Source organism: Heterocephalus glaber, unplaced genomic scaffold, assembly GCF_053883595.1.
Source record: "Heterocephalus glaber isolate CG9 unplaced genomic scaffold, H.glaber_assembly_v1.0 deba00001733, whole genome shotgun sequence".
NCBI lineage: Eukaryota > Metazoa > Chordata > Mammalia > Rodentia > Bathyergidae > Heterocephalus > Heterocephalus glaber.
The window spans coordinates 18,189,046-18,327,630 of NW_028258444.1; the positions used below are offsets into that span (position 1 = coordinate 18,189,046).

The 138,585-nt window shown below is 49.3% G+C and overlaps 6 protein-coding genes and 2 pseudogenes across 24 annotated transcripts; 1 reads left to right on the forward strand and 7 right to left on the reverse strand.

Moving 5' to 3' along the window:
- The first annotated feature begins 11,940 nt into the window (after positions 1-11,940).
- Positions 11,941-12,629, forward strand: LOC110345546 (vacuolar ATPase assembly protein VMA12 pseudogene; annotated as a pseudogene).
- A 2,435-nt stretch (positions 12,630-15,064) lies between these two features.
- Positions 15,065-19,230, reverse strand: Ddn (dendrin). The gene is made up of 2 exons (XM_004863181.2): positions 18,989-19,230; positions 15,065-18,582 (listed from the first exon to the last, which is right to left on the reverse strand). The coding sequence occupies exons 1-2, from the start codon at positions 19,198-19,200 to the stop codon at positions 16,650-16,652; spliced, it is 2,145 nt and encodes a 714-aa protein (XP_004863238.2). The 5' UTR covers positions 19,201-19,230; the 3' UTR covers positions 15,065-16,649.
- A 3,070-nt stretch (positions 19,231-22,300) lies between these two features.
- Prkag1 (protein kinase AMP-activated non-catalytic subunit gamma 1) lies at positions 22,301-38,749 on the reverse strand. 5 transcript variants are annotated; one of them, XM_087200049.1, is made up of 12 exons: positions 38,640-38,749; positions 33,860-33,905; positions 25,020-25,085; positions 24,844-24,925; positions 24,689-24,747; positions 24,515-24,560; positions 24,357-24,411; positions 23,993-24,119; positions 23,722-23,887; positions 23,529-23,566; positions 23,113-23,259; positions 22,301-23,000 (listed from the first exon to the last, which is right to left on the reverse strand). In XM_087200049.1, the coding sequence occupies exons 2-12, from the start codon at positions 33,872-33,874 to the stop codon at positions 22,893-22,895; spliced, it is 909 nt and encodes a 302-aa protein (XP_087056175.1). In that variant the 5' UTR covers positions 33,875-33,905; positions 38,640-38,749; the 3' UTR covers positions 22,301-22,892. The 5 variants fall into 5 exon arrangements, with proteins under 5 accessions (XP_087056175.1, XP_087056174.1, XP_087056173.1 ...); XM_087200048.1 differs by lacking the exon at positions 25,020-25,085 and adding an exon at positions 25,122-25,231; XM_087200047.1 differs by lacking the exon at positions 25,020-25,085 and adding an exon at positions 25,122-25,274.
- Positions 38,750-39,118: 369 nt separating this feature from the next.
- Kmt2d (lysine methyltransferase 2D) lies at positions 39,119-79,609 on the reverse strand. Of its 12 annotated transcripts, XM_013079023.3 has the most exons (57): positions 78,404-79,608; positions 74,306-74,391; positions 73,961-74,087; positions 73,585-73,808; positions 73,369-73,478; positions 73,021-73,183; positions 72,518-72,683; positions 72,299-72,413; positions 72,018-72,172; positions 71,680-71,825; positions 70,086-71,543; positions 68,881-69,989; positions 68,301-68,414; positions 67,763-67,873; positions 66,574-66,678; positions 65,260-65,441; positions 64,894-65,058; positions 64,695-64,804; positions 64,549-64,596; positions 63,695-63,916; positions 63,355-63,474; positions 63,153-63,266; positions 62,806-62,936; positions 62,575-62,722; positions 62,336-62,401; positions 62,058-62,168; positions 61,699-61,836; positions 61,528-61,612; positions 61,062-61,303; positions 60,906-60,979; positions 60,651-60,701; positions 58,734-60,542; positions 58,447-58,629; positions 58,235-58,371; positions 56,106-58,015; positions 54,670-54,793; positions 54,432-54,516; positions 54,262-54,328; positions 53,919-54,151; positions 52,523-53,818; positions 50,987-51,124; positions 50,710-50,850; positions 50,421-50,588; positions 50,091-50,265; positions 49,053-49,128; positions 48,708-48,883; positions 48,457-48,587; positions 47,627-47,759; positions 47,423-47,550; positions 46,125-47,265; positions 44,601-44,737; positions 44,369-44,499; positions 43,832-43,879; positions 42,397-42,682; positions 42,146-42,219; positions 41,919-42,027; positions 39,119-41,755 (listed from the first exon to the last, which is right to left on the reverse strand). In XM_013079023.3, the coding sequence occupies exons 2-57, from the start codon at positions 74,352-74,354 to the stop codon at positions 41,663-41,665; spliced, it is 15,288 nt and encodes a 5,095-aa protein (XP_012934477.2). In that variant the 5' UTR covers positions 74,355-74,391; positions 78,404-79,608; the 3' UTR covers positions 39,119-41,662. The 12 variants fall into 12 exon arrangements, with proteins under 12 accessions (XP_012934477.2, XP_012934474.2, XP_012934470.2 ...); XM_013079020.3 differs by having other exon boundaries at positions 50,987-53,818; positions 63,162-63,266; positions 68,304-68,414; positions 78,404-79,609; XM_013079016.3 differs by having other exon boundaries at positions 50,987-53,818; positions 68,304-68,414; positions 78,404-79,609.
- A 3,177-nt stretch (positions 79,610-82,786) lies between these two features.
- Rhebl1 (RHEB like 1) lies at positions 82,787-86,289 on the reverse strand. Its single transcript, XM_004863039.3, has 8 exons — positions 86,025-86,289; positions 85,423-85,494; positions 84,912-84,979; positions 84,398-84,480; positions 84,252-84,308; positions 84,010-84,057; positions 83,451-83,532; positions 82,787-83,295 (listed from the first exon to the last, which is right to left on the reverse strand). The coding sequence occupies exons 1-8, from the start codon at positions 86,074-86,076 to the stop codon at positions 83,206-83,208; spliced, it is 552 nt and encodes a 183-aa protein (XP_004863096.1). The 5' UTR covers positions 86,077-86,289; the 3' UTR covers positions 82,787-83,205.
- A 20,805-nt stretch (positions 86,290-107,094) lies between these two features.
- On the reverse strand, positions 107,095-111,847 carry Dhh (desert hedgehog signaling molecule). Its single transcript, XM_004863038.3, has 3 exons — positions 111,278-111,847; positions 108,371-108,632; positions 107,095-108,140 (listed from the first exon to the last, which is right to left on the reverse strand). The coding sequence occupies exons 1-3, from the start codon at positions 111,578-111,580 to the stop codon at positions 107,515-107,517; spliced, it is 1,191 nt and encodes a 396-aa protein (XP_004863095.2). The 5' UTR covers positions 111,581-111,847; the 3' UTR covers positions 107,095-107,514.
- A 2,149-nt stretch (positions 111,848-113,996) lies between these two features.
- Lmbr1l (limb development membrane protein 1 like) lies at positions 113,997-129,743 on the reverse strand. Of its 4 annotated transcripts, none has more exons than XM_004863037.3 (17): positions 129,320-129,743; positions 125,841-125,925; positions 124,538-124,571; positions 123,406-123,545; positions 123,113-123,216; positions 122,357-122,480; positions 120,739-120,807; positions 120,536-120,600; positions 120,182-120,254; positions 120,008-120,091; positions 119,836-119,912; positions 118,787-118,864; positions 118,564-118,637; positions 118,219-118,309; positions 118,053-118,119; positions 115,280-115,441; positions 113,997-114,578 (listed from the first exon to the last, which is right to left on the reverse strand). In XM_004863037.3, the coding sequence occupies exons 1-17, from the start codon at positions 129,389-129,391 to the stop codon at positions 114,511-114,513; spliced, it is 1,467 nt and encodes a 488-aa protein (XP_004863094.1). In that variant the 5' UTR covers positions 129,392-129,743; the 3' UTR covers positions 113,997-114,510. The 4 variants fall into 4 exon arrangements, 3 of the variants coding, with proteins under 3 accessions (XP_004863094.1, XP_021098678.1, XP_087056390.1); XM_087200264.1 differs by having other exon boundaries at positions 114,325-114,578; positions 118,474-118,577; XR_002388875.2 differs by lacking the exon at positions 113,997-114,578 and adding an exon at positions 116,186-116,293 and having other exon boundaries at positions 115,279-115,441.
- A 3,733-nt stretch (positions 129,744-133,476) lies between these two features.
- On the reverse strand, positions 133,477-133,911 carry LOC101717044 (large ribosomal subunit protein uL15 pseudogene; annotated as a pseudogene).
- Between the last annotated feature and the right edge of the window lie 4,674 nt (positions 133,912-138,585).

Sequence of the window (138,585 nt, forward strand, 5' to 3'; positions counted from 1 at the left end):
TGACTAAGGCCTACAGGATACTTCTGGGTGCACCTTCACCACTTAGCAGGAGTGTGCATCTTTCCAAGAGCCCTAAACCTCTGACTCTAATCCTCTCCCTGTCTCCACCTCTAGGTCAACCCTAGCCTAGTGGAACCGAACTTTAGGAAGAAAAAAGAAAAAAACCCTTCCTAAGCTTTATTGTCAGTCCCTAATCCTGCCACACCCCCCCACCAAACAGGCAGCAGGAGCTGTGCAGCAGTCTACCTCCTCAAGGGCAACAGCTGGTTCCAGCTAACTTGAGAATTTCCCCCTCCCTCCAGGACTCCTTTGCTGGGCTTGCTGCCTCCAACCTCTCCCTGGATGTATGAACTCTGACCCTGATGTATGTGGGGGAAGGGGAGTGGAGCCAGGACCTGCTCAACCCTAGGATGACACCCCTTTCCCTCTCTCTTCATCTGCCAAGGAGTACCATCAAAGCTCTGACAGACATCCTAGGGGGAGGAATAAAACTTTATTGATCCTGGTAGGAGGTGTCTGAAAGGTTTGGGGGTTCCAATAAAGAACACTCCATAATGAATGACCAGCCCAGAATCCAAAGACCTATTAGATCCTACACCTGCTCCCAAGAAGTTGCAGGGCTGGCAGGGAAGAGAGAGGGAGCAGGAGCGTGGGCCTCTGCTGGATGGGGAGTGTGAGAGAGGGGCCCTAGGGCCATCTCTAAGCACTCTCACCTAACTCCTAACTCCAACTCTTGGAGCTTTCAGGCCTGGAGGTTGAGCTGCTCTGAGCCAATTTGACACATGGGAGCTGCAAGTAGAACGAGAGAAAGCAACAAACCCTTTTCTCCCCCTTGCTGGACATCCAGTGTGTCTCCTGCACTCTCAGCCTCCAGGGACCTGGACATTGAACAGGGATGACTGTCAAGCTGCTCATTCAGGGAGATGAGAAGACCATGCAAGTGAAAACTCAGGTCTTTTGGACACTCACTGGCACCTCTTCTGCACCAGGCATATGTCCAGTGCTGATACAATGAGGTACAGGCCATAGTTCCTGCTTAGAGGAGTTTACAGTCTAGCCAGGGGATCCGAACATGGGCAAATATTATCAGAATAATGGAGGGACTGCAATGAAGCCTCAGTCACGTATAAAGCCCTCTGCACCTGCATGAAGTTTGAGGACAGATGCCCATCTCCAAACCTCAGTGTGGAGACCTTCTGTCTTCCAGGGGCTGGGGCTACAAAGACAAAGGATGCAAGAAAGAGTAGAATAAAGCTGGACCTTAACAGGTCATGTGCTACTAAAGTTTAAAAAAGTAAGTAAAGGGCTGGGGATTTAGCTCAGTGGTTCCGCCTGCCTCAAAAGTGGAAGGTCCTGAGTTCGATCCCAGGTACCAAAAGAAAAAAAAATAAGCAAAAAGGATGGACATGTGGCTCAGTGGTAGAGTGGCTTCTGTAACAAGGTTCTGGGTTCAATCACCAGGACCCCCCCCCAAAAAAAACAGCAAAAGAGGCTGTAGGATCTGCAATGTACTGCATAGGACCTACTTACTGTGACTACTATTATCTGTGATATTCTCACAAGGGGCTAGAGCAGGCAGATCCTGGGGACAAAAGCAACTGTGCCTAGAAAGAGTCTCACAAAAGTCTCTGGGCCCAGAGTGGCTCAGGGCGGGGCCATGGGATAGTGTCACCATTGTCAGGAATGTGCCTGATGCTCTAGTTCCCAACCATCTCTGATCTACAGGTGCCACATATCCAGGGGGAACTGAGGCAGGGACCTGGACACAACAAGACTGGCCTCAGTAGGTGAGGGAGGGACTCATCCTGAAATATCCCGGGAAGGGGCGTGGAAAAGCTGAGAGGGCTGAGACGCAGGGTCCCTGGGGGGTCAGAAGCCAGCACTGCTCACACCTTGCCACACGCACCCTGGAAAAACCCTGTCAGTGGGGCTGCAAATACCCTAGGGTCCAGAGCCCTCCCCCAGCCCCTGGGGCTGGCTCAGTCCTGCTCTCCAGGCCAGAGGCAGAAAAATAACAAAATGAGGAGAAAATAAGCTGTTTGGCTGTGGTGTGAGCAGGAATATCCATGCAGAGCTGCCCACCACTCACCCTTACTCACTCTTTCCACACCCAGTTGGGGCGCCCGGCATGAGACAGACCACCCCCTTGCCCTCTCCCCCGTCTGGGCTAAAAGCAGACACTGGTGAGGAGCAGCAGGTTATAAATATGACCGGGGAACTGCCGCCAACTCGCTCCCCTGTCATACCCTGGGAGGGGGTAGGGTGGGGTGGCTCCTAGGGAGGAGCCAGGGCTGCCCTGTTGAGGCCCAAGAGGAAGTGGGGCTTCCAACAAGCTACTGCTTTTTTTTTTTTCTTTTTCTTCCCCTTCTTCTCCTTTTTCCCCTGCTTCTCCTTCTTCTCCTTCTTCTTTCTCTTCTTTCCTTTTCCAGGTGAAGGAATAACTGCTGCTCCATTTTCCTTGGACTTTGCTCATTTCCTTAGAGATGGTGTCCGCATCTTCCCTGGGCCACAGCTGGAAGCTCAGCATGAAAGAGCCTAAAGCCACCTACTGTATGTCAGGGTGCAGCCCAGTGCTGCTTCTCTTCCTCACATCTACTGTATTTGCCCTCTGAAGAATGGAAATTCACTTGCCATCTTCATTCAACCGGTGTTTACTGTCAGGAAAGACTGAGGGCTTGCCAAATGCCACGCCTGGCACACAGGCATACCAGCACATGCAGCCAAAGCACGTGTGTGCACGCACACACAGCCATATCCGCTTCTGCACGTTCACATCACTACAGCTACAGTCCCCAAACCCCACCCTGGATGTCCTGGCTTTAATCTGGTAGCTTTGTAAAAGTAAAGCTCTGGTGTCCAGGTTCTCCCTCAGTGGGTTATGCGGTGGGGAGCAGGGTGGGAAGGAGCCCTGAGAACAGGCCCCCACACATGCCTGCTTCCTCCACTTCCCCGACACATGAGAAGTCCTTTCTCCCTCTGTGCCAGTTATCCTCCCATGTAGGCACCATGGGGTGAAGAAAGAACCATCCTGAGGGATGCTGAGAGAACCTGTCCAGGCTGCCAGAGCCACCTGCCATTTGCCAAGTAGGTGCCCAGCTGGGCAAGAGGGGGCAGTGCCACCCTGTGAAGCTTCCACTCTGCTCCCCCAGGGCTGAACCCCTCCCTCCTCCCTCCTCCCTGTTAATCCTCGGAAGTGAAGGGGCTGTCCCCAGCGGCCCCTCAGCCCAATTGTGGCCCCTCGCCCTCCTCGGCTGGGCTGCCGTCTAATTAACTCCTCCGGCCCCTGGTTGTATGTGCCCCCCTGCCCCCTTACCCCACCTTGTCGGCCCCACCCCTCCGCTCGCCCCGCTGCCCCCCACGGACATTCCAGCCAGGCTGGGCCAGTGTGCCAGGGCAACCAGGGCCGGACTGAGGCCTAATCCCCACGCTGCCTGGCCAGGCTGGGGGAGCCCCCTCACCTCCCCGCTCTCTGGGGGCTGCTCGGCTCTGCTGTGGCGGAGACACACAATCAGGACAAAGGCGCAGCCCCCAGGGGGCTAACTCAGCCTTCACGCCCAGGTTGTGCGGCATTTGGGGAGTTTAATGAATTGTCCATCACGCCTTTCAGGGCCCGCCCGTCAGCCTGGATTAATCTTCGGAGCCCTGGTGGGGTAGGAGACACTAAGCCTGTATTTATTACTCTCCCATTGTCACTAATTGAGGTAATTATCTGTGACTCTGGCCTGGCCAACAATGCCGCATTCACTGCCGGACCTCGACGGGCCTGGCTCCCACTGTCAGCACCAACCCTCCCTCCTTTCCTCTCCCAAACCCGCCAAGGGCTCAAATGGGCCCTGGAGCACGTTGGGAAAGTGGACAATGTTCCACAATGCTCCACATCCAACCAGTTGTGTCTCACATCCACTACCACCACAGAGTCGTGTCCCGGGAGAGGCCCTGCCCTCCCAGAGTAGATGAGAAAAAAAGGCAGGAACAGGTTTGGCTGGCAGAGCCCTCAGGCCACAAGAGGGGCATGCTTCTGGGTCTTTAGTTTTCTAAACTCCCCAACTCTTCATTTCTGGGTAGGTAGCACCAGGGTCGGCCCTTCTACAGATGCACCCTCTTGTCCCTGTTGCCTCCAGAGTTCTTGGGTGTTAGGAGGCCCTAGCTTACACTACACCTACCCTGGGGAGCTCTCTAAAGCTACCAGGGCTGGGAGAGTGGCTGTGGATATGCGGAAAAGTTGAGAGAAAGAACAAGAAAGGGTGTGTCAGAGAGCTGAGGGGAAGGACAAGAGGAACCGTCCAGGAAAGGAGCATTCAAGGATCACAGCATTCCCAATGGTCAACATTTATGTGGCCATGTGGCAGCCTCAGGGAGAAGCTTGGTTGGATGTGTGAGCATTGCTAAAGAGTAGATGGCTTCCCAGGTCAAGGGGACTGGTCAGCAGAATAGGGGTGTGTGTGTGTGTGTGTGTGTGTGTGTGTAACAAATAAGAAGGGAGGATTTGGCCAGGACTAGACTGTGAGCTTTTGATAGTAGGAACTGTGTCTTGGTCACTGTTGCTTTTACAACACCCTAACATTGTACCTGGCACCAGGTAGGTACTGTCTAATGAATGGTTAGATGGAGGAGGCTTGTATTTGCATTGAGGTTTTGGTCTGTCAGCTCTTCTTTTCCACAGCTGCACTCAGGCTCTTCATTCTCTCAGGAATTGCTGGAAGGAGATGTCTAGACCATTCCTGGACAGTTGTTGGATGGGCACTTCACCAACAGAAACACTAAGAGACCCTGGCCAAACTCACAACTGCGGTTGGAACAGCGCCACCTTGTGACGCTTCTTGGAAGAGCGCCTGAAGAAACCCCAGCAAGAGGCAGGTTCATCTCTCAAATTTCTCCTCCTTTCCTCCTGTGTATCCGACACTGCCCAATCATGTTCCTGTTCCTGTGGCAGTTTTACCACTGGCTCCTTCCCTGCCAGAATTTTCTGAGCACCTCTCCATGCCATGCTTTTAGGGAATACAGAGCTAAATCAAAAGCATGACCCTTGAGTTGCTCATGATCCAGCAAGGGATTCCACAAGGGAAAAAGCCCAACAAGGGTCATAATCAAACATCCGGAAAAAAAATTCTATCGGTGTTAAGGAGGTACTAGGATGTTCCTAGTTCAAAAACTCTATCACGGGCTGGGGGTTTAGTTCAGTGGTGCCAAGTCTGCACAGCAAGCGCAAGATCCTGAGTTCGATCCCCAGTACCAAAAACAAACAAACGAAAACAAAAAAACCCAAAACCCTCTATCACTCAAGTGATCCAATCTTCCTGTCTCAGCATCCCCAAGTAGTTGGGACTGCAGGTGTGTGCCACCATGGCCAGATTAAGTCCAAATAATTTATGCTTGCTTTCAAGAATCACCTCGTGGCTCCCAACATATCTCTCCAGGACCCACCCCTCTGCACCTTGCACTCCCCAGTGCTTCTCTTCCCTGGGAAAGCCATGTGCTTTCCCACACCCTGGGATTGGGATGCACCCCTTCTCTTCTTCATCTTTCTACTGAAACCTGTCTCAAATGTTCCTTTCCCCATGAAGACTCTTATTTCCCTTGGCACAGCAGCCTTACCCATCCGAAGCACCTTGTCTGTGAGGCTGTCCCAGTGGCGGGTATCTTGCCTGTTATCTGCACCCTTTTGAGGCTACCAGCTCCCTAAGGACAGGGGCTCTCTGTTTTCTCTTTCTCAGCATCCTTCCCTATACTGAGCTAGGCTATAGTATGCCTTCTTTTTATTATTTATTTATTCTTGGTACTGGGGATCAAACTTGGGACCTTGCGCTTGCAAGGCAGGTGGCAGCACCACCAAGCTGAATTGCTGGCCCTCCTGCCTTCTTTTTAAGGGGAGATTGACCCAGGGTCTTCACATAAAGCTGTATCTGCAGCCATGTTTTCTTTTTAACTTTTAACTTTGCGACAGGGTTGCTAAGTTGCAACTGAGCTCAAATTTACTTGTGATCTTCCTGCCCCAGCCTCCCAGAGTGCTGGGATTACAGGTGTGGGCCACCACACCCAGGTCCACATGTCCTTATTAAATCAGTAGATGGATGGGTAGATGGGTGGATGAATGGTTGATGGGCTGATACGGAGGGATGGCCAGATGGATGATAAATGAGTTTGTGGATGGATGGTTAAGTGGGTGGGTGGGATGCATGGATGAATGGATAAGTGGATGGAACATCCATCCACCAAAGGGCTCACAAAAAGCTATGAAGTACCAGGGGTTTCCAAGAGGGGAGCCCAGCCTATGCCACACAGAAGCAGGGACAGCGTGCAGGTTGAGCCTTCCTTCACTAACATATGCACCCTCAGCAACTTGTCTCCCAGAGGCCTGGATATAAGTCACACCCTGTGAGTCCTAGTCGGAGAGCTGCTGCTTCCCTCGTGCCTGCCCTTCAGCAGTGCTCGTATGGAGATGCATGAAGATGTCTGCCTGCACTGTGACACCTCTGTGGGTTCCTCTTCCTGTCTCACACCCATTCCCTGTGTTACAGGTAGTCTGGACTTCCAGCAGGTGTGTGCAACCTGCAGGCCACTCACCCTCCTTTTTTTTTTTAGTGTTATAATTTAAAAATGTAAAGGAATTTGTTACTTATATACATTTCCTATATTGCATATTTTATATATAGCCCAAGACAATTCCTCTTCTCTCAATGTGGCCCAGGAAAGTCAAAGGTTGGACACACATTGGTGAAGGTAGAAAGTGTACAGGAGGCTCTTCTATACCCTGGCATACATGTTCTAGTTTAGTTTAGTTTAGTTTAGTTTGTTTGCCTGTTGTAGTACTGGATATTGAATGCAGGGCCTTCACACTGAGCTATATACCCAGACCTTTTTTATTTTTATTTTGAGACAGGGTCTCACTAAGTCACTAAGTTGTCCAGACTAGGCTCAAACTTGTGATCCTCCTGTCTCAGCCTCCCAGAATACTGGGATTACAGGTGTGTGCCACCACATTTGACCCTCACATACATGTATAACAGGCAAGTGAACAAATGAAGAACTGAGTGTATAATGACGCTGTTCCCCACAGATGCACTTTGCACACTTCCACCATCCTCTCCTGGTCCTCTTCAAACATACACATTCCCACTCCTGACCCTGACACTCTGCAGCCCCAGAGTTATTGTCTGGTTCTTGGTTTGCTTTGCCCATTTGTGGCTCATCTCAGGAAGTCCCAGGGCTCTCCTGGCTCCTCTGAAGCCATATTAACTAGGGCAGAAAGAGCTTCCCTGGGAAGAACCTAGCTGTCATAAGTCCTGTGCTACCCCAAACTGACCATATTCTCCTGGGTCTGCTGTTCCTATTCCTGACCAGTGAGGCTGCCCTACAGGTGGGGGCAGTTGTGGCCTCAGTGAGGAGGCTGGCTGGCAGACGCAGCCAAATTTAGAAGTCATTTTCGCAGCAGGGAGCCTCCAGGCTCCCACCCACAGGGCCTACGGGGCCAGTCTGAGATATGGTTTACCAGGGGTTTGCCCTAGATCTGAGGCTGCTCCTCCCTTCTCTGTTCCTTTCTCCCCAGAACTCTGGCAGCATTGCTGACAGAGATGGAAGACGGCATGTTGCTCTGACACCCTGACCACCCATGTGCTGCCAGTCATCATTAGCCCCTTCTAGGGGCTGTGTGCACCCACCTCGGGTTCCTCTCCATGTTACTGGTGCTCCCTGTTTCTCCTCCTCTCCTGCCTTAACTTTTCTCTTCCCCATCCTCTTGATTCCACACCCCATCACCAATGAAATAACCCTAAGAACAAATCATAATCAGAGCTAATACTTGCATATCATTTACTGTATACCAGGCATTGTTTTAAGCACTTTATATTTTGAATCATGTAATCTTCCCAATGAGTCTATGAAAAACCACTTGTAATGACCTCATTTTATACTGGACACTGAGGCACAGAGGAGTAGAGTATCTTGCTCAAGGTCACACAATTAGAATAGGATAGAGGCAAGATTTAAATATCGGCTGCCAGACTCCGAAGTCTGTGTTCTAAACACACATGACCTCCATCCTCCAAGAACGGTAGCAGTGTAGATGAGCTCTTAGAAACTGGACTCCTAGCTGGGAGCGGTGGTGCAAACCTGTAATCTGGGGGAGGCTGAGGCAGGAGGACCACAAGTTTGAGCCTACCCTGCATAACTCAGAGACTTAGTGAGACCTTGTCTCAAACGAAAAAAGAAGTGGGGGCGGGGGCGGGGGAGGGGGCTCGGTACAAAGGCTCGATCCCCAGTACTGCCCCTGAGAGAAAACAGAGGGAGAGAGGGAGAGGCTACCCAACAGGGCCAGCCCCTCCACAATCCCACGCAGTTTACCCCTTATGCCAGCCCCAGGGCTCCCGGGCCCCAGGGTTGCAGCAAAATCCAAGGCCTTTCACCGCTGCTCTGGCCTTCCTCAATTCCCCCCTGGGTTGAAGCCTGTTCTCTTCCCAAGCTCAGGGTCCGTGCCCCAGGCTCACCAGGTCTGGCCTCAGTTTTCCCTCCTTCCTAATCATCCAAAACCTTTCTGAATGTCCTCTCAACTGCAGACACACTGGACCACTTGGGAATTTCCTAATTACCCCATTTCTCTGCACCCATGCCTCTGTTTTTGTTACTTTGTCCCCTCTACTTGTCATTCATTCATTCAAAAGGGGTCTTGTTATGCTGCCCGGACTGGTCATAAACTCCTAGCTTCAAGTGGTGTTCCTGCCTCAGCCTCCCAAGTAGCTGGGACTACAAGGCCTATGCCACCTCACTTGGGTTGCTCCCGCTACACAAAATGCCCTTTCATCAGATTTTATTTCAGACATCGCTCCCTCCACATAGCCTTCCCAGACCTCATACAATATGACCTCCCCTGTTTGACTCTGCATAGTACTCAACAGGCACCACTCAGTACTGGCATTTCTGTGTTTCTACATTTGTCCCAGTGCCCAGCAAACTTGCTCATCTCTGTTCTGGAGCTTGGCCCAGAGCCTTGTTCCTAGTAGGTGCTCAATGAATGCCCCAGCATTAGGTTTGGCTGCGCTTAGAATCACAGGGGAAGGAGAACATCAGGAACCTGGGGTCTCTTTCCAGGGTTGCACGGCTTCCTTCACCTGCTCTGGGAAGAGCTGTTGGAAATCTGGCACTTTGAGTTCCAGCCAGCTCTGGGAGGAGCCTTCCTGGAGACCAAAGGGTGAGGTAGCATAGAAAAAATAAGGCACAGGTAAAAAGGAGACAAGCAAATCACAACTAAGAAATTGTAATTTTAAGAAGACCACAACTTTTGGGACCCAGTTGACGTTACCCAAAGTGATGAATATCAGCATCACTTTGCATCACTTTTTTTTTTTTTTTTTTTTTTTGGTACCAGGGATCTAACTCGGGTCCTTGCACTTGCGAGGCAGGCGACGGAACCACTGAGCTAAATCCCTGGCCCCAATTTTGCATCACTTTTGAGCCACTACTTTCCTTTACTTCCAGACCCATCACACCCCAAATTCCTCAGGAATGTATATATTTGTCTGTTTGTTTTTTGAGACAGAGTCTCACTTTGTAGTGCAGGCTGGGCTTGAACTCACTATGTATCCTAGGCTGGCCTCAAACTCACTGTTATCTTCTTGCCTCAGCCTCTGGGATTACAGACATGTGCCGACCATGCCTGGCTCCTCAGAAATATTGAAAGTCCATAAATTGGCGTCATTAAAGAAATAAAGAGCAAGAACCTGATCCTAATATAAAAGATTGAGAGAATCCAAAGAATGTTGCGATGGAGACAGGTTCGTGGTGCACACCTGTAATCCCAGCACTCTGGGAGGCAGAAACAGGACTGCAAATTCAAACCCAGTTTGAGCAATTTACCAAACCCTCTCTCAAAATAAAAAACAGGGTGGAGCAGGGATTTAGCTCAGTAGTGCCACACCTGCCTAGCAAGGGCAAGGTACTGAGTTTGATCCCTGGTACCAAAAACAAACAAACAAAACAAAAATAGGGCTAGCGATGAAAAAATTGTGCCCATTCCTGTAAAACTGGCAGATACCTGGTGGGGGGGCATCTTTTCCCAGAGTTCCCACCCCCTCAAGAGGAACATAAATTCTCCAGTAAATAGTGCACCTCTCTCTCTTGAGAGAGGACCTACACTCTATTTTTTGAGTGTGTACCTTTTAATTTCTTTTCTTTTCTTTTTTTGGGTACTAGAGATCGAACTCAGGACCTTGCACTTGTGAGGCAGGTGCAGTGCGGTGACGCTGAGCTAAATCCCCAGTTCCCATGAATTTCTGATAAATCCTTGCTGAGTCTCTCACAGAAGTGTCTTGAAAGTTCATTTTCTGTAGCGGGAGCCAGCGAGCCTGCTAACCTATGTTATGGGCAGGTCAGCTCGGGGCAGGGCAAGTCCCTTCTCTCAGCTGTAGGGCTCTCCTGGGACCCTGTCCACAGACACAGTGGCCTCCTCTTGGGGAGCCAAGAGGTGAGGAGGCGTCCGTCCGGGTGGTGACTGCTGTAAGCCCAAACGAAGGCTTTTTGGTTTTTGGGGTTTTTTTCCTTCCCCACTTCTCCCAAATCTTTGGCCCCCAAAGCATAGCTTATTTTTCTCTCTTTTCCCCCTCTCTTTCTCTCTTTCCCTTTCTACAAACCTGTGCAGCCCTATTTTCTCCTTTTCAGCAGAGACTCCCACGTCCCTAGAAAAAAGAGTGCTTCCATGCAAAAGTACCAGAGTTAAGAGGCTGGGTGCTCTCTGTGACCTGGAACAGCCTCATCAGGTGCTCAGTGTACCCCATTCCTGGGTGAGATGGAGCTCACATCTACTCACCTAGGGACACATGTGAGGATAGAGCCATGCAGCAGGCCCCAGAAACCCAGTGACCAGACATCCTGGAGAAAACCTGCCTGGGGTGACAGCGAAGAAGCCCGCCCCTTAAATCCCACACATCGTAGGTCCCCATACTTTAGCTAAAAGGAGATCCTCTCCCGGGGATTTAGCTCAGTGGTTCCAGCGCCTGCCTCACAAGCACAAGATCGCAAGTTCGATCCCCGGTACCAAAAAAAAAAAGAGTTGTAAAAGGAGATCCTGATGCCATGCCTCCCTTTCTGGGTGGCTAGGAACAAGTCCAGAACCCTGAAGGTTCCAGTGGCCATTCAGCGATCATGGGTGCTGTCCACAGATGTCATAGGTGCTATGGACTCAAACCAAGGAACCCCTCCCAGAACCCTCCCCGTTTTGTCCCTTGTCTCCCACCTGTGGCTTCCATCTGTCAGAAGACTCATATCCTTTAATTTTTGATATTAGTTAGTGGGGATATTAGTTAGTTAGAGCTGAGGGGGAGGGTCGGCAGGAGCTGGGGAACTCGAACATCTTCTCATGGTCCCAGAGAGAGTTATTGCCCCTCTGCCCTCCTTCTGTGTCCCACGGGAGGAGAGGCCGAAGTCTTTGTCGCTGGCCAGCACCACCTTTCTGGGTCCTTGGCCACTTGGCCAGGCCTGCGTATAGGTCCTTTGCTGTGGGCTCATGGAGTCGCTTCTCTAATGCTAGCTTGCTTCCTCCCTCCACCTTATTTGATTGTGGCATCTTTGTGAGAATTTTAGCCTTCAGCGTATCTCCCTATCAAAAATGGTGTACGATTTATAGTTGCTAAGTGGCATCTCTGGACTTGACAAACCCTCTATGAGTTCCTTGAATGTCCATTGTTTTCTGTGTACAATAACTTAAGATTTTTTCCTTGGTTAAAGATTTTATATATAAATATAACCTGTGATCCCAGCACTCAGGAGGCTGAGGCAGTAGGATCCCTGCAAGTTTGAGCCTGCCTGGGTCAGTCAACTCAAGGCCAGCCTGAACGAAAAAGCAAGACCCTGTCTCAAAAACAACAACAAGGGCCAAGGATTTACCTCAGTGGTGCCATGCCTGCCTCGAAAGCCCAAAGTCCTGAGTTTGATCCCCAGTATAAAAAAAAAAGCAAACCAACAGTATTTCCATATAGGTATGATGCCAGCAATTGCTAAGCTCTTAGTATATTAAATACATTTATATTCCCCAGGTGTATGAGTCCATTAAAATATAGAATTTAAGAGATCCTCCAGTGGGCTAAACATGGCGTCTTCGTTGGTTGTTGGTGAGCTTCTGGTGCGTGTCCTGGGGCCTGGCGGGGAGCTAGAGTCAGAGAAGCTACCCCGGAAGCTGTGGGCCGAGCTTGAGGATGCTCTGGGGAAGAAGCACACGAATGTTGACAGTCCCACTGGCCCCGAACGCTTGGTTTCCTTTCGTCTGATCTGAGATCGGCACCAGTATCTCAGAGAAAGCAAACCCAGAGTTAGTGGCCTGACTGGAAAAGATGAAGATACATCTGGCCAATGAGGAGTATAAGCGGGTCACTCGTCATGTCACCTGTCAGGGTTCGAGGCACGGCAGGACTCTCGGTGACTTGGGAGAGCAAGTGAGATCGGTGAAGCCTCTGGTCATCACCGTCTTCAACTTCATTGTGACGGCTGCAGCTGCATTCATCTGCATGTACCTTGGAAGCCAGTATATCTTCACAGAAATGGCCTCTCGGGTGCTGGCTGCATTAACTGTCGCCTCAGGGGTGGGCCTAGCTGAGCTGTATGTCATGGTGCGGGCAGTGGAAGGCAAGTTGGGAGAGCTGTGACAAGTGCTTCATCACCAGAGTCTGCAGAAGGTTTTTGGATCGTCAGTCTCCCAAGTGCCAATCACTGACCCGGTCAACCTGTGAGGCTTCTTGTACTCAGCTCTAGTTAATCAGAGGACTAAACCAGGCCACCTGCTGTTTCTGTGAGGAGCCCCATCTTCTGTAAATTTCCAGAATGAGCAGTGGAGGAGGATGATACTTCTTTTAAACTAAAAAGAACTGGTATCTTAGTATCCTGAACCCATTGCCCATCTGCCTCCTTCAGTCCATCCTGAACATTGCTGGGACTGGGGTTTCTCCATCAGGAGTAAATGGAATCCAGGACTCCCCAGAAGACAGACCATACTGCCTCGAACTTGTCCTAGTGCACACATCTTTGGTGCAGGCTGGTAGGTGAGAACAGGAGGGAGAGAGGCTCCATCTCTCCAGTCTTTGGTGCAGGCCAACAATTGAAAGAAGAAGCCTCCAAGGAAGGAGAAAAGGGCTGCATCTCTCCAGTCTATGCTGGAAGGGGAACTGATTAGGGAACAGAGATCCAATAAGAGAAAAATGGGTTGGTACAGGATAGTGGAACTGGAAGCCAGGCAGCTACCACTTGGGAAAGGGGAATGATATTGACCCCCTTTTCCAGAAGACAAAACAGACCCAGAGGTTATTAACTATCTGTGATCCTTCCTCTGGTAAATGGAGCCAAAGACTCCTACATTGTCTGGATGTCTCTGTGTAATATTAAACTTCTGAGAATTAAAAAAATAGAGAGAGAGAATTTAGGAGATCATCTTACCACACAGGTGACCCTGAGCAGAATTGTTTATAATGAAGACTTTCAGGCTTATGTTTGTTATGTTAAATATGATTGTTATGGAATTGTATGATGATAGTTAGATGTGCCTAAACAATATGCAGTCCAGGTAGTGTCACTCTAAAGATTAAAGGTTGGGCGTTAGAGGAGCATGGTGGAGCACACCTGTGATCCCAGCACTCAGGCGGCTGAGGCAGGAGGATCACCATGAGTTTGAGGCCAGCCTGGGCCACACAGTGAGTTCAAACCCAGACTAAACTACATAGTGAGACCCTGTCTCAAAAAAGTCCCCCCCAAGAAATTTTATAACTTTTATCTGTTAACATTCTATAGAATAAGCAGATGTTAAGGTGATAGGCCATCACCCACAGTGCAGGTAGAATAGGACTCCTAATATTAAAATGACCTCGATTAATAGGAGAGCTTGCTGCTCTCTAGTCAAGTCATACTCTACATTTTGAAGTCACAGATCTCCAGATAAGATTATACCATAGCTAAGTTTAAAGCCTGCTGTTCCCACTTCAAGACGGGTGCAACTGACCTTTTAGGTGTTTAGAGTTGAGCCTTGGAGAAAAAAAGGTCAGGAAGATAACTGGGCTACGAGCACCCAGGACATGAGGGGACCTCTCTAAAAGGGTCCTACAACTCCAGTGAGTCACGCAACCTCCCAAGCAGGGAGACTGTGGGACTCCAGCAGGCAGGAGTCATCGGGGTGCATTGTGCTAAGACCACGACCCATCCTGGCAGATGACACAGCTGGTACAAGAAAAAACCGGAGAAGGTAAGAGGCTCTGCACATGGCCCCAAAGCAGCTCCTTCACCCCTGAGTGACTTAACCGACCTTGATTTATAGATATATTAACATAGGTCTTGGTCTTCAATACCCAACAGGAAAGTATCACAACAACAAATATATATATATGAGAGAGAGACAGAGACAGAGACAGAGACAGAAATAGCAATGTTAAACAACAAGCCAGGATAGATATAAAAAGGGGCTCCAAACTGCACATCTCCGGTTGGCAGGCTGTAGCTGCCCCTATAATTTAGAGCCCTAAGAAAGCTATCTCTTGAGTGTGCACCTTGGAACTTCTGCCTAACGAGCCCTTCCGGAGTCTCTCACTGACGCGTCCTGAACTCTTTCTGCCAGGGGACCAGCGAACCTGCACACCCACCCTGTGGGCCAAGCAGGTTAGGCTCCTCGCTGTAGCCTTGGGCGTCTGTCAGACCTTGCCCGGTGACAGCTCCGCATTCTCCCTCCAGTTCGGGACCCCAGAGGAGCCCGGTCTCCCCGCTGACCTCCAGGTACCTGAGCCCGAGACCATGAGGGGTTCGAGAGCGGGCTGGGCCCCTGCGCGCCGAGGAGCTGGGGCTGCGGCCCCGGTGGGCGCAGGGACAGAGGCGGGGCCAGGCCGGGTGCCGAGTCTGGCGAAGCCCCCGCGCCTGCCCGGCCGGCGGTTAAATTTACCCGAGCTGACTCAGCCTTTGCCCGGAATGGGGGGGGGGGCGGGGGCGGGGACGCAGGCCAGGAGGCAGCTGGAGGCTCCCGGAGGAGAGGGGGCCTCCCCCCTGCACCGAGCGGGAAGGCACAGGAGCCGCGGGCGGGCGGGGAAAGGAGGACCCGGAGCCGGGAGCCAGAGCCAGGAAAGCTTAGATTTATTGAGCGCCTACTGTGTGCCAGGCACTGTGCTAGGCGCTGTACATACATTACTGCATGAGATCCTCACAACAACCCTGCGAGGTAGGTGTTTATAAACCCCCATTTGACAGATGAGGAAACTGAGGCTCAGGGAGGTGAAGTGATTTGGCCAAGTTCACATGGCTAGTAAAGGGCAGAGACAGAGGAGGTGCCCAGGATCAGACCAAAAAACCCCAAAAAGACTTCAGGGCGCTCTCCCGGCCGATTGGCGTGGATGCGTACAAGGAGGGGTTCGTGCGCTCCAGAGGTCTGGGAGGCTGGAGGCCTACTCCCGGCCCGCGCGGCTGGAGATGACACGGCGGGGGACAGGCGCGCGGAAACTGGGACTCGGATTCACTGACAGAGCCCGGATGGGGGCGGGGGGGGGCGCTCTAGAACTAGCAGCGGGGGAAATCCGCGACCTGCGCGCGCCCCTCAGTGGCCACAGCGAGCACCACACCCCACACCCCGGTTTCTTGGGATCAGCCTCCTTCCTCGCCTGGTGGGATTCTGGAAGAGGCAGAGATGCAGAAATTCTCAGGGTTCTGTCAAATGTTACCTGAGTAGGAAATCGTCGTAACGCTCCAGAGCATCACTAAAGGACACGAGGGTGGAGGAAGAGGGGAAGGCCTAAAGAGGTCCCAAGCTGATTCATTGGCTGCCTTCCCTCCCCAGCTCGGACCACCACAGGCCAGGGACAGTGACAGGGCTACTACCTACCCTCCCCTGGGGAGCCCTCATCTAGACCTGAGGGACAGGGATAACAGCCCTTTGTCCCCTCAGCTCTTTTACAAACCCTGCTGAATTGAGAATAGGTGCAGGTGACAAGGAGGTCACCTGAGGAACCTTCAGATTCTTTTCACTTATTCTCAACTTTCTTTGTGGCTTGACGAGAGGAGAATTAGCTAGACCCCTTCCCAACAATCCCCAAACTCCAGGGATGGAAGGGTGGACCACAGAAGCCCTCATATCACATACCAGGGGGCTCTGGAGGCCTGGAGAGGGAAAGCGACTGCTCTAAGGCTGACCATCAAGTCAGTGGCAGAGTTGAGATTAAAACTCAAGACTTGAGACCCTCAAGTGAGCCCTCTTCCTGCTTTTGCTGGTTGTTTCAGACCCATTCCATTCATCCTGTGTCAAGAGTCCCTCTGGCACCTGGTCACTCCGTCACGAGGTCCAAAGCTTCTCTATCAGTTTGCTCCTTGTGCCCACAGGCCCTGCCCTGCCCCTGCCCCTGCCCTCTTGCCTGGTTCTGGCCAGCTCTCTGCTCACCAATGCAGCAGTCCGCGCTGAAGACCTCACCCTATGCCCTGAAGGTAGCAGGCATTCAGTCTACTGTTCACCCTCACCCCTCCAAAACAAAGCCGGGATTGGACACGTGCTCCCTTTCCTTTTAGTTCTATTTCAAGTTAGGAATAGCAATAGGTAGGGAAACAAGGAAATAAGAAGTAAAGGAAATCTGTGGGGGAGAAATCTGTGGAACCTGTGGGCCCAAGGAAGGACAGATAAGTCGGGAAACACAGAGACAAGAAGGGGCCCCTCACTGCCTCTCCCTACTTCCCTGTGGGGTGCCCTTGGTATCCCTCGCTGGGAAGAGGGCCTGTTCGGTTTGGCTGATGACATCTAGAATCTCCCGGATGCTGCTGTTCAACTCAGCTGTCTTCCCGCCTTCCCCAGGCTGGCTGTCGCCAGCCACGGGCAGGGTCCTCTCATTCCGCCAGGAGGCGCCCGGGGCTTCTGTGTCGCTTCCATCAGAGGAACCGCTGTGGATGCTGAGCTCACCTTCGTCTGAGTCTGAGTCTGGGGCGGTGTGGCGGCGGATGCGGGACACAGCTTCCCGCAGGGCTCCGGCATAGGGCCCGGGGGTACGTGCCCAGCCCCCGCCCACGGGCCGCGGGGCAGCCGCCAGTTTCGAGCCCCTCACGCTGCCCGCGTCCGCCGGAGCCGCAGGGCCTGAGGCTGCGCGCTCTGGGATACCTGGCGGCACGGCGGCGCACGGCAGGTTAACTTCGCCGACCAAGAGTCCCAAGACGGGGGACGCGCGCTCCTCCAGTGAGGAGTCCTCTGGCTTCCCGCCCTTGGCTTTGCACCCGTGCCCCGCGCTGGGCTGGTGCAAAAGACGACTGCTCAACAGCAGCTTCTGGCAAGCGGAGGGAAAGCCTAAGGCCCTCTCGCCCTCCTCCTTGTTGCCCTTGGGTTGCCCGGGACCATGGCCCACGATGCGTGACTCCCCAGACGGCAAAAGCTGCACCTGTTGGGTTCGCGGAGCCGGAACATACTGGGACCGTATCACCACGCATGTGGCGTCAATGACAAAGATGCCTTCCCCAGGAGCCGGGGCCCGCGAGCTTCGGGGCAGGGTGTGGGCGCGGCGGGTGGCCTTCCAACCTCCCAGAGCCTCGGGTCCCTCCCCTTCTCTCTGACCCGGGAACTCTCTCCATCCCGTGCCTCCTGGAGCCCACGGTCTGGGGAGGGTCTGGCTACGGTGCGGCGGCTGCTTTTTAGGGGAAGGAATCCAACATTTGGGGAGCCAGATATGTTCCCTTCCTTCTTTCCCTTCCCTCGAGCCCTTGAGGTGGTGCCCGGACCTGGGGGCGGGACGCGGGGACCTGGGGGTTGCAGGTGTAGACCCCGCAGGAGCTGTCTCCGTGCCTGGGCCGCCAGGAGCGTCGGCCTGGGAACGACTGCCGCTGCCACTGTTGAGGCCAGCAGCAGCTAGGCCCGAGCTTTTCTTCGAGGACCCCTTGCCAGACTCCGGCCTCGGCCTAGCGGGTGCACAGCCTGGAGATCCCCCTAAGAGACCCCGCCCCGGTCGGAGACCCCAAGCCCCGAGGACGTCCCGGTAGATCCGAGGATCCAGCCTCTTCTTCGCGCGCCCTCCCTCAGTCCTGGCTGGGGTCGGAGCTGGGGCGGAGGAGGTGGGCACCTGGGAGAGCTGGGGGCCTCGCTTCGTCCCCAAGGTCCTGTGGGGGCCTTCGTAAGAAGGTGGAGCCACGTAGGGTGGCGGCTGGTCCCAGCGGCGTCGCGGGGCAGTGCCTGCAGCGCCTCTCAGCAGCAGGTGAGCCTCGTAGCTGGGGGGCCCAGGCCGGCGACCTCTCCAGGGCCCCGCCCACACCGCCCCTGGGTCGCTCTGCGGTTGCACGGGTGGACGGGAGGCTCTCCCCACCTGCCCGAAGCGCTCGGGCTCCGGCCGAGGGGGCCCTGGGAGCCCTGCCGGCTGGGCCGCCCGAGGGCCGTTCCGGGGCTCCTGGCGGGGCTGGCCCAGAGGGCTCCGTCGGGCCCCACCAGCCTTGCGCCTTTTTCGTTCTGTCTCCTTGGCCTCCTGCTCCTGCGACGCTGCTTTCCTTTTCTCTTGCTCCCGGGCTCGGACCTCGGCTGGGGGCCCCGCCCGCCAGTTGGTCGCCTCCTGCAGCACCCTGGAGGCCCAGGGCCGGCGGGGAGGCTGCTCAGGGGATCCCGGGCGCGGCCTACACCTGGGACAATGAGCAGGAACCCAGGTGAGCAGTTTGTGGGGGAAAGGGGCCGAGGTCTGGGGAGCTGGGAGCACTGGAGACCACTTGGGACCCCCCTGTGATGGGGCATGTGAGAGCGTGTGCGCGTGTGCACTCGCGTCTGTGTTAGGGGTGTCGTCGAAGTGGGACTTCTCCCCATCTCGCCATGCACACGTTAACCGCGCCTGCCCCATCTTACCTCTTGCCCTTTTCTCACACCCACCCCATCCCTCTGAACAAGGTTCAATGAGTCAGGCCCCAGCCCCCCAGCGTGGGGGAGGGAGGCGGCGGGAAAGAGCAGGGGAACCAGCAGTGTTTGCTGGTGCCTGCTGGGAGGTCCGACCCCGCTCCCCACCCACCAATTGTTTCCCCTCACCCCTGCACTCACGTGCGGCTCTGGGACCCACGGGCCCAGAGGCTGGCTTGGAAGTCCATGGGCTGTCGAGAAGGAGGAGCGCGGCGACTGTAATGACAGGAAATAGTCTTCACTTCGATCACCAACAGCTTGGACTTCTGCACCCAGAGGCAGCTGCCAGACTCCTCATCTTGGAGCTCCCGGGGGCTGTCGGGCCCCTCGGAGAAGAGCGGGCCATCCAGCATCCTGCCCCCACCCCACCCCGGCCCCCCACCCTCCCACCCTCCCCGGGAGCCCCCTCCCAGCCCAGGGAGCCGGAGCCCACTGCAGAGCGGCGGGCCTGGGGACTGGGAACTATATATACCCAGGCACACGTGTGTGCCTCTGTGTGTGTGTGTGTGTGCGCGCATGTGTGTGTGTGCGCGCGCGCACGCATGTGACAGTGCGCGGATGGCTCCGCGCTACCTCCCCCCTGAGCACGGCCGCCCCCTGGGGCCTGGGATTGGACACCCCTTCGCACTGCTCTTGTCCCCCAAGCTTGATGGGACCCGCAGGAGTGGGCGGGGGAGGGACTTCTGAGTCTTGCCAAGCTGACAGTGCTCCTCTCCTTTGCCCCCATTTCTTCAACCTTCCTGCCGTTTTAACCCTTTACTCTCCTGCTTGTTGGCTGCCTGTCCAGGAGGGGTTTATCCCTAACTTCCTGCCTCTGACTTGTTTTCCCTACAGGGAGTGGTGAAAATGGAACTCAAGGTCTCTGCCTGCCGCTCTTTGGTGGTTTCCATGGGGTTGGGGTGCAGGAGGGGCTGGCCCAGGGCTGGCGGGAGGGGGGGGCTATTTTTAGCGGCAATGGCATTCGGGTGCGGAGATAGCTGAGTAACCAGCTCCTAAGCAAGGGAGAGGAGGCGGTGGCTTTCTGGAAGCTTTTGTGAGATTGGGAGAGAGCTGCTCAAAAAGGGTGACCCCTCCACCCTAACCCCTCACTTGTAAGGTACTGCATCCCAGGGCTAATGCAGCTGGACCTAAGTCTCTGGGCCACCTAAGCTGCTCCACCACTCTCATTCTCGACATTTGTCCTTGGGCACCCATGGAGCGCCCCCTACACACATACTGGAGGCCCTTGCCCCCAGTCCAGAAGCCAGGGTCAGGGGTTAGGCTGTTCTGTGCCCACACAGCTCTGCCCAGCCTTGTGGAGGACAGAATCAAGTGCTTCTGCACTTGCACCCTTACAGAGGGGGATGGAGGAGTGGGGTACTCCCTTCACAAAACAAATCCCCTAGCAACTGCAGATAAAAGTGGTCTCTTTCCCATTGTAGGGTTCCCCCTCACCACCACAATCCTAGTTCACTCAGCCCGTGTGAAGTGGAGCTCAGCTTTTGGCTTCATCTTGTCCTAGGGGGTTGTTGCTTACATCCACAAGATCCCTTTCCCTAAGCTATACCAGGTGTCCTCCGATTCACCATGGTAATGTTAGTGGCAGCACAGCCCACGCCAACCCTTCCATGCAGAGACTTAGCAACCATGCCTGGCAACCATGGCAGCAGCTCCGGTGGAAAGGAGGGGTACAGGGAGAGAGAAAAGAGAGTATGGCAATGGTTCCTCAGGAAGAAGGGACAATTTGCCTCCCCTCAGAGGGATATGTAAGATTAGAAGCCTGTGAGCTTCATCCCTTATTTTTCTCGAGGCCAGAAGTGCTGTTGTAGAGCAGGGACGGGACTTACTAAAAAAACAGCACAAAACCCAGGCCTCCTGCTTTCTAACATGGACCTTTACAGAGAACCTAACCATTTCTGTCCCATCCACTTCCCGCCTTGATTCCATTCACCTACCAGCTGCACTGATGGCTCTGCTTGAAGATACTTCATCCACCCTGGATCCCACTAGAATCCTGCAGCTTTTTAAACCCCTGCCTCCTCCCAGACAAATCCTCCTTCATGAAGGAATGTGACATAAGGAGACAACTGTCCTTTCCACCATGCACCCACCCACACACATACAAACATACACTGATTCTAATGGCTTAGAAACGTCCCTCCCCCAGGTTTGGGAGTATGCTGTGAAAGCCGAGAAGAGGTGACTGCAGAGGCAGGACTCTTACAGGGGTGCAGCAGGGAAAGCTCAGCTCTGACAAGTGCCTACTTTTCCCCGTGTCCCACCAGGAAGCCTCATTTGTAGGAACCTCACCTGGAGGTTCATCAGAAGGTTCAGGTATGATGGAGGAAGCGCCAAGAAATTACTCTGAAACTGCTGCTGGCTTACTTGCATGGGAAACTGAGACCTGCAAGGCAGCAGTGAGATGGTGCCCAGAACCTGGCTCACACCCTAGTTTGGCAGTCCTTGCAGTGTTTGGCCTGAGCACTGTTTCCGTCCATGTGGTTTCAGCACAGGGAATGGGTCTGACGGGGTGACCATGGTCCTGCTGTCCCCACACACTTACTCTCTAACTTATCCTTACCCTAGAAGAAAGGCAACTGGCAAAGGATTATAAATTAAAAGTTAACTACCAGCCCAGCAAAATCCAGCCACAGCCTTGCCTTCCCTAAGGCAAGGCAAGAATGGTGGCAGTTCTCTCTCTCCAAACAGGAACCTTAGTCTGTCCCCTCTCTGGAGACCCAACATTGGTGAGATTTTCCTGAGGCTCCTCCTGTGGCCCAGGCAGGGGGAAAAGTGAAACAGGGACTAGGGTAGGGAACAGTTGAAAAAGGAGAATTAGAGGTAATAAGCCAGGGTAGTGAAATAGAAGCACAAAACCTGGAGCCAGAGCATTTGGGAACAAATCCTAGCTTTCCTTTTTATTGGCTGTGTGGCCTTGAACTAGTTTCTTAGCCTCTCTGTGCTTCAGTTTTTAAAAATCTGTTAAAACGAGAATAGTAATAGTATCCAGTACTGTCCTGAAGACCAACTGAATTAACACAGGTTGAACATCCCTAATCAAAAAATGTGAAATCTGGCCAAGTCTGGTATAATGTCTATTTTAGAGGCTGAAGCAGGAGGACTGCAACTTTGAAGCCAGCCCGGGCAACTTTGTCTCAAAATAAATTAAGAAAAAGGGTCTAGGAATGTAGCTCAGTGGTAGAGCACATGCACAAGGCCCTTGGTTTAATCCCCAGTAGTGAAAAGAAAAGTCTGAAATTTGACATACTCTATAATTTGAAACACTTATGGTTCTAAATACTTTTCATAAAGGATATTCAACCCGTACTAGTAAAACTGTAAGAATGATACTCGATACCTTGTTATATATGTATACATACAGCTATGTATGTATGATGAAGAAGCCATGTGAATTAGAAAGGCTGAAGAAATTGTGTCTATCAGCTATAAAAATCAAATACTGTAACACCATGATGAGACTGTTGTCATTTAATTAGATTTGCCATAAAAATAACCTTGGCGAACCACTTTGCCCTGCTCCTCCACCTAACCATCTCGCTTCATATGCACACAGCACAGGGACCCAAAGGCTGTCCTCCCCACAAGCCTCCTCACTCAAGTGAGGGCAAGAGATGCCACTAAATGGACTCAGCCTCCTCCATACAGCATGAACAGGAAGAATAAAAATATCTTTATGACAAATTTGTTGTGCTGTTATCTTACGGCAGAGTCAGGACAGAGGCAAAAGCAGAGGCAGGGTGAGGTCTAGGGATCTCTTAGAGATCAGAATTTGCCTGGGGAGCAGAGCCCGTTTCACCCTAAAGGGGATTAGGCCTAAGGACAGGCCAGGACTGGCTAGCTGAAAGTTCTCTACGTGTGTGAGGGAAGGGGCAGCTAAACTTCTTTCTCCTTTTCCTCATGTCTCCCATCTTCTGCAGAGAGGGTGGGGCTTCCTGCACAGGGAAAGCGTCAGCTCAATTCTCCCAGGGTTTCATCTGCTTCCCAGAGCTTCCATGAGGTGGTGAATGGGCCATGTCCCGATGCTGCCTTGATCCCATCCCCCTGCTCAGGGCTTCTTCTCTCCACCTGTGAGCACCAGAGCCTGCAGGATGTCAGACAGTGACACAATGCCCTTGACCACATCATTCTCATCCACCACTACCAGTCGGTGAACCTGGCACAGAGCAACAGGGAGAAGGGATGTTTAGTGCCAGCCTTGGTAAGAGTAAGCCCTCAGCCCATAGCCCTTTCAAGCCCATCCCCAGCTCTTCGAGGCTGGTCCCTACCTCTGCCTCCACCAGCCTGTTGATTATAGTCTCCAGAGTCTCATGCAAGTAGCACTTGAGAACACCCTCAAAGTAGTGTGATCGATGCTGGAGGGCTTTGGTCACAGATAAGTCTAGGTTGTTGTAGGTCTTTTCCGCTGCCAAATTCTGGGGAGAGAGAGGAAGGGCTTGCAGGGAAGCAAGGGAGCCAGCCCCCAAGTTCAGGACCCACCCAAGCTCACCAGAAAGATTTAGGGCAATTGTCAGCCACGCCCACAAGCCACAGCCAGCTCATTCAATTCCTTTTCCAATAGGATTTGAAAGCCTGGAACTTTCCAAAACCCTTAGGTCACAGAAGAGACTCCCTTCTCCCTCTCCACACTCAACCCCCCCCCCCACCGCCCTTCCTTACTTCCCAGCCCTTACGAATCACTCACGATAACATCAAACTTGGAGTAGATGTCCACCACGCGCCCTAGGGGGAGACAGAGGCAGCTCAGCAAAGGGATCTGGCCTCCAAGACTCCCCCTACCCACAGAATTGCCCTCCAGGCTGAGCTGAGGTGAAAGCAGATTTTCCCAGAGCAACCTGACCCCTGGAGCCCTCCCCCTCTCCTTTCTAATTTCTCACCTTTCTCATCCACCACTGGCAGTGCTGAGACTCGGTGCTGTACAAAGATGCCCAGAGCCACGTAGACGGGGGTGGTAGTCCGGACCATCGCAATATTGGCATAGGTGCCAATCTGTAGCTCTTCCAGAGACTTAGACATGAACTCTGGCTTGGGGAACTCAGTGATCTGAGAAAAGAACCACTAGCTTAGCTTTTAAGGTCTTCAAACTACCCTTGAAGAACTTTCCAACCCACTACATAAGAAATAAGAAGTGGGTTGAGGAGAACTTACAAACAATTTGAGGAACTTGAGAATACGCTTGTGAGTAAGGATGTACAAGGTGTTGCCTGATTCTGGGTCAATAACTGGCAGCCTGTGGATCTTGTTTTGAATTAAGGAAGAGACAGCATCAAACAAGCTGTGAGAAAGTGGGGGATAATGGTAAATTCCATAGGTAAGTTCCTTAGACTGTTTAGAAAACTGATGCTGAGAGAGGGGATGGTGTTCAGAAAAGACTTAAAGAGCAAGTGAGTGAGTATTGGGAAAAACATCTTTTCTCTCTTCTGCTCCTTTCCTTGGAGCTTTGGGTGTTTGGGGTTTTAGCTATGCTAACAAGGCTGTTCTCTTTTTTGGATAAGTGGATAGGTGAACTCACCTGGCATTAGGAGAAATGCAGACAAGTGGCTTAAAGGAGTCCTGTAGGTATACCTCTGAAGGAAAAATGGGCAGTTCACAGAATACTGCTGTGGAAAGGCATTTTCCAGGAACTCCTCCATCCCTGCATGTTTTTACAACCCCAAATTCTCCACATACCTCTCCAAGTTTCTATTTTGTGTTCTTCTAGCTCATAGATCTGTACCTGGAAGAAGAAGCAACAGAATTTGAGACCTGATCTTGCTTCATTTATCCTTGTGGTTTGCCTGGGAATAAAGGACTTTGGCAGGGAACATGGTTTTTATTTGGGGGGGGGCAGCTAAGGCTTCTTACCAAGGCTGACTTATAGTAACGGTGTAGAATATTGATGAAATCGGTGATGGTCAGCATGCCTAGAGGCCAAGACAAGAACTCTCAGCACTTTCCAAAGCTTCTCTCCCTGCCCAGAACAAGATGCCAATAATACTGATCTAGAAACCTGTGCTTACCCACAAAACTTTGCTTCTTACTGTCCCACAAAGGGGCAGCACGGACACCATTAGTCACCAAAGCAAAGAAAGCTTTCTTCACCTGCAGGCAAGAAAGTCACAATCATAAAGGGAAATTCAGAGGGCAGGACTGTAAGAAAGAGGGGTTGGTATGCTGCTGAAAATGTGAGACTAACCCCATAAAAGGATGAAGCTGCTATCCTTGGGATGAGATGGGATGAGAGGTACTGAACCAGAGGCTCCTAGGAAGTGGGAAGGGAAAAGAAGATTCCACTCACCTGTAGGGAAGTATCAAATACAACCAATTTGGAGCTGGTGGGAATCAGGTCATAGCAGCGATGAGACTTCATGAAGGAAGTATATACACTATTGTTGGATTCTGGGGTCTCTGCATGGGGTGGGATAGTTAGTAGCTTTCTTCCATGTAACAACTCCCAATCAAAAAAGAGAAAACAGTGTTCTAGTTTCACAAATATTTAGAACATGTTTTTAATAAGGCCCCCTCTTCTGTTTTGTTCCTACTGTTCTCACAAAATCTGGATAAACCCCTTAAAACTATTTCAACCAATGCCTACCTCCATGTAAGACTGTATTTATTGGCACCTGAGGTAAAAGAAGGCTGATTAGGGCCAGGGATCTAGTTCAGTGGTTCCACCGCCTGCCTCGAAAGTGCAAGGACCCGAGTTCGATCCCCAGTACCAAATAATAATAATAATAATAATAGAAGGCTGATTAAAACAAAGTCTAAAATATCTCTGATTAACCAGTGCTAGTCTAAAAGTTTGTCATCTTTAGTTCACGTTTTTCCTTCCACATATCTAGCATTTTTTTCCACTTGTCTTTTCTCAACGAAGATGAAATATCAAGTAAGTTTCTTAAACTTCTTCTAAGACCTGCAGGTAGGAAAGTCATGATATGAGCTGGGCCATTTCTTGAATAGTAATTGGAGCCCAGTGATCAACCTGGCCCAAAATACCCTACGGGTCCATTCTAGGATCACCTGGTGAATAAGCAGTCAATCCACCTGCTCTAGACAAATTGGAAAGCCCGATTAGCTTAGCTCCATTCCTGTGATTTAAAAAAATTTTTTTATTTTTGGTACTAGGGATTGAACCCAAAGCTTCACAAATGTTAGGCAAGCACTCTTCCACCAACCTACATCCCTGGCCCTTTATATTTTTTTATTTCGAGACAAGGTCTTGCTAAATTGTCCAGGATGGCCTCCAACTTGCAATCCTCTCCCTCAGTCTCCCCAGCAGCTGGGATTATAGATGTGTGCCACCGTACCTAGCCATTCCTGTGATTTTCATTGTTTGCTCTAAACTAGAAAACAACCTGCCCCCAAATAACAGCCTGAATGTGCTATGTACTAGGCTATCTGTACTTTAAAATATTACATTATTTATTTAAAAGAAATTTTTTGTTTGTTTTTTTGAAACAGTCTTGCTACATAGATCAGGCTGGCCTTGAACTCAGTATGTAGACCAGGCTGGCCTTGAACTCTCAGCAATCCTCCTGCCTCAGCCTCTGAAGTGCTGGGATTACAGGCTTGTGCCATCAGGCCTGGCTTCAAATCCTTACACTGTATCTATAAAGTAAGTATTGTCCTGATGTTTCAGATGAGAAAACATTTGTACAGCAGTTAAATACACTGCTCAAGGTCACATCATTAGTAAGTGGCAAGAATGCTTCAAACCCATCTCCCTGTTCTACCCCACTCCAGAGATGAGCACATTGACTTCTTTTAGCTGATTATTTTGGTTTATTTCTGTGTCATTACATTGGATGCTTGCATTGCTACTTGCTTTTTTTTTTCATTTTGATCCACATCTATTTTCCTAAGAAGGAAGATGAGAATTTTTAGTTCTCTTTCCTACCCGAATCCCATCACAACCATCCACTTCTCACCTTCCTCACTCCCATTCTTCCAGGAGTTAAACGTTAATATTGGTTATACCAATACTTACACCAATTTGGCTAAATACTGATTATCAAAGCTAAACCAAATAGTAAATTCTTATTTTTTTCCCTTCTTTTGTAACTGTTTTTCCTGGAGTTAATAATGGTCTTTTCCTTTTGTTGGCTTAGATTTCTATGTATAGTACTTATGACTAAGTCAACTCCCAGACTCTTCACCAATTATTTAACATGTTCCCACCAGCTTGAACCAACAGTGGCATATGCAAGACAGTCCCATCAGGTGCTACAAGCTGCCTGTCATGAATGTGTTAAATTTCTTTTTTTTTTCCAGTACCAGAGATCGAACTCAGGACCTTGCACTTCCTAGGCAGGAGCAGTGTCACTGAGCTAAATCCCTGGCCCTTTAAATTTCATATCCTATCAATTTAAACTACCAAAGAAGCCTCGCTGGAGCCTCCTGACCTGCTCCAATCTGGTTTGCCTCGTGTGCAATGCTGCCATTCTGAGACCTTCCTCCATCACTGTTCAAGGGTCCCTCTCACATCTCTACTGGCACTCCTGTTTCCTATATCACATATTTTCATCTTTTTTGGTTATTTCTGTTTTGGTGGAGCACATCCTGAGAAAGGATACATGGGAGGTAAGTGTTTGGAGATCTTGAAGCCTGTAGATATCTTTATTCTACCCTCATCCTTCCTTTAGAATTTTTTTTTTTTTTTTTGGGGGGTACTGGGGATCAAACTCAGATCCTTGCCCTTGTGAGGCAGGTGGCAGAACCACTGAGCTAAATCCCCAGCCTTCCTTGATTTAGAATTTGACTGGATAAAGAATTCTAGGTTGGAGTTTATTTTCCTGCAGAATGCTGAAGGCTTTGCTTCATTGCCTGTTAGCTGCTGGTATTGTTGGGAGTCCCAGGCAGTTCAGATTCTTTTTGACTTGCTTTTTCTTTTCTGGAAACTCACAGGATCCTTCTCTCTTTGTTTCTAGTGTTCTGAAATCTCAAGATGCTTTAGGAGAGTCAGGTGCATCCATTGTACTGAATATTCAGTGGGTTCTTTCAATATGAAAACTAATGTCTTTCAGTTCCAAGAAATATTCTTGAATTTCTGCCTTGATTACTTCCTTCTACGTTGACACTTTTCTTCTTCTGTAACCCTTATTATTTAGATAGTAGACCTCCTAGACTGACCTTTTCATGTTTGTTTGGGTTTCTGTGGACTGGGTTTGTTTTGTGTGGCAATACTAGAGATTCAACCCAGGGTCTTCATGCTGAACTATATCCTCAACCCTATTTTATTTTGATGTTTTTGGTTTTTTTGGTACCGGGGATCGAACTTGGAACCTTGCGCTTGCGAGGCAGGTGGCGGAACCACTGAGCTAAATCCCTGGCCCTATTTTTTTATTTTGAGACAGGGTCTAAATTACTAAGTAACCTAGGGTATACTCAAACTTGTGTCTTCCTACCTCAGCCTCAGAGTGCTGAGATCATAGGTTTGTGTCACCATGTCTGGCTTTGTGGTTGTTTTGAGACAGGGTCTCACTATGTAGTTCAGGCCACCCTTGAACTCACAATGTAGCCCAGGCTGGCCTTGAACTTTCAGAGATCTTTCTGCCTCAGCTTCTGAGTGCTGGGATTTCAAGTGTGCAACACCACATGCCTGGCTGTTGTATTTAAAATATTTTTTCTCTCCTATTTTCTGGTTCTTTGATGATGTTTAAACTCTACTTTCTGGGAGAGCCTCACCCAATTTTTCCAAATCTACTGGGTTGCCGGCCATGGTGGTACAGGCCTGTAATCCCAGCACTCGGGAGGCTGAGGCAGGCGGATCACTGAGTTCGAGGCCAGCCTAGGCTACATAGTGAGTTCAGGGACAGCCTGAACTACAAAGGGAGAGAGCCTGCCTAAAAAAAAAACAAAAACATTGGGTTTAAGTTTTTGTTATTACACACTTAATTTCTTTTTTTTTTACAAGATAAATTTTTTACACACTTAATTTCTAAGAGCTCCTTTTTTGATTTCTGAAAACTTTTTTAAATAATGTATAACTTTATTATCATTCACTAAACACACACATATACAAAAATTAAAATTATTCAAATAAAAACAATGCAAGGGGAAAAAAAACTATAATAATATTCAAATATAAGAGAACTCAACCAAAGCAAAACTGAAAAGTACTTAAACATTTTTCCATATAATTTTTTAAAAAACACCTCAAGCATTAACAAGACATCAGAAGATGTGATTTGTTTTAGAAAGATTTTCAAAACTAATATTGAACAAACAGCGGTACGGAGAAAAAATTCTAATTAGTAGACTCCACATAGGCCAAATTTTTTTTTTAATTTAAATTTCAATACAGTCATGTGATACATGATGGAAATATAATCTGAGAAATATGTTATTAGGCAATTTCATCCATGTGTATTGCAAAGTACCACACAGAGTGCCAATTCCTAAGTGCAAACTGAGAAGGTATACATCAGTCATCTGGGAAGGCCCCTTGATATTATCCAAATACACAGTTAAACACGAGACACATGAGGCTACCACTGGCATGGCAGCACACTGTTTTACAGTAAACTCTTTTATATAAGTAGGATTATGCTCTAAAGGATGAAAAGCACAGCATGTTATGATAAGTACATAAAACAGTAACAGCCATTTATCACACTAGCAAGTACTGTGTATTATACATAGTTGTATGTGCTTCTTCTGGAAACACACCCTTCTCTCCTTTGATCTCAGTGACTCTTCCTTCCCAACCCACTGATGAGCTCCAGCCTAGTCTCTATCTACATCTCTTCCTATAGTTATAAACACAATCTATATATGGATTCTTTCCAGAATCCAGCCTGTAACCTGATCTCTCCCCTTCCCCTCTTGCCACACCTACCCCTTTGAACCTTTTCTTCCTATTTCAGATTATCCATTATTTGTTTTACTCATTTTAATCCTTAATTACACTTTCAGTTTCTCACACTAGAGAAACTATTCGGTATTTACACGTGTGTGTCCTGTTTATATCACTTAAGAGTATGGCCTCAATATGCATCCATTTAGCTATAAATGTCTCTAGTTTCTTGTTCTTTATGGCTGAGTAGTGCTCCATTTTATTAAAAAAACCACATCTTCTTTATCCAGTCTCCAGTTGATGGGCACTTGAGTTGTTTCTAAGCTTTAGCTATTACAAACTGTGTCACTATAACCATGGGTGCACATATATCACTGTGGTATGATTTTTTAAATTCTTTTGGGAAGATACCCAGCAGGTGGATAGCTGGGTCAAATGGGACCTCTAAGCCTAGTTCTTTTTTTTTGGTACCGGGGATCGAACTCGGGACCTTGGGCTTGCGAGGCAGGTGCAGGAACCACTGAGCTAAATCCCCGGCCCTAAGCCTAGTTCTTTGAGGAATCTCCATACTGATTTCCACAGTAGTTGCACCAGTCTGCACTCCCACCAACAATGGAGAAGGGTTCCTTTCTCCCCACACCCCGCCAGCATTTGTTATTGGATGATTTCTTGATAGCAGCCATTCTTTCTGGGGTGAGATGGAATCTCAGTGTTGTTTTTATCTGCATCTCTTGAATAACCAGTGATGTTGAAAAGTTTTTTCATATATTTATTTGCTGCTTTTACTTCTTTGTCTGAGAAATGTCCATTCATTTCAGATGCCCATATTTGAATTGGGTTTTTGAATCTGGGGGGTCTGATTTTTTTTAATTCTTTATATATTCTTTTTTTTTTTTTGGTACTGGGGATCGAACTTGGGTCCTTGCGCTTGCAAGGCAGGCGGTGGAACCACTGAGCTAAATCCCCGGCCCTATTCTTTATATATTCGAGATGGTAGTCCTTTGTCTAAGGTGCAGCTGCTGAATGTTTTTTCCCACATTGTAGGTTGTCTCTCAGCTCTGTTGGTGGTTTCTCTTGCAGTGCAGGTTTTTAATAAGATGAGATCCCAGTTGTTGATTCTTTGTGCTAGTTCCCGTGCTACTGAGGTTTTGTTCATAAAGTCTTTTCCTATGCCAATGTCTTCAAGAGTTCTACCTAACTTATCTTCCAGCAAATTTACTGTTTCTGTCTTAATATTTAGATCTTTAAATCCACTTTGATCTTAGTTTAGTGCATGGTGATAGGTATGGGTCTAGTTTTAATCTCTGGCAGGCTGAAATCCAGTTTTTCCAACACCATTTATTAAATAGGCTATCTTTCCTTCAATGAGGGTGGTTGGCCCCTTTGTCAAAGATGTGGTGGCTGAGTATGTCTGAAGTTGTTTCTGCATCTTCTAATCTATTCCACGGATCCTCAGGTCTGTTTCTTTGCCAGTACCACGCTGTTTTTTTAATCACAGTAGCTCTGTAGTATAGTTTTAAGTTGGGGATTGTGATACCCCCAGCCATGTCTCTGTTGCCTAGAATTGCTTTTGCTATTCTAGGTCTCTTCTGGTTCCAAATGAATTTTTGGATTGTTTTCTCTAGTTCTGTGAAATATACTGATGGAATTTCAATTGGCATTGCATTAAATCTATATAGTAGTTTTGGAAGTATGGCCATTTTCACTATATTGATTCTTCCTACCCAGGAACAAGGGATGTCTTTCCATTTTCTTATATCCTCCTGAAAATTCTTTTTTTAAAAAATAAATTATTTCTTGTACTTGTTTCTTGATGGAAATATGTTCTTTTACCTGAGTGTGTGTACATATATATATATATATATTTTTTTTCTTTTTTCTTTTTTTTGGGTACTGGGGATCGAACTCAGGATCTTGCACTTGCCAGGTAGGTGTGGCACCACTGAACTACATCCCTGGCCCTACCTGATTATATATTAATTATACTATGAAAGCTCTCTTGTCTGTGCATTGACTTTTCCCTTAGCTGCTTTTTTTGCTTTTTTTTTGTTTATGTGGAGAAGAGGGGCAGTCTGGATCATGATTTTTCACTTTTTTACTTTTTTTTTTTTTCCTGGTACTGGGGATCGAATTCAGGACCTTGCACTTGCCAGGCAGGTGTGGCACCACTGAGCTACATCCCTGGCCTGATTTGTCACTTTATTTATATGTTTGCTAATTCTTGGTTTAAAGGAGGATTCAAATCATACCATTCTCTGCCTGTATAGGTTTTCTCAAATTGAATTTTTGGTTCAACTATCAAGCAAAGTTATAAACAACAAACAGATTTTTTTTTAACTTTGCTTTTTGAGTAATGGAGTTAGAGCTTGGAGCCATGTGACAATTGAGGGATGAGACTGTACTAACATTTTAGGTCACAGGTCCACACAAATATTGAATTTGGCTTGCCCAATTTTTTTTTTTTTTTTGGTACCGGTACTGGGGATTGAACTCAGGTCCTTGTGCTTGTGGGGCAGGCGGCAGAGCCACTGAGCTAAATCCCCAACCCCAACTTGCCCAATGTTTTAACAATAATGTAAATCAGTTGCTAAATTTAAAAAATTTGGAGATTTACATAAAAATCCAAATTCCTAGTTTCTTTTTAAAATCAAAAGATCTGGCAAAAATAGGTCTTTTTCTTCAATTAAACTATAAATTTATGAGAAATTGTTAAGACTAGAAACGCACATTTAAAAATAGTCTCAACTGACCAGGTGTGGATTCTTGCTGCCTCCTTTTACACGCAACATGAGATCTACTGGTTTTTACAGTACTGTTATTTTTTATTTATTTATTTATTTTTTGGTAACAGGGACCGAACTCAGGTCCCCTCAGCTTGCGAGGCAGGCACCAGAACCACTGAGCTAAATCCCCGGCCCAGTACCGTTATTTTTTAGTCCATCTCACTCTGCTTGGTCTGTGTAGATAATTTTCTTTTTCTTTTTCTTTCTTGGGTACTGGGGATCAAACTCAGGACCTTCCACTTGCAAGGCAGGCACCAGAATCACTGAGCTAAATCCCCAGCCCCCTCTTGTAGATAATTTTCTAACTCCTGCCTTGGTGCTAATGCGAATAGACTCAGAAACATAAAATAGGACTGAAATCATGTGGCAGTACTTAATTATGATCAGTCATCCAGATAATCCAAAATATGACTATATATTAACTTTTCTGGATACCAATTAATGAAAATTAAATTTAAATTCTTGCCCAGAACTCATAGATCTATGAAATGTCCTAGGATTTCTAACCCTAAACTACCTCTTAAAATTTGTACTTAGCCTCCACTTTAATCTTCTGGAAAAGTGTGCATTCCTAATGCCATAAACAAATGGAAGACCTAAATCTTCTTGTCCAAAATCCTTTGCCAGAGATGCCTCTTTTTGTAATTTCTGCCTCTTTCTAGATGGCCTAGGGTTGGACAATTCCATTATAAACAAGTATGTGGGCACTGGAATCGTCTTTTCCTGTGCCCTGAATTTTAGACTTAGTGCTTCTATTTCTAGATGAGTTTTCGGTTCATCCATAAATCCTGTATGCACTCAGTAGCTTTAGTGCACTTGCACTGTTTCTACTCAGAATATACCAGGGACTTCAAAAACACATGGTTAGCTACCAGGCCTAATGCCTGTAATTCCAGCACTCCAGGATGCTGAGGCAGGAGGATTGCTGAACAAGTTTTAGCCCAGCCCGGGCATCTTAGGAATATCCTGTCTCAAAATAAAAATTTTTAAAAGGAATGGGATGTACCTTAGTGACAAAGTGCAGGTTCAATTTTCAGTACAAAGAGAGAGAGAGAGAGAGAGAGAGAGAGAGAGAGAGAGAGAGAGAGAGAGAGAGAGAGAGAGAGAGAGAGAAAACAACAAAATAAAAAAAAGCAGCAAAAACAGGGCCGAGGATTTAGCTCAGTGGTTTCGCCGCCTGCTGCACAAGCACAAGGACCCAAGTTTGATCCCCAGTACCAAAAAAAAAAAAAAAAAGCAGCAAACCCAGGGTTGCCTATGGGAGTTTTCTTGGAGCTCAGAAGTTTCTCCCTACTGGTTTAATAACTGAAGATAATCAGTCCCACTCTGCCCAGCTTTGGTTTTCCCAAGGGAACTCTAGGAATCACTGGAGTTCAAAAAAACTGCTGAAAATTCAGGGTCAGGCTATTGTTTTCATGCTTTGTTTCCTTTCTTCAGTTTACCTCAAAGTAAACTTACCTTCAGAATGCTCATTTTCCTGAACTGAGGAGCTACCTGAAGTGACCTGGAAAGACAAGAGAAACATAGATTCAGCTTAATTCAGGTTCCAACCAACATGGGCACCAACAATTAAGATGGGAGGAGAGAGGAAAGAAGAGAGAAAAAGAGAGACAGGGAGTGAAAAACTGAGGGAAGAACAGAAAGGAGGGAGAGGAGAAAAGAGGGGGAGGAGAAGAGAAGAGAAGCGGGGAGGGGAGAGAAAAAATATTAAGCAGTCTATTCAAGATCATAAAAAAAAAGATCATATGGCTGGTAAGAGGTGAAGCAGGGATTTGAATATATATCTGGCTAGTTCAAAAGCCCATGTTCCACACTGCCTAATGAAACAGGTCTTAAAGGCTAAAAACCTGAGCTCAGTGCTGGCTCCACAAGATTCACTCAAATTGACTTTATTAAAACATGGATGCCAGGGGGCGGGGGGACTGTTAGTTCAGGGGCACTGCACCTGCCTGGCAAGAGCAAGGTCCTGAGTTTGATTCCCAGGGCAGAGGGGCAGGGAGTGGGGGGGGGGGCGGGACAACATGGATGCCAGAGAGGTAACATTGCTTCACCCCACTCCAAATAATTGTGGACACTAGAGCCACAGACATAACCCTTAACATTAAAAGAGGGTAACACTGGGCCAGAGATTTAGGTCAGTGGTTTCACCGCCTGCTGTGCAAGCGCAAGGACCCAAGTTCGATCCCCAGTACCAAAAAAAAAAAAAGAGGGTAACATTTGGCGAGATCTCAGTAGCTGACTGTACGCCAGAGAGCCAAGGCTGGAATGCGAAATGGGTAAAGAATATGAACATTCTGAAATGGCAGACTTGAGTCCTCTCAGCACCCTTGTCAGTCAAACAGGGATGCTGAATTATCAAGTTTCCTTTCCCAAGACAGTCTGACATTAGAAGGTGCTTTGTTTGTTTTGTTGTTTTTGTTTTTTTCTTGAGACAGGGTCTCACTATGTAGCCCAGGCTGGCCTCAAGAAAAGTGCTCTTATTACAGACAAACTTTCAGAACCATTTCTGTTCCCTCAAGTGAGAATATCTGGAAATTTCATTGTTAACTAGGAACCCATGGGCTGGGGATTTAGCTCAGTGGTTCCGCCACCTGCCCCACAAGCACAACGACCTGAGTTTGATCCCCAGTACCAAAAAAAAAAGGAACCCAGGAGGGATCATGAAAATTTTCATCCTCTGGCATCAACAGTTTTGGCTCCATTTATTCTGGGTAATAACCCTAAACAAACTTAAAGTCATGCTTCACTTCCGTACCACTTCTGTGGTAACATCCAGTTAAAGGCCTTGTCTTGAACCTAGGAAGTTGGCTGGCAGGCAGGGTCAAGTTGGCAGGATAGCTCTAAACTTTCCTCCCCTAATGCAGCAGGGAGTGGATTACCTCTCTCCCTTCTCTTGGGCTGCTAAGACTATCAGCTTGGTCTGGCATTTTTGGCAAGGCTATTGGAAAACAGCCTCATTACTTAAAAGCAAGAGAGCTGTTTCATGGTAAATACACACATGGTATACCATAGCCTCACAAAAATCTATATAAAATACAGAAACAGCTACTTCTAGAAATTACAGCACTCATCATATGATACGTACATACCACACTGTGCTAGTTATTTTGTTCATTATCTATCTAAACAGATTATAAATTTCTAGAACCTATAACTATCTTCTACTTTATATCCCCTGCCAGCTAGCATGGAATGTTGTATATAATTCACAATTATTTTTTAAATTCCTTAATAATGATGCACACTGATGTGAACAGGGACACCTAAACTACGTTTTAGAGAAGAGAGACATATAGCTAAATAGAGGTACAGTTATCAATACAAGAGTCAGACACAATTGAGTGATTTTATCTGCCTGTTTCTCTGCACAAAAGTGGAAATTATGACCACCCCTTTCTACTTTTTTTTTTTTTTTTTTGGTACCAGGGATCGAACTCGGGTCCTTGCGCTTGCACAGCAGGCGGTGAAACCACTGAGCTAAATCCTTGGCCCCCCTTTCTACTGTTAATAACTTAGGGCACTGAGAAGGTACTGTACTATAAAAGTACAAAATATTAATAGACACAAACTGTGTCTATTTCTTCCAAACTCAGGATCCACATTTTCAATTGTTTGGCAATCACAGATATCACAGTGATTCCTCAAAATGTTTTACTATAAAACAGAATATTTGTTCTTCAAATCCTATTATCTTTTTTTTTTTTTTTTTTTTTTTTGGTACCGGGGATCGAATTCGGGTCCTTGCATGCAGCGAAACCACTGAGCTAAACCCCTGGCCCTAAATCCTATTATTCTTTTGTTTTTTGTTTGGTTCCGGGGATGGAACTCGGAATCTTGTGCTTGCAAGGCAGGTGGAACCACTGAGCTAAATCTTCGGCCCTTTTGTTTTTTTTGACACAGGGTAGTTCAGGCTGGTCTTGAAATCACTATGTAGCTTAGGCTGGCCTCAAACTCATGGCTCAAGTGCTGGGATTATAGGCATGTGCCACCAAACCCAATTCAAATCCTATTATTCTTTTCCCTTTCTTTGAGACTGGTATGCTACACAGTTCAGGCTGGCCTTGAACTCAGTGATTCTCCTGCCTTAACTTCCCAAGTGCTGGGATCACAGGCATGTGCTACCATATCCAGCCCTATTATTCTTACCATTATTCCCTTTCTTATTTTTGCTGCATCGCTATCTTCTCAGGTACCTAGAACAGTAGTCAACTCCTCTATTCTCCTTAACAAGGAGGTCTTGAGGCACTAAGCTGTTGGATATGCCTCAAATCTCTCTCTCCTCATTTTCACAACCTTAGGCTTTCACCTCTCACTTCCATAGCATTCTGTAAACTGAGCTCCCTACCCCAACTCTTATCTTCTCTTCAATTAACCTTTTGTGTTTCACCAAGTTCTCTCACCAAAGCACCTTCAGTTTGGAAGGGATTTTCATCTCCAGCAACTAGGAACACTATTTTCTGCAGTGGCTCAGTTCATCGACAGAAAATCTTGTAAGAACATTCCCAAAGCATACTCACTGCCTTGGTCAGAAACCTTTGCTGTGTCCCCTTATTACAAAACAAAGTTAAAACAGTCTGGTATGCAATATCTCCAACCTATTCTTAACCTACTTTTCTAGTGTTTTCTTTTATCATAACCCAAATCTAAAGCTCTAGTAACATCAAGCCACCCCCGAATTGGCTCATTCCTCAATTATTCTCTGTACACCCCAATTTCTATTCTCTTTCTCAATCTGCAAAGACCTCTCATATATCCACTGTAGTTTCTCCCTCTCCTATGCTTTCAGGTCCTTGTTTGTATCTTGATGACAGCACTTATCACAGTTTATCTTTTTTTTTAATTTTTAATTTTTTTTTTTTAAGAGTAGGAAAAATTTATTGAGAGACAGAAAGCTTCTGAGACAGAAGGGGGACCGGAAAGTGGGTTGCCTCATCACAGTTTATCTTAAGGAACAGCTATCTCTGGCTTGCCCTCACCTCACTCCAATTAGGCCTAGCACTTTCAAATTGGACGTTTTCCTTTTCTTCTTTTTTGAACCTAATCCAGTATGTAGAAATAAGGACTAAATTGTAAAAATTCTTCAAAAACCATAATACAAGTAAAAATGATACAATTCATGGAATCAGACTATTATTCTTGGTCAAAATTCTCTCACTCTGTAGAAACTGATTCCATTGTCTGAGTGATTGATTGCATACCACTTTACCACTTTGGTCTGTCTTGTAATCTAAGGAACACCACATCTCTGCAGGCTGAGAAAGGGTATGAGAAAGAATTACTCTGGCTGGGGATTTAGCTCAGTGGTTCTGCCGCCTGCCTTGCAAGCGCAGGGTCCTGAGTTGGATCCCCGGTACCAAAAAAAAAAAAAAAAGAATTACTCTGGGCATATAACTAAGTGATCCAAAGAAAAGTGAACTTTCAGTCCTCATATAATTACAATAGTAGATGATAAAAACCAAGCTGGGAAGAGTTACTCTGTCTGAGAGAGGATTCATGGTTAAAAACTGTGGAGCCACAAGTGGATGGGAAAGATTCCAGAAAGAAGGCTCCTGAGAGTGAGGTGGGTCTAAACATGCAGCAGGCAACCTGCAGCATCTGTGGGAAGGTGACAAGGACTTGCCACAATTGGTCAATGCCTGCTCGCCAAGAATGACTTGCTCGCCTGCCTAAGCAGAAGAGGACATGACCTAAACTTGTCCAAGGAACACTGGGGGCTCTAACGCTAAAATATTCCCTGCTTCACAGAAACTTCAATCCTCAGTCGGACAAAAGGAATATGACCTGTCTTGATGCAATTAAAGACTTCTCAGATGTCCCTTCCGCCAGGAATTGCAGGAATCACAGTCAAACCACCTATAAGCGGGGGTGGAGGTGGGGTGTCCCCTCACCCAGTAAAGCCGGATCACTACTGTCCTCCATCATGCAAACGTGAGCGAAGCCTCGAGCGCTAAGAGGAAAGGAAGCCCGAGATTGCCATGGGGTAGGTGGACTCCGGGGAGAAAGCCAGAAATCACTGTTCGCTCGGGCCGAGAGTACCGCTGAACTCATGCACAGGCGGGGCCCAGTCCTAGGACCTGCGCCCAGTGAAGGGGCGGAGGGGCAGTCTCGGGACAGGACGGACACCCGGAAGCTTCTCATTAGCTAAATAGCAGCACCAGCCTCTGTCCGGCCCTCCCCGTCTCAGAATTGGGGGTCTCAGGCTCCACAGCGCCCCCCGCCGCCCTCCTGTGCTCCTCACCGTCTCCATCGCAAGAGGGGCCGACTCTGTTCCTCCGTTTCAGGAAGCTCGGGAGCAGACCCCGCCCCACATCCGGTAGTGAGACGCCATTTCCGTCTACGTCATGACACAGCCCCAGGGCGGAAGGCGGGGAACCCACCCTTCCGGCGATGGACCGGCCCTCCCCTGAGTGCTCGCGGACCTCACGGGTCCTGCTGACGGCGAGGGTCACGGGACGGAGCCGCTTGTATTTAAAATGTTCTTTTTTTTATTTGTTGTTTAAAAACAAACTTGGAAGAAGCAAAATCCAAAACTTGCCCTTTGCCTCTCGAAACATAAATTATGTACAGTTCAGAATGATCGCTGATACAAAACATGCCAAGGACGGGGGTTGGGGGGTGAGAGGGCGTTTTAAAAAAGGGAACCATTTCATCCGTTGTTACGAAGGACCAACCTTGCTGTACAGGATACACACAACACAAAATAAAGTCTTCACGGGATTCACACTTGTCAGCGATTTATTTTTTTAAAAAGGGGGAGGGTCCTGGAGGTGAGGGTAGAAGACTGTAAAGGGGAAAAACTGAAAATTGAATATGTGCAAGTGTAAACCAACCCAAAATACAAACACGGGGTGGGCGGGGTTCTGATGCAATTATACAGGCAGGGTACTTAAAAAAAAAAAAAAAAACCAACAACCAAAATTCCAACCTTGTAGCTTGGATCTGAGTTATAGTTTATATAAAAATTAAAAACTGTATAAGGTTTCTTCACTAAATTCTACAGGACTATCGGATATCTAGCATATGCTTACAAAGTCTGCCCCGTTCCTTTCCCAATCCCAGGGCCCAAGCCCCAACCAGAGCCTGACTCACAGGAGCCAATCTCCCCTCGCTGTAGCCTAGACCTTTTGGCTCTTGGAAAAGGACCATCCAAGGGCTGTGGCTTTGGGGGCAGCAGCCCAGTCTCCCTACTGTCTGATCTAATTACAGTGGTTCCTGCAGGAGTAGGGGTGTTACTGTCTTAAACATTTGCAGCTTGAACAGTTGAGGAAGCAGCTTAAAAAAAACAAAAAACAAAAAACTCCCTACCCCCATCAATCCAAAATCCCCCAAATTCAAAACAAAACAAAAACAAACCTAAAATCACAACAGCGACCGTGCTCCCCCTTCAGCAGGCCTGCCCATTCGCCACCACCAAGCCCACCCCTACACTCCAGACATCTGATTCTTGAAAATATTAATTACAAAATGCCCTTTGCCCACAGCCCCTAGGAGAGAACTGCATATAAGCTTCATCTTCATCCCCATGGCTCCCTACCAGAGAAGAGAGAAGGGTCTGGGACCTCACCCACCCCCTACCTACTCCTACCCCCAGGAAGAGGTTCAACTGCAGCACAAGCTTGGGCAGAAAGGGGAAGGAAAAGAAGGCAGGAAACCCATCACCCTCTGGCTCCCCCTGGGGCCAGCTCACTTTTGTGCGTTATAACATAGTCCAACTATACAACAGGGTGGGAATTGCCCAGCCTCTCTCTATACCCCGACCTTACAGCAGTCATAGCTAGGGGTGGGGAGTGCGGGGTGAGGAAAAGGGCGGTAGGTTGGGTAATGGAGGGGGCTCCCCCACAAGGGGAGTTCCATGTGTCCACCCCACACCCCCCTACCATTTATAAACTGGTTTTGTAAAAAGAAAATAGATATATTTATATAGAATATATAAAGCACAAAAATTAGTAGTTTTACATTTGCTCTCCCCAGGGGGTAGGGGGAGAGGGGAGGGTTCTCACCTCCAGCCGGCTCCCCCATGCCCCACAAGACTATGTACAATCCCATGTATAAATAGATAAATACCCCCCACCCTCCCCGCGCTGACACTAAGCTCCCCATCCCCACATCACCACCCCTTCCCACCAGACCAGCAGCAGTTTGGTGACTGAGGGAAAGTGGGAGCTCCGGGCCACACCCTGCCTCACTGGGTATGGGCATGCCACTCAGGGACAGCCCTCACCCACCCCCCACCCACCCCATCCAGGGGCTGGAGGGCAAATGGGCTCATGATGAGGTTGGGAAAACAGGAGGGAGATATCCTGGTCCTAGGTATAGCACACACCTCCTGCCCCCATGTCCAGATGGAGAAGGAAGTTCTAGAGAAACCAGGGGCCAGTCATCCCCAATCTTCATCACCATTTGCTTCAACCACCATCCCATGCCCATAATTAAAAACAAAGATGGATTTTTTGTTGTTGTTTTTTCTTCCTCCTCCTACCCCGCTCTACCCACTCAGAAGAGGGCAGTGAGGTGCGGGAGAGGGTTGGGGCAGTAGGGGGCTTGGAGAGGGTCTCACATTTCAAAACAGCAAAAAATCCAACACTTAAATGAGGTAGGTGTGGGTGCGGGGTCTCCTTGCCCGGCTTGCCCAGCTTGCCCTCCTGGGCAGCTTGATGCCTCTTTCCCGTTCATGTTGCATTTGTCAGAGTGGAAAACAAGGAAACACAACCCATAGAGAGAAAGAAACACAGAGGAGAAGAGGGAGACAGAGACAGATTGAAAGGGATGGGGGTGAGGATGGGGGCAGGACCCGGCAGGCAGGGCCAGGTGTGGGACCCGGCCTTTGGGATTGTCAAGCTTAGTCAAGTCTCTTTGCAGCCTTGAATTGGGCCAGAGAGGTCGGTGGAAGCAGCAGGGCTGTGAGGCCCAGCCACACATCCTCCTCCCTCCCTGCTGCCTCCCAGGTCCTTCTGGGTAGTTCCCGGCCCATATCCCCCTCAAACCTGAGATGCCCAATGGCTGCTTCTATCTAGCCCCTCCTGGAGCTAGGGGCAGAGATGCCAGCCTGAGGGCCGGTGGCGGGGAAGAGGGTTGTCCCTGGTGCCCAGGGTGGGCTTGGCCTAGGGCCCTCTAGCCCAGCCTCTTGCTCCAGGGGCTCCGGTCAGCCGGCAGCCCCAGCCCTGGGTCCTGGCTCTGGCTGCTACCTCTCTTCCCCCTCATCCCTTTCAGGGAAGAGGTCGGGGGTGGGGGGACTCCCCTGCCTGGTAGCCTCAAAGCTTCTTAGTTCATCCATTTCCGACAATTCCAGGCTCCACAGTGACAGGGGATCTTGTGCTGATCATCCTCAAAATCAAACTGATAGTCATAGGTCAGCTGGAAAGAAAAGAAGGCACAATCAAAACTTGCCCCCAGAGGAGAGGGGCACAGGCTGATCTATGAGTACTGGCATCAAAACTCAGCTCCTGGGGAATGAATGGCAGAGAAGGAGGTAAGAAGGAGGAGTGGTTTTGTTACTCTCGCAGATGTTTCCTCTTACCTCCTCTCCTTTGGGGATTCGCCGGCTGGAGATGATGATGATTTTGTCCTCCTTGTCAAATGTCACAACTTCCGCCACACAGTTAGGGGCACAGGAATGGTTAATGTACCTGGGAAGTGAGATAAGCAGTAATGCCAAGCAAATGGGTGGAGACAATTTTACTTTTTTGTTGGCCTATGCCCAGAGGGCCACCCACAAGGACCTTAAATCACTCCTTTCTCTCTTACCTAGCAGGGCCTCCGGTCAATGTAGCATCAATCACATGTTCATTGTTTATTCGGAACATGTAAATGCCTCGGTTCTAGAAAGGCAGAGGTTGCACAAAAAGGGACAAGAGTATCAGACACCAGACTTAAGCTTTGGGCTTATATGGCACACCTCCCTCCCCCAGCCGTCTGCCCCTCTAGACCCAAAATTGCCCCTTGTTCCTTGGCTGAGTGTGGACCACGCACCACAATGGACCTCGGCCAGCCCATACCTGCTCCTCATAGATTTTCTCCCGCCTATTGGCCACCTCATTACGAATAATGGTGCCAATGTACTCGATGACCATTGTGTGCTTTTCTAGGTCCTTGGCTGCATAGAGCCCCAGGCCCTGGATACGGGAGCGAGCCAGATACACGTTGTTCTTCCACTCGGTACGCAGGCGCCGGTACTGAGATGACTTGGAGTGCACAAACTGCTTGCTGTACGGGGTGTTGGTTTCGCCTGTGAAGGTGCTCTGATATGCCTTAGACATGCTGGTGCTGTTCAGGGTATGGGGCCTGGGAGGTGATACAGTCCATGACAAGGCAGCTCGCCCTCATAACAAGCACCACCCACCTCCTCCCCGGGATGTGCAATATGCCATTTAGGGGCATATACTGCCAGCAAGCACTGGAAGTGCTGCTTCAGGAGTAGAGTGGAGGCACCTGGGTCTCAACTCTGGAGAGGCAGCAACTATCTATGGGGACCCTTCTGACACTCTGGGTGGCAGACAGGCCAGGATGGGAGGGCAAATATGGAGGGAAGGGGGGCACCGATTCCCCTACACTGAGCCTGCTCTCCCATCTCCTTTCTCCCAGCCTCCTGCCAAACCATACAAAAGGCCATGCTCCTCTGGGAGGTCTTCCCCCAAGCAGCCTAGGCCTACAATTTAAGCTGATGGTTTGCTCAAATGTCTGAGTCCTACGTCCTGCACATACTGGATGCCCTGAAAACAGGAGCTGTGTCTACCACAGTGGGCTGGATTTGAATTAAAACCGGCTGTGAATTCACAGCCTAAAGGTGATATCCTTGCCTTTCTTCAGACTGTCCCATTCTCTGACATAAGATCGGCCTCTGCGCAGATGGCTCAGTGCAGGGGAATGACTGCTGCCTGGCGGGATGCCTTTTACCACCCTAGGGCATCAGTCAAATTCTTGCCCATCCCAGAGCAGTGGTTTTCAAACGTTTGGGTTCTTCATTTAACATTTTTTTTTTCTTTGACAAAATGTTGACTGAACTCCAATCCATAAGCTATGTGAAAAAGGAATTCTGGTAGAATCCAATATGGGGAAGATGGAATTAAGCATGGGGAGGGCTAAGTTCTGCCCCTCAGTTTATGTGTTCAGGTCTTTTGGAACGCATGGACTCACAGTTTGAAAACCACTGTTGTAGAGCATCAAGGACTAGGGCTGACTAGGGGTAGTCTCTGACGCTCTACGGCAGCAGCCTAGGAGCTACCACAGGCCTTCAAGAAATCCCTGCTACCATGGATTCTGCCTCCCTCTACCCAAGGTCAGGCTACTGTGGTCCACAGAAAGAACAGTGACCCACAAGTCAAGAGGTAAGGGTCCGGTCCCAGCTATGTGACCTTTGTCTAGTCACGTAGGCTTTCTGTGCCTCAGTTTTCTCAGCTGTGAAATGGGGGTCATACCACCTGCCCTACCTACCTCATAAGGTTGTTGTGAGGATCAAATGAGATAATGGATGTGAAAACGCTTTGAAAAAAAAAGTATAAAGTGCTATACAAATGTAAGGTTTTATTATTTTCCTATTATATTTCTAATTATTTATTTTTGACACCAACTCAGCCTCGGGAAGGGAAGGTGACCCTAGCACTCATAGGGTATCTGAGGTTTGGGAGAATCACAGGCCCCCCTGAAAGCAACACAGAAGTGACCGGGCCACTTACATAGTTCATAAAATTTCACCCATAGCCTGTCTACCCAGACTTTCCCCAGTAGCCATTCCCAGGGTGCCCAAGACAACTCTGTCCTACAGCCCTGGTCAACCCCATATACCTGAACAGACTGCAGAGGAGGAAAGGGATACCTCAGTGATACCTGCACACCCTCTAAACAGGTCTGAGTGAACCCCTGGTTTTTTGGAAGGAACTCTGATCTGTATCCCAAACCCTCATAAGGTGCCCAGCGGATCTCTACCAACACCCATAACCGCAGCCCATGGCCCCAGCTTCACAAGCTCACCGTTTGTAGTGTGTGAGAATTTTGGGCTCTGATCGGGCACAGCCAGTGGGGTTGATCATGAGTGGCAGTTCCATCAGGGGGTGGCGCCCATAGCGGAATAAATAGTTTTGACAGCTCTCCACCCCAGGCAGCTGCAGGCACAGGCAGTTCTCTCCTTAGCCTGAGCTCCTGTGGGGCCCAGCCAAGGTTTCCAGTGCCCACCTAGCCCTCCAGCTCCCAGCCCCTTGCTTACTGATTCAGCTATGCGAAGCACAGCATGCACTGTCAGCCCGAAGAGCTCCTCGCCCTTCAGGTACTCAGGGAAGAGTCGCAGCATATCAGCCTCTTTTCTCATGGCAGCCACTGGCTCAATGATGTGATTCCACACAGCTAGAAAGCAAAACGTAGCCGTTAGTGGAAGCCTCTGATCATCGACCTACACACCTTAGCCCCATTCCTGAGATGCAGTTGTTTTCTATGGTCTTTACCCCACCCTGTCATGAAGGTGTGTGGATCTTCAAAACCCTTGCCTGGCTTCCTAGTCCCATTCTCTTTCACGAAGCCAGGTTTCAACCTGAAAGGTAATCATAGCCTGTGACAAACAAGCCCAGGTCTCAGAGACCCAGCAGAGGTCACAGTGCTTGCTGAAAGAACATGTATACTTTGCAGTTGGGAAGGATTGGATTTGGGTTCTAGCACTGGGCATGGGACCTTGAGGCAAATACTTCAATCTCTCTGCAAGACTCAATTTCTTTTTCTTTTTTTTTTAACCCCGGTACTGGGGATCGAACTCAGGACCTGTGCTTGCAAGGCAGGCGTGGAGCCACTGAAGACTCAATTTCTGTATAAATTGGGCATAATCATACTACTTATAGGGTTGCATGAACAAAATAACCTATATAAATCACTTAATTTTCGGTTACATACTAAATGTTCAATAAATACTATCTGGTCTTGTTTTTGTTTTTTGTTTTTTTTAATACTGGGTATTGAACTCAGGACCTTGTGCTTGCCAGGCAGGTGCAATGCCACTGAGCTACATCCCTGGCCTCTTCTTGTTATTTTTAATATTAACACAAAAACCAAGATCAAGAGAATTTTATATAGAGAAAAACAAACACAAGAAAGTTATGATCAGGTTGGGTACACCAGATGATGGGGTCTCTAAACTGAATCTTTTAGTTCCACTGATAGGAAAATCAGCTAGAATATGTGAAATCAGACAAGCAAGAAAAGAAAAAATTGTTTTGAGACAGAGTCTCACTATATGGTCCAAGCTGGCCTTGAACTTGCTACGTAGCCCAGGCTGGCCTCAAATTCACGATCCTCTTGCCTTAGCCTCCGAAGTCCTGAGATTACAAGCATGTACCACCATGCCTGGCGCAAGCAAAATATTTTCAATTACAAAGGAATTTAAGGTAACTGAGAGGGTGAAACATATTACCTGAGTGCCCCCCCCCCCATCCCATAGTACTGGGGACTGAATCCATGGCCTTCACATCAAGCTACATCCCCAGCCCTTTTTTATTTTTTGTGACAGGGTCTCCCTAAGTCATTAAGTTGCTCAGGCTGGACTCAAACTTGCAATCTTCCTACCTCAGCCTCTCTGAGTGCTGGGATTATAGGTATGTACCACCTCATCCAGCTTCTCTAGGATTTTCAAGAGACTACCCTAAGGTGCGGCAGGATTATTCACAGGGAGGGTACTGACGTTACAAAGTGACCCTGGGGAGAAACTTGCTCAGGTTACCAATTCAAGGGTCCAATGCTCACTCACCCTGTGGAGAGGCATCAGTGAAAACCAAGTCCTCCAGGCCCTGCTCCATGACTTTGATGACAAACTCTGGCCGCCCATTGTTCTCTCCAATGGAGCAGCGGTAGCAGCATCGGCGGTTGTTGGTACGGAGGCTCCAGTAGATGCGTGTGGCCTCGTAGCCCACAGGATAGAGGGCAGTGGCACTGTGGAAGTCAGCCATCTGGTGAGGGAGCAGCTGTCCAATGGCGTGGAACACAAGGCCCCCCACACGGAACATGTGCAGCCGTTCTCCCCGCTGGATGATGCTGGCAATCTGTTTCACTTCATCCCTCTCAATGTAGACCCGCCGGAAGACAGCAAATGAACTCAGTTCTTGCTCACAGGGCCCCTTGATCTTATGCATTGGACACAGCATGGTCTTGTCCTTGAAGAACATACACTTGGCGCGGATAGCACAGGCAAAATGGTAGACATTGGGGCAACGCATACGATTGCAGCTGCTGGTGGCACCCGTTCGCTGGCACAGGGAGCACTTGGTTAACAGTCCTCGGTGCAAGGCAACCTCCACATTCATCAGTGCCCCGCCCTGGGTCTCATACACCTCCGTGGACCACAGGGCACAGTTGAGGTGCACCCACAGGTCCAGGTCCAGGTTCAACAGGCGGGCAGGGCCGTCAGTGGCCCCATCCCCCTCCTCATGACAGAAGCAGCAGCGCCGCATATCTCGAGGCACCTTGTCAGGTCGCAAGGCTGTGCCAAGCTGCTCCATAAACTCTGCCACTTCCCGCTCATCCTCCTGGTGCCCACTGCCCTTCTGGATGGTCAGCAGCAGCCTCAGCCGCTTCCAGCGCACTCCCTTCCACTTCTTGAGGTGAGGAGGCCGGGAATCTTCACTTTCTTCAGGGGCCCGGGCTCGGGGCTTGGGACGAGCTGACTCAGGGGATGAGGCCAGTGGCAGGGGTGAGGGCACTGGTGGCTCAGCTAAGGGTTCAACGGGGAGTTCACCTAGGGGATCGGCAGGAGGGCTGGCAGGAGAGGGTGCCAAGGGGGATGGGGGTGGGGAGGGTTCCTCCGGAGGTGGGGCCGAGAGCTGTCGCACATCCAAATTGGAGACGTTGTAGGTGTAGCTGTGCTGGGTGGGCAGCTCTGGGGCAGGGCTCTCCTAGGAGAGGGTGTCCAGGATTGTTAGTGCCATCTCCTCAGCCAACTCCCCACTCCCTTACAAGCCAGATTACACTCCCTCAAAAAGCCTCTGCCTTCTTTACCCTAGGCAGCACCTTTTTCTCCTAACACCTACCCTTTCTCTCCTCCAGGCCTACCTGTTTCAAGAGGCTCAAGATGTCTAGCTGGCTCTTGAGGGTATAGCCAGGCAACACTGCATCAAACTGTTTCAGCCAATCAGGGCCAGAGTCTGAGCTCTTGCTGCTTAGATTCTTTTCTTTCCCACCTGCAGAAGAAAGGGCTCAGAGCTCCCACCAGGACCCATGCCCTCTGATCCCAAGGCACCTTCCTGCCCCACTCACCAGGGCCCTCAGCTTCCCCTTTCTTAGGCTCAATGCCTGCACGGGCAGGGCTTTCTGGGAACAGCACCTCATAGGAGTTGGGGATCTTCATGCTTAACAGTTCTGCCACTGCCACCATCACACCATTCAGGTTCTGCCAAGGCAGGTGAAGGGATGGGAGAGACATGTCAGCTGAGTATCTGAACTTATCTCCAGCTGTGTGGGGACAAGGACAGCCTGAAGCCCCTGCTCAGGGAGTTGGTAGGTGCTACCCAGGCTACACCAGCTCTTCTCACACACCTCCTTCACAGCAGCCATTTCCAGACTGCTGCAGACACTCACAGGAACGCCACAAGCACAGAAAAACTGAGTTCAGCAAATGATGCCCAGTGTTCCCACAAGGAGATTCACTCTACATTTGTAAATTAAAAGGACTGAGGGGTCTCAGTCAAAAAACAAAACGAAACAAAATGGGTACTGTTGTTTTATTTTTTGAGACAGGGTCTCACTTTGTAGTTCAGACTAGCCTGAACTCACTATGTAGCCCAGGCTGGCCTCGAACTCCTGGTGATCCTCCTGCCTCAGCCTCCCAAGTGCTGGGATTCCAGGAGTGCACCACCACACCCAGCTCAGTACTGTTGTTTTAACTGGGTTTTTCAACTTTCTCTGACCATAAAACCCTGCTAATGCAAAAACAACAGACATTTTTTCCTTTCTCCCACCTCTAGCCTCTAGCCCCAGCTTTCACAGACAGCATGCACTCAGGAGTAGTTTTTGAAAATCACATCTGTGATCGAGTGACTATCCCCTGACCAGGGTCTCTGTCGCCTTGAGGCACCCCCAGGAAATACCTTGGCTGCAGCAGCAGAAACGGTCAGCATGACTGACACCTCACTCCCTTTGCCCTTCTCCCAAACTGTGGCAGGCAGCTTTCCAGGGACTTCCAAGTCCAGACCCCCATATGGTTTGGTATCTGGGAAAACTGCAAGAGAGAAGAGCAACTTGTGCAGTCTCAGCTGCCTCCTTCCACCACCCATCCCTGCCCTTGGCTTCTGACAACGCAGCCAAGCTGGGCCTGGCCCGTGCTCAGAGCAGTACATACCTGGGATGCTGGCCCGAGGAATGATAGGGATGACAGGAGAGAGGGCCCGGTCACCCTGTTCCCCCCTGCCTGAACCCAGGTGAGGGAAACGAGGGGCCTCCTCTCCCAGGATGCTCTCAGGGGATGAAGCTGGTACAATACTGTCAGGAGAGTCACTATCCTCATCACTTTCCATCCTGTGGGCCAAAGGTAGACATCATTGGTATAGCTCAGTGAATTCTCCCTCCCAAATCTAGAGACCACCAGGTATCACGCCCTTACTCGAAATCTGCCACTGGCCAAGAGAAAATAGGGCAACCTGCCCCATACTCCCATGCTCCACCACCAATTTCAGCCCCACCTCACCTGACATCCTCAATCTGATTGTGAGGGGGTGTGGGCAAGGCAGCCAGCAGGTCTAGACTCTTCACCTCTGAAGCATCTAAGGGACGGGTAGGAAGAAGTCAGGGTGAAGATGGCCAAAGCAGATGGAGATTTCTCCCCACAATTTCAGGCCCAACTAGCATGAGACCTCAGCTTAGCTATTATGATTCCACTCACCTCCGAATTTGGGGCAGACATTTATTGACCCTTTCCATGTGCCAAACACTGGAATTTAGGTACATTCTTTTTAAATAATCTTTTAACAACTCCACTAGCTCAATTTTTAAATTTTCTTCCACTCTCTTTTTTTTCTTCAGTGCTAGGGACTAAATCTAGGGAGTGATCTCCCATCTTTTTTATTTTTTATTTTTTGAGGCAAGGTCTCACTAAGCAGTTCAGGCTTCCCATGAACTGACTTTGTAGCCCAAGCTGGTCTTGAACTTGTGGCAATCCTCCTGCCTCAGCCTCCTGAATGCTGGGATTACAGGTGTGCACCACCACGCCCGGCTTTTTCTTATTTTGAGACAGGGCCTCACTAAGTTGTCCAGGCTGGACTGAAACTTGCCATCCTTCTGCCTTAACCTCCTTAGTAGCCGGGTTTATAGGCATGGGTTTATAATCACTGATGAATATTAAATACCCAATTTAAGAGGGGAATCTGAGGCTCACATAAGCCAATCAAATCACTTGTCTGAAGTAATGCAGCTAAATATATACAGGTACCAGAGTTCAAATCTAGATCGGACTGTAGCGCTATACTCACGAAAGCTGGACTGCTTGTTCTACACAGAGCTTTGCTCAGATTCTCCCTGCAACTAAGCTCCCCTATTGCTTTGGCAACAGATTCCAGAAGCCCATCCTTGTCCCCAGCAAATCGATCCTGAAGAGGTCCTTCCCACCCAGCCAGCCTGTCCTGCAGTGGCACAGTAGCATACAACCCACTTGCTTCTTACACTGTGAGGCAGGCTACCCTAACTGCTTGGACCCAGGCCCCTGAATGCCACTGGGAAAGGAAGTCACCTCTTCGCTTACCACCCCTCAATGTCCCTTCAGTGTCCCTGGCAGAGGCTGGATCCTTGGGGTGCTCCCCCAGATCTTCGGAGGGAGTCACGCCATTCACCATCTTCTGCTGCACCGACGGGGGCGGGGTGGGGGGCAGCGACGAGGGTGGTGTCGGCGGGTTACTCAGGTTATTCTGAGGGGTGGGGTGGGTGTTGTGTACAAAATGGCATAGGGACACTTATGTAATCTCCTGGTCCCACACTAGTCAGCAATTCCCTCCAGTTTTCCACCCGTTTCCACCTCCCTAAGAACTTCATTATTCCCAAAAGATATTGCCATTTTTCTGACCTTGGTAAGCAGCTGGGAGTAGTAGTCAGGGCCAGTGGGCAGTGCCCCACTTCCAAAGGCCCCTCTCAGCTGGCTCTGCCCACTGATTTGGCAGCCACTGCCAAAGGGAGCAAAGAGGCTAAAGTTGGCGGTGATGGTAGGCTCCGTCAAGGGCAGCAGGGACAGCTCCTAAGAGGGGCAAGATGATCAAGTTGGAAACTTGCAGCGTTTGTACCTGTCATTGCACGGCTGGGGGACAGGGTGCTCCCTATCCTGGGATGGGACCAGGGGACTGGCTCCTGGGGGTCACCTGTTTCAGCTGTTTCAGCAAGGCCTCGTTGGCCCTGACCCCGTCCTCCTTCCGCAGCTTCTTTCGGGAGCTCACCAACCTGTCGCTTGCCTTCTGTACCCGCTTGGGCTTTGGTGTCAAAGGCTTCCTTGCTGCTGCATCCTAAGCCAGATAAGCCCTGTGAAGGCTGCTGCTCTCATCCTTAGAGACCTCACCCGTTGTCTGACCCAGACGTGTTTGCTCTGCTCCCGCCCTCCAGGACCCATGCTGTCTGATCCACTCTAACCAGAGTACTTACCTCCTTGTTGTTGGGGGTACCCTGTAGTTTCTGCTCCAGCCCGGCCAGCTTGCTGTCAATGTGCCCGTTGATCTCAGCTCGAAGCCCCTCAGGCCCCCGCCCAGCGCTGAGTTGCACATTCTTTGCGCGTAGAAGCTTCTGCAAGAGCAGATGCCCAGCCTCTGAGCGGGGGCCTGCCAGCAGGAGGTGGTTGCTGGTACCTGATGCCCCTACTGGTTCCCCATTGGCCTCCCTCTTCACCGCCTGGGCTCCCAGGGCACATGGCTCTTCCCGAGGCTCCTGCTTGATGCTGAGTTGGGGTGGCTCAGGTACCACCTGTCCATTCACCTGCTCCAGATGCCCAGGCACCAGGCTGCACTGCTCTGGCTTCTGGGCTTCTGCTAGGTTGTCTGGGGGGTCCCAAGGTCCCAGCCCCTTGCCAAAGAAGGTATCCGAAAGCTGGGCAGCAGCAGGTGAGACCCTCCCAGGAGGCAGCTCCAAGGTTGGCCCCTGGGGCTTTGGGGTGTCTGGATGGGTGTGGGTGAGCTGGGCACTGGGGGAAGGTAATTGTGAAGAAGGTCTCTTTGGCTCTTGGGGACTGGGTGATGGAGGTGTGGGATGGACAGGGCCAACGCCTGGTCCTGTGGATAAGGCTCCTTGTGGGGCAGAGAGCCGGAGTGGGCCCTGAGGTCGAGGTCCTGCCCCCAGCTCCTGAAGAGGGCCTGTCTGAGATCCAGTGAAGCCCCCAGGTTGAGGTTGGCAGCCCAGGAGGCCCTGGAGGGGAGTGGGTTGGGTTCCAGGCTCCTGGTAGGGTGGAGTCTGGCGTACTGCCTGACTCTGCTGCAGCTGCCGCTGCAAGAGGAGGGCCTGTAGCTGCTGCTGCTGCTGAGGGCTCAAGTGCCGCAGCTGTGGGTTTTTGGCCAGGACTCCTTGGAGCTGTGCTCGAAGCTGACCCACTGTAGGCGTGACTCCAACCCCAGGTAGACCCTGCCCAGACTGGGGGACAGGTCCTGGTTTGGGAGGCTGTGCCCCTGCATTATTCTGCATAGGCCGCTCTAGCCCAAGGGGCTGTTGGGGGCCCAGAACATTCTGGGTCATGGGCCCAGGCTGCTCCCCTAAGGAAACAGGGGGTTGGGCCAGCAGGTGGGGCATAGATGAGGCCTCAGAAGATGATCCACTGCCTATTTGCCCATGGTTTCCTACACCTGCTGAGTGGAGTAAGTTAACTTGCTGCTGTGGTTGTCCTGGGAGCCTCAAAGGTGGCTGCAGCTGCAAAGAGTTGGACTGAGGCTGGGCCTGGGGTTGGACAAGCAGAAGTTGTGAGTCCCCAGAGAGGGAGGGCTTTACCTCCCCTGGTTCCGTAGCCACTGACTCAGATGCAGGACCTACTGTTAATGGCCCTCCCTGATGTGCTGAGGGCCCCTCAGTGACCTCTGAAGGAAGAGCCGTCTCTACAGTGTTTTGTTCCTTGCCCGTCAGAAGGAGGGTTGGGCCCAGGGCTCCGGGGCTAGAAAAGTGTTGAAGAGGCTTGGCTGGCATGCCAGGGCCAAGTGTCACCTGCTGTTGCTGTTGCTGCTGAGGAGATAACAAAGTTCGACTCTGATTCAAGAGGCACATCTGCTGTTGCTGTTGCTGTTGCTGTTGCTGTTGCTGCTGCTGCTGCTGCTGCTGTTGTTGCTGCTGTTGCTGTTGCTGCTGCTGCTGCAGAAGCTGCTGCTGTAGCTGCTGCTGTTGTTGCAGGTGCTGCTGTTGCTGAAGCTGCTGCTGTTGCTGAAGCTGCTGGGGTTGCTGCTGAAGCTGCTGCTGTTGCTGTTGTAGCTGCTGCTGCTGCTGTTGTAGCTGCTGTTGCTGCTGTTGAAGTTGCTGCTGCTGGAGCTGTTGCTGCTGTAACGAGCCCAGGGTCTGAGCATTCAGTTTGGGCTGCCCACTGTGTGACATCAGGCCCTGCTGAAGATGGGAAAGCCCTGCCATGGGTCCCTGCTGTTGGTGCTGTTGTGGCTGCTGTTGTTGCTGGGCTGTGACCAGTCGATGTCCCATAAGGCCATGACCCTGCTGTGCCAGCTGGGGGGAACTCAGCACCCGGGACTGGGTCATAAGCACCTGTCTGTGAGGGCCCTGGGAGCCCAGAGCTCCAGAGTGCTGCTGCTGCAACACTGCCACCTGGGTAGGACCCAGCATGCCCTGGGGTCCCTGGGGTGGCTGAGGGGACAACTGCTGGACCAGAAGGCCCTGGTGACTGTTGGGAGGCAGAAGCCCCTGGGGTTTGGGACCCAGAGCCTGGTTTGCCTGTAAACTGGGACCCTGCTGCTGTTGCTGTTGGACTGCCACCTGTCCTAGAAGATGCTGCTGCTGTTGCTGTTGCTGCTGCTGCTGTTGCTGCTGTTGCTGCTGCAGTTTCTGGGCCAGCTGCATGCGTTGCTGCTGCAGCTGCAGCTGCCTTTCCTGTAAAAGCCTCGAGTCAGGTCCAAGGCTTCGGAGAGCAAGGTTGCCAGGGAAAAAGCCCCCTGAGGGGCCAGCTAAGGATCCAGCCCCACCAGAATGCTGCTGTTGCTGCTGCTGGGCCAGGGCTGTGTTAAGAAAAGGCCCACCAGGCTGTCCAGGTAGTGCCATACCCCCAAGAGGCAGGCGAAGACCTCCAGTTTGCCCACCCGGGGGACCCTGTGGTGGCTGCAGCCCATGGCCAGGGAGCAGCTGCCCGGGGAGCTTGGTGAGTAGCCGGGGACTCTGAGAAGGGCTGAGGGCCAGCACAGCGGAGTGTTGTTGCTGCTGCTGTTGCTGCTGTTGCTGCTGTTGCTGCTGCTTGTTTCGATATTCTGCCATGAGATTAGTGTGCTCCTTCTGCTGTTTCCGAACCTAAGTTAGATGGGTCAGAGAGGTCAGCTAGGAGCCTGCCCACCCATGCAATCCTTCATCCCTGGCTTCTGGGTGATAAGCTGAAGTTTGCTTTCCCCACCTGATCCAACTGTTTCTGGATCTTGCTCTGCTGCTCTGTAACCAGCTTGAGCTTCTCGGCATCAGCTTCTGGGAACTCACGACCTGCCTTTTTGGCAGTGCGCTGCTTGGCACACAGAGCCTTCCGAGACTTGCGATGCACACCAATCTGCTCCTCTAGCACCTTCAATTGCATCTGCAGGAGCTGCTGAGTGTGAAATAGCCACTCCTCATATTGCCGTTGGTCTGCCTCATCTGGGAGAGGAAGCAGGGTGTCAGAACCTGCAAAAGGGTAACTCTGATCTCTTTCCCTCCATAGGTCTCTAGCCACTTCCTTGCACCTTCCTCCTATGCCCCATACTCACTGATAACTCCCTGGGCAAAAGTGGGTGGGTTGGGGCGAGGTTGGGCAGGGTCACTGGCATTCCGCTCCTGTGATGAAAGAGACTGCTAAAGGGTCATTGTTCCATGCTAGGCCTTAAGAAAAGTGGACCAACAGCATAATACAAGTTCAGACTCCTCCCTAAAAACTCACCTGGCCACTCCCAGGTGCGACATGGTTCTGCAAATCACCCCCAGATCCCCCAGACAGCCTCTGGGCTAGCAGTGACACTTGCTGCCTGGAGTCCATCAAAGCATAAAGGAATAAGTGTTGGTGAAGGCAAAGTTAAAAGGCAAAAAAGTGAGTCAAGTAGTGAGGGAGGTCAAACAGGGAAGGGATATGACTGGAAAAGAAAAGAGCCAACCCTATCTATCCTAACTCCAAGACTTACCTGTTCATACCAGGTGCTACCCCAATGCTCCCCTGAGCCATCACTTTCTTGATGCCTTTCAAAGCCACCATCTTGGCCTTTGCAATGGGATCAATGATATCTTCTGCAGCAAATTTGTCCAGGTCTACAAAGGGAGGAGCTAAATGAGCTGGGCTTTGGGGGAGGTAAATGACCCATGTGACTGCTCTTTGTTCCTACACCCTAACCTCCACTAACCCATGCAAAACAATGACATGGCACAGCAGAAAGACCACTGAGCTAGGAACCAAGCAGCCTGGTGACACAGCTCTGTTAGTCAGAGGACTTGATCCTGCTTTTACTTGTAGAGTCCCAGGAAAAAGGACTCTAAATATTTGCTGCATCAGCAGATCAATTTACTTCACCTCTCTAAGCATCAGTTTATTTCTATTTGATAAAGATCACCCCTGCTCTGCCTACCTCTTGGAGCTACAGAGGACCATATGTAACGAGAATATCGGTACATTTTATAACCTAAAAAGTATTCTTCAAAGTAATCTCCTTAGTGCAACTAGTACAACTCAAGAGTCCAAGATGTGGGTACTATGGCAAAGTTTCAGATGTCAGAGCTATTAGGGACAGACAAGAATACCACCTAGAACCCACTGTCCTGTCAGTCCAGGATGTTGGGTAAAAAAAAGGAGAACTAAACAACCATCAAAATCTTTCTAACATCCTGCATTATGTATGTATCTCCACTGTTCAGAGAGCTTAACTGACTCACTTTCTAAAAGACTAGCAAAATGCATTCTAGAATTCTGAGGCAGTGAAGTACTAGTGTTCAGCTCTACCTCTGCTAACTGCTGTGTAATCTTAGACAAATACTTAACTTCCATATCTTAGTTTTCTCTTCTGTAATCAAACACAATAATTGTACCTATTTAATGAGTCTGCTGTGATGACAATGATTGTAAAGCACTCAGCATACTGCCTGGCAAATAGTAATTACTCAATAAATGTGCTGTAAGTTGAGGTTATCCTCAATATGGTCCTACTTCTTACCTCTCCACAATTATGGCAGTGCCCACTCACTACTTCATTCACTGTTCTCCAAATATACCACCCCAGGTTTCCCTACCGCTATAGCCTCAATCTTTCACTCATCCAGATTGCTTTTCCTTATACACCTGAGATCTGAACTTTCAACCTCACCACAGCTACAAAACCTTTGCTAATCAAGCTTCATTCACTTCATTCATTAATTCACCTATCTGAATGCTTCCTATATGCAAAGAACTATTCCCTCCCATCATAAAAACAACAGTGCCCTCTGCTTACGTCACTACTATACTATTTAGCCAAAACTCTGTCCTATCTCTCTTTATTAGGGCATATCTTAGGGCCCTAGCCTCAGTGCCTGTTTGGTGGTAAAATCAATCATCCCTGAGTAACTCAACCATGCCAGTAGCTGAGGTTACCTGTATCTGGGAAGAAGCTGTTGGCCAGCTGCTGCTGCATTGCTAGCTGCTGGGGCTTCATGCACATAGAAGGTGGCATGGTGCCCATGGGTTTCTGTGCTAGTACTGGCTGTGGGCTTTGCTGGGGCACCAAGCCTGCCTGCCCCCCATGTTGCCCACTTAGCATATGCCCTTGGTTGGACACCATGGCCATGGTTGGGGCCAGGCGCTGCTGGAGGGCATGAGCTGGTGGCTGGGTGGACATCAGTGGTTGGCCCAAACCTGGCTGTCGGGCACCTCCAAGACCCAGGGCAAGTTGCTGTTGGGGCCCAGCCAAACTGGGAGAAGAGCCCTCATGTGGTAAAGGGATTGCCTGGGCAGGGCCTGCTGCGGACAGTAAGGAATGTTGCTGTTGCTGTTGCTGCTGCGGCTGCGGCTGCTGCTGTTGCTGCTGTTGGGCAGGCTGGAGCTGGGCTGAAAGCTGCTGTTTCTTCTGTAGCTCCTTCTTCTCATGTTCCAACAGGTCCTCAATAAGCAGGGGCAACTCACTGGCTACTAGCGAGCTCTCCATCTTGTCGAGCTCATCCCCAGATGCTCCATGTCCACTAGGCAAGGTCAAGGCTCCACTCTCTAGCTCAAACTTCTCTAGCAGGGAAGATCCTCCTGTGCCACTCAGTGGGCTGGGGGTTAGCAGGTGAGCTGGTGGTCCTCCTGTGGCCCCAAAAGGCCCCTTCTCAGCTGTGTGCCCACTACCAGAAAATGGCCCTGTGCCCATCCGGGTGTCCCGGCTGCCCAGCACGTTCTGTCCTGGTTTTAGCCCCAGGCCAAGGGAAGTAGCCACAGGTCCTGGCTCTACCTTGGGGGTGGTAATGGTGAATTGGCAGGGGGAAGGGTGGCGCCCACCCTCCTCCACCTTGGGCTTCACCTCAGGGAGAACAGATGCCAGGCGAGGCTCAGAGGCATCAGTGGCAGGGGGAGGGCGCTCCTCAGGGCCCAACGGTCCTGGTTCCACCCCCCGAAGCAGGGCCTCCCGCTCAGCCTTCTCATTTGCTGACTCCACCAGCCTTAGGTGCTCATTGAAGATGTCCTTCTTGTCCCCAGTGTCCAGCTCAGGGTCAGTGTACGCCAGTAGGTCAAACTCATCTCCATTGAGCAGGTCATCTAGGTGGGGGTCATTGGTCTCCAGGTTTTCCAGGGTGCCCAGCTCATCATCACCCTTGGCCACATCCACACCCAGACCTAGGTGAGCAAGCTCTTCATCATCCTCTAGGGCCTTGTGGGCATCAAAATCATCATCCAGCTCAGGATCCTCACAGGGTAACTTCCCAGCTTCCAGGGCCAGGGCAGGGGGGCGGCCAAGCTCAGTGCTGGAGGGGGGCCGGGTGACCAGATCTAAGCCAGCTGTCAGTGTAGGAGCCTTGGTGTGGGATGTTGGATGGAGGCTGTTGTTCAATTCAGGAGCAGGCGGGGCTGGGGGTTTCTGTGGGGGAAGGCCTGATACTGCCAGGCCCCGAAGGCCTTCAGGAGCTAGCCGGTGGGCATCCTCGCTTATAGGGAAAAAACGGGCCCTCTGAGGGGGCCCCTGACCAGGAAACAGAGGCCCCCCAGGTCCTAGTCCTTTCTGAACATTGTGCCGCAACTCAATGAACTGGGCAGGACCAGATGGGCCAGGCACTGGCTCAGCAGGGCCTGGCAGGCGGGTGGGAATTCCTGCCAAAGGGGAGCCTAGTGCTTGGCGGCCAAGTTCAGGTCCAGCAGTTGAAGGAAAGCGAGCAGACATGGTGAGTCGCATGGAGGTTGCTGCTGTTGCCTGCTGCTGTTGCTGCTGCTGTTGCTGCTGCCATAGTTGCTGCTGTTGCTGCTGCTGTAAGGGCAGGGATCCAGGATAGGGCACTCGCTGATAGAAGGCCTGGGAGCCTCCTACCAGTTGCCTGGAAGAACACACAGTAGTCAGTGAGATATAGTCAGGCTGGAGAGCTAAAAGAGGGGCTTGGGGAAGTGAGGAAGGACAGAATTAAAGCAGTGAGGGAGGGAGAATGAGGAAGAAGAGTGATACCAGAGGATTAGTGAGAGGAAAATCAAAGGCAGCAGATAATGGTGATAAAATCTGCCCCCGTGGTTTACTCCCAGGGAATTTCCTGGAGCCTCACCGGCTATTCACATCCATAGAGGAAGGCGTGGCTGGTGGAGGTGGCCGGGCAAGTCGGTCATCACTAGGGAAGGGCCCCGGTCCCAAGATGGGGCCACCTAGCTTGCTTGGGGGTAACCCCACTAGGCTGCTCTTGTCCTAGAAGACAGAAGTGAGTGAAGGTGGAGCCACTTTTGGTATCCTGGCCCCAACACCCCTTGCCACTCTACCTACCTGCGTCCCAGTGAAAGGAGTCTGGCCTCTACTCAGCTGCTCAAAGGCAGGGCTGCTGGGCTCTGCCCCCCAGCTGCCCGGGTGCCCCAGGGCACCTGCAGCGGCCGCAGCTGTCTCCTTCTCCTGTCGAAGGGTGTTGCGCTGGATCTGCTGCCGAATCAGTAGCTCCCGGAGTCGCTGGCGCTGTGCAGAAAATAGTGAAGAGGAGTAAGGCCATTCTATTCCAACCATGGGGCTAGCATGAAGACAGCAGAGAGACAGGGGCTCCATTCCAGGATATCACCTACCTGACGTTGCTTCTCCAGTTCTGTCTGACTGAGGCTGGACATGCCTGGGTCCTGGGTACCTGGGAGTTCAGGTGCCGCCAACGAGCTACTCATTGCAGCCCCTGGATCTTCTCGCTTTTCAATCGGAGAAGTGATGCTTGCCCGTTGTGAGGCTCCATGGGACAGGAAGGGAAGGGATCCATCGGGTGCAGGTGGTGGCAGAACTGATGTGGGGCGTAGTGGGGACAGCCCGTAGCCCTCCCCTGTGGATCCGCTGCTGGGCCCCAGGGGGCTGCCCGATGGGTGGAAGTTCCCAGCAGCTGAGTAGTTTGTGCTTTGAGGCTTGCCCAAGGTGGGGCTGGGCCCAAAATGGCTGTTGATCCCATGGGGTGGAGGGAGACCAGGCTGAGGGACAGGGGGCTTTAGGGAAGGTTCCCCTACACCCTGGGGGAAAGTAAAACGCATGGGAGAGGAGGTGCCCACAAATGCACCTGTCCCAGGGGAGCGGGCAAAATTGGGGGGCTGTCCACTTGGGACCTTGGCATGGAGCTCACCCACTGGCCCCGAGGGCAGGGCTGCTGGGAAGCCCCCAGCCCCCAGTGGAGTGTGGGCTAGAGGCCCAGCCTTAAAGGCAACTTCAGGGGGCTGGGGTCGGGGTGGCTTATGCAATGGAGCAAATGGGTCTCGGGACTGAGGGCGTGAGGGTGGGCGAGAATAGGGGTCTGGGGACTGGAATCGAGGAGTAACAGGGGATGGGCAGAAAGCCTCAGTAGACAGAGGACGGGGGGTGAGTGGGGACTGGGAGCTGGACTGGGACTGAGGACTGGCTGGAACTCGGGAGAAAGGGTCAGAGGGCAGTGAGCGAGGCGGCAGGGCACAGCAGCTCTCAGGGGGTGGGGGCTGGGGTCGAGGGGTCAGTGGGGGCTGGGCATAGGGGTCAGGGTAAGGACCTGGACGAAAGATGTCTGGGTGGCTGGGAGGAGAGGGGGCCAAAGCCTGGGCAGGGGGTGGTTCCTGGGGCCGAAGACCCAGGCCTGGGCTCTGGGGCTCTACCTGAGATGCCCGAGGGGTCAAAGGAGCTTTGAAGACATCAGGTGCCTTTAACTCCAGGCCACCCAGGTGGGGGCCTGAGGAGGGTGAGTCCACAAAACCTAGGTTTGAGGGCCCATAGCTGGGAGAGGATGCCCCAAGCTCTTCCTTTTTCACCTCCAAGGCCTTCCGGGTCTCCCCGAAAGCTGGTGGTGAGAGCAGGGGCTCGGAAGCCTTGCCTCCCGCCACCCCTGGGCTCTCAGGCACAGCCAGATTGTCCAGGGAGGGGCAGCGAGGCTTGAGGAAGGGGTCAGGCGTGGAGGGCTGGTGTCGGGGGGTGCCAGGAGGAGTGGTGTGAAATTCCCCCGGCTGGCCAGTCCCAGGACGAGATGAGGCACCCAGCATAGGGGGCTGCACAGGGGCCCCAGTTGGACTGGGATAGGGAGGGTAGGTGGGTGGTGCCGCAGGGAAGCGGGGCTCCTGGGCGTAGGCTGGGGCCAGTCCAAAGGGGTCCTGCGAAGGCACTTGGGCGGGCACCTGGGGTGGGAGCTTGAGGAAGAGCTCACCGGGGGAGTCGGGGCCGGGCACTGTGCCCGCTGGCGGCTTCAGGAACCCATCCGCAGAGGTAGACAAGCCGGCGGGGGTGGTGGGACTGCCAATGAAAATGGTGGGGGCCGCAGCAGGGAGCGGACTGCCCAGTGCCCCTGGCTGGGGGGGAATGCGGAGATGGAGGGCTGGTCGATCAGTCTTACGGGCTATGTCGCCCACCTTGGTCTGCTTGTTGATCTGACTCTCAGCCTGCTACAGGGGGAGACCAGGCACAGAGCAGTCAGGCTGCTGTAGACAGGCCCCTTGTCCCCACCCTGGATGGGCCAACCACTATAGGACACTGATGGATGGCCTACTCACCTTCTGCACCTTGTTGATGCGGTGAGCTGCCCGGTTATCTTTGGCCTTTTGCTGAGGGACATAAGACACAACACAGGGCCTAGCATTCAGTCTCTGCCAGCCTGTCCTCAAAACTTCACTCACATTCCCCACTCAGAAGTTGGTCCCCCTAGCCCAGCTCCTTGAGGAGTAGGGTGTGGGAGATGGGACTGAGTTCAATGTCCCGAAGACACCTCCCTCCACCCTGGTACCCAGGCTGGCCATGCTCTGTCTCACCAGGTAGGGGGCTTTGTCAGCAGCTGGAACCTTTCTCCAGAGCTTCATGATTTGTTTGCAACGGCTAGACCAGTCTGGAGGCAGAGAGACTGAGTCAGAGGAGACTCTACCTGCCAGACTTCCAGGTTGTTTCCCTTGCCCTCATCCCACAGGTACCTGGGTAATCTTGCTTGAGATTAGGAAAGTTAATGTTGGCATAGAGCACAGGTGAGATGGTAGAGAGCTGACCCAACTCCTCGTCCTTCTCCCAGCGCTGCAGGCTCCGCTGGTTATAGGAGAGCCCGTCGCCCTCACCCTCCGTGGTGGGGGTGGTGGGGGTGGAGGGCGTGGTGCCCCCCGAGCCTGTCCAGGGACTGTCTGGCTCACCGGGTTCTGGGCTAAAGAAGCCCCCGCGCTCCCTGGGGCGCAGGGGCAGAGAGTCACAGGGGGCAGGGATGCCAAGCCCCACCCAAAGAGCCTCGGGTCACCGCCCTGCCCAAACAGAGGGCCACCAACAAGGGAGTGGGGCAAGCAGGGAAGTGTCAGTACAGTGACCTATGCATCCAAGGGAGGCAAAGTACAGGCCCTACTGGAAGGAAAGGGTACCAGTGACTACCCACTGAGGTTAAGCATAGATACCAACCTAGAATCTAGGAATGGAGACTGGCAGAGGCCTGGGTAGGAGTCCATTGGGCTGTTGGAAGGGAGATTGCCCAAAGGGAGTCCACCTATAAGAGGGACAGGATCAGAGAAAGCTTGGCCTGGGGCAAGCTTGGCTATGGCAGTCTTCAAACTACTTCCCCCACTGCATCACCTTGGAGAAAGGGCCTCTGCAGCGGTGTACGGTTGCCTTCTAGGCCAGGGGTTCCACAGCCCAGATGCTGCTCTCGTTCAGAACCCAGGACATCCTTGAAGAGCTGTTGCAGGTCCTTGGACTCCATTTTGGGTAGTTCTGTTAGAAAATGATAAAGGACACTGCTGGGAAGACTGAGAGGTACAGGTGACACCACAGGTCTACAAATGTTCATGCCCAGGAAGGGAATAACCTCCTTCCTTGCTCCTCACTACCAGATTTTCCACTAGAGAACCTATACAGAGCAGCCCCACAGGTAGGACCCTCTCCTTTGCCAATGGAGGACCCTTATACATGAAGAAGACCCTTGTAAATCTCACCTTCTGTGGGAATCCTATCTAAGTCAGAGCTAAGCATCCCTTCACCTGGGGTGCCTGGCTTCTCAGGGTCACTGGGCACTGGGGATGCCTTTACACCCCCATCCTCAGGTCCTGCAATTTCCAAAAGAAATCCATCAGCCAAGGCCATGAGGTATGAAGGTACCACACTGGCCACCATGAACCACAATGGGGCATGAAGTTTCCAGTCTCCAAATCTGACAGTGCTCAGTGGCAGAGCAGACTGAAAGAGGTAAAGCTAAGACAGGACACACCCTCACCTGGTGTATCAGCCATCCCCTCCAGGCCACGGGATTCTTCATCTGCAACATCTGGACCATCATCTCCTATAAGCAACAGTCCCCATTCTGGTCAGAGATGGCCTATACCTGAAGCCCCAGCAGGTCTGCAGTTCCACAGACCTAGACCCTTGGCCTACCCTTAATAACTGCAGACTACTCCCTTTGCATCAGACACTCTCGTCAGTTTCTAAGCAAGAGGAAAGTTGGACATCACTAACCCTTCTGTGAGAAGGGGAGCTCCTTCCTTTCTGAGCCTCCATCTCCCCGGGTTTTTGGGGTTCCTAGTCCAAAGCTCGGTCGGCCCATCCCAACTCCAAAAAGGGCTTTCCGGCTCAGGTCCAGCAGCTCCTTCCCGAAGAAGGCTTCCTGAGAAAGGAGTCAGAAGAAACAGCTTCTTGATGCCCTGTAGGCATAAACACCTCCTTCACCTCTCAGAGTCCGAGACTCACCTGCAGGTAAGCAGGGAACATGTCCTCTAGTTTGCTCTTCTTGCGCCCCCGCCGCTGTTGCTTCTTTTTCTCATCCCCATCAGCGAGGCCCTGTTCCATGGAGCCCTCTGCAGGCAGATCAGTAGGCATCACTGTGGACAGAATAGTGTGGGGAGCTATGGGTCTCTGGGATACTGGACATGCTGCCCCCAACTCCACCAGGCAACACTCTGTTACTCTCTTCCCCAAACCAGCTGAGGCTGCCATTCTCATAGCCCTTGCAGTGAGCCCCCGGCCCAGTCCTCCCTGGCACTGCTCTGTGGATGCTGTGATCCCCACCTTCTCCCAGGCCCCATTGGTGCCCTCACCCGTCTCACCCTCGTCGGGCTGCCCATCCCCACTCAACACCTCCGCCTGTGCAGCAGGCCCCTTTTTCACACGTGTATGGGATTTCCGCTGTCGCACCATGAAACCACCAATACCTATGAGGAGGTGGAGCTGAGGATGAGAAGCCACTGGGGACCTGGTGAGCTGTCCCTCACCACCCAGCTCCCCACACGAGGGCCTCACCAGGCCGATAAGGCTTGCGCTTGCGTTTTTTGCTTTCTTCGGTCTCTTCTTTGCCAGGTTCCACATCAGGGCTAGCAGGGCCCTCCAGTTTAATCTCACACTCCATGTGCTCCACTCCACCTGCATGTGGTAACATAAAAGAAAGAATCAGGGGTGTGGGCCCTTTCACCCTTGTCAGCTTGCTGTACAAATTGCCCAGTACCTTGCCTTAAGAGCCACGTGGACAATACCAGCAGTGCTGGAAGGTGACTGAGAGTGGCAACGTAGCCCCCACTCAAATCCCAATTTCCACAGGTGCCAGCCCACTATTTTCCCTCTCCCTGAGATTCCCCAGCCCAACCTTCACCCTTGAGCAGCTCCTCAGTGTCCAGGTCTGCATCCTTCTTGTCATCAGGGCCAAGGGCATCTGAGGGCTCAGATCCCTCCAGTCCTGCCTCGCCTGGGAGGCCCAACCGTCCTCGCCGCTGACGCCGCTTGTGCAGTGGTGACATGGTCAGGTGACGCAGCACAGCCATGCCAGTTTCTGTCAGCCATACTCCCTCAAAGCGAAAGTACTGGGGCTCTGGACAAGGGAGAAGATTGTGTGATGCCAGGATAAGAGGCCCAAGGGAAACCAGAAGTCCAAGTTTCAACCTACATCACCAGATGGGACAAAAGCAGTAACAAAGGAAGTCCAGCTTGGGGTCTGAGGGCCGGGAAAAACAGGCCACCAAGGGATACAGACCTCAGTTCTCCATCAGTGACCCAGGGAATTCAGAAAGGGAATGGCTACTACAGAAGCCTGGCCGTGCTTAGGATTAACCCCAAGTTCACCAAACAGATTCTGACAGGTTCATGGAGGGCTTCTACTTGCAAAATAAGCTGGCACACAGTGCCCCAGATGCCAGGAATACCCATATCATAACGGAGGAGATGGCCCCAGGCTCCTTCGCTGAGAAGAAAGAGTTGTGCTGTCGGACATCTGGCAGTCAAGAGATGATGTTGACTCATGAAAGGCACAGTGTCTAGAAAACTGGAGACCTTGGATCTAGTCATAACTTTGCCACTAACTTACTAGGTGACCTTGGGCAGGTCACTCAACCTCCCTGGATCTTAGTATCCTCCTCTTAAAATGAAGAGATGAAGAAGGGGGTTGGAGGTAGACTACACAATATATCTTATCTGGCTTTGGCATTCAAACTTCTGGTGACTCACCTGGCTCTTTCATCTTCATGGGCACCAATTCTGGAGGGGCAACTGGTGCTGTAGAAAGGATAATCCAGGATGACTTAGGGCACTGTCCAAAAGCAAGGCACACTTACCTTGTCTCCTCCTTGCCCTTCCCAGCACTCTGTACTCACCCACAGGCTTTACCACATAGGGCTGGCAGGAAACACAGTCAAAGCCCTCATCGGCCGCCTGTTCCACATCATCCTCGGTGAAGAGGCTCTCACAGCCAGCATGCATCCACCTGGGAGAATGAAGATGAGATGAGCATGCAGGCAACACCAGGCTGACACAGGGAAGGAGGGCCAATATAAGGAGAAGGGATACTCTCACCGTTCACAGTGGCGGCACTGGATCAGCAAGTCCTCTTCCACATATGGAGAGTGACAGATAGGACAAGTCACCAGGCTAGCACAGGGCCCACAGTGGGTGTAACTATTCTGCCACTCACAGTGGAAGCCAGGGGAGGCAGCCCCACACTGCATACAAGACACACACCTGGTACGAGCAGAAAGACAAATCCTCAGCACCTAACCTTGCCAAAGTACCCAGAGGCACCCCCTCTGAGAGCCAGACAAGCAGCCTGGTCTCCTAAATGCAGCCTGTCACATATTCTACATCACATTCACTTTAACATCTCAGGCCCACATGCCCTATCTCTTCAGGGCCCAGGCTCCTTGGAAGAACAAGTCTCCTTACCACTTGCACTTCCAGCCGCCCTTAGGCACGGTGAGTAGTGGGGGGTCCAGGCAGTATGTGTGGTAGCTAATGTCACAGTCATCACAGAGCAGCAGGCGTGAAGGGTCGGAGGCCTGGCCGCACACCTCACACACGATACATTCCACACAACGCCAGCCCTTCAGCAGCATCACCTTGGTGATCTGGTGCAACAGATAAAATCCTCAGGGTGTGAGGGGGGAAGAAGACTTAAACGGTTAAGGATGGAAGAACCCCAGTGCACAGGCCTGATCTCTACTTGAGCAGAAAAGCTTATACAGAGCACTCTCACCCCCAAAATAGTAGCTCCCAGGAACCTCTACCAACCAGAGAACAGCCTCACTAGCTCTTGCTTTTTTTGGGGGGGGGGGGGGAGGTTTGAGACAGAGTGTCACCATGTAGTTCAGGCTGGCCTTGAATACAATATGTAGCCCAGGCTGGTCTTGAACTCATGGCAATCCTCCTGCCTCAGCCTCCCAAGTGCTGGGATCATAGGTGTGCACCACCACACCCAGCATCACTGCCTTTATACAAAAGTGGAATAGCAACTGTTCACTAGACAAGCCCCAAAGAAGACTGTGGACAGAATTAGGTTGAGCTCCCCTCAGTTTTTCTTGAACATTTAGAACCTGTTACTGATACAAGTTAGTAAATATTAGCAGTGGATTAAATTACAAATTAGTATTATTAAAAACTCTAGGGCCGGGGATTTAGCTCTGTGGTTCTGCTGCCTGCCTCGCAAGCGCAACATCCTGAGTTCGATCCCCGGTACAAAAAAAAAAAAAAACAAACCACTCTAAAACCCTAAATCATGCTTAGGTCAAAAATAGTGTATTCTCTCTGTGGATTATGTACTAATGGTTTTATGTTCTATCTCCAAACTATACCATGTTTTCTACTGATAAAGTTTTCAACATTTATGTGATTGAATTATACCAACAAGTTTTGTTCTACCACAAAGAAACTATAAAGTCTGCCATGTTTTAAGTACTTTTCCTCGAGATAAGTCTGACAGCTACTGCTGACTGATGAACAACTTCCAGGAGCAGTGCCACTTTAAAAGGTAGTGTAGGGCCGGGGATGTAGCTCAGTAGCACAGCACCTGCCTGGCAATCAAGAGGCCCTGAGTTCAATTTCCGATACCAAAAAAAAAAAAAAGAGGTAGTGTGACCAGGACAGAGACATAGGGTAAGAAAGAACTGGAGGACAGGCAAGAGCAGGAAAACAAAATACACAAAAAAGAAAGAAAAAATTGACTCTGTTCCCCATCCTACACCTCTGTGGCCCTGAACTTACCTTGCTGTTAACACAGTAAGGGTGATAGCACTGAGAGCACTGTGAACAAGCCAGGAGATGGCCCTCTGCTCCCCGGCCAAAGCTGCCACATACCACACACATGTCCTGAGGAAACAGAAACTTCAATGTCCAACCAGGTCTCCTCATCTTACCCAGTCCCAGCCAACTACAACACTAATCTGAGACAAGGCCAACAGGAAGTCAGAAGCCCATCCCACAGCAATTCAAACATTTAAAAGGCCTGTTCAGAACATGAGATCTGCTTCTCCTATTCAGCCTACAGGAAATGAGCTTCCCTAGCAGGTCTTGCTCATCCAACAATAACTTGAATTTGTCTGATATAGGTAAAGGTACGAAGAAATTACAGGAAGATAAGATGGGGTAAAGAATGGTTGAAGCCAGGCGTGGTGGTGCATGCCTGTAACCCCACCACTTGGGAGGCTGAGGCAGGAGGATTGTTGCAAGTTTGAGGCCAGCCTGGGCTACATAGTGAGTTCAAGGCCAGCCTGAACTATGTATTGAGACCTTGTCTCAAAAAAACTAAAAAAAAAAAGAATGGTTGAGTGAGAGTCATATATATGACCAAATTCTTTTAGCTTCAAGATTATTCAGATGAGAACATATAAAAGCTCACTAGAGTACAAGCCTCAATAGGGCAGTGACTTCTTTTTTTGGCAATACTGGGGATTTAACCCAGGCCCTTTGCACTAAGCTACATCCCCGGCTCTTTTTATATTTCTATTATAGGTATTTTTATTTATTTTATTTTATATTTTGGTACCAGGGATCAAACTCAGGACCTTGCGCTTGTGAGGCAGGCGGTGGAACCACTGAGCTAAATCCCCAGCCTATAGTTATTTTTATTTTGAGATAAGTTCTTGTTAAGTCACAAAGTTACCTGAGCTAGGCTCAAACTTGAGACACACACACACACACACCCCCACCTCAGTCTCCCAGAGTGCTTGATATTACAGGCATGCACCATCATGCCCACTGGCAAAGACCATTTCTACCTTTCTCACTGCTACACAGAACTGATTCAATCCTGCTAAAGTGTCCCCTTTCTCATTAGCTCGGTATGTCAACTTGGTTCTTGGTTTTCCCCATTACCTTCCAACCAAATTACACACATTCAATATTCAGTATGCCACTCTCAGAGCTGAGGCTGGGACTACCCCAAGTACGGTACCTGCATTAGAACAAATTTGTCTGTGTTGGAGAAGAGAACCACAGTATTTTGCATGGTGTCGTCATCATCTTCTTCCTCTTCCTTACTGGGAGAGCTATCAATATCAGCCACCTTATAAACAGAGAGTTGTGGAAAGTGGGAAAGATGAATATGCCTGAACTAATCTGCTTCTTCCTCTTTGGTATGGGGGAAGGAGTTATGAACCCCTGACTGAGATAAAGGCCTAACCCCAGGACTATGAGACAGAAGAAAACTCCCAACTTCCAAAGTAGGTCTTAGTTCAATGGCAGAGATGTCAGAGAAGCCTGGAGGCCAACCAGACAGGAGCGTAAACTTAGCCAGATAGGTCCTAAGCCAGTGGTGGTGATCCTATGGCACTCATGCCATAGCAGGCTGTTTGTATCATTGAAAGCTCTAAAAGGTTTGCCATCACTGCCCTAGGCTAACAAGCATGCAGGGAACAGGCAGTATTCAAAGGATGTTTAATATTGAAGGGGCCAAGAAAAGCATTCTAGGAGGATAGGAGGCCTCTCCTTACTACCAGAGTCTCAATGGAAGAAGTGGTTGATTTTAGCCGGGCCCGTCCCCTCCCACGTCCTCCATGTGCTCCTCCACGAGGCCGGCGTCTTCCCGGGAAACTACTGCTACGACCCTGGGTGAGGGAAGAGAAGGATTACAAAAGCAGGTCAAGGTCCAGTATGTTAGATCCCCAGGCTTGGAGGGAAAAAAGGAGACGGACAGAGTATGATAGGTTATGAAGTCCAAGAGTCCCACTCAGCACAGGGGAAAAAAGCCAAGCCCCCAAATATCATCAACAAGCAGTGGCACTGAGACCCAGACCCATTCTCCTCTCCAAGAAGAGAGGTTTAGATAGTACAAGGAGAAAAAATAGTGACTTTGAGAGCTACTCAAGTTTCTGGTCCTACTTCCAAGTGACCAAAAACTGGGTAAATCCTTTGTCTCCTCCACGTATCAGTATTCACTTTAGAAAAGTGAAAAGTTGGACTAGAGGATCACTGTCAGTGTGGAATTCAGTAAAGCAAGTGTGAAGGTATCACAACTATACTTCTCACAATCACATAACCTTGACCACATCCAGGGGCTAGACAGCTCCTCACCTGTTTGATTCGGGAACGGGCTGGGGAGCTGCGCCGCCGCCCCTTGTCCCCCTCAGCTTTGCCTCCACTGATAGCTGTCCCAGCATCACACAACAGTGAGTCATCAGTCTCCGGCAGTGAGTCGGTACAGAGCCGCAGGGAGCCCTCATCTCGGACTGGACTAACATCTGTAGATACCCCCAGCTCCATGGACAGAGAGCCGCCCCCCTCGGGGTCAGGAGAGCCCAGCAGGGGCTCTGAACAAGGAAAACTGGCACTGGCATCACCCTGGCTCAGATTAGAGATCTCATTTACAATGTCGGATTTGATGAGAGTGGGTGGTATGGGGGCCACTGGTGCTCGGGGCTCCTCCTGCTCTTCACAGGGTGATCCCTGCTCTGCCTGCTTGCATTCTGGGCCATAGACCTCCATAGGGGTCACAGGAGCCAGCTCCTCTGGGTCAAGGAGCACAGGGGAACCTTTAAATTCACTAGCCAAGCTGCCAGGGGTCTGTCCAGCCTCTGGCTGTGAACCAGGAGCATCAGTCCCATCGAGAGGGGCTATGTCTTCCTCCAAGCCAGAGAAGTCGTCCAGGGCTGGGGCAGGGCTGGGGGCAGGACAAGACAGATCCCCCATAGGGGAGGGGAGAGGGCTGGTGGCACTGGGTTCCAAGGCTGGGCATTCAGGTTCTGGGCCTTTCTCAGTCTCCATCTCATGTGGCTCAGCCTCGTCTGAGACCTCCACTGCCTTCCCCATGGGACTCAATGGGGAGGGAACAGACAGTGGCAGAGCAGGAGGGGAACACTGGGAAGGAGAGGCGCTTGGGGGAGGTAAGGAATGCTGAAGGAGCGGAGAACACTGTGGGGGGAGGGGCTCCATCAAGATGGGAGAAGCAAGTTCCACCGAGGAACCCGGAGATGGGGGAAGGATCATCGGGGGCACAGGCTCAGGGTCAGTGCAGTTAGCTTCTGGAGGAGGGCTGATGGGTGTCTCTAGGATGGGGGCAGCCAGTGGCGACTCAGGGTCACTGTCCCCTTTGGCACCAAAGGGGTACTCTAACTCCCCCAGAGGAGACAGAGATGGCGGGGCCGCGGCTGGGATAATGGGTGAGAGTGGAGGAGGAAGAGGATCTGAGAGGGAGAGAAAAAAAAAAGGGGCTCTTAGATTACATGTACCATAAAGAGTTAAGATTGCCCCAGGGAAAGGAGGCACCAATATCCCCTTACCTGGTGGCATCAGCTGAGGTGACAAGGACGGCTCTCCTGATGGAGACAACGGCAGCTCCTCAGGTAGAGGAGATAGAGGTGGTTCCCCAGGCTCAGACAGGGCCGGCTCTCCAAGCAAAGGGGATAAGGGTGGCTCCCCAGGTTGGGGGAACAAGGGCAACTCCTCAGATGGAGGGCACTGGCCTGGCGCCTCAGGAGGCTCTTCAGGCTGAAGGGACCCACACGGTAACTCAGGCCGGGGGAACAGGCATGGTTCCTCAGGCATGGGGGACAAGTGGGGCTCTTTAGCCTGAGGGGACAGGTGTAATTCCTCAGGTTGAGGGGACAAGTGAAGTTCCTCAGGCTGGGGGGACAAGTGTGGTTCCTCAGGCACAGGGGACAGGCGTGGCTCCTCAGGCTGAGAGGACAGACTTGGCTTCTCAAGCGCAGAGGACAGGCATGGCTCCTCAGGCCCCGAAGACAGGTGCAGCTCCTCAGGCTGGGGGCAGAGTTGAGGCTCCTCAGGCTGGGGGGACAGGCGTGGCTCCTCAGGCTGGGGGCAGAGTCTCAGCTCTTCAGGCAGTGGTGACAGGGGTGACTCCTCCAGCGGTAGGGACATGAGCGAGTCCTCTGGTGGTGGTGAAGCACGTGAGTCTTCAGATGGTGCGGATGTGGGGGAGTCCTCAGGTGGTGGGGACAGGCGCGAAGCTTCAGGTGGAGGTGATGTGGGAGATTCCTCAGGGGGTGGAGACAGAGGAGATTCCTCAGGGGGTGGAGGCAGACGTGACACCTCAGGTGGGGGGGACGTAGGCGAGTCTTCGGGCAGTGGGGACATGGGTGAGTCTTCAGGGGGTGGGGACAGGCGTGAGGCCTCAGGAGGTGGGGACAAGGGAGAGTCCTCAGGTGGAGGGGACAGAGGAGACTCTTCAAATGGTGGGAACAGACGAGACGCCTCAGGTGGTGGAGACATGGGCGACTCTTCAGGTGGAGGGGACATGGGCGACTCTTCAGGTGGCGGGGACACGCGAGATGCTTCAGGTGGTGGAGAAGTGGGCAATTCCTCAGGAGGAGGAGACAGGGGAGACTCTTCAAATGGTGGAGACAGGGGTGATGCCTCTGGTGGTGGGGACAGGGGCGTCTCAAGTGCAGGAGATGCAGGCAACCCTTCCGGTGGAGAGAAGGACGACTCCTCCAGTGGAGAAAAAGGTGATGATTCGGGTGGGGGAGACAGAGGAGACGCCTCAGGTGGTGGAGAGAGGGGTGACTCTTCAGGCATCGGGGACAAGCATGATTCCTCAGGCGGTGGGGATGCAGGTGACTCCTCAGGTGGCGGGGACAGGCGTGAGGCCTCGGGTGGTGGGGATGTGGGTGACTCCTCAGGTGGTGGGGACAGGGGCGACTCCTCAGGTAGGGGTAGCAGTGGCATTTCCTCATTTAGTGGGGCCTCCGACTGGGGCTCAGCTTGGGCCCCTGCTCTCCCTGCAGACACAACATACTATATTCCTACCTAGCTCAGATCTACTCCGCAGAAAGTGCAGGACTGAGGCAAAGCAAAGCTGTCTCTTGCCAGAGAATAAAAAAGGATTAACTTCACAGACCCTCAAACCCTACTCACCTAGTGGTTTGGCTTCACATTGCAGGGGCCCCAGTTCCTTGGGTTGCATAGAGGTCACGTGCCCACCCTTTGGCTGCCCTTGGCATGCAACGTACAGACCATCAGGCCCATCAGTGGGGATATCGCCAGGCTCTGGGGGTGAAAATCTGCAGAGGGTACAGGGGAGCAGGCACTGTGGCTCTCATCAGTAAACAACAACTAGATAGAAAGTAAGTAACCTGGGGTGAGCCATGAATACTTCGGATTCTACTGCCCACCTTAGAGCTCTCCTCTAAAAGTCCCTGCCAATCTCAGTCCTTCTGACCCCCATTTGTATCTCAACCAGTCACACTACTTACTTGCTACACACAGAGGGATGCTCAGCAACAGAACTGACAGGCTGACCTTCCTGGGCTTTGTGGCAGCGGTGACAGAGCGAGTAGTTCTCAAACCACTCAGAGTTGGGATTCAGCTCTGATGAGCCTGCCCCACAGGCCCGGCATACCCGGCATGCCTAGTAGAAAGAAGTGGGCAAAACAGGCATTGATCAGACCAACAGCAGAGACTGGAGGACAATACAGGACTGGTAAATGCAGGGAAACTCAAGGTGCTATATGAGGCAGAATCAAGAGACACTCACCTTACACTTCCAGGAGTGAGCAGGCAGTTCCTCCATGGGTGGTTTTAAGCAGAAGGTATGATACCCTTTGTCACATGTCTCACAGACCAACATCTTAGAGTCATTCCCAGGTTTCCTACAGAGCACACAGTACATTACAGGGTCCTTGTTCCCCCACCCCCATTTTCAACCCTAACCTGTACTTCACCTAAGGCTTCCCTCCTGCCCTCTTATTCTTACCTGCAGGCTTGGCACACTTTGCATTCAGGGCACTGCCAGCCAGCACGCTTGCGGGCAGTCAGAGCAGTGTCCAAGCAGGCCCCATGATAGTGATGCCCACAGCTGGTACAGAAGAATAAATCATGCAACTCCCCTGGCCCCTCACATACTGCACAGCGAGCCTCCTCTGCAGTGGGAAGGGAAAGACAGCACAGATTAGCTACGGATTTCTTCTGGCACAACTAGGCACAGTACCATATACATAACAGGTATTCCATGGACACAGAATGAACAAATAGCTACTGCGTGCCTCTCCAGTATATGCCAGGTACTCTTCTAGGCGCCACACACACCATGGAAAATGAGACAGGAAAGGCCCTGCACTCACAAAGTTCACATCTAATTTAGCGGGCCAGACTGACAGGATACAATTATAGATTTTGACAAGGGCTCTGCAGAGTACCAAATTTCAAGGCACACTTGGCCTCTCATTTGCCCTATGTCTAAAGGATAGGACTTCGCACCCAGATGTGCAGCTCCCTCACTGTGCTCCGGGCATAGCAGCTGCAGTGTTTTCATGGATAAGAAGGAACCGCTGGCAGTCGCGCAGGGGAAATGGTAAAGCCGTGGACATCCGGGTGAGCGGCAAGGGATGGAGGCACCGAGCCTGGTGCAGTGGGAGCAGCGCTGCCAAAGATGGAGACAAAGCCTCAATGCCAGCCAGGTTTTTCCAGAGAAACAGTTTAGGCTCTGCCCTGGAATGCCCACTGTTTTTCTCATCCTACCCTGGCTCTCAGAAGCCCACCAGCCCTGCCCATCCTCAGCAAGCCCAGCCCTGCCTTCACCTACACAATCCCCTGGCCTTGGCCTACCTGTGAGATCCCTGAGAAGATGGCCTTGTCCACACCAAATAGTTCTGGGCCATCCTGTCCCCACACACCTGCTGACCATGCAGCACACCAATAGTGTGCCCAGCAGGACCCTTTTCAGGTGGGAAGAGGAAATAGAGCGCAGTTAACAAGGTGACAGCCAGCTCAGGATGACCCAGCCCCTCCCTACCTTGTTTCCTCCCACTTCCTGCCACTTACCTCCAGGTTCTCCTAGGTGGGCAGGTGTAAGGCCCTCAGGGAAACCAATTTGTGACAGGTCCTCACTGGGCAGCACTGCCTCATTGGCCCCTGCATTCCCGCCAGGGGCCACCACTGGAGACTGAGGCCAATCAAATGGCAACTCAAAGCGCCGTAGTTCCCGTTGCCCGTGCAAACTGGGCTCCCCGCAGTTACAGAGAGCACAACGCCGCACTGGAGCCCCACTGTGGACACACAAGCATCAGCACTGCGCCAGAACCTGCCAACCCTATGACTTGGCACATCCACACTTCTAAATCCTCTTCCTTAAAGCCCTAGACTCTCAAATCAAATCCTCACATGCCCGTACGTCCCCATTATCTTTCAAGTAAGTTACCTGCAGTCCCGGGGAGGCTCCTGAAGCCTGGTACTCCCAGAACTGGGGTCAGAGACCTCCCCCACATGTGGATTGGGAAGGTCTGGCTCAGGAGCTCCTGGATCCTCAGAGGCCGTAGGTCCATCGGCTGAATGAACAGAGACGCATGTGTCAGCCTGATTTACTACTAAGTCCATGTACCAGACTGATGAGATTATCCAAAGCTCTTTATCTCAAAAAACAAAATTCTTCACTTAACTATCTATTACACAGACTTAGCTCACATCCTTGTACCAGGACCAGAAATAAAAGGTTGCCCATGAAGAGCCAAAAGCCATCAGCAAACACAGAATCAGTCCTACTTACCTGCCGGTTCTGAATCTTTATCCTCACCAGGCTGCTTCTGGCTGTCCATCCCTCTCTCCGACTGGGCAGGGCCCTCTCGGGGAGACCTGTTGGTACCAAGAGATATCTGTGGGTCCAATGTTTCCCCAATAAGGTCTTTTCCCAGAATCCTAGGAAAAGTCAGCCAATACTATCAGACCCTACAGACATCAGAGCCAAGCCTTACCTACAAACTCCCAACTAATGGCAAAGAAAGTTATTTTCCGTAATCCTTATCCCATTGCCTAGTTCTTCACCAGATAAACACATAGTCTCTTCTCCCACTCTGGATTCTCAGGGAACCTACTTCACTTCCTCACTTCTAGCCTCCATAACTGTTCCTAGGGCAACAGAATCCAACTAAGATGTACTTCCACTTTACATCTAGTACTACCCTTTGCCTGATCTCTGAGCCCCTGGTTTCTGATGGGACCTATTGCCTGTCCTGGATGTTTCCTCAGCTAACATCCTACAGGCCTGTCAGACCCAACTCAGAAGTAATCATGACCCAGGAAATCTGAGTGCAGACAAAAAATCCTCTCCCTGAAGTAGAGTCCTAGGGTCTTGAAAAAAAACAACACACTACTGGAACTAAAGACTAACTATGGATGGATCTCCCCAAATCCCACTAGTTTCAACTAGGACATCTCAATCACAACAGAAGAAATCCCAATTTCCACCCAAATGTCCTCATTTAGAGCTCAGGCCTACCCCTGGCCCAGACTCTAAATCAGCCCTGGTTCTCACTCAGCCTGAAGGCCTCAGGTCGTTGCCCCTAGCAACGCCAACTGCCCTTCCTCTCTGAAGTCCCTAGTAGTTAACAGAAGTGGGCCTTAAAAGTTACTGAGCATGTGTAGCCAGGCCTGAGGCTAAGCATGCTGGGAGTTGTAGTCTCAGGAAGCACACTGCCACTTGGAGGAGGTCTAAATGGGGCAGGACATAGCAGAGCAGCTTCCTTCCTCTTCCGTCAAGCAGGGTTTCCACACACATGGGCGGGGGGCGGGGGGGGGGGGAATAACGGTCCCCTGTCCCCCTTCTAAGACATGCCAGCCTGTACCAGAGTCAAATGAAACACTCTAAAGTTATACCTTAAAAAAAGTTGAGCCTTATACCCTTGAATATATTTCACTTGATCTCCGAGGCATATAAGCATTGTACAAAAACAGAAAAGAATAAAGAACAAGAATAATTATAGAAATAAAGAATAGGAAGGGAAACATAAGAAGAAAAGTGATAAGAATAGGTACCAGCAGCTGTTAGTGAAAAGGGTAGACCCTTCTCTTAATCAGAAAAAGAAAGTACATAATGTTTCTAATATATAGTGATAGAGTGATGGTGGGGTGGTGGAAATCCCTAAGAACTGAAAATAATAAAAGCTTGAGAAATTTATCTCCCACATTTTCCGCTCCTCTTAACAACAGTGTCCACAGCAACTTTAGTAAGAACAACCTTATTAAATAGGGAACATTAAAGCATCACTAGATACCCATCACTACCATTCCCAAGCCATCTCTCTTATCAAACCCTGCCACATAACCACATCTAAAAAGAAAGCAGGGTAGGTCATCTGGCCAGCTCACAGCAAAGCTGCTCTAGAACTCTGAGAGGCCTTTAGAAACTACCTATAGGAAGTAGAGCTGGAAGTCAGAGCAATAGCCAGAGCCCTCTTATTTGGTCATCCAAAGCCTGACCACACCCAGAAGGTCCAAAGGGGCCTTAGAGTTTTCTAAATGTTGCATCTTGATGTATCTTAACTACCACATGCCCCCAAAGATCCTCTACTAGCTCTGTTCTCAAAGTTGAGGCCAAAGGAGTCACAAACAGCAAGAAATAAAAAGCAACAGTGATAATACAATGGGTAGGAGAACCGCCTCACACAAGGCCAGAGGGACAAATTCCTCTGCCCTCCCCCGACCATAGTCCTCTCAGGCTGGTAAAACTGGCAATGCCCAAGAAGGTACAGAAACCATCATCATCCAGCCTTGGGGAACAGAGTACCAATAGCCACCAGTCAGAGCCCCATTCATGGGGCCACAGAAGATGAGAGATTAAGAAGCAAGGAAGTGTCCTCCAAGCTGTACCAAAAAATAATCTAGGGGCACCTCCAAGAAGCCTGAACCTCAGTCCCCTACTTCCCACCCCTGCAGTTCAGCATCTGCATTCCAATGCTGAGTACCACTGTTAAGCCCTTGAATGCATCTAAACAAGTAAAGGCAGAAGTTAAGGGTGCTCCCCCACACACCGGTCTCACCATTCACAGCCAGTACACACAGATACACATATATACCAGTGGATTTTCCTTGGATCTGAACTGGGCTACTGCCTGACCGGGTTCCTTCTGATCCAGGGAGTAAAACTGTGCTGACAACCCTTAGTTCTACACGAAAGAGGTCCAAAATAGCAGGAAAGAAGGCAGGGATTTATGCCAACCCACTCTCCTCCCTGAATTCATTCCACACCAACTGTTTTTACTCCCATTTTCCCAGCCAAGGGGGAAATGGAGGCTTGGACAGGTGAAAGGCTAAAGTAGGCCCTTGAGTGAACAGCTCTTCAATGGGATTCAGGACTTCCTGGTTCCCAGCCTGAGAATCAAACCACACCTCTCTCCACCCCCAGCTTGGGTCAGCCCTACAGGAAGGATCCAAATGGCAACAATGCCCTGCAGACCCTCCACACTATCCTTAGGTCTTCCTAGGGGCAGCCACATCTAACAAGGTGCAATCCCACCTAAGGAAGTTGTTTGGGAACAGACAAGAGGGACCCTCCACAGAAGGAAAGAGCAGAGTACAGTTGACAGCTCACCTCACTCCACCACCTCTGTGCCACCTCTCACCTTCCAGAAATCTTTCAAGGGCAAACCCCCCAACTTTTCCATTTCCAAGACCAGACTCAAGGAGATCTAGCACATGTATGTTGGAGGGGCTGGGGTGAGGGAGCAAAATGCACCAGCCAAATCCCTGCTGGGCAGCATGACAGGTGTGAAGGGGGCTGTCCCAGCCCAGGGCCCAGAGGCTGAGACTTGAGGCTCATGCACGCACATACACACCCCTTCTCCCCAGCACCTCCTGCCAGGGCTGGACTGCCAGCAGAAAAGAGCGGGGATCAAGTCTTTTCTCCACCAAAGAAGTACAGCCCACCCTACTCTGCAGGGCTGGTACAGGATCAGAGAACCAGTTAACACTCCTCGACCAGGAAAGTTAGGTCTGGGAGGTGCCTCCAGGATTGGCCACGGACTCATGGGCAGCCAGATCTCCACACCAACCCCAGAGAGCGGGAGACAAAAGCCATTTTTTGCAGGCCACATTCGCGGGGAACAAATCTCAACGGCCTCCTCTATAATCCCCTGGAGATTATGTCCATCCCGAGAGGAGGGGAGGCAAGGCAGGCTAAGACAGCACTAGGCCTCACCAGGGTCACTTTGGCAACCAGGGGTAGTTTAAAGTTGAACTGCAGGGCCAGAGCTGCCCCCCAGCCCCGCCTCCTTCTTGCCCAGCCACCCCCTTGATCACCCTAGTCAATTTCCACAACCCCTCTCCTTTGCTCAGAGAAAGGCAGCCTGGTGAAAGATCTAGGGTTCCTTGATTTTCCCAGACGCCACTCTGAGTGTCTGCCCGGGGTAGAAATAACCTTAAAGTCCAACCTGGCAGTAAGTCCGACCTGGCAGTAGCAACCTCCCCCTCATCCCAACTTGTTCTGTCCCAAAGGCCCACAGGAACCCTGGGGGAAGCAGCAGCCGCCTAGGATTGGCGCTGGCCTGAGGGCCTGGGTCCTACTTTAGTTGAACTCCCCTCAACTCAAAAATAAACAAGCAGGGAGGCTATCTGGATAGGTTCCCCAACTCCCGTGGTTCCCTGAACCCCTAGTCTTTAAAGAGGCACACCCCAGGACACCAGGGCTCTGGTCGGCTCTGGTCTGCCCTGGCAACTGGCTCAGGTTCCCTTGACAGACCCTGCCAAAGGAACCTTCCTCAGCTCTGGCACCCCCTTCTCCAACTAAAGGCCAGCACTGGCCAAGATAGTCCATCTGGCTGGGCCCCCAGTCCAACCCTTTCTTGGCCCTGGCCGGGCGGACTTCACTCACCTCTTCACAGGGCGATCCAGAAATCCTCATCCGAGAACATGGCCAGAGCCCGGGCCGCTCCCCGACCTCCAACCGCCAGAGCGATCACAGCCGCCCCCCGCACGGGGGGGCTTAGGGGGGCCAAGAACGGTAAATCCAGGTCGGAGTGGCCACCCTCCCCCCACACGAAAAAAAGCAAGAAGCCAAAGGGAGGTTCTCTGCCTCAGGTTCCAGCAGTTTAGGTTTCCATGGACAGCCCCAGGGCGGTGAATCCCGAGCGGACACAAAGAGAGCACCGGTGGCTTTGATCTTCGGTGAGCAGGCTCCGCATCCGCGTCGCCGGGCGGCCTCTGAGTCCTAGGGCCCGGCCAGCGCCCCGGCCGCCCGCGCCGGGCTCGGGCGGAACGTCGAGGCTCTCCAGATGGAACGTCGAGGCACCTCCCCAGCAGCCCGGAAGGAATGCCGCGCCGCCCCGCGCCGGGCCCGGATGGAACGTGAGCCCCTCACGGCAGCGCCGAGCCCCTCTCCCCGCCCGGCCGGCGCCCTGGGGCCGCGCGAGCTACGGTGAAGCGGGGCCGGCGGGGCCGCGGGGCTGAACCTGACACACACCCAGCGCCGGGCTCCTCGACCCCAAGCGCTCGCCCCCGGCGGCTTCGAGCCCCCCACCTTCTGCTCCCCCCGGGGAAGGGAGGAGGGTAGGTGGGCGAGGAAGAGGAAGGGGCGGGCGGTGCGAGCCCTCTGCCCGCTCCCTCCGGCCGCTCCAGGCCCTGCGCTCGCCTCCCTTCCCCTCTGGCCTGGGAAGCTGCCCCGCCCCCGGCCTGGCTGGCTCCGGTCGACGGCAGCCCCTAGACCCCCGGCTGGCTGTGATCTCGAGGGGCCTAGAGGTGCATGGCCCAGCCCCGGCTCCCGGCGCCGGGGGTCAGGAAACTGAGCGGAAAGTGGGGAACGAGGCAGCCATTTGCAACCGGAGAGGAAAGTAGTGCAGCGCGGCGCCGCTCCGCCTCCCCCCCTCCGCCTCCTGTTCGGCCGGCAGGGTGGTTCCTGCGAAGAGGCTATTTTCAGGCCCGAGATCTGGGCAGCGGTCTTGGAGACTTGTGAAGCCTCCGGAGCGAGATCTGGGGGCAGGCCTTTTGCTCGGGGAACCCCACTCGAGAAGGGTAGAAAGGAGAAGATGCGGTCCTATTTTGTGTTGGAGCGGGGCGGCGGAGGGATACAGCCCTCTAGGAGGAAAGGCTGTGACTTTGCAGTTCTACGCACACGCTGGAGGATCCCTCCGCCTCAGGTTAACCCCGACTGCGCCGGGCCGGCACCCGGGCAGACACGTGGGAATGGAGCCCCCCTCCTTTTCGCCCGGACCCTGGAACTGCTTTCTTTACCTCCTGGGCGTTGAAGCTAGGGTTCTGGCCACTTTCTAGTTCCGTTGCCTTGTAGTCATCGGTCCCTGAAACTCCTGCTGCCCCCTTGCCTTGGCCAGGGGCAATCTTTCCCGGGAGGGGGATGGAAGAAGAGGTAGGAGATTGGCCGCTGCTCTGCATCCTGGGAACTGGAGTCCGCAAATGGAGAAAGTGAGGCACGGCGCCTGGTGCTGCAGAGGGTGGTTTCTTGTTGGGGGGCCGGAAGAACTGTACAAGTCCCTAGTTTTCTGACACTCGGACCCCCTCGTGAGAAAGGACTGTCGGTGCCCTCACAATCACCAACACACATCACCTCCCCATCAAAACATTAATATAGAGCTCCCCTTAGGGAACCTCTTCAGGGTGTCCCCACCCCCATCTTTAGTCTTTCCAAATCTCCAAGGGCTGCCCCCCACCTTTTTTTTTTAGTAAGCTAAGGTAACCTCGCTACCACCTGGCCGAAATATTGTTGCTCGGGACAAGATGGACAAGATCGCAGGACACACTCCAGGCAGGCACCCTCATCCAAGTCTGGATGAGAGAACACATTGGAATGCATTTTCTGCTTGAGCTATACGTACACTTGAGGTAGGCAAGAGGAGACAAACTATGGGATAGATACTTTATATCTTAGTTACTCCTAACCACATGATGAGTTACATAGAATTATCTCCATATTACAGATGAAAAGACTGAGGCTAAAATAGATAAAATTGCCCAAGGAATCACATTGTGAGAACTTGTGCCATGATTTAAACCAAAAGCCAGTTTTTCCTAGAATAAAAAAAAACTTTTTTTAAAAGAAAGAGATGGGAAAAGAGGCAGGCAAATTAGGCCCAGAGCTATCCAACGGAACTTTCTGCAGTGATGCAAATGTACTCTGCCTACACGGTCCAATTTGACACTCATAACCACATGTAACTATTGAGCACTTTGAAATGTAGGTAGTGTAAATGAAGAACTAACTTTACTTAATTAGCTATATGTAACTTGTGACTTCCATATTGGACAGTGCAGAGAGACCTGGCCTTGGTCATAGAAGAGATCAGGCCCTCCGCTATACACATATTAGCATCATGTTCTTTAATCTGACCATTCAAGTCCATTTCTGAGAAAACCAACAAAAAAACTTCAGCAGTGACTCTGCACCTGTCCCTACTGTAGTAGAATAAGTTAACAAAGAGACAAGTTGGAAAATGGAAGGCACCTCCCTACAGTCTGTACCAGAGGCAGGGAAAGGCAGACTCTCACCAGGACCTCCAATAAGACAGCTACCATTTTTAAGGGCTTATGTAGAATATAGAATGCTAAACATTACATCATCTCACTTAATCCTCACCTCCACCCTCTGAAGCAGATTTAACATTTCACGAATGAAACCGAGGCTCAGAGAGATTGCCCAAGTGACTGTATTTATGGAGAAGCCATTAACCAGCTATAATCACTTGATTGTATCCAGGCCTCGAGATTATTTGTTGATAAATGTCTGGAAAACATCAGATGTTTATAAGTTTATCCCAGACCTGATGGATATGGCAGTGGTAGGTCCCTGGAATGATTCTCCTGGTCAGATATACAAAAAGACCTAATTGTAATAAGAGGAGATTGTGACCAGCCTGAAGAACCTCTTACACCACTGAGATTGCTCTGCAGGGTATGTTTTTCCAGCAGCGCTTCTTCTTTTTTAGATTCTGGATCAGAGAAAGAAAAGCAGCTGGTTTTTGAAAATCAGATGACAAACCATCACCTCTAACTATATGCCTAGAGCGAGATACTAACATCAGGACTAAGAATCACACCTAGAGGGCTGGGGTTGTAGCTCAGCAGCCCCGCACCTGCCTGGCAAGCACAAGGTCCTGAGTTCAATCTCTGGTACCAAAAAAAAAAAAAAAAAAAAAAAAAAATCACACCTAGATTCTGTCTATCTTCCTCAAATAAGCGTATTAACAGGGTACTTCAGCCTCCTTCAATTAGCAGGAGAGGTCTTTGTTCTCACTGTGAGGATGACACCATATCATCACTCAGGTAACTCTCAGGTAACAATTTCTTGGAGAAGAATTGGGCCAGTTAGGCTCTTAGGCTCTCAGGCTAGGAGTAATAGGGAATCAAGAAAAGTAGAAGCCAAAAGACCCAAACCAAAAAAAAAAAGACCCAAACCTTTCTAGCTGAAATATTCATTTCCTTTTGAGGTCGCAAATCAGAGAGAAAGGGTAGAAACCAATAACCTTTTAACACTTAAAAAAAAAGTGCACTATTCCAAAAGTCTGAAAGATTACTGAATATATGAATCTCATTATTATGAGATTAGGAATATGAGGGGCAGATGGACTGATATGCACTAGGGGCATTATTTCTTTGCAACTTTCTTGAGGAATCAAAATCTTCACAACACTTTTAGTTTCTGCCTTTATTTTTCTTCCTGACTTTTTTTCTTTTTTTGAGGCCCAGGTTGGCCTCGAACTATGGCGATCCTCCTGCCTCTGCCTCCCGAGTGCTGGGATTACAGACCTGTGCCACCATGCCTGGCCCATCCTGATTTTATTTTTTGAGACAGGATTTCACTAAGTAGCTCAGGCTGGCCTTAAACTCTCCATTCTCCTGTCTCAGTCTCTCAAGTGCTGGGATTACAGACATGCACCACCACACCCAACTCTCCTTGGGAGTGAAGGGCTTCCTTCCTCCTCCCCAAATCCTACCCACTGAGTTGCAGCAGATGCCAAGGTTCAAGGACAGCTAGGTCAGCATGTGGCAGCTGGCCACTAGAGGGTGGTGTTTCTGCAGTTAAAAGATCAAACTTGGATGGGTGGGGCAGCCAACAAACCGTACAGTATAGGGAGAACCCAACAGAATAGGAAGGTGAGAAAAGCAACCAGTAAGTCTTAGAGTATTGGTCCTTAATAAATAAGGAATAGGAATGAGATAGGAGGAAAGATCCCCACCAAATACCACAGCCATTACTCCTTGGAAAAGAAGATACAATATTGCCCAGGCTCTCCTAGGTACAAAGAAATCAACAACAACGGATTTCTCATTTTATTTGCATATATACATTGTCGCCCCACAGAGCCAACTCTATCTCAGGAGTTCCTAGCTCTCCTTACCCACCCAACACCCAAAACCTACACAGGATCAGCCCTACATAAACAATGCCCAGGACTCAAATACCAACCCCACAAATTGTAACAGAATTCATTTAGCAAAAACAGGGGGATGGGGACCAGTGTCCATGAGACATCCCTACCTGTTTGTAAACATTGACACCCAGGCCACTGACCTGGGGAAAGTGTGCAAATATGAGGGTACCACACTGTGTGCTCAGAGGGCCAGACACACTGGCAACCACACCCGTGAAGTCCCAAGGGTCTGCCCCCACCGAAGCCTACCAAGTACCAAGGGCAGAAATGAGGCGGTCACCCCATGACCAAGGGTTCACATGAGATAGCACCGACTCTCTTGCTCATAGAAATTCTCCACACGGGCAATCTCGTGGATGACTTTGATGAAGACATCTTGAGTCAGCTACAAGAAAGGGATAGGCATTCAAGGCAAATCAGTTCAGCGCCAGTGTTACCTTGCTCTAGGGTGACTTTCACATCCTCATCATCCCCACCACCAAGAAATGTACAAGGAAGACACTGCTACCCCCATCACCTTCCTAACATTCAGCCCAGCACCTGATTCTCTCGAGCAGAAGACTCCATAAATGTTGCGCCCCAGGATTCTGCTAGTTTCTTCCCTTGGACTTCATGCACCTCTCTGGAAGCAAATTTGAGACATAAAGATGGAGGATAGCAACCTCTCCAAGTTCTCTGTAAAATCTTTACAATCTAGACTTCCTCTGATGCTTCTGACCTCCCCAAGCTTTGAGCCAAAGATTGAAGGAGAAAATATAGGTAAGTAAAGGAACAATGTGCAAATCCAGAACTGAGGCTGAAAATAATACAACTGTGGCTCTTGTGATAGAAAGGCTATCTTTTCTTTTTTTTTCCCCCCAGAACCAGGGATCGAACTCAGGACCTTGTGCTTGTGAGGCAGGTGGCAGCAACACTGAGCTAAATCCTGGCCCAAGGCTATCTTTTTTTAACCAAGTTAGAAACAAAAAGAGGTTAAAAAAAAAAAAAAGAAATAAAAAGAGGCAAAATGACTTGAGCCAGTAGAAACCCAGGACTAGAGCTTGACTAATTATTAGTTCATCTCACTTTCCTTTTCCCTGAGCAGTAGAGATTTACATACCTGTCTGGAGAAAGATCTGCCTTGTTGCCCACTAGCACCACTGGCAACCTGTGAGGAAACAGCAGGAAACAAGATTCTCACCCGTGTTCCATGGACCCCATTGCCCTCTCATCCAGGCCTTCAAGTCCCATCAAACCAGTAGTGATCTATGTCCTAGCTTTGTCTGTGACTTGGATAGTTCACTTCTCTGCTCTCTCCCACCTTTTCATCCCTACACTGTGTCTATCCCATGGGCCACCTACCGGGTCTTCCCATGCCCTTGGTGTAGCTTCTGGTACAGACTCTGAACGACTTGGAAGCTTTAAATACAAGAAATGGAGCTATAACCTTAATTCTGGGAAGTCCTCAGGTCCTCCCAAGTTCCCCACTCACAGCCTTGGTCACTTACCTATGCAGAGAGGTGACAGAATACACAAGCACATAACCATGGACCCCAATGATGAATGAGTAGGGAAGAATGCTGTACTCGTCCTGACAAGAAATAGAAACATCAGTACTTAGATCCATACCACTGAGATGCCAAAGGCTGGAGGGTTGGCATCCAAGTGACCCTCCCTGGGGCACTCCCTGCTCCAGTCACTTCTTGTCAGCAAGTATTTGTAGAGCAGCTCCAATAAGCCCTGCACACTATTAGAAGCTAAAATACTTTTGTTTTTGTTTTTTAAGACAGAGTCTTGCTCTGTAGTTCAGGCTGGCCTCACATTCACTAAGTAACCCATGCTGGCCTCAAATTCACAGCAATCCTCCTGCCTCAGCCCCCATGCTGGGATTATAGACATGTGATACCATTCCTGGCTAAAATACTATTCTTGTGATACTGCTTTACACATGAACCAGAGGCTACCGGACTTTATCTCCTAGGGCTAAACTATCATATTTGGATACCCTCCCCCAATTGGTACCTGACCAGCTGTGTCCACTAGGTGTAGGTGAAACTCATCTTTGCCAAGAGTCACTATCTTGCTGTAAGCTGAAAAGAAAAGAAAATTTAAAAAGAAAAGAAAATTTGACTATGACATGTCTTGTAGAGCCAGCAGTGTGTGACCCATATATTCTTTACCCTGGGGGTTACATAATTGTATCTGTTCCACAGAGTTCTCCAAGAAACTGGAGCAACATGCTAGGGTTATTTTGTTTTTGTTTTGAGACAGGCTCTCACTGTGTAATTCAGGCTGGTGTTGTACTTGTGGTTATCTTCCTGCCTCAGCCTCCTTAGTGCTGGGATTAAAGGCATGGGCCACCATGCCCAGCTCTAGGGCACTTCGTATCTACAGGATTGCTAGAGAGATTAGATATAAGGACTAAATAAATCAGCCCTTGGCAACAGAGAAATCCCAAACTATGGAATTGGGCGGGGCACCCAAGCACTCCAAGTCCCCTCCTCTTCACACTAAAGGAGACAAGACTACTCACTGTTCTCCACTGTAGGATCGTATCCTTCCAAGAACTCACTTTCCACAAACTGATGTGCCAAAGATGTCTTCCCTGTGAGCAGAAGTAGTTGCATTCCATTCACCCATTCCCAGCATTTTTGTCCTTTTATACTGTGGCCCAGAGCCAAAGGACACCCCAAACCAGCACCCCAGTCTGTGAATGTCTCAAGCAAGGCTTTCCTTTAGCCTACCCTCGCCCTCTGTGTTATGGCCATACTTCCGAATTCTGCAGCCCCTCAGGCAGGCTTTCCAGCCAACTTTTCCCACCACATCCCCAGAAGATCCAAGATTCTCTAAGATAAACCCCGCCCTGCCCCAGGACACCTGCGACCATTTGCCCCACGAAGACTGCTCCAACCGCGCCGGCGCCTTCAAATTCCGACTCCACCCCTACTCCCGGAGGAACAGAGAGGACTATTCTGATGTTCCAGCAGCCAAGTCCACATTAACCCTTACGTGCTCCGCTTCCTGCAGCCCTTGACACATCTCAGCCTTTAGCCCCAATCTTTCTGAACCTCGCATTTTTCGATGTCACCGCGGCTGCCCGGGGCGCGTTCCCGCTCTGCGCGGGGCGGTACTCACCTACAGTGCGGTACCCGAGGATGACCACCTTCCTGTAGCGGACCAGCGGCATGGCAGGAACCAGCCCCAAGGGGCTTGCAAAATGCGGGCCAAGAAAGCCCGAAAAGGCAACCGAACCGGGAAAGTCGCTCGCGCCGCAGCTGCCCCAAGCAAGCCAAAGAAAAACCAAAACAGGCGCCGCGCCTGGAGCTGGCCACGTGATCACAACACTGCCCGACTAAGGCGAAGGAGCCGGCGCCGGGGAACTTCAGTGCCCTGCCGCTCCGGGCTCCGCCCCCAGCCCCCTCTCCATTGGTCCATTAGAAAGGATTAAGGCGGGGCCGCCAGCCGGAGAGAAGGGTGGGTCTCACGTGGAGCGGGAGAGCAGGCAGCTGCGCGTGCGTAGATGTGAGCCGGTTCATTCATAAAGAAACAGAAAGGAACCCGGGGTCCTAGAGGCATTTGCGCATTTGCAGCCTGCCAAGAAGTGGTTGCCAAGAAGAGTGAAGAAAAATACCCATTGTGGTTGGACTGGACTTTCAGATCAAAAGATTCCAGGCCGGGCCGGGGATTTAGCTCAGTGGTGCCGCCGCCTGCTTCGCAAGTGCAAGGTCCCGAGTTCAATCCCCGGTACAAAAAAAAAAAAAAAAAGATCCCAGGTCTCCGTTTTGCAAGGTCTCTGGGTTCCTTGGCTAGGAAAAAAGGCCAAAAAGTTCAGTATATTCCCTCCACTTTCCCCAGCGTTCAATCACAGAGCTGTCGTTATTAGGCTTCACAATTTTCCAGGATCTAACTTCACAACGGTAATTCTTATTGTTGTTTTGTTTTGTTTTGTTTTATGAGACAAGGTCTTGCTATGTAGTTCAGTCTGGTCTTGAACTCACTATGTAGTCCTGGGTAGCTTCGAAGTCGCAGTGATCCTCCTGCCTCAGCCAAGTGCTGGGATCACAGGCAAGCGGCACCACACCCAGCTAGCAATTCTTATTCTTGAGAAAATTGCTAAAATGTGTAACTGGGGAGCTTGAGTTTTCGTTATCATCATTATAATGAATCACTTATTTATTCAACAAATATTTACTGGTCATATACTACAGACATTGCTCTGGCTTAGGAAATAAAAATTTGAAGACAAGGTCTCTGCTCTCGAAGAATTTAAATTTTATTGATGGAGAGGCTGGTGTTGTAGCTCAGTGGCAAACACAAGGTCCTGAGTTCAATTCCCAACACAGGTATAAAAAAAGTGGGGGAGGGGGCATAGACAAAGAAATCAGTGTTCAGCAGGGCATGAAGGGGCACACCTGTAATCCTAGCACTTCAGAGGCTGAGGCAGGAAGATTGCCAAGAGTTGAAGGCCAGCTTGGGCTACAATACTGAGTTGAAGGCCACCCTGGACTACATAGCCAGACTCTGTCTCTAAAAACAAGACAACAACAACAAAACAAAACAAAAAACCACTTAGCCTAAAACAGATAAAGTCTAAGAAGAAAGTGAAAGCCAGGCAACATAAAGGAGTCTGAGCTATTTTAACTTGGAAGGGGTTGCTGGAGATTGAACCCAGAGCCTCCATACTGAACCATATCCCCAGGTTATTTTATTTTATTTTAGACACGGTCTCACTAAATTGCCCAGGCTGGTCTCAAACTTGCAATCCTACCTCAGCCTCCCAGAGTGCTGGGATTACAGACATGTGCCACCATGCCCATTTTGAGCTAATTCTAAATATAGATACTGTATTTAGAAATAGCAGTTATTAAGCCAGGCATGGTGGCACATGCCTGTAATCCCAGCACTCTGGAGGCTGAGGCAGGAGGATCACTTCAAGTTTGAGGCCAGCTTGAGCTACATAGTGAGACACTGCCTCAAAAAAAATAAAAATAAAAATAAAGGCTAAGGATGTAGCTCAGGAACAACTCAGTGGAAGAGAAAAGGGGGATTTAATAGGCTAGAGAGTACTCCTAAAAGAGTAACCCTCCTTTTTATATGATGTCTGAGGAAGCCTATGGAGGTGATATTTATTCCTGAGATCCAAATGATGGACAGCTCTATACTTATCTGACAGATGGAAATACTGACTCTTACTTACACAAATAGTTTGAAGAATTTATTTCTTCTGGAAGGCCCTAAAGAAGTGGGTCTTTAGATTATACTGATGGACAGACTTTACAAAGCTATAGAGCCTTGTCAAATGCTTAAAAAACAGAAAGTCCAGGACTGGGGATTTAGCTCAGTGCTGCTGTCACCTGACTCACAAGTGCAAGGTCTTAAGTTTGATCCCTGGTACCAAAAAACAAAACAAAACAAACAAAAATCCACTATAAAAAAACCCCAACAAAATGGAAAGTCCAGATGGAGCATGGTGGCACACACCTGTAATCCTAGCTACTCAGGAAGCTGAGCCAGGAGGATTGCAAATTCAAGCCCAGCCTGGGCAATTTAGGGAGACCCAGTCTCAAAACTTAAAAATAAATTCCGCCACCTGCCTCGTAAGCGCAAGGACCGGAGTTTGATCCCTGGTACCAAAAAAAAAAAAAATTAAAAATAAAGCTGTGGATTTAGCTCAATGGTGCCACCACCTGCCTCACAAGTGCAAGGTCCTGAGTTCGATCCCAGGTACCAAACAAACCAAAAAAAAATTAAAAATAAAAAAGGTCTGGGGATGTAACTCAGTACAAAGGTCCTGGGTTCAATTCCCAGTACCAATACTACTAAATAAATAAATAAAATTCAGATCTATAAAAATTGTTTTAAAGAGCCACTTCCTCTTTTTTTTTTTTTTTTTTTGAGTCAAGGTCTCACTATGTAGTTCAGGCTGGCCTTGAACTCACTATGTAGCCCAGGTGGGCCTCAAACTCCTACCTCAGCCTTCTTTTTTTTTCTTTTGAGACAAGTTCTCACTTTGTAGTTCAGGCTGGCTCTGAACTCACTGTGTAGCCCAGGCTGGCCTTAAACTCAGGTGGATCCTCCTGCCTCAGTCTCCCAAGTGCTGGGATTACAGGCGTGCACCACCACACCCAGCTTGCCTCAGCTTTCTAAATGCTGAGTTATAGGTGTGTGCCACCATGCCTAGACTAATCTGTCCCTAAAACCTTTGCTGTGGTAGCCGTGATGGTGCATGTCTGTAATCCCAGTACTTGGGAGCCTGAGGCCAAGAGGATTTTTTTTTTTAAAAAGGGGGATTTAGCTCAGTGGCACCCTGCCTGCCAAGAAAGCACAAGGTCCCGAGTTTGATACCCGGTACCACAAAAAAAATGTTTAGGACTAGGGATGAAGATTAGTGGTAAAGAGCTTGCCTGGCATACACAAGGCCTTGGATTTAATCTCTAGCACTGTGAAAAAGAAAGACATATTTAGCAATTCAGTCTATAAAACTTGCATAATTTCAGGACCAAGGTATTTGTTTATTAAATATTTGCTCACAGAGCTGGGAGTGTAGCTCAGTGATAGAGCAAGTGCTTAGCCTGTGAGATAAACAGATAAATAAGTAAATTGTTCATTAAATATAAATCACTTTTTACAACAATGCGTTAGTGGTTGTTTTGTAAAGAGTGTGCATATATAAAGATCACAAATATAGGATCAAACAAAAGGAATAAACTGCCCTAATGTTGGGTAGATGGACAACAATAACATTTCTAGTGGCAGCAACATACATTGCTATGTCTCAAACAACTGAGACAAAATAAAGATAAAATATATTCAGAAAGCTGTTTCAAGTATCTCTGTGAAAAGTGAAACTACTTTTACTGTGTTTTCATGGAAGTCATGTTACTTGTCTCCTCTTAATGGAATTAATTGTACAGGGAGGGCTCCAGAGCTCCTAGGTTTTCTGTAGAAGCAGTTACCTCCCTAATGATGTATCTGTGGTCCATGCATAATAAACACCATCAAAACTTAGCGACCTAAAACAACAATGTATTGTTTTGCAGGAACCCAGGGGTTGAGTTTGCCTCTCTTCTCTGCTTCTCCTGGAGTCCCTCATGTGGCTCCAGGCAGCTCTAGGCTCTGTTGAGAGGGGAAGGCCTCACTCATGTCCAGGACTTTGGTACTGGCTGTGGTTGAGCTGCGTGTCTCTCCCTGTGTCTCTCCTCACTTACCCATACAGCTGGAGGTTCCCTTTATGGAAGCACAAGCTTCTGGGAGGGCAAAAGGCTCTGGAACTGGCAGAGCATTGGTGCCCCACACCTATTATTCTAGCACTAGAGAGGCTGAGGTAGGATAATCTCCGTGAGTTCAAAGGCAACCTAAATTGTGCAGCAAGACTCTGTCTCAAAAAACAAACAGACAAAAAGGCTCTAGAACCAACCCAACAACATGGTGCCTTCTGCCACACATTATTAGTCTGAGCAAGTTACAAGGCCAGCCCAGATTCAACGCATGGGAAATAGACTCTATTTCTTGATGAGAAGAATTGCAAAATATTGTGGCTATCGTTATCCTACAGCAGTCTCGCTCTGTTGACTACGGCAAGAAGTCCAAGCTGGAGTTCTCCATTTACCCAGCCCCCAGGTTTCCACAGCTGTAGTTGAGCCCTACAACTCCATCCTCACCACCCACACCACCCTGGAGCACTCTGATTGTGCCTTCATGGTAGACAACGAGGCCATCTATGACATCTGTCGTAGAAACCTCGATATTGAGCGCCCAACCACTAACCTGGCCTTGGTAATATTCGGTTTGTTGTAGTCACTTGAATGTTAACCACCTATTTGGTTGCAGTAACAGAAACACGCAGTTATAATACCTTAAAAAATAGGCATTTATTTTTCTTATGTAATAAATCTGGAGGTAAGCAGCATTAGTCTAATTTCTCCAGCTGTAATTCAGTTCCCTCTGGAACTGTAAACAAACTGTGCTTGTTTGTTTGTTTGTTTGAGACAGGGTCTCATTGTGTAGTTCAGGCTGGCCTTGAACTATGTAGCCCAAACTGTCCTTGAATTCACAGTGATCCTTCTGCCTCAGCCTTCAGAGTGTGAAGGATTATAGGCATGTACCACCATGCCTAGCATAAAAATAAAATTTTTTTTGAAGGGGCTGAGAGTGTAGATCTGTGTGAAGGCCTTGCATTCAATCCCCTGTGTGAAAAAGAAAGAAAGAAAGAAAGAAAGAAAGAAAGAAAGAAAGAAAGAAAGAAAGAAAGAAAGAAAGATCTTTTTGATGGAGACTCAAAAAATCAATCAACCCTCTGGGTGATGAGGGGCTAGGGACATAGTCACGAAAGTAGTATAATACTTGGGAAACACTGCAATAAGCAGTAGAATTTTTGCTCTTTCTCCTGGAAGTAGAACAGTACCTTGAGATAACTGTGCTCTGTGAGGATTGCACTGCTGGCCCTGTGCAGGACTGGTGGCCTTATGGAAGAGATCTCCCGTAGAGGGCTTGGAGCTAAATGCAGAGCCCTAATAGAAAGCCAGTGCACAAGAAGGGAAGATGATGGCACGGTCTAGGTAGCAGACAGGTAGGGAGGATTCAGACAAAAGGCATTCTGAAGGACCAGGGATTTAGCTCAGTGGTGCTGCCGCTGCCTGCCTCATAAGCACAAGGTCCCAAGTTCGATCCTCAGTACCAAAAGAAAAAACAAAAAGAAAAAGAAACTCATAAAAGGCATTCTGAATAGGAGTTAGGAGTGTGGAGCCAGGGATGATGCTTGATGGCTGTTGCTCCTGCCACTTGGGAAGCTGGAATGGGAGGGTCCCTTGAGCTCAAGAGTCTGGGAGGCCAGCCTGAGCACTACAGCAAAGACTTTGTCTAAAAAAAAAGCTGGGTGTGACACACACACACACACACACACACACACACACACACACGTAACCTCAGCAGGAAGGAGACTGAGAAGACGGAGGTTCACCTGAGCCCATGGGTTAGAGACCAGCCTGGGCAACATTGTGAGACCTCATCTCAACATCTACAACAACAAAATAAAGCCAGGCGAGGTGTTTATGCCTGTAATCCCAGCACTCGGGAGGCTGAGGCAGAAGTATCAGTGTGAGCTGAGGCCAGCCTGGGCTACATAGTGAGTTCAAGGCCAAACTGAACTGCCTAAGCGAGACCTTGAAGAAGAAAATGATCAGAATCTTCAGCACAGTACAAACCCTATTGGTATTACAGGGTTTGATAAATATCTGTTGGAGGGAGGGAGTCAAGGCTTTGGAGCTAAGAGGAACCGCCCTGCCCCTTTTGTGTTAATATGCCTTGTTTAAATCTTCCAACCTCTTCCAAGCACCTCATGGTGGCCTCTGGCAACTCATACCAAGTGACTTCCTCAAGGTCACACAGCTGGTGAATGGGACCCGAAGAGAATATACAGCCTTATTGTTTATCACTGTAGAATAACAGTTCATTGGCAAGCAGCCAGTTTAAAAGTAACAACCACTGGTATGATGCTTGAAACTCCCCGACACACTCCCAAGAGTCTCTAGGCCTTGGTATAGAGTCCTCCAAAAATAAAGAAACCCACCTCCTTGTCCCACTAGAGAAAATCCTTCATCTTTAGGAAATTCTAACAGTAAAATTCAGGCAATTTGAAGAATAGTCCACCCTCATCAGTTTAAGGACTGATAGAGAGAAGTAGGGGAGGCCCCACTCTCCTTCCTGTGGGAGACCCCAGGCACTTTTGGACAGCTGCATCCAGAAGAAGATGGGTAACATTAGGCTACAGGTTAGTTAAGGAAGAGATCTGTGATATCTATACTTAAAGAGTCTGTGAGATGCTATAGACTAGCCAGGTAACTAGGGCAGGATGTGTGTAGGGGAAATGGGATTAAGCACAGCTCAAATGTTGGGCAGAATCCCAGCTGCTGCAGCTGCTGAGGGCTTAACCAGCTGTTCTTTGGGCAGCTGCAATGTTCGGTGCAGGCCTGGGTCTCATCTCAGCGTGGCAGCACCATCTCAGCTTGTGAGTATCAGCTCCAAGCTAAGCCAAGGCTCTGCTCAAAGAATCACTGGAAAGCAAAAGAGAACAGCAGAGAGAGTCCTCAGGTCCAAGGGTTCTATTTAACCCTATGTGGTTTGAAATCTGACAACTGTGTTCTTAGGTTATGTTTTGTTTTGTTTGTTTGTTATGTTTTATTTTGTTTTGTTTTGCTTTGAGATAGGGTCTCATTTTGCAGTTCAGGCTGGCCCTGAACTCACTATGTAGCCTAGGCTGGCCTCAAACTCTTTTTTTTTTTCCATTACGTTTATTGGTACATTTTAGGTATACAATACAGTTACATTCATCATTGGGATCTTGTACCTTTACATGATGTATCTTGGTTCTTATTTTTTCCCCATTTCCCTGCCCTCCCTTCACCCCCTCCACCCTTCCCTATTTACAAAGGCTTTGTTTCCATTTTTTCCTTTTCTCATATTTTTTCTTTTCCCTTCTTTCCTTTCCCCTACTCTTCCTACTTCCCCTACTCCTTTAGACCTTTTCTTCCTATTTCACAATATCAGTTATACATTTTGATCCTTATTTACACTTTTAGTTTTTCACACCAGAGAAACTATTTAGTATTTACACATGTGTGTCCTATTTATTTCACTTTGGCCTCAAACTCTTGACAATCCTCCTGCCTCAGCCTTCCGACTGCTGGGATTATAGGTGTGTGCCACCACACCTGGCTCTAGGTCATGTGGTTACAAGGAAAGAAGTTGAAAGACAGTTTGGGTTTAGGTTTGTTTGTTTGCCTGCTTGAGGCTTGTTTTTGTGAGATTGAACTCAGGATCTCATACTTAGTTACATCCCTTTTTATTCTTTTTTTTTTTTTTTTGTACCAGGGATCAAACTCAGTACCTTGCGCTTTTGAAGGAGGCGACAGAATCACTGAGCTAAATCCCCGGCCCATATCCCTTTTTATACTGAGACAGGAGTTTGCTCATTGAATTGCCTAGGATGGATTTGAAATTGTGATCCTCCTGTCTCAGCCTCCTCAGTGGCTGGGATTTCAGATATCAGCCACTCTGCTCAGCTTGGGTTTAGGTTTCTGAGAAAAACCAAGCCATGCTGAGTATGGTGGCACATGGCTGTAATCCCAACACTCAGGAGTCTGAGACAGGAAGATCACTGCAACTTTGAGACCAATTTGGACTACATAGTGAGACCCTGTCTCAAAAAGCTAAACTATGAGCTGGGGATTTAGCTCAGTGGCACTGTGCCTGCCTTGCAAGTGCAAGGTCCCAAGTTTGATCCCTGGTAACAAAAAAAAAATCAAAAAGTTAAAATAACAACAATAATAATAATAGAAGCCAGGCGTGGTGGTGCATGCCTGTAACCCCAGCACTTGGGAGCCAGAGGCAGGAGAATCGCACAAGTTTGAGGCCAGCCTGGGCTACAAAGTGAGTTCAGGGCCAGTCTGAACACAAAGCAAGACCTTGTCTCAAAAAAAAAAAAAGAAAACCCAAGCCAGGATTGGAGTTATCAGCTTTAATTATTCTTCTACACTACCCCGCTCCAATCTCCCTACACTGTCCTACCATCTCCCCTCATAACACACTCTATGTGGTAGTGGGAGCATTTCCTACTTGTGATTGAAACTAAGGCAAAGAAAGAAAGCAACTAAGACAGGTCCATTTGTGTACTCAGATGAGAATAAGTCTACCTAGGCATAAAGACTGAAAAGGTCCTGTCCAATTGCCAGTTTCCCTGTTTGTTTTGAGACAGGATCGTACCATGTAGTTCAGGCCAGACTTGAACTCGTGTGCCTCCTGCATCAACCTCCCAAGCGTTGGGATCACAGGTGTGGGCCATCATACCCAGTGGCCAGTTTCCTCTTCAAAACACAAATTTAATTGTTCCCTTCTGCAGGATTATTCCCCTAATTATTTTTCCCATTTTTGGTTTTTGAGACAGGGTCTCACTATGTAGCTCAGGCTGGCCTTGAACTCACTATGTAGCCCAGGCTGGCCTCAAATTCATGGTGATCCTCCTGTCTCAGCCTCCTAAGTGCTAGGATTACAGGTATGCACCACCACTCCTGGTTCAACAATTGTTTTTCATCTTTTTTTTGTTTTTGTTTTTGTTTTTTTAGTTTACTAACTCTACCTTTAACAAAACTGGCAACCTCTTTAACATCTAGCAAGACTAGATGTTGTATAAGGTCTCATTTATCCTTTACGTACCCTACATACACGGCAAAGTAAAAATGCACAGACATAAGGGACAATAGTAACTTGCCTTGCTATAAGTGCACTAGCACAGCGCTCTGCATTTCCTTCTCTTCTGAGAACCAGTGCATACACAATGTGTACTACTCAAGAGGAGGTTTGCCTACTCACCCCACAAAATAAAACTTCATGTGAATTCTAACAAAAAGAAATTTACAAAATGTGTTATTTTACTACGACTACTTTTTTTTTTTTTGGTACTGGGGATTGAACTCGGGTCCTTGAGCTTGCACAGCAGAAGGCGGAAACCACTGAGCTAAATTCCAGGCCTTACTACTACTACTTTTTAACATGTATCAGGCACTTGAGAATTATCTCAAAAGATCAAATGGTTCAATAAAGTACTTAGCATTGTCAATTATATACATACTAATGAGGGCTACAATGCACACACAAAACAATGGTTACAAAACAAGCAACGTCTTCTACGTCTAACCAGTCTGGTACTGGACATTCTTCTCTTCTGTCTTCTCCGAGTCCTCTAACTCACAGAGCAAATGCAGACAAGAATCCCTCCTAGTGTCGCTTCTCCAGGTGGTCTACCCAGCTTCATTTCAAAGTCACTTTCAGAAAACGTTTCTTGCATTTTTTTTTTAAATGGGCGTTTCCAAGACGTGTGGTTTTTCCAACTACTTTATCACTCGTCGGCAACTTCTTTACGTCTATATTGTCCACATGCAGCAAGTTTTCTTTTAAAAGGTTGGGGGAATGTTGAGAGCAGCTTTTTCGTACTATATACATAGGCGTTCTGAAAACTGCCGGTAAATCTTCCCAAAGGTGGTGGGCATTTCCAATTAGCCAATCGTGGAATGTTACTTTAAATTTCCTTCTTCCGCAACTGCCCAATGCCCGCCAGCCTTTCCACCCGTCCGTGGCCTGAGCTCCCTCACCTTCCAAGGAAGGTGAGGCCTTTATTCCTGTCACAAGGAGGTGCGGTCTCCTCCACCACTGCAACACAGCAGTCACCTCAGGACCCGGATCTGCGCAGTTCTATGGCCAGAAGTGGCCAAGCTTTCAGACCCGCCCTCTCCGGCCCTCGGTGTAAGGGCCCTCGGTGTAACGACCCTCCGCCACGGTGCGGAGGCCGCCTTTCTTCTCACCACGCCTCGCTGCAGCTGCTGCAAGGCACCACGTCCTCGACTGCTGGAGCGGGCTTTGCCAAGGCCAGCAAGGCGGGACCGGGAGACCCTTCGGTCTGAGAGGTTCTGGCTCCGAGGCCACCGCCGCCATCAGGTTATTGAAGTGGATTTAGGGGAGCGGTTCACCTGTTCTTCAAAGCCAGCCGGGGCCCAGCCAGTGGGCAGTCACAGCGAGGGATCGAAGAGGCTGCAGGGCAGAGGTGCGGCCCATCCTCGGGGCCCCCAGGTCACCCACCGCCATCGCCCGGAGGACACGGAGGACCCTGGGGAAGCAGGCCGCGCTGTTTCTCACTGCACTTTGCCTGAACTGACTCTGTTTTCATCTTTAGGACAAAATTCAAAATCTCTCCTAGTTATGCTGAACCTGTCAGTGTTCTTCATCTTTATCTCATTCATGCTTCTCAACTCCGGGCCTTCCTACATGCTGTTCCCTCTGTTTAAATAACATCCCCGTTCTTCTTCAGGTCTCCATATACAGGTTTCTGTCTATTCTTTTCTCCACATTCAACAACCCTCTAACGACTTATGCTTGTTTTGTCTGACAAACTGTGATTATGGTTGTACTTACTGACCTATCCCCAACATGCGGAAGAATACACAGCACATAGTAGGCACCCAGTAAATCTTACTGAATCAAAAGATAGCCCCTCTTGAGGACATGATCATTTGTGCACAGCAGCAAAGTCATGTCCGGAGACAATAACAGAGAGAGGAGGTTGAATCTGCTGCTTGACCACAAAAATGTCCTGCAAGGAGATAGACCCTGACTACCCATAGCTTTTTTCTCCACAGATAATTGCCTCAGTTTCCCAGCCTGAGAAGAAAGCTTCTGATATAGCACAGGCCAGAAAAGCTGTCAAGGATAAACATGTCAAGTTTCTACGTCAGAAATACGCATTTTTTTTCAAGGACAGTGATTATTTTCAGTAAGTAAAGACCCTGTCTTAGCACTGGCCTCTTTCTACTTTAAAGATTTCTGGAGCAGGGCAGGGGTGCACATGTGTAACCCAAGGACTCTGGGAGGCTGAGGCAGGAGAATCTTAAGTTGGAGCCCAGCCTGGACAACTTAGGGACTTAGCAAGACCCTGTGTCAAAATAAAAATAGAAAGGGCCTAAGGAAGTAGCTCACTGCAAAGGCCCAGGTTTTAATCCCCCTTCCTGAATTTTTTTTTCTTTCTGGAAGCTTGTATTGGTCTTCTTCAACCGTAGCACCTTCATGTGATCAAGATCTCACATGATCTTAAAAGCTAAACAGGGTAGGGCCTGGTTAGAGATTGGATGGGAGACCACCTGGGAGTACAGGATGTATAGGCTTTCAATGGGCTCCATCCTACTCCTCTTCTTTTTTTTTGTTTTTAATTTTATTTATTTATTTATTTTCCTACTCTTCTGTTGGGAGTGGTGGCACACATACTCAGGAGGCTGAGGCAGGAAGATTGCAGTGAGTTTGAGGCCAGTATGGGCTACATAGTGAGTTCAAGTCCAACCTGAACTACGTAGTGAGACCCTGTCTTCCAAAACCAAAACAAAACAATAAATAAATAAAAGGGCTGGGACACTTCTAAATAAGTAAGTAAGAGGTTATACATCATTCAAATGACATTTATTTTTACATGTGTGGTTGAAATAAAATTAGTGTTTATCCATGCTCTAAAATTAATTTTTTTAAAAAAACCTGAGATATGCTTGCTAAGCAGGCAGTGAAACCACTGAGCTTAATCCCCAGTCCTAGTGTTTCTGTTTTAATATGTAGATCTTTAAACCATTTTGTGTTTTGGGTTTCTTTAGCAAAACACTTATTGGTACATTTTAGATATATATAAAGATAACATTTATCATAAGGCTTTGATCCAATTTGATTTGAGTTCAGTGCATGGTGAAAGATATGGGTCTAGCTGGGAATGGTGACACATGCCTGTAATCCCAGAACTTGGAAGTCTGAGGCAGGAGGCTCACTCCGAGTTCAAGGGCAGCCTGGGCTACATAGTAAGTTCAAAGCCAGCTTTGTTAGACAGTAATACCCTGTGTCAAAAAAAATTATAAAAATAAAACAATAAGTTATGGGTCTAGTTTTAATCTTTGCCATGTGGAAACCAGTTTTTCCAGCACCATTTATTAAAGAGGCTCTCTTTCTTCCAGTGAAAATGTTTGGCTCCTTTGTCAAAGATAAGGTGGCTAAGTATGTTTGGAATTGTTCGTGCATCTTCAAATCTGTTCCATTGATCCTTGAGTCTTTTTTTTTCCCCCAGTACCATGCTGTTTTTATCACAGTAGCTTTGTAGTACAATTTCAACTCAGGGGTTGTGATGCCCCCTGCCCTGCCTTTTTGGCTCAGAATTGCTTTTGCTATTCTAGATCTATTCTGGTTCCAAATGAATTTTAGGATTGCTTTTCTCTAATTCTGTGAGATATGCTATTGGAATTTTAATTAGGATTGCATTAAATCTGTATAATAATTTTGGAAGTATGGCCATTTTCATTAGACTGGTTCTTTCTACCCAAGAATAAGAGATATCTTTCCATTTTCTGATATCCTCTTCAATCTCCTTTTTCAGAGTACTGTAGTTTTCCATGTAAAGATCTTTTACTTCCTTCATTATATTGCTTCCTAGGTATTTCATTTTTTTGGATACTATTGTGAAAGTTATGGTATCCCTAAGTTCTCTGTCAGTGAGTTTGTTATTCATGTACAGAAAGGCTATTGATTTTTGAGTGTTGACTTTGTATCCAGCTATCCTCCTGAATTTGGTTATTAAATCAAGAAGTCTAGGCAAAAAAAAAGGAAAAAAGAGCCAGTATTTTTAACCTACCTGTACCAATGAAGAAAAATATCAGTAGCCACAAAATTAAGAAGATTGCTTTTCTAAAGCTAAGGATTACAATTAAAAATAGTTTTGCAGCTAAATTAGCTTTGCAGTTTTCACTGGAGAGGAGAGGAAGTTCAGAATGAAATTTATTTAATTTGCAACAACTTGCAGCACTTGTTTTTTTCAAAAAATCCTTATCTGAAATTTATCATCATGAAAGTTCTAAAAAGGGGGAGGAATTATTTCAATAAAGTCTGTTTAACTTCAACCTGTTTTTCTTTTGGAGGTAAAGTTGTTAGGAGAAAAAAAGCCTCCAGCCCTTGCCACCATCACCACCCCCGCCAAAAGTCTAAGGTTGGTCATTCATCTTTTGCACCATTGAAAAATTGCTGTCAAGATTTTACAAATTCAAAAAACAAAGCTTTTACTTTTTTTCCTTTAGTATTTGATCTGACACCAAATTTCTATGGTATAGGAAAAAACAATGGCGTATTAAATGGAATAAAGGCTTTATGTCAGTTTTTGATCACCTCTTAGCTAATAATTTCTTGTATATGTTGTGATGCTAACTCTAAAACTGTTTCTTTATATCTCACTGAACCTCATTAGATTTTATGTCTTTTTTTGGTACTGGGGATCGAACTCAGGTCCTTGAGCTTTCAAGGCAGGAGGTGGAACCACTGAGCTAAATCCCCGGACCTCACTAGATTTTAATACAAATTTTTAAAAATAGGCAAAGGCTAAATAGCCCCCTGTAGTAATGGCCATTTCCTAGGATTTTGGTGCTCCTAAATGTTAGAACCAGGTTTTCCTTTTAATTTCTAGTGCTGGGGAATGGACCAAGAGCCCCATCCTAAAGTGCATGGTAGGGAAGTGCTCTACCACTGAGCTGCAACTCCCAACCTAGGTGTCTTAACCTCTGCATGAAATAGTGTAGAAAGCAGGGAAAGCATTATTCTTTGAGGTTTTCCTGGTAAGGAAAGAATGGGAAAATGACAAAATTTTTTTTTTTTTTTTTTTTTTTTTGGTACCAAGGATTGAACTAGGGTCCTTGCACTTGCAAGGCAAGTGATGGAACCACTGAGCTAAATACGCGGCCCAAAAATTTTTATTGAGTAGTAGATCTAACGCTTTTCTGAGTTTAAGTCCCACCTACAACCAACCTTAAACTAGTAAAGTACATAAATGTCATCTTTCAGGTTGCCCTGTTTTAAGAAAACTTGCTTTATTGAGAAAAAAGGAAGAGGCAGGATATATCATGTACAGGTGCAAATTCCCTATGATGAGTATTGTCATGTATATCTAAAATGTACCAGTAAATGTTTTGCTTTAAAAAAAATCTGGAAGTCTCAGGCTGGGGTGTAGCTCAGTGACACTGTGACTGCCTAGCAAGTGCAAGGTCCTCAGTTTGATCCCCAGTACGAAAGCAAGCAAGCAAGGAAGCTGTAAGTATTCTGGTGGAGTTTTTGGATCTTCTAGAGTGTCGTGTCTTCTGTAAATAATGATAATTTAACTTCTTCCTTTCCTATCCTTATTTCTGTATTTCTTTCTCTTGTCTAATTGATCTGACTAATGTTTCCAGAACTATACACTATACTGAATAAGAGTGAAGACAGTGGACATCCTTATCATGTTCCTAATTTTAGAGGGGTGTGTGTGTGTGTGTGTGTGTGTGTGTGTGTGTGTGTGTGTGTGTGTTTTGAAACAAGGTCTTGCTATGTAGTCCGGGCTAGCCTTGAACTCACCATGTAGTCCAGGCTGGCTTTGAATTTGCTGAAGTCCTCCTGCCTAAGCCTCCCCAGTGCTGGGATTACAGGTGTGCACCACCACCTCTGACTTGTTCCTGATTTTAGAGTGAAAGCTTTCAGTTTTTGGGGTTTTTTTCGTACTGGGGATCGAACTCGGGTCCTTGCGCTTGCAAGGCAGGCAGTGAAACCACTGAGCTAAATCCCCGGCCCCTGGAACTCGCCTCTTGATCAATTCTGCCAGCCTATTTCTTTTGATTGGTGAATTGAAACCATTTACATTGATGGCTATAACTGATATGTATTGACTTATCCTTGTCATGTTATGGTCCTATTGTTTCACCATTTTTCCCCTCAGTTTAATTGCTTGCCTTGCCTGGTAGATTCATTCTGTGAGGGGGTTCATGGAGTTGTAATCTTCCTTATCTCTGTCTAGAATTCATTCAGAACATTTTGGAGTGCTGATTTGGTGGTCATGAATTTTTTCAGGTGTTCTTTGTCATGGAAGTATCTTATTTCTCCATCAATTTTGAAAGACAGTTTTGCAGGGTACATCAATTGGGGTTGGAGGTTGTTTTCTTTTAGGGCTTGAAATACTTCACTCCAAGATTTTCTGTCTTTTTTTTTTTTTAACTTCTTTTTTAAAAATAAATTTTATTTTATTTTATCCCACTCTCCCCCTCAGGCCCCCTCCCCTCCCTATGTACAAAAGCTTGTTTCCATTTTTTTCCTTCTATTTTCACTTTTTTTCTTGTCCTTTCCTTCCTTTCTCCCTCCTTCCTGCCTTTTCACTCCAAGCTTTTCTTGACTTGAGGGTTTATGTTGAGAAGTAGGCCATGATTCTGAGGGGCTTTCCTTTACAGGTGATCTATTTCTTTTCTCTAACAACTTTGAATATTCTGTTCTTGTGCTGAATTTCTGGACACTGGACTATAATGTCTCTTGGTATAGAATTATTTTGATCATGAGAAATTGAAGTTCTATATGCCTCACTCATTTGTAGGTCAAATTCTTTTTTCCTGCTTGGGAAGTTTTCTGCCATTACTTCTGTGAACAGGTTTTTAAGGTCATTTGTGCTATTTTCTGCTTTTTTATTGACTCTGATCAATGTTATGTTATTCTTCTTTGCATCATCTAGCATCTGTTGGATTGATTTTTCATGCTCTCTTGCTATTTGTAAGAAATCTTTCCTGCTGGGGATTTAGCTCAGTGGTGCCACTGCCTGCCTCATAAGCACAAGGTCCTGAGTTAGATCCTCAGTACCAAAAAAAAAGCCAACAAAACTTTCCTTTCATGGTCACAAATTGTCTTCTATCTTTCTATATCTGATATTCTGTCCTCATACTGGGTGGTTCTGCTGTGTATACTTTCAATGGAAGTTTTAATCTCCTGGATATCTGTTTGGATCAGTTTCATGGATTTTATTTCTTTCCTATGTTGGGAGTTCATCCTTTCCTCATTTCCCAAACTCCTCTATTCTTTTTATCTGTATCTGCTCTAGAGTCACTTACCATGTCTTTCATTATGGCCACCACCTCTGTGGTTATCTCAGGAACTATTTCTGCTTTGATTTTCTTTTCTGGTACCAGGGATTGAACTCAGGATCTTGTGCTCTTGAAGCAGGCACAGTGCCACTTAGCTAAATCCCCAGCTCTGCTTTGATTTTCTAGAGCCCCATTCATCTGCTTTTTACTTCAGAGAGCCCAGGTGCATGGTTTTCAAATTGTTTCACCTCATGGCTCCCTGGGTTTGCCTTTGGTGAGCTGGAAGTTTGGGGTTGCATCTTGCTTAAGTGTCTTCTTGTTCTTTTTTTTTTTTTTAGTTTAATTGCTGGGTTGATGCTTGTAAATTGCTTATTGCAAGTAGCTTTATTGCTAGTACTTAGAACATTTGGAAATTACTACTTCTCAGAAATGTCTTCCAGGTGTAGCTAGCTTTTGGGTTTTGAGTCTGTTGCAAGACCCTACCTCTTCACTTTATTGGGGATGAGAAGTTGCTGCCTATTTGGCCTAGGCCCTGGTTCCTTGGCACTTGTCTATAGTATTGTTTATGACCCTTAGGCAATCTCAGTCTCATCACACCAGGAAGAAGAACTGATTAGAACAACTATGTCACCTTGGTTAAAGTAGCACCATCAGCAATAATGATAGTATCAAATCTAGAAATACTAGAAAATGACAACTGCTGTAACTATTAATTTGCCACCTTTAACCATATGAACTAGATTTGTGGTTATATAACAAACTCTAAAACAAACCAGAAAATGGTATACAGTAAGTATGCCCTCAGTATGGTGATTTTACCCTCAGGGGAGAAAATTTAAAAGAGGTTAGGGGAAAAAATAGAGAAATAAAAGAAGAAGCAGAGATAAGAAGCAAGGCTGGACAACAAAGGAAGATTATGCAAACTTTGTCTCTGCTGTCACTTTTGGACAAGGTGGGGAGACAGAGTCCAGATCCATGTTTATTAATCCCAGCCAGCCAGCTGTAGATTTATGGTGTGGTAGTGGGTGATCCTAGCACCCTGCACCCTTAGCTCTGAAGCTCAGGCTGTTTTTTGGCTGTGAGGCTGGAACCCATTTTCTTCTGCCTGAAACACCCTGTGTGCCTCCCACTGGCTTGACCTTGGCTCCTTGACTTTGGCTCCTTGACCTCCTGCTGACTTGAACTTGGTTCCTCCTCACTCGGTTGGAAACAGTCCATAGCTGCTCCGAGCTCAGAGCTCAGTTTGGGCCCTCTCCAAAATGACTACTGGTCAATCACCCTTTCCTAGGGGATGTCTGAACAAAAATAATCCACCAGCCACTGCAGTCTGCTGTGTCCAGTGCTCCGTTCCACTGATCCATTTTTCTGGGGTTGCCAGTAGTCACTGTGCATCTGCAGGTTCGAGCTGCCCTTCCTACACAGTGAGTGAAGGCTCAGGGAAAAAGCACTGCTTGCCACCTCCTTCATCTTCATTGAAGTCTCTCTCCTCACTCTCCCCTTGGGCTTCAATTCTCACTTCAGATCCTTGCTATGTCCTGGGGACACTTCCTTCCTTCTTCTCTTCCTCATGTTGCTATATTCCAGCATCTGGACACCAAATCTCGAACAGCTATTTCCCTGCTGTTCACCACTCTGCCATCTCCAAGCACTATCTTTATCAGCAATCCTGTCAGGGAGATAGCATTATGCCCAGGCCTATCTGACTCCAAAACCATGCTTTTTCCTTACTTTATTGATCAAAAAAGGTGTTACATGGCCAAGTGAGTATCCTACTTGCTTCACAAAGATGGTACATTTTCCTGCTTGAATGGATTTCCTCTGTGTGTGTGTGTGTGTGTGTGTGTGTGTGTTACTGGGGTTTGAACTCAGGGCCTCAAGCATGCTAAACAAGCACTCTCCTGAGTATCCCTACCCTTTTTTTAAAAATTTCATTTGGAGACAACACCCAACCTAGTTGTCCAGGCTGGCCTTGAATTTGTGATCCTCCTGCCTCTGCCTCCCAAGTGGCTGGGTTTACAGGCATGTGCCACAATGTGTGGCTTTTCATAGTTTCTTTCCAAAGACCTGGGAGGGTCCTCAAGGGAACAAGGATAATAAGGGATGGAAGTGAGAAGTGAGAGGTAAGCCTTAGGGTGGGGAAGAAACCTACAGGCTGTAATTTAATGTCTATCAATAAATTTTCCTTGTCTGCTGTTATGGCTTGTATCTAGATATTCCCCCAAAGTCTCATGCCATCACAAGTGGGGGTTTTCAGAGGTGGCTGTATTTAGGGCACGTGATGCTGGGATCCAGTGTTTGATGCTAGGATTAAGGGTGTGTGATTACTAAATTAGCCCACTGATTGATTTGGCATAGTTCTGGGTGTGGATAATGGGAAGGCCCACTGCAAGTGTGGGTGGCACCACCCAAAAGGCCGGGTAGCCTGGGTGAATTTAAAGGGAGAGAAAGAAAACAGGTCTACTGCTGCTTCTACTGCTGTCATTGCTTGCTGTTTGCTGCCTTCTTTGTACCCTGCTTTGCCATGGGCTGTTTTTCCCCCTTGATGCTCCTCTGCCATGGCATCCTGCCTTGGAACCAGCCAACTATGGACTGAAACTTTTATAAACTGTAAGCCAAAATAAACCTTTCCTCTTTTAACTTTGGGTGTTGGGCATATTGCCTCAGCAAGGAGAAAAGTAACTAAGACATCCCCAAATATCTCCTTACATAACTTATTAAGATGCTGGATGGGGCTGGGGATTTAGCTCAGTGGTTCTGGTGCCTGCCGTGCAAGTGCAAGGTCCAGAGTTCGATCCCCGGTACCAAAAAAAAAGATGCTGGAAATCATCACTGTTATGGTTTTATGGTGAAGGCCTTATTTTCAGCTGGCTTTTAGAACATAAGCATTACCTGGGAAGAGTACTAAAAACAAGGAGCCTATCAACACAGAAAGACTAATTTAGTTTATCAGATCAGTCATTGTCTGGGTGATAGGATAAAGGTCATCAAGATTTGACAGACACAAGGGAAGGTTTAGAAAGAAAGCAAGACAGGTCCACAGTTTGGGGCATTTCTGAGACCAGGAAAAGAGTGTGGCAACGGGCACAGGTGTAGATTCAGGGCATTGGGGAGTGGAAGAGCACTGAAGGTAGACTTAGACCACTTCCAAATTCTATTTTTATCAAGCACTCTCTGGAATTCTATTTGCTTTCACTTCCTTTACTGCTAAACTCAAAGGTCAGAGCCAGATGTGCCTGTAATCCCAGCACTTGGGAAACTGAGGCTGCAGGTTCAAGGCCAGCCTGAACTTTATAGTGAGACTTTGTCTCAAAAGGGGGGGGGGCAGGGATTTAGCTCAGTGGTTTTGCCGCCGGCTGTGCAAGCGCAAGGACCAGAGTTCGATCCCCAGTACCAAAACAAACAAACAAACAAAAAAACACAATACAAATTTTAAAAAACAAACTCAATGTCACAGTCATGAGAGGCTTGGATGGGGGCAACTTCGATGTGTAAGGAAGTCTAGGCTATTACACATATACTATCATACTACACCTCCAGCTTCAAGGAGCCACAGAGCTAACCTAGGCAAGAGAGAAGTAAACATGTCAGGGTTTGGAACAGCTTTCCCAAAGAGGAGCAAGGGGGCTCTTTGCCAGCTGCTGACACCTGTGGCTCACCACTGACAGTTTAACAAGTCCCACCCACCACCTCTCCCTCCTCGAAGGCTCCTCTGCCCAGGCCCACTACATCCATTTGCAAGCATAAACCTAGAATTCTTCTGATGACCACAAGGGGGTGGTATATAGTAGGGACCCTGTGGGCTCAGTTGCTCAGGTTGTGGCCAATCTATTTAGCAGCAGAGCTGGTAGAATCTGGCCCCAGGAGTTATAAACCAGCCCCAGACTGTCTCTCAGACCCCAGACATTCCCCTTCCAGAGTAATCCAATTGCCTCAAGCTTCTGTTCCTAACTCAAGGGCACCTGCCTGCCTGGGTTCCAAGTGTCTGTTGTGTTGGAACCCAAATCTTCCCAAACACTCAGATGAGGGGAGCAGAACCAGCAATAATGGAAAAGAGAGAGGAAAGGCAATAGAGGAAGATAGTAGAAACAACCAGGGCTGGTGATTAGGAATGGAGGTCAGGTTGTAATACTTACGTTCTTTTGCCTGGGAGCCTGTTTTCCCAATGTACAGCCAGGCTGAACCTGTTCCCTACAGCCCTTCAATAAGGAAAGGTTTCGGCCCTCTGTCCAGATTCTGTTTTTAGACCATGAGTGTGTGTGCACTGTAAGTTATTAGCCATAGATTCCCAGGAGTCATTAGTTGGCCCAGACATCCCAGAAAAAAAAAAAAAAATCAGACCCCCAGACCAAGGTAGGATGAGGGCCAGGCTGATTCATGGCCTTGAAGGAAGGGCCAGGCTGCTAACAATAGAGGACCAAGGTGCTTTGTGTATTATTATCTATGGAGCCCGAGTCCCTGCTACAGTCCCAGTTGACACAGAAAGGAAGGGCCAGTGCCTTTCTGCTCTGGACAACCCTGCCCTTCCAGGGTCAGTGTGCAGCCTGGGGGAAGAACAGTGGTCTTCTGAAGGCAGGAAGGAGATGGGACCAGCAGCCTAAACTGGAGCAAAACACTTTTGGTCTCTTGTGATGGATTGGGATGCCCCTCGGAGGGGAAGAAAGGGTTCCAAAGACCCTGCTGAGAAAGGAGTAGGAGCCGGAAGTAGAGTGTTGACTTGGATTGATCCCCCTCTCGGAGGTGAATTACCCTCTGAATGGAAGTGTTTTCCAATAAGCTCCTGGAAACCTTCCCTTTATTAGCCCACCTCAGGAAAACATGAGACTTCAGATTGGCTGGCTGTGTCACAGTGTTAACGCCGAGGCCAGCCCCTCGCCTTGACTGCTGAGCAACAGCTCATTATATTACAATTTATAAATAGAAAATAAAATAATCAAGTAGGGCTGAAGCTCAAGGGAAAAAGAGGCTAAACAGTCCTCGTTAAGGTGTGCCCATCATCAACTCCAACTACCAAGGAGCAGGAATCGCCTCCTCTCGGTTGAAAGTTGTCCCTAAACCAGGCCGTTTCCGAGGAGCCCCCTTTCCTCCCCTTGCCCTCCCACCCTCCCAGTCAGTGTCGCCTGCTGCCCACAACCGCAGATCTCATCCAGCAGGACCCGTTTTGGTCGAGCGCCTCCAGGTCGCCATGCCTGGGGGGCTCAGCCCAGCAGCTCCTCCGCCAGGCGGTAGAGGAGGCGAGAGTACCAGTGCATGCCAGTCGGCTGGACCGCGCCCCCGGGCAGCAGCGCCCCCAGCGCATGCAGCAGGCGCAAGGGGGCAAAAGCGCGGTGCGCCCACTGGTGACTCTCCAGAACCGCATAGCACGAGGCCAGAACGTCATTGACCAGCAGGGTCCCGTGCGCGGTGAGTGGCGCGAACACACCCACGGCTTCCTCCCGAGCCACGCGGGCCACGCGCGCAGGGCGAAGTGCGTCCCCACCGGGCGCCAGCACCGAGTCCCCCGCGCGTAACCGGCGCGCGAACACCGGTGCAAAGTCGCCAGGCGCCGGCGCCGGCCCTCGAGCGGCGAACACCAGGTGCCAGGGCGTGAGCAACAGTTTGCGCGGAGGCCTCTCGGTCTCCACAGCTACGAATGAGGCCCGACGTTGCAGGTCCCGGTCCAGGAAGAGCAGCACCGGTGTGGGCACCACGCGACCCGCCGCGTCTGCCGCCAGGACCCAGTCCCCGCGGTGCAGTTCCCGCAGCCCCTTCCGCTCGCCGCTCTGCAGGCGCACGGTGGCGTTTCCCGGAAAGCAGCCTCCCGCCCGGACCGCCAGTGAATTATCTGCAGGGAACAAGAGAGAGAGAGGACTGAATGGAGAGCAGCGGCTCCAGGACGCTGGTACAGATTCTCAAGGATACGGGTCAAGCGACCCAAGGCAGATCTCGCCAATCCTGGACAGTGCAATTCCCCGCCGGTCTGGCCCCAACCTGGGCAAGAATGAAGGGTGGTTTAAGGTCTTTCCCGGAGGGAGCCCCCTTGGGGCGGATCTCACGCCCGGTCCCCTCCCGTACCAGCTTTGACCGACACGTGGATATGGTTGCGGGACTCGTAGTAGACCCAGTCGAAGCCGGCTTCCACTGCCAGGCGCGCCAGCAGCCCGTACTTATTGCGGTCGCGGTCAGATGTGGTGATGTCCAAGGCTCGACCTTCGTAGTGCAGCGAGTCCTGAGCGTGGTGGCCGTCCTCATCCCAGCCTTCGGTCACCCGGAGGCGCACTCCGGGCCACATGTTCATCACTGCAATGGCCAGAGCGTTCACCCGCTCCTTACAACGCTGGCGAGGAATGAAAAGAGTTGGTTTCTCCTTTATCACGGCCATCACCATAGGGGTAAAAGGGACCTCAGTCAGAGCCTCCCTCTTCCTTGTTCTCCGGGTCCGCTCCACTCCTCCCACCTTCTGCGTGACCTGAGGAAGTGAGACTCTGAAGAGGTGTAGATGCCAATCTGCACTCACTTTCCAGGGCATCGTTGGAAATTGTGGGGTCATTTCTGTGGTTAAGAGGGGATGCCCTACGTAGCTCTCTCTCCCCACTTTCGATGCCAGGTCTCACCGCTACTCGTTCTGGGACCTCGGCCCAACCTGAGAGAAGGCCAGAATTGGGAGGGCGGTTGGTGGCTTGGTTAGGGAGGGCCTGGCTCCCCGAGAGTAGCCCTTGTTTGAGCCTGGCCCCCGCCCCAGGCCCTGGCTGCCCTCCCTCCGCCTGATTCATCTTTTGTTTCGTCGCCTTCCCTGGCACTGGGCATCGCATCGCTTCCTTCCTTCCTCCCTTCCTTCCTTCCTTCCTCCTCCTCCTCCTTTCGGCCCCTAGCATTAACCCCTTTGTGGCCTGGGTGCCCCCCATAGAGGTGCCTAAGGGAAGCCTTGCGGGATCCAGGCTGTTGGAAAAAGGGTTGGGTGGCTGGCGGGGGTTGCGCGAAGCACAATGGCCATTCTCCGGGATGACTTAACTGAGCGAGAATCCCGGGCCGAGGCCGGGAACGCGCCGGGAGAAGCGGACTCAGCAGCTCCAGCCACAAAGGCGCTTTTCAGCCGCCCCGGCTCGGAGAGGAAAGGGCAGAGAGCCGCACCCCCCACCCCTGCTCCAGCCCGCCAGCCCCTCCCCCAGCGCAGCCAGTCCTCGCAGTGCCACTAAGGCTCTGCCAGCCGCGAGAGCCTCCATTTCTCCATCTCGGTTCCAGAAGCAGCCCGAGACGTGGGAGTTGCACCTGAGAACACCGGCGGGCGCTGCCCTTGCGTGGATCCGGGGGGCCCCCTGCAGGGTGGGAATGGAGAAGAGGAAAAGAAGCGGCGGCTGGGAGCCAGTACTGGGGGAGTGAGGCCACAGTTATCTCGGCGGCCCCAGTCTGAGACGAGACCTTGGCGCGCAGCACAGCACGGACGCCGCGGGAGGAGCCGAGGACAGCCTCCTTTTCTTCTCCCTCCCACCTCTCACCTCGGACTTGGTTTTCTGAACTGCCAGGGGGACACATTCCCCCCTGCCCTTCCCTGGTCGCCCCCACCTCTGCGGGGGGGGGCAGGAAAAGTGGTGGCTCCTTCCAACTTCTTGTCGTCTTGTCCCCTCAGGAGGCCCTGAACTGCGGGGGCAGCAGCCCAGTGCACAGCCGACTCAATGGAGGCCTTTTGCAGCCAGGGTGTGGGAGATAAGCAGGACTGAGGGGGTTCCCAGGCCTGTCAGAGGTCCCCCTGAGCCCGTCCCTTGTTCTGTCCCCTCTGCTGCAGGTGGCAGCCTGAGAAAAGGGCCACGTGACCAAGGAGGGGGAAAAAGAATGTCCCCTTCCGATCACAGGGTAGGAGGGAGGTTTCAGTGCAGAAGCAAGAAGGAATTCTTTCTCCTCTGGACAGGTTTTCCTAACAAAGTAACCTGGAAAACTATGGCAATTAATCAGAGTATATCCGGCCTCCCCGCTCCCTCTCCTCTCCATACACAATTAGGTGGTGTAATGGAAAGTGTGTAGGATTTAGAATCCGGGAGTTGTGAATTCCAGTCCCTGAAATGCCACTAATTAGTTGTGAGACTTTGATTAAATTGCTTTTCCTCCTGGGGCCCAGCTCTCAGATGTGAAACGAAGGACGAGGTGAGGTGGAGGAAAGTGGCTTCCGGGTTTCCTTGCAGCTCTGACACTCCAGATCCCTGGCCAGAGGTGCTGCTTCTCTTCGGAGGCACGGGCTACCTCACCCAGGTGGGTTCGGTGCCAGTCTGCAGCAGATGCTAGTGATGGTTGGTTGAATTGAATTCTTTCGTTCAAAGGAAAACCCTCGAGCTAAACTGAGCTTGGAGGATCCAGTAGCCCTTTTATTTTCAGGTGGGCTCATCTATTCCCACTGAGGATGGCCTTTTGATCCCCCAATGTCGTTTGCACCTCGAAGAGCCCCGTCCCAGGCACCTGCCCAAAACAATTCCTGCCCAGCCCCTCGGGTGGATGCCTTGGTGACCTGACCACTAGCTGCCCCTTTCCAAGTCCCCTTCAGTCTCCTCACTTTGGCCCTCAGAGCTTTTCCACAATGCAGTCAGGAGCCAGGCTAAGGGTAGAGCCTTTTGACTGCTGCCCAGCCGCCAGCTCCTGGCCCCCAGCTCACCCCAGCCCTTCCTGCCTGGCTCAGTGGCTGACCCCCGGTCCACGCCTCAGCCACTTCCCGTCTCGCCTGCCGCCATCCCCCACCCTCCTTTCCCTGCCCTCACTGCCTCTCCCAGCTTCACTCTCACTACTCAGTCCCTGCCCCACTCCCCACCCAGCCTCTCCCACTGGGATACCTCCTAAACCTCGGTCCAGCCAGCAGGCTCATTTTTGGAGGCCAGTGACAAAGGGGTCTTTAAGACTGAAGTCTCTGTAGATGAAGCCTGCCTCACCCTCCCAGGCTGCCACAGGAGAGTGGGAGTTGGTAGTGCCCTGGCACAGGTGGGAGGAGACCCTCCTTACCTCTGTCATGAGGCGGTCGGCACCACTGTTCTCCTCATCCTTGAAGATGATATCGGGGTTGTAGTTGGGTACGAGGTCCCGGAAGCGCTCAGAGCCCCTCGCCACCTTCCCCTCGGCTGGCCCACTGGCGCCCAGGGTCCGCTCAGGCACGCTGGGCACAAATTGCTTGTAAAGCAGTGGCACAGGCTGCTTGCGCCCATAGCGGCGCCGACCAACAGGTCCCCTGCCGGGTCCGCAGCTCTGGGCAGGCAGTGTCAGAAGTGCCAAGCAGCACAGGGGCAAGAGACTGGCCAGCAGCGCCATGGGTGCAGAGGGCTTGGGCTAAAAGGGAGCGTTCTTGTCTTCACTAGCTCTCCTGTCAGTTGGACATCTCCACGGTCGCCAGAGAGCAGCAGCAGGCAGAGCCGCCCCCAAGTGCCCTAGAGCTCCCGTGGCTCTGCGAACCTGGCTGCCGCCACCTCTGTCCACGTGTCCCGGGGGCCTAGAACCTGCTACTGATGGGCTACCATAGCAGCGAAAGGGGGTCGTGGGTGAGTGCCAGCCCAGACGTCTCTGCTGCGGGTCTCCGGTGCTGCCAGAATCCCCGGACTCCGCCTTAAGTGCCCCTGGCCACGCCTCCGCCCTTTCCCAGGACCGTCCTTCCCCCTCCCACCCAGGCGGGGGATCCAGCCGGTCACCACTGTTCCATTTCTCCACTGAAGTGTGTTCTATCCTGGAAACCGGGCAGGCACCTGCCTAGGAAATCCTTGTAGCTTTACAGTCCTTGGCTGCCTGGATAAGCATCCTTCTACCCCCAAGCCTAAATTTGGAACCGAATCATCCTGCTCTGACACTTGAATTGAGTCTTTGCTCTTCCAAAGCCTACCCTGCCAGGCCATGCCCTCTGCTGTCATCCAGGAAGTATGGGTTCCAATTTCTGTCCAAGGCCAGACGAATCCTTTGGGCCTGCAGAGCTTCTTTCCCCTGTGATCCTGCCCAAACTTATCTCGGTTCGCACTTAACAGTATCCAGGACTGGAAGGCATGGATCCCAGGGGACCATTTTCTTTTGTAACTTTATAGTCCTCCACTGGGGACTTCCCCAGAACCAGGAACAGAACTTGGTAGTGAGTCTGGTTTAGTACTCTCAACTTTTGTGCCTTCTCAACCCTCACCAGACATCCAACCCCACCTCTCTCTGAATATATGACCTGTCATTTGGAAGCTGCTGAAGGGCAGTGGGCACTGAAACGTCCTAGTTTGTGAAAGGCCAATGATTACTTCCCTTCACCTTCCATCTAGGCACCTCTCTGGCCTCCTAGGAATGCTATTCACCTGCAGAGCAGTGGGGCAAGTGGCTTGTCCACCCAGCAGCACAAGCCAACAGTTCCCAGTGAGGCCTCCAGGTCAGGTCTCATGGAGGTCCTTACTCAAAGGGATGCATCTACCAATTTCTATTACTTGTAAACTGCGTCCTCTAAGAAGACTTCCCTGGTGTCTCAGCACTGCCCACCTGGGTGCCCTTGCAAAGCAGCAACTAACTTCATGGCAGGACAGTGTCAATGTGGCACCCTGCTAGACAAAGCAGCTCCTAGCACAGCTTGTTTATCATGTATCTCAAGGCCAAGGGCTCAGCCCACAGTACGGTGCTCAGCCAGTGTTTGTGGGGCTTACACCCTCCTCTCACCCAGCTCCACAGGGACTCTGCGTACATTAGGAAAAAGCAATCCTTTCTCAAGACATTTGGCTCCCCTTTACAAAAAATGGTCATGGGAACCGAGGCTATAGCTCAGGGGTGAGCACCTGCCTAGCATGTGTGAACCCCTGTATTCAATCCCCAGCTCTGAAGGGGTAGACAAGAAAATGTTTACAGTAACTACACAAGTGGTTGTCCTAGAAATTAGGCAATGCAGATTATATAACCCTAGGCAGAAGAAATGTCCTTATCCCCAACATAGTGAGGGGACTTCAAGGAACTGACAGCTGCTGACAAAAAATTAGGCTCTTTTCTTTTTTGAGGGGGTGGGGGAGCAGGGTCTTGCTATGCAGCCCTGGCTGGCCTTGAATGCATGGCAATCTTCCTGCCTCAGCCTCCCAAGAGCTGGAATTACAGGCATGCACCACCAAGCCTGGCTATATTTGAGACAAGTCTTACTATGTAGTCCAGGCTGGCCTTGAACTCGGTGTGATCTTCCTGCCTCAGCTTCCTGAGTGCTGAGATAACAGGCATACACCACCACTCCTGGTTTTTGAATTTAGGCTTTTTTCTGAGGAAGGATTAAGCCTTGCCAGGCACCACTACCCATCCCCTTTAAAGTTTGCAGTAGGGAGATGAACTCAGGGCCTCTGCACTGAGCTACATCCCAGCCCTTTTTATTTTGAGGAGGGTCTCACTAAATTACCAGGCTGGGCTTGAATTAGTGAACCTCCCGCCTTAAACTCCCAGAGTGCTGGGATTATAGGCATGCACCACCACTCCCAGCTATATCCCCAATTCTTAAGGTACAGAAACAAGGCCCTGAGTGTAAGAAAGACTCAGGAACAACTAGTTTTAATAAGGCTTCCCACTGCTCAACTGTATGGCCCAACATCAGATCTGTGTCCCCACAGGACAGTGTAGAGAGCAGAAGGAAGAATGGTGGCAGATCCTCTATTTGTCTCACTTGGTCGACTCAGGACAGGTGGAAACAAGGTTGTTCAAATGGACACAGAGACAAAGAAACTAAGCAAAACAAAACAAGAAAACCCTGGGATCAACTTTATTGCTGATGGGTGCAGTCTCTTCCGCCTTATGTTCTCAGTTTCTCCAACGGTCCAAAGCCCCTCCAGAACAGCCCAGTGCTTAGGCTCTGTTGGGCAGAAGCATGGGAAACCACCTGCCTCCCTAAGCCTACCCTCGCCCAGTCCCTCCCACCCTCACCCTACCCTATTGCACATCAAATCATGTAAACATGGCTACGGGCATAGCCCAGAACAGAGGTGAGGCAGATTGATGTGTAAATGGATTTAGGACCAAGAGCCAGACCCAGGTCACCCAGCCCTACCCCATGCTGAGGCCACAGTCAGTCTGGAAAAGAAAGAGTCCTGGTCCCAAACTCTGGCTCAGATTATGCAACAGTGAAGATGGCTCAGTTCCCCTCTGCCACCCATCCTCTCAGATTCCAGGTCCTGAGGTCCAACCACCCTTGGGCTCCCCTCCAGGCCTAGGCAGCAGATGGAAGCATCCAGTTTTCTCCTTTCACCCCCTGATGGAGGTCACTGGTGCCGAGTCTTCCTAGATGACCGAGGGAAACCAGCAACAGGCAGCGGCAGCCTGTCCAGCCCTGCAGAAGAAGGGGAGGTGGGCAGTCAAAAGTGGGACACAGGTCCAGTTCCCCAGGGACAAGACAGGCAGGGCACAGAATTGGGTGGTCCTCAATGAAATATGTTAAACAAAGGCCATTGGCGAGGAGCTGGACCACGCCCTCAATGAGATGACTTCTATAGCGAAACCGCCTGCTTTCTAATGAGCTGAAGCTAAGGCTGCATGATCTGTGTGACTGATGGGCAGGGCTCCCTGGTGCCCAGTAAACCGAGCTCACTGCTCACACCACTGACCTGGACCCCAGCAAAAGCTGACTGTCTTTTCCAAAGTTATTATTTTGCCCTAAACAAGTTGTTTTTTACTTGAGGCAGTTAGAATACTATTGATTTCCTAATAGCACTGTAAAGTTGAAACAGTTAAATACTGCATTTCTATCCCTCTATCAGAGATTATGAGTGACAAAGGAAGGGGCCCGAGAGGTTGCAGTGAGAAAGCTTGGGAGAATTTTCTGTTTTCCACCTTTTCACTTGTGCACTGACTATAGGATAAGATCTCTTGGATGGATGTTTTTCTAACAATAAAAAGACTGACTTGATTTAAAAAAAAAAAAGAAATATGTTAAACACCAAGTAGGAAGCACACCCTCTCTCCTGGTAGGATGTCAGGTCCAAGTGCTGTATTTTAGACCACCCTACCAGCCTGCCACCTCCCACTCCTCACCAAAGGCCTGGATCAGCTCTGCCCGAACAGCTGCAGTGAAGGTCTTCACCAGACAGAGCGTAGTGAGGCCAGCAAAGGCTGCATTGTACAGGAACACGATGTAGAAATTGCCCAGCCAGTTGAAGCGGCCAAAGTCACCCAGCAGGTCAAAGCGAGTAAGCCCTGAAGTACAACAGCCAGGATGAGAAGGAGGCTCCCTAACCCTCTTCTGGTAGGAGCCCAACTTTCTGCTGCCTCCTGGTGGACACAGCTCAGCACTACAACTGGTAGGTTGGCTTCCCTGTGCATGCCTTGCTACCACCTCCCAAACTGTTTTTTTTCCTCTTTTCTTGTTTTTTGAGACAGGGTCTTGCTATGTAGCACATGGATCCTCCTGCTTCAGCCTCCCAAGTGCTGGGATTAAGGCCTACAGCACCACATCTGCTCCAAGCTCTATCCTAACGCCACATTCCCAACTATTTAACAAAGTGTCAGCAAGTCAGCTTACTCCAATTTCCCTTCCAGAGTCTGGCATCTTTTCCTCTAATAGGTCCCCTCTGGCTCCAAGTGGCCCTAGGAATTACCAAGCATGCTACTTGCTCCTGGACCTGGAATCTGCAAACTAGTCACCAAGTATCCTTATTTGGGGGGGGGGGGGGTACTGGGGATTGAACTCAAGGACCTTGAGCTTGTGAGGCAGGTGGTGGCACCACTGAACTAAATCCCTGGCCCTACCAAGTGTTCTAAGCAGTACAGGGGCTAAGAGCTCAGACTATGTGGGACTGCTCTGGTTAATATCCCAACTCCACATGACTACCCATGTAATGCAGGGAAAATTCTTTATCTCTCTGTGGCTCCTCAATTACAAAATAAAGAATGGGACTGCAAGAATTAAATAAGGCAACAGCTGGGCATGGTGGCACACACCTGTAATCCCAGCACTTGGGAGGCTGAGGCAGGAGGATCACTGCAAGTTTGAGGCTACCCAGGGCTACATAGTGAGTTCAAGGCCAGCCTGAACTACATAGTGAGACCCTGTCTCAAAAAAAAAAAAAAAGAATTAATTAAGATAAGACAACACACATAAAGCCCAACAGATACAAGGCACTGGTCTAATACTTACTAAGCTCTTAATAACAATAATATTATGAATCCAAGATCTGATCTCCCATCCAAATATTGCTACCTGCATCCAAGCTAACAGAACTGATGGACCCACAAACTTATTTTCCCACTAAATTCCCAAAGCACAAATACAAGTGACATGGTAAGAGTGCAGGCTGAGCATCCCTAATACCGGTAGAGCTTTTTTTTTTCACAGTACTAGGGAATGAACCTAGTACTAAGCTTCACACTAAGCTAATCCTCAGCCCTTTGCTTATTTTGGTGGTGCTAGGGATTGAACCAGCCCTTTTTATTTATTTTGAGATAAGATCTCATTAAATTGCCCAGGCTGGCTCCAACTTGCAATCCTCCTGCCTCAGTCTCCCAGAGTGCTGGGCCAGGCTGAGCATTTTGCTTTATTTTCATTTTGGGGTCTCCCTATGTTACCCAGCTGGGTTTTGCACATGAGCTGAAATGACCCTCCCATCCCAGTCTCCCTAAAAGCTGCAACAAAAGGCAAGTGCCACAAGACCTGGGTTGGGGCATTTTGGATTCAGATTTTTGGTGCCGGGTATCAAACTTGGGACGTTGCATTTGTGAGGCAGGCGGTGGAACTACTAAGCTAAATCCCCAGCCTGGATTCAGATTTTTGGATTAGGAATGCTCAATCAGTAAAGTCAATGCAAATACCCTCAATTCCAAATTATCCAGCATCTGAAACACTTCTGATCCCAAGCATTTCAGGTAAGGGATACTCAGTCTGTGTAAATTTAAGAATCAAACAGAGCTGACTGAAATATAAAATTATACTACACAAAGGGTGATGTGGTGTGTGGGAGACTATTACCTCTGTAGCTCCCAAACTATGCGGGGCTGAACCAGTTATCCTTTTTGGACTTTTGTCAAGTAATTCTAGACCAAAGCTCTAGGCAGCAGAAAGACTGAGGGTATTATGTGATATTCCAGTGCACGGAGAAAGCACTGGCCTGGGGCTCAGGAAACAAGTGTTCTAGCCTGATGTGGCCTTGCCTCAACTAGTTGTATAACTCAGGGTCAGCTGGGTATAGTGGTGCACACCTGCAATCTCACTGCTTCCTGAGAAATTTAGTAAGACCCTGTCTCAAAAGAGAAATTAAAACATGGGCTGGAGGGCCAGGGATTTAGCTCCTCACAAACGGAAGGTCCAGAGTTCGAGCCCCAGTACCAAAAAAAAACCCACAAAACATGGGCTGGGGATGTAGAGGTCAGTGTTAAGGCCAAGGGTTCAATCCCCAGTTCCATCCAACAAACAAATTCTGGGTCAATCCATCAGCTTTTCTGTTCCTTATCTCTCAAATGAGATTTTTTTTTGGAGGGCACTGGGGATTGAACCCCAAGGCTTCATGCATGCAAATGAAAACGTTTATTAGATGATCCACCAAGAAAGACCTGGGGGGAGAGTGGAAGTGAGGGTTAGTGAGATGTAGCAAGTGGATGAGCTTAGAAGCAACAGTACTCCGAAGCTTAGCATAGGCACTTCAGAGGCTTAGTTCCCCATCTGTAAAACAGGGTAGTATCTCTTAGGTCTGCTGTGGGGATTAGGGGAAGTACACACACTCACACACTCACACACACACACTCACCCAGTGCCTGCTGAGCAGCAGTAGGTACTGAGAAAGAGCCAAATCCCTTGCCTGCTTTTGCTACTTACCCAGAGTTCGAGAGAAGACAGGAAGTGCTGAGCTTAGGACCAGGAGACAGACACAGTTTCCAATTATCTGGGTAGGCACAGGGAAAGGAGAGGGGAGGGTAGCAGAGCTGCCCATACCCAGTACTCACCCAGCCACCAGGGGCTCCCTCTCCTCCCCTCCGGCTACCTGAGTCATGGCTGTGTCATGCCATCTGGGCAGCAGGCCCCTGAAGAGTGGAGAGCTGTAGAAGCCCACAACCGAGGACACCATCAGGTAACTGAAACTGAGTTAGGGAAGAACTCGCCAGGTCCCAAGGATGAATGAATGCCTCATCTCAAAATGAATGGATCTTTCCCCCAGACTTCCTTTTAAAGTCTTTTCCTTCTTTCTGAACCCAAGGTTGGGGAAGGCTTGCACTTTTTCCCATGTTTCTCTATAGACCTCAGAGAAAAAGCCCCAGAGGAACTCTGTCTAGAGTCCCAGGAGACAGGTTTGGCAAGCATAGGCAATGGGGAGTTTCCAGAAGGATACAAGATGAGTACAACCTGGATGACGGCCCCAAAGGAGCCCAGCTTGGAGAAGGAGACCTGGCCCAGGGAGGGATCCTGAAGGGAGAATAGTATCCCTGAGGCGAGGCACACTCCTCACCATCAGGACCACCCATCACCCAGCCTTTCTTGGTCCTCATTTCTGCCCCTCTCCAGAGGCTTTCTTAGGGCCTCCCCAAAAGACCTAAGTGGGAGGGCAGCTATACCTGCATGCCTCGTGGCATGGCAGCCTCATCAATGAGCAGCTCCAGGATGTGGATGGCAACAATGAGCACAGACAGGCCCTGTGTGAGGCAAGGTCACAGATTGCCATTCTTGCCCCAGCCCACAGCTATACCCAGGGTGCTGTGTTAAGAATGGACACTCTGGGGCTTGGGATTTAGCTCAGTGGTTCTGGCGCCTGCCTCGCAAGTGCAAGGTCCAGAGTTCAATCCCCGGTACCAAAAAAAAAAAAAAAAAAGCATGGACACTATGGTCTAGCATTTCCCATTTCCAAGCCTAGCTCTGCCTAGGAGTGAGGGACTGTCTCAAGACTGTTATCAAAAGAGCACTTTTGAGGGTTTGATTTTGTTTTTTTTAGATAGGGAGATAGCATGGGGGGGATAAAATAAAATGTATTAAAAAATAATAAAAAATAGATAGGGAGATAGGGTGACACGATATAGCCCAAGCTGGCCTCAAACCCATGATCCTCTTGCCTTAGCCTCTGGAGTGCTGGAATCACAGGCAGGCACTAGCACACTTGGCTACAAGGGTAATATGAGATGCAATGCTTTGAAGGATTACAAAAAGGCTACATAGAAAAAGCTACCTATGGGACTGGGGATGTAGCTCAGAGGTAGAGCATTTTGCCTAGCATGCACAAGGCCAAAACTGGGTTTGATCTCCAGGACCACAAAAAAAAAAAAAGAGGGAAAAAAAATATCTAGAAAAACGGAACTCTTCTAACCGTAAGGCCTGTTCTTAAGTTTAGTATGTAGCAGATGGGGGGGAGGGGGAGAGGACTGGATTTCAAACCTTATTCTCATTTCAGGGAAGACCTGCCTAACCATTCAATGGCTCTGTCTGACTTATACAAGTTAATTCTGTGTCTTCATTCACAGAATGGGGATTGATGTGCTTAGCACAGGGCAGGACAGACAGCAGGCACTCGGTGAGAAGTAACTACTATTACTGATAGCCAGCTCCCCGCATCTCTGTCCTTCCTGAGGAAGCCTAAAGTACTCCCCACCCCGACTCTCCCTCGTGCACTCACGGTCAGCACCAGCAAGCACAGCATGGCCAAAGGGTAGCCCAGGTTCCGCTGCCAGGCTGAAGCCTTCTGCCGCTTCTCTGTGCAGAGATGGGAGGCTGTGAGCAAGAACCTGGAACAAGGGCTACTCTCCCCCGGGAAACCCAGGTATCACAAACTCTATCAACCCACATACCCAGCAGGACCCTCTGTGTCTGCAGGGCCAGGACTTGTCTGTGCAGCAGCTCCATATCCAAAGGCAGCCAGCAGGAGGTGGGATCTGAGCGCAGAGAAGACAGTGCTGAATCCTGGTCCTTCAGGCCCTGCCCAGGCCAACCCACCACCCCAGCTGGGGAGAAGTGCAACTCACTACAGATCCTCCGGGCCAGAGCAGCCTCCTCAAAGGCTGAGCAGTACAGCTGTTCTTCCAGGTCTTCTAGCAGCTGGGGGAGGGGAAAGGAGGGGCTGTCAAAGGCTCCGTGACCCTAAGGGTCCTACAGAACCCTGTGCATCCACAGCTCTCATTCCCCACCCTGCCTGTGACCAGCAGCTGTCTAATTCTCCCCAGCTGCCGTGTGCTATTCGCATGTCTGCTGATCAGCTCCAAATGACAGGGCTAAAGGATACAGAGCCCACCAAAGGCTGTGGCCCTTTGCAAGGTGTGTGGCTCCAGCTTTGCAGGAAACTCACCTTGCATTATGAAAGGGCAAGGAGCACTACCTACCCGGGGCTTGACGAGCAGCTTCCCCGTGACTGAGAACATGCGGGCAAGGCCTAGTGGAGTGCACACTGTAGGAACAAGAGCCAGTTACCAGTCACCTGTTAGATCCTTCTCCCCACCCCTCTTTCACCCCTCCATCCCTGCTCCTTCCACCCTGGTACTCTGGCCCAAGGCCCGACCATTCCCTCCCACACCTACACACTCACCCAGGAGCAGCAAGACACCGAGGAAGGAGATGCAGGAGTAGAGATAGGGAAGGTAGTACTCCCACAAGTCTAAGGGGATAAAAGTAAAGCATGTCAGTTCACCTCCTTCTTCCTACTCACTGGAGGTCAACAGGCCGCAGAGTCTAGACAAGGACATGGTATCACAGGAGCCAGCGTGGTGGTGCATGCCTGTAATCCCAGCTCTTGGGAGGCTGAGGCAGGAGGATCACTGCGAGTTTGAGGTCAGCCTGGGCTACACAGTAAATTCAAGGACAGCCTGAACTACATAGCAAGACCCTGTCTTAAAAAAAAAGACCCGTAAGAGTTAGGCAGGGTGGGGATGTAGCTCAGTGGCACTCCACCTGCCTGGCAAGCCCAAGGTCCTGAGTTCAATTTCCGGTACCAGAAAAAAAAAAAAAGCAGTAGGGACTATAATGAACAGAAGACCTACACCCTATCTAATAGGTACAACTGCTATTTGGTCCCAGCCACAGGACAAGTATAGTCAGATCCTCTATCTTGTTAAAGAGTGAGGTTTTTTTTTTTGGTGGTTCCAGAGAGCAAACCCAGCAGTACTACATGTATCACTTGTGTATCCCTGAGCTATATCAGTGCTCCACACGCACCCTAAGCTACATGCCCAGCCTCCGCCTCCTGCCTCAGCCTCCCAGGGTAATGGGATTACAGGCATGTGCCACCATGCCCAGCTCCCAACTCTTTTTTTTTTGAGACAGTGTTTCATTAAATTGCCCAGGTTGGGGCTGGGGATTTAGCTCAATGGTAGCTCACCTGCCTCAAAAGCCCAAGGTCGCAAGTTCGTTCCCTGGTACCAAAAAAATAAAGAATAAAAAAATAAACTGCCCCGGTTGGTCTTGAACTTGTAATTCTCCTGCCTCAACCTCCCAAGTAGCTGGGATTATGACCATGTGCCACTGCGTCTAACTTCAGTGGAATATTTCCACAGGATGGATGAGGCCAGAAGCCCAACAGTTTGAAACTTCAGTCTAAGGAAGGGGGAGCCATTCTTCTCTACTTTTGTTTTTTGGGTTTTTTTGGTACCGGGGATCAAACTCAGGTCCTTGTGCTTGTGCAGCAGGCACTGAAACCACTGAGCTAAATCCCCGGTCCTCTTCTCTACTTTTTCTTGTGTACTTTTTATTTTTTTGAGACAGGGTCTTGCTATATAGTTCAGGGTGCCCTTGAACTCGCTATGTGACCCAGGCTGGGCTTGAACTTGCAGCGTTCTTCCTGCCTCAGCCTAAGTGCTGGGATTACAGGCCTGTGGCACCTCGCCTGGCAACTCTTCTCCACTTTTTTTTTTTTTTTTTTTTCACATTTATTGGTACATTTTTGGATATATACAATGATAACTCTTCTCCACTTTAGTACATGTGCTGCCTAAGCAAGCACAACTGTTCTCTACTTTATTTATTTATTTTTGGTACTGGGGATTGAACTTGGAACCTTGTGCTTGCAAGGCAGGCAGCAGAACCACTGAACTAAATCCCCGGCCCCATTCTCTACTTTAAAGGGACATAGTTGTTCCCCAAGAAATGGGGACATTGGCCAACTGAAGACCCCCTCAGCTTGGAGAGAGGAAGGAAGCTGGGCCTCTCACCATACAGCGACTCCCTGCTGGCCTTGTTGTCCACAATGGCGGATGCCACCCACACCATTCCCAGCACCAGCAAAGTGAGAAGCATCAACATCACCACGGTCTCATAGACCCGGCCCAGGACACCCTAGAGGAGGGGAGATGGAGGAGAGGGTCAACATCAGGGCAGTGTGGGAAGGAAGGAGACATCAGAGAGAGCAGCTGGGCTGGGAAACGGACAGATCTGGACTAGACAGAAGTGGGTAATTCCCTCTTATTCTGCACAATGTCTCTGTCTGCCCACTCCTCAATCCAGGGTCACCCCATATCCTGGGTATTCTTTATTGGTGAGACCCCTCCCCAGATCCATTCTGTATCTGTGCCTGTACCACACAAGCTCTCTATCCTCTGGTTTCTGGTTCAACTTGCCCAATGGAAGCAATAGCAACAGAGATTAGAAAAACAGGTTAGGGGTTTTTCCAAGGCTTTCTTCCACCTTTGGCACCATGGTTTTGGAAGCAACTATGACACTAAGACAAAAGTGGCCTCACAGTCCCAGCTTCAGCTATCAGTGGGTTTCAGAAACTATTTCTTCCCTTTGCCCCAAAAACCTGAGGTAGTAATGACTTCCTACTGTCACTACAGTTTCAGACTCCTTGTTGGTTCCCTTAACTCTGTCTAAAGCCTTGCAAATCATTTCTTCATTGAAATCTCTTCTGTTGATCCAGCTGAGTGGAGTCCTGCTTCCTACCTGGATAGATTGATATATCCCCAACTCACCTTTCTGGAGCCAGCAAAGCCCTCAGACTCGGTGAAGAAGTATGCAAAGGGCATGAGAAAGATGAGCGACAGGTTGGAGAAGAGAAAAACGAGGTTCCAGAGGCCTAGAGGCAAACAGGAAAAAAAAAAAAAAAAAAAGGAAAACCAGAGGTCAGTAAAGTGGTATTGACCCGCGGGGACCGGCCACATGGTAGAGGAGGCAGAGGGGAGCGGGGACAGACACATGACCGACGAGCCCAAGGCTGCCTGTACCTGCTCCCTCCCTTCCCCAGGCTATAGCTGAAGCTGCGTACCATGGATGAGAGAGCCATTGAGCCACTGGATGTAGTAGTTTCGTGGCAGTGAGAACAGCACCTCATTGCTGATGATGGAGAAGGGCAGGAGCAGCACAGCACCCAAGGCAACCGCCAGGGTGAAGGTGCACAGCTCAAGCCTGGCAGAGAAGAGGACAGTGCTTAGCTCAGTACTCACTACCCTGAGCCCAGGAAGTCCCATTTGTCCCCCAAGGCACTTGTGGCTTCTAGAATCAACTGTAGCAGTTGAGAGACCTAGAGGAGGAACTGTCTAGTGTCTAGCTGGGGCTGTACCCACTGCCACCCCTACCTTAGCCCTTTACCTCTAGGGGAGCCCTACATGGAATGGGCACAACCTTGTGCACTCGTGGGTACCTAGTGACCTGCTGTGTCACTTGCCCAGGCTATCCCCAGGAATGTGGCTCTCACGTACATGCCAATAGGGTGTGCCGGGCATGATGGCAAAGCTAAAGTCTGTGGCTTCTCTTCTCTCGTAGGGTATGGATTGCTGAGCTTTCATTTTCAGCCTCGCTAAGAGCAGGGTCACCCCATATGGTTACACTGCAAGAAGGCACTAGTGCAAAGGAGGACATAGGGAAACTGAAGCACAGATTCCTAGTCAGGTCCTGTGCTTGGGGCTATATTAGCTGGGCCACTTCTATCTAGTTGGTCCACAGGAGGTGGGAGTGTAGGGAAGGAGCCAAGGAGGGCATCTCTGTATTTTTCTCTGTATATACATACCAGTGAATAAGAACAGTATGGAAGTAAGGGCTTCCTTTCAGAACCAAGCATTTTCTGCCCTTAAGGGTTTCCATCTTCCCTACACCCTAACTCCATTCCCCATGTACTGGCTGCTGGGAGGCGAAGCCAAACTGGGGTTACTTCCAGTGACTCAGGCCCCAGCTGCAGTTCCTGGCTGTGAGGCTCCCAGGATCTCCTGGCCTAACCAGGGAGACAGGAACGGCAACTTTTCTGAGCATCCCCAGAGCAAGGTAAAGCAGGAAGAAGCCAGAAATGGGGTGAAAAACTCTCTCTACCTGTAACATCTCACTGTCCCTCTTGATTTGGGGGCCTCCCTAGATCCCAGCTCCTAAAGGCCACTGATGTCAAGTGCTGAGGTATTGACACTTACGAAATCTTGTTGACTACGGCATCTTCATCATCCACTGCAAGAGACAAAGACATGGGGAAGAGGCAGCACATCAGTGGGCAGCTCTGGGAGCCAAGTGGGTTACAGTATGCCCCTGCCCCCAGATGGAAGCAGAGCTGGAAAGGAGGCCCTTCACATTATCAGCCCTACAACGTGTTCTCTAGCCAAGGTGGTGGTACACATTTATAATCACAGCACTGGGGAGGCTGAGGAGGGTGGATCTCAGGGAGTCTGAGGCCAGCCTGGGCTATGAAGTGAGTTCAATAGCCTAAACTACAGAGCAAGACCCTGTCTCAAAAAAATCAGGGAAAGAAAGTGAAGAAGGAAGGAAAGGAGGGAAGAAACAGAAAGAGAGAGAGTGAGGGAGAGAGAGGGGGGGGAGAGGGAGGGAGGGAGGGAGAGAGGGAGGGAGAGAGGGAGGGAGGGAGGGAGAGAGAGATCGATCCATCGATTAGAGGTTCTAGGTAGAGAGAACATAAATATTCACCTACTTCTCTCCCTTCTCACCACATCTCTCCCATCACAGGTTCCTCTTTGATACCATAAACAACTGGTCTGTGAAGTGTGTTATATCAGTGGCTGGGTGAAGGAAATGGACTGCAGGGAAGGGAAGAGGGGAGATTCACAGAAAGTCCCCAGGGGAATTACATGAGGGTAGCTGCTCAGGAAGCGATTGATCATAAGGGAGGAGCAAAGGCTGAGAGCAGGACAGGATAATCTGAACAGACTGGGGCTAGGAACTGAGGTAAGTATATTCCCCTCTTGCTCAGTCACACAATGACTTCAGGAAGAAAAGCTACAATCTGAGGACACTTAGATTCTATAAAGAGAAAGGCTACCCACCCCCAGGTGCTGGGGGCCCAATGATCAGGGAGGTCTCTGGTCCTGGGTATGGGAATACTAGGAGAGATGATACCGAGCATGTATTCATGGTGACATGTGTTCTGCAGTTGCCCACTTCAGGTTCACCAAGGGCCCTCATTTGGGTCACATAATGACAACAGATTGTGTAGACATTGCCACGACCATTTTGCTGGATGAAATCGAGGATTAGAAAAGCCACATGACTTGCCCAGGAGCTTGCAGACACTTCCATCTACAGTTCCCACTATGCTACCATAGCCCTGCCTGCGGACAAAGGGAAGCTTAAGAGGTGAAGAAGGCTCCAGAATAGCCCAGCAAAACCACCTCTTCTTTCTTTCCCCGTAGGCACCATCATCCTTTCCCCTGAGGCTGGCTCCATGACAACAGGAGCTCTGGCAGAAGGGAGAGGGGTTGCAAGTACCTGTGGTGAACTCAGCAGGCTTCTTGAAGCGGGTCAGGAAGATATGGCAGAGGATGTAGAGTGCCGCAAACAGAAGTATTGAGATCTGCGGAGGAAGTAAGCTAGGATGAGAAGCTCTAATCTTTAGTACATTCCACAGCCCCGAGGGCCTCACTGTTAAATCCTTGGGGTCACTTCCTCAAAAGCTCCATACTTCCTGGGGTCCTATCTTTACTCCCTTTTTGTCAGGGCCTCAGGGGCCTGAAGAAGGACCTGACAAGGTCAGTCCCACACACTTAGGAAAACAGCACCATGCCCCACCCTACAAGGGATTTTCTGGGGGATCATAGCTTCAGCCCAACCCTCACTGATAAAAAGCAAACTCCTAAAATACACATATATGCACATCTAAAACAGGCCACAGAACCAGAGGGAGGGTACCTCAAGCACATTACATGAAAGGGAAGCAGGTTTGAAGACAGATGTCTGCCTTGTCCTCCTGGCATCTCTCTCATTCTGTCTCTGTCTCTTTTGTTGGGTACTGGGCATTGAACCCAGGGTCTTTGCACTGGGCTACATCCTCAGCCCATTTTTATTTTTATTTTGAGACAGGCTCTTTCTAGTTCACTAAAATGCCAAGGCTGTCCTCAAATGTGTAAGCCTTCTGTCTCAGCCTTCCAGAGTGCTGGGATTACAGGCATACTACTTGGAACGCTACTCTTACACTATTCCAGCTGTTGTCCTGGCAAACTCCAGGGGGAATATGTAGGAATCATGTTTCAAGGCTAAATTGGAATTTATACTCTTTCAGGGGCCCTGAAAGATCAGGTCTGCTTTGGGCCAAACCAGTCTCACTTAATCCTCATTTAATCCACAAGTAGGTTTATGTTACGGTCCAACATCTTCAAAGTGGTATCATCCACCAATGGCCATCAATCTCTGGACCCTACCTCAAGTGACATCCACCTCCAGGGTCAGGCCTCTCAGAGCTATCACATGCCCCTGAATGGTGGATCCCCAATTGACAATCATGGCAGCTTGGCCAGGTTAATCTCAGCACATGTACCACATCCCTACCCAATCTCTAGTCACTGCTATTACCCAGAGAAGCCACTAGTCAGTTTAGCTCCACAGTCAAGGTCAGACAGTCTCAAGAAAAAATATTACTGGCTACAGCTGGGTGCAGTGGCACAGGTTTGTAATCCCAGCACTTTCGAAGTTGAGGAAGGAAGATTGATATGAGTTCAAGACCAGCAGGGGCTTGGGCCGGGGATTTAGCTCAGTGGTTCCACCACCTGCTGCGCAAGCGCAAGGATCCAAGTTTGATCCCTGGTACCAAAAAAAAGACCAGCAGGGGCTATATAGTGAGTTCAAAGCCAGCCTGAACTACATATTAAGACCTTGTCTCAAAAAAGAAATTAAAACAAAAAATTATAAATCGAGCGAGCCAGACACGGTAGCACATGTCTGTAATCCCAGCACTCTGGGAGGCTGAAGCAGAAAAACTGCAAGTTTAAACTCAGCCTGGAGCCAGGTGTGGTGGCACATACCTGTAATCCCAGCACTCAAGAGGCTGAGGCAGGAAGATCACCACCATGAGTTCAAGGCTACCCTGGGCTACCCAGTGAGGTCAAGGCCAGCCTGGACTATATAGTGATACCTTGACTAAAACCCCAAAAAATAAAACAAAACAAAAAACCCCCAGCCAAATAAAGATGTTACTGCATTTGAGGTAGGCTACAAAGACAAGATTAGCCTTGTGAGCTAGGCATGGTGGTGCATGCCTATAATCTCAGCACTCGGGACGCTGAGGCAGAAGATCACTGAGGCCAGCCTACACTGCACAGTGAGTGCAAGGCTAGCCTGCCCTATAAAGTGAGACCCTATCTCAAAAAACAAACAAACAAACAAATAATTAGCCTAGGGGATCTTCTAGTCCCCAAGAGGAGTTCACTCCACAGGGAATCTGTCTGCATACAGCTATCTATATTAAGAAGAGGGCCAGGGATTTAACTCAGTGGTTCCACCATCAGCCCTGCAAGTGCAAGGACCCGAGTTCGATCTCCGATACCAAAAAAAAAGAAGAAGATCCAAAAGAGCCATTGGTCTAGAAAAGAGCTGCAGCTTTTGACATCAGGGAAACAGAACCACTTAGATTGTAGCTGCAAGCTTTTTACAGCCTAGTGCTGGATTTGCATAATAGCAAGGAAGGTGGGAGGGCTCTAAAGGTCAGAGACTAGTTCCAGCAGAGGCCAGGTTGTTCTGTAGCCACTAGATGAGACTCAAGTGGGGGAGTCATCCAAAGACTTCAGGCTGCCCTTGGCCAGCACTGATGTCCTCAGCTAATGGCATTAAAAGATGGGGGAGACATCCAGGAGGCTGCTTTCCGACCAAGGTCTCATCCCTCCCAGTTCTTTAGGAATGTAGGCGTCTCTATTCTGCCTCAGGGCCTGGGCGTACCTCCACAACATGCCTGATGCCCAGTGCCACTACGATGCCCAGTGCCACTACGTAAGTAAACCTATCCACCTATCCGCAAAGGAGCATACAAAAAGGTTTCCTGAAAGCAGATCTCTAAGGGAGTCAACACAAGGATTGACATACTTCTTACTTTCCAGTACTGAGAATTCCAAGCAGACCTAAGGAAGGTATGACTCCCTAAATGCCACTGGGTGCTCCTAGGCCAGAAGGGAGAAGTCCATGGCTGTGAGGTTCAGCTCTTATTCTAGGTGGTAGTGATAGAGTAAGGAAGAGTGGTCTGTCGTGTTCTGAAAGGGTCACTCACAGAGGACATTGGTGAATGGCTGGGAAGCTGGAAAACCAACTTTGCAAGGGTTTCAAACAAACATCAGTGAAGGGGCTGAAACTCTAGCTCAGTGGTTGGGTGGATGTTTTGTCTGCCTGAGGCCCTTGGTTCAAATGCCCAGCACACACATAAGGCAAAACAAAATAACAATGTGAGGAAAACGAGGGAACTCTGGTTGTTCCCCATCTCCACACCTTAGAATCCGCCTCAGGAAGAGTCCTTTCTTCCAAGGTAAGAGTCTAACCAAGTACTCCTTCCGCCTCCCACCACTACACCTCCCAAGTCTTTCCTGGAATCTAGTTCGGGGTGATGAAGTCTCTCGCCTTCAACATCAGCTGCAGTGCCCCTCAACCCAGTTTGCGGGGGACACTCAATCAACCTGCTCGGGCAAACCCATCCCTCTCGGACTCTCGGACTAGACGGGCTCCCCAGGCATTGCCTTCGAAGACCCCAGACGGGAACACCCAGGGAACAGGGCTGCGGGAGGGGCAAGCCGCAGAGGAACGGAAACCAGCGGGCTTTGTTTACAGCGCAGGGACCCCGCGGATCCCACCGGGGCACCAGTCCTTCCGTCTGGCCCGAGAGAGGAACAAGCAAGGTCTGGCGGCTCCGAGCCCAAGTGGCAGTACTTCAACCCTCGCACCACACCCGAGCCTCCCACCTTGGTCCCCTTCCTGCCTAGTCCTGAACTTACGATGCACTCGCGGACCCTCTCGTGGAATAGCTGCTCTCGCACGGACAGCACTTCATAGTCAGCCGCTTCCATACTCTGCTCAGCATGACTGGAGCGGGGTGTCTCCGGGCCAGGGGAGGACGAGCGGGGGTGAGCCGCCACCGCCGCCGCTGAGCACCAGGACCCAGCCAAGAAGCCTTTCCTTGCAGCCGGCGACGGAAACTCAGGGTAACCTGGAGCTCAGAGTCAGTTGTCGGGACGCCCCGCCCTTAAAGGGGCAAGCACCAACCGGCCTCGCGTTAAAGGACTCCAGTCTCCTTCTGTTCCCTCCCCTTTAAGGTCGGGCCACGGTCACGTTTTAACGCAAACGCCAGCCACCCAAGCTATTAGCTTCAAGGAAGCGGCAAGCTTAGTCTTATCTTTTTAAGAAAACAAATGACGACACGAGGGATGGGCGGATTTCTTCCAGATAGCTGAACTCATTGGTTGAAAAGGAGCTGCCGCTCATCGCTACATGAGTGCTTATAGGTTTTCCGTGGAAGGAGGAGATCCTTTGGGCCTACGGAAGCTCTTTCTAAAAGTCAGCAACGCTTCACCCCCTACTTTTTTTTTTTTTTTTTTTGCTTAAATTCTTTTATTGGTACCTTTTAAGTATACAAGTTTACATTTATCTTTATCATTGGGTACTTGTACCTGCACATGATGTATCTTGGTTCTTATTTTTTCCCCATTCCCTGCCCTCCACCCCTCCACCCCTCCACCCCTCCACCCCTCCACCCCTCCACCCCCTCCACCCCCTCCACCCCCTCCACCCCCTCCACCCCCTCCACCCTTCCCTATTTACAAACTGTTTCCATTTTTTCCTTTTCTCATAATTTGTCCTTTCCTTCCTTTCCTTTCCCCTCCCCCTCCCCCCACCCCTACCCCTTTGGACCTCTTCTTTCTATTTCAAATTATCAATTATTCGTTTTAATCATTTTAATCCTTATTTACACTTTCAGTTTCTCACACCAGAGAAACTATTTAGTATTTACACATGTGTGTCCTATTTATTTCACTTAAGAGTATGGCCTCAATATGCATCCATTTAGCTATAAATGTCTAGTTTCTTGTTCTTTTTTTTTTGGTACCGGGGATCGAACCCGGGTCCTTACGCTTGCGCAGCAGGTGGCAAAACCACTGAGCTAAGTGCCCGGCCCTAGTTTCTTGTTCTTTATGGCTGAGTAGTACTCTGTTTTATTTAAAAAAAAACAAAAAACAAAAAACAAAAAAAAACCCCGCATCTTTATCCAGTTTCCAGTTGATGGGCACTTGGGCTGTTTCCAAGCTTTAGCTATTACAAACTGTGCCGCTATAAACATGTTCACCCCCTACTCTTGAGAGGCGACAGTTTCTGTATTTTAGTAGCAGCCCAGGTTTTAGGTTGAACAGTTTGGACCAGGCTAGTCAGGCGGGATGTGAGAATTCACAGCAGTTCTGAAAAAGGCAGTTTTCCAATCCCTCACCTTTGCTTCAGATATCCTTTGAGGCTGAGCATTAAACTTACGCTGTATTTCAGCCCATTGAATTACGAGGGCCTGTCTTTAGGTTTCTGCAGTCTGGGTCCTGTGGCTAAAGAAGAGGAGATTCTCTTGAGGAGACACTGAGAAACTTTTAAATTTTGTATGTGTCTGAAGTTGGGAATTTGAATCTTTGAGCTTCTTAATTTTCCTTTATTAATTTGTCCTCAGAGCCAGAGGATTTTAGATTTCGTGTGGATGTTTTGAGCTCATTGTTTTGTTTCACTAGTTTGTCCAGAGACACGAAGAGTAACCAACCAACTTCATTATATTTCCCATTCTGCCAAAAATATTCAGATGTTTCTTGGAGTTGCTAAATTCCTTACATCTCACAAGGGGTGAATTAGGATAATCAAAAGGATCTACACTGTGTATTACTTTAAATAGTTCACACCATGGACTATCAGTATTCCCCACAGTATAAGAAGGAGAAACCACGGCATCTTTAGGTTTTATTAGAGGGCCAACTCCAGGAAACCCTAAAGCCATTAAGGAATTTTATCTTTACAATTCTGTTTCTCTAGAGCCACTCCCAGTACCAAAATCTGTATCAGTCAGTGCTTACTAGAGAAACAGATTTAATCCAAGATATATAAGTATATAAGGATTTACAAGATTGGTTCACAATGACCGTCCACAGAGGCAGGTGTGGAAGAGTACAAAAGGGCTGTCAGCACATTGGAGTTCTGAAGGATCCAGTCGAACACCTGGGGATCACAGCAGTGTCCCATGTGAGTCTGTATCAGGTGGCCAAAATGGTCTGTGCTGAAAGCCAGGAGGTAACCTCCAAAGTGAAGGTCTGGAGCTCCTCCAAAGAAACAGAAGTGAGTTTCCTTCTGTGTGTCCCTTTTATTCTATTCAGATAATAAACTGCTCTCAAGTGGGTCTTCTGTCTTCAGTAAAACCCCTCAGCCAAGCTCAGAACTATGCTGGTCCAATTTAGTTGGGCTTTTCTTACTCAAGTTGACACAATTGATTTAGGATCGCACAAGATGAGAGGACCTGAAGAGCTGACTTTCTTCTTAGTAACCATACTTGTAGTAAACAGAACTCCAACAGGGGGCTGAATAGAGACAAACACGGAAAAAAAAAAAGAAGAAGACAGCTAGCAAGGTCCAAGACCATACCACGAGGAAGAGAACAACAGGAGGCGATTTGGGCCTATTGAGTGTATTTTTGGGCGGGTACCAGGGATCAAACTCAGGACCCTGTGCTTTTGAGGCAGGTGGCAGCACCACTGAGCTAAATCCCCAGCTCCCTATTGAGTGTATTTTATGGATAAACATAAATGAACCAAGGCCCTTCCCTGCAAGAGCTTGCAGAGGCCTATGAATGAGGGCCTAGGTAGGGGAGGCACCATTCTATTGAGATGTTTATTTCAACTGTGAGAAGCACCATACTTTAGAGATAGTATTAAAATGTGAATCAGCTGGGTGTGGTGACACATGCCTATAATCTCAGCCCTTGGAGGAGGCTGAGGCAGGCGGATCTCTGTGAGTTTGAAGCCAGCCTGAGCTACTGTACATAGTGTGAGAGACCCTCTCTCAAAAAAAAAAAAAAAGAGAGAAAGAAAGAAAAAAAGAAAAAAAGAAAGAAAAAAAAGAAAAAGAGTAAGGGCCAGGGATTTAGCTCAGTGGTTCCACCACCTGCCTCACAAGCGCAAGATCCCAAGTTCCATTCCCAGTACCAAAAAAAAAGAAAAAGAGTAAATCAAGGACTGTGGGCATAGCTTAGTGGCAGAGCACTGGGCTAGTGAGCATACCTCCTTGGGTTGATTCTAGCATGAAAACAAAACACTAAAACACACATCAGATCTTGTTCCTGCTTGAAGACCATCCAATTGTGTTGGGCCAGTGGGTTGAAGGGAGGTCCATTCAGGCGAGGAGCCTCCCAAAGAAAAGAACATGCATGGAGTAGGTATCACAAAAAAGCAGGAACCAGCTTTTATTTTACAGCATCAGGGCAGCATCAGAGCATGAGAGTTGGAGCTGCAGCTCTAGAGCTCGAGAGCTGCATGTTTTTATCAGCTTTTCTGAGACACAGACAAAACAGCCACGGGACCTTGCATAGCCATGTGATACGTGCATGGTGGTCCATGCTGATTTATTACTTTTTATATATTATAACAAAGTCTGTTGTGTGCCTGCACTAAATGACAGAGTTGTGTCCTCAGGTGCCCTCTGATGTCCTCAGATGCTCAGGCTTTGACACAACTCACAGCAGCCTCCTACAAATTGCATCTAAAAATTCACCTGCATTAAATAAACTTGCAAGTTTTGCTCTCAGAAGTTGCCAAATAGTGGTTTTTTTGGTTTGTCTCACAATCTTTTTATTTTACTTTGGTTTTTTGTGTGTTTTTTTTTTGTTACCTGGGATGGAACTCAGGACCTTGCACTTGCAAGGCAGGCATTGGAACCTCTGAGCTAAATCTCTGGTCCAAGTTTTGGTTTTTTGAGACAGGCTCCCACTATGTAGTATGGGCTGGTCTTGAATTTGATATCCTCCTGCCTCACCTTCCTGAGTGCCAGAATCATAGATATGTGCCACTGTGCCCAGTTTACCTTACAATTTTTTTTGAAAACCATTTGTTAGCATTTAATGAGCCCCTGTCCTGTGGCTTCAAGCCACCAGGACACAGCCCCCCCCACACACACACCCTTAATCTTCTCAGCTCATCTGCTGAAGAATTTGGCCTTCACGATGACAGGCTGCTTTGGGCGCTTTCCTTTCCCAAGAACTTTGTAGTAGCCCGATTGCACTACATCAATGATGGGAGTTTTCGGCAGCATTTACTCGTGTCTGCTCACTGACCAATGTCCACAATTTATCAAGGGTGACAGTTTGGCAGAAGCGCTGGTTTCTCTTTAAGTGGTAATGCCTCATACCAACCTTCCCAAGGTATCCTGGGTGATATTTGTCGAAGGTGATCCTGTGGTGATGCATGCCACCAGCATTACCCCAGCCTCCTGGGTGCTTCCAGTGCTTGCTGATGTGGCCGTGGCTATGGCTCATGTGGCCCCTAAGTTTCCGGGTCTTCCTCAGTATGGATGGCATGTTGGCGGCCAAGATGAAAGATACCTTACAATTTTTTAAAAAACAAATTCAATGAAACATTTTTAAAATTTTTGTTTGTTTTGTTTTTTGGTACCAGGGATCAAACTCAGGACCTTGTGGTTTCAAGGCAGGTGGCAGCACTACTGAGCTAAATCCTTGGCCTGAATGAAACCTTTTTATTGTTCAATATTTGTTTGTTCAATTGTTTGGTGTTTTGAGATAGGATCTCATTGCATGGTTCAGGCTGGCCTTAAACTCACTATTAGCCCAGGATGGCCTCATTTGCAGTGATCCTTCTGCCTCACCTTCTTCTGTGTTGGGATTAGAGGTGTGCACCACCACACCCAGCTAGAGTAACATTTTTATTTTATTTATTTATTTATTTTTGGTACCAGGGATGAACTCGGGACCTTGCACTTGCACAGCAGGCGGTGAAACCACTGAGCTAAATCCCCAGCCCTAGAGTAATGTTTTTAAATTAGGAAATTAGGGGGCTATGTGTGATGGCCTGCTTCTGTAATCCCAGCTACTTGGGATGATGAAATAGCAAGATTAGAAATTCAAGGGTAGCCTGCACCATTTAACCAGACACTGTCTCACAATAAAATGAAAAGGGCCAGCATATGTCTCTAATCCCAGTACTTGGGAGGCTGAGGCAGGAGGATCCCTGTGAGTTCCAGGCCAACCTAGGCTACATAGTGAGTTCAAGCCCAGCCTGCACTACACAGCCAGACCCCGTTCAAGAAATCAAAAAGAAAAAAGGGGATTGGGGAGGTAACTGAGTGGTAGAATCTTCCCTAGCATGCAGGAGCCTCTGGATTCAATGTCCATATCAAAAGTAAACAAACAAACAAATAAAACCTGTTGTGGTGGCACATGGTTGTAATCCCAGCACCCGTTCAATTTAGTGAGACCCTAAAGAGAAAGAAAGGGAGATTTTGAGCCTAATAGCAATCTGATTTAGTCTTTAACAAATCTTGTGAACCCTTGTTTACAAATCCACAATAACTTTGTTTCTCATTACAAATAACTTTATTTCCAATTCTATGATTAGAGTTGATGAAGGACTCTCTGTTTACCGAATTAATATTCAGCACACTACACAAAAAGAGAACATGCAATCTCTTTTAAGTCCTATTTACAGCTCAGTATGGTGGCTATCACCTGTAATCCCAGCATTCTGGGAAGAAAGAACAGAGCAGAAAGGAGTTTACATGCATACAGTGGACCTTCAAGTTACGACTGGCCTCACATAAGAACAACTTGCATTAGAACCAGAATCTTAGTTTTAACTTATGACCAAAGTATTGAGTTATAACCCAAATCTTGATCTTACCTGTGTGGAGTTAATTGAGAAATCCTGGGCCAATGTCTCTGTAAAGGCACTGAGATCTGCCTGGAAGAAAGTGTGGCTTAAAATTATACAGGAGAGACTTTGAAGGCTGTGTAGAGAAGCCTGAGCCTTAGGTGACCCTGTGGTTGATGACACTGTCACTATAGCAGAGTCCATAGGCTCGCAGGTAGACAGCAATGATGTTGAGGAACTGGTGGAGGAACTCTCAGAGGAATTGTCTACAGAGGAACTTCAGCAACTTCTGGCTGAGCAACAAAGAATGGGAGTTGAGGAGCTTTCTGAAGAGGAGGGGGAGTATCAACAATCAGCGCAGCAAAATTTTTCTTCTGGAATAAAGGAAATCCTGAAAAAATGGACAAAGCTACAAACTCTTGTAGAGAAGACCCACCCAGACAGAGAAAAAGCCAACTGTTGCATTCGCTTGCTTAATGACAATATCATGTCATGCTACAGGACAGTGTTAAAGAAAAGAGAGAAATGGACAACCTAAGACTAGTTTTTAGTTCTGAAAAGGCTGAGACCTAGTGAGACCCAAGCAGCTCCTAGTGGGCTACAGACTCTCCCACGGAGAGAAAGGACACCAGAGAATCAGATTCCTGATGTTCTTACAGAAAGGGACTCTCCTCCCAAACAATAACCACTTTCTATTTCACCCTCCCTTCCTGCAAGCCAAAGAAGTCAACTTGAATGATGAGAATAGAATGAAATTGTTTCTGATAAACTAGGCACATTTTATAACTTTTTGATGAATACACTAGGAAAATTATTGGTGTTTCCAGTAAATGGCACACATTATACAACCCTTTTTTATTATGAAAAGTTTAGTTAAGGGGTGCTTTGGAAGAATGCATTATGGGTATTTCTATTATTTCTTATGGGAAAAATAGTCTTGATTTACAACCAGCCCTCATGAACGAATTGAGTTTGTAAGTCAATGATCCACTGTTCTGATTAATCCTTTTTTCTTCAGGACTGGAAATTGAATCCAAGGCCTTGTGCATACTAGGCAAAGCCCTCTACCACTGAGTTATACTCTTACCCCCTTTTGTATTTTTAAATTTTATCTTGAGCTTGTTTGGAGGTTCTAGCCAGAGAGCATGGCTACTCCTATATCCTTGACTGAGAAAGGTCCTCCTCTATCGGAGGTGGTTGTCCTCTTCTACAAGCACCCAGCTTTCGAATGAATGCACATGGAGTGGTAGGGGAGGAAGGGGCCAACTGCCCAGCCAGCCAGATCAGTCAAATCAACCCTGGTGATCCACAGGGTGACAGATGTCATCACTAGATCACCCTCACATCCTTAAATTTTATTTTGTTTTTGGTTTTGGTACCAGGGATCGAACTCAGGACCTTGAACTTGTGAGGCAGGCATTGGAACCACTGAGCTAAATCCCCGGTTTAAATTTTATTTTGAAATGATGTGTTACTAAATTGGAATCCTTCTGCTTCAGTCTTGCTGGTAGCTGGGATTACAGGCATACAGCACTGTGTTCAACTTTATCCCACTCTTTCTATCTGCATGATTTAATCTAGTGCTGTTCTCATAATAAACAAGCAATGTTTGTGGACTTTCTATGCCCAAGGGATTCGTTACCTATTGTTAGTAGGGAGCAAACCACCTTGACCCAGTAAATTTCAAAGTCTTGAAGACAAAACAGGGAAGGGCATTTAGCCAGACTGAGCCTCCACTATTAAAACATTAACAGACACTTTACATTTATAAAGATTGGTTCATTCAATTGTTACAAGGGCCTTACAACATAAATTTTTTGTGTGTGTGGTGGTGGTACTGGGGATTGAACCTAAGGCCTTCACATTGAACTATATTCCCCAGACTGGGCTCAAACTTGTGATCCTCCTGCCTTAGCCTCCCCGGCTACTGGGATTAAATGTGTGTACCACCACACTTGACTTTTTTCTTTTTATAAATGAGTCAGTTCAGAAAGTAGCAAACAGCAGGAAAACAGCTTCTCCGAGATTTGTTGTCCAGATCCTGCAATATACCAATGTAAGAAAGGAAATAAAGGGGGAAGTGGTTCCCCAGAACTTATCAAGGATCTGAAGTGAGGATGAAGCCCACAGAGAGTGCAATTTCAATGAAAAAGAAGGATGTGGCAAGTGATGTTTCCTTCCTGAGCCCTGACTCTCCATGGGAGAGGTGGCTTAAACCTGCAGGCACATGGTGACTACTGGTAAACCCAGAGGTCTCCATGGAGCAATGCACCAGTGGAATGGAGCAGTAGACACAGCAGACTGCAGTGGACTGGCTCCATCTAGCATCTTCCAGTGTAAGCGTAAGGCAGAACCAAGTTTAAACCAGCAGTAGGTCAAGGAGCCAAGATCAAGCCAGCAGAAAAAAAAAAAAAAGGATCAAGCCAGCAGGAGATATACAGGGTATCGCAGGGTGAACAAAACAAGATTCCAGCCTCAGAGCCAGAAACCAGCCTGAGCTTCAGAACTAAAGGCGCAGGCTTTCTGGAATTATCCACTACCTTGCTGTAAATCTACATCTGGCTTGTTGAGATGAATCAACACAGAGTTGAAATCTGACTACCTACTTTGTTTACTAGTGACAGCAGAGACACACATTGAAGTGGACTCTTTTTTCCTCTTCTTTTCTTCTTCTTTTTCTTTTCCTGTTTTTATTTTTGTTTTGGTTTCTTTTTTTTTCTTTTTGATTGATTCTGTTTTTATATGAGTGTGAACATTGTTTCTAGCTTTTTGTTGTTGTTGTTGTTCTGTTTTGTTCTTATTTTTCTTTCTTCTCTCATTCCCTCCTGTCTTTTCACCAGTTTCTCAAAGTTTGCATAATCTTCCTTTGTTTCCTTTGTTCTCCAGCCTTGGTTGCTTCTAAACCTCTTTTCCTCTTCCTCTTCCTCTTTCTCTTCTTCTTCTTTTCTTCTTCCTCTTCTTCTTCCTCCTCCTCCTCTCCTCCTCCTCCTCTTTCTTCTTCTTCTTCTCTATTTCTTCTTCTCTGGTTTTTTCCCCCAACCTCTTTTAAATTCTCTCCCCTGAGGGTAAAATCACCATATGGAGGGCATACTTACTATGTACAATTTTCTGGTTTGTTTTAGAGTTTGATCTATAATCACAAATCTAGTTCATATGGTTAAATTTAGCACACTAATACTTAAAACAGTTTGTCATTTTCTTGGCTGTATTTGATGCTATCATTGTTGCTAATGGTACTACTTTAGCCAAGGTGACATAGTTGTTCTAATCAGTTCTTCTTCCTGGTGTGATGAGACTGAGATTGCCTAAGGGTCATAAACAATACTATAGACAAGTGCCAAGGAATCAGGGCCTAGGCCAAATAGGCA

Coding starts and splice junctions, on each gene's coding strand:
- Ddn (XM_004863181.2), bottom strand. CDS start 19,200: ATGCTGGATGGCCCGCTCTTCTCCGAGGGGCCCGACAGCCCCCGGGAG. Junction 18,583..18,988: donor CGTGGGTCCCAGAGCCGCAC/GTGAGTGCAGGG, acceptor TCATTGTCCCAG/GTGTAGGCCGCGCCCGGGAT.
- Prkag1 (XM_087200047.1), bottom strand. Junction 24,561..24,688: donor GTTACTATAAGTCAGCCTTG/GTAAGAAGCCTT, acceptor TTCTTCTTCCAG/GTACAGATCTATGAGCTAGA. Junction 23,001..23,112: donor ACAGGCTGGTGGAGGCAGAG/GTAGGGACCAGC, acceptor GCTCTGTGCCAG/GTTCACCGACTGGTAGTGGT.
- Kmt2d (XM_013079015.3), bottom strand. CDS start 74,354: ATGGACAGCCAGAAGCAGCCTGGTGAGGATAAAGATTCAGAACCGGCA. Junction 60,980..61,061: donor TCTCAAGCAAGATTACCCAG/GTACCTGTGGGA, acceptor CTCTGCCTCCAG/ACTGGTCTAGCCGTTGCAAA. Junction 42,683..43,831: donor CCTCACAACAACCTTATGAG/GTAGGTAGGGCA, acceptor ATCACCTCCCAG/GCCCCATACCCTGAACAGCA.
- Rhebl1 (XM_004863039.3), bottom strand. CDS start 86,076: ATGCCGCTGGTCCGCTACAGGAAGGTGGTCATCCTCGGGTACCGCACT. Junction 85,495..86,024: donor CCTCGGGTACCGCACTGTAG/GTGAGTACCGCC, acceptor TTCTGCTCACAG/GGAAGACATCTTTGGCACAT. Junction 84,058..84,251: donor CAAGGGCATGGGAAGACCCG/GTAGGTGGCCCA, acceptor GTTTCCTCACAG/GTTGCCAGTGGTGCTAGTGG.
- Dhh (XM_004863038.3), bottom strand. CDS start 111,580: ATGGCGCTGCTGGCCAGTCTCTTGCCCCTGTGCTGCTTGGCACTTCTG. Junction 108,633..111,277: donor CCGACCGCCTCATGACAGAG/GTAAGGAGGGTC, acceptor ATTCCTCGCCAG/CGTTGTAAGGAGCGGGTGAA. Junction 108,141..108,370: donor CCACGTGTCGGTCAAAGCTG/GTACGGGAGGGG, acceptor TGTTCCCTGCAG/ATAATTCACTGGCGGTCCGG.
- Lmbr1l (XM_021243019.2), bottom strand. CDS start 125,651: ATGGAAGTGTCTGCAAGCTCCTGGGCAAGTCATGTGGCTTTTCTAATC. Junction 122,481..123,112: donor GCTTTGCTGGCTCCAGAAAG/GTGAGTTGGGGA, acceptor CCCCTCCTCTAG/GGTGTCCTGGGCCGGGTCTA. Junction 118,310..118,563: donor ATCCAGGTTGTACTCATCTT/GTATCCTTCTGG, acceptor ACTCAGTTTCAG/TTACCTGATGGTGTCCTCGG.